This window comes from Phaethon aethereus (assembly GCF_964289735.1).
Source record: "Phaethon aethereus genome assembly, chromosome: 3".
NCBI classification, from domain to species: Eukaryota; Metazoa; Chordata; class Aves; order Phaethontiformes; family Phaethontidae; genus Phaethon; species Phaethon aethereus.
This window is the reverse complement of record NC_138576.1, coordinates 105,566,263-105,710,441: the sequence shown is the minus strand read 5'-3', so window position 1 is coordinate 105,710,441 and position 144,179 is coordinate 105,566,263. Positions and strand designations below refer to the sequence as shown.

General features: G+C 40.0%; 1 protein-coding gene across 1 annotated transcript; it reads right to left on the bottom strand.

Moving 5' to 3' along the window:
* Nucleotides 1-34,653: 34,653 nt before the first annotated feature.
* KCNK2 (potassium two pore domain channel subfamily K member 2) lies at nucleotides 34,654-134,590 on the bottom strand (the record flags this gene model as incomplete). Its single annotated transcript, XM_081998060.1, has 7 exons — nucleotides 34,654-36,162; nucleotides 49,946-50,085; nucleotides 58,499-58,685; nucleotides 62,001-62,161; nucleotides 92,795-92,912; nucleotides 106,310-106,620; nucleotides 134,557-134,590. 7 exons carry the CDS (start codon nucleotides 134,588-134,590, stop codon nucleotides 35,845-35,847), a joined length of 1,269 nt encoding a protein of 422 aa, XP_081854186.1. The 3' UTR covers nucleotides 34,654-35,844.
* Nucleotides 134,591-144,179: the final 9,589 nt, after the last annotated feature.

Sequence of the window (144,179 nt, the reverse complement as noted above, 5' to 3'; positions counted from 1 at the left end):
TTTATCACAGTTGTATTTGCTATTTCCTAACATGGTTAGACCCCAGTTTTCTTAGATGTTTTGAAAAGGTGTCCGCAATGTCATGACTATGAAGAACTAAGATTATATGAATATAAAAACACAACAATGCCAAAAAAAATACTCAGGGACTGGGTGGATTTTAACTCCAGCAAACTCTGAGTAAGTTCTCTCTCATAAGACTCACATGAGATTATTGAGTTGGAAGGAAAGCGATGAAAAAGCTTCTGAATTCATATGAACATACTTGCACTGCTCTTTTGTCTTATGCAGGTCTAATTCTGAACTGCAGATGTCCAATTATATTAATACTGGGAGTACTGCTTTCCCGGAAATGCAAAATTACTTGAACACCTATGAGTTTTTCTTACAGCTTTTTAAACAGAGTGGTGTGAGATATTAAAAAACACTGGACAGCTAAAAATAAGAAGACTGACTTGCCAAGAAGAAATGTTAAGAGTCCTGCTGTGTCCAAGTCCACTAACCTGGCACTTCTGTTGTTTCCATGCCAGGTGTTCAGGATGTCTAAGCTGGATTCATAAGGACTGCCAATTCCAAAATGGGAAAAAAACCCATCTGTTTATGAGCTCTCAAAGTCCAGGTGCAAGGCTCAAAATTAAAAACTCCCACATTGTTCTGCTTTATCACTGATGAGCTGGATAGTGGTCAACAAGTCCCTTCCTGTTTGGAAAATTTCTGATAAAACATTCATATCCTGGACCCATGAAGCTAAAGACCAGAGAGCTATGGATAAAATTTCCTCCCAGTGAAGCAAGCGTTGATAAAACACATTTTCCACTGCATTCTCTCACAAGCAGTTACAGCAGTTTTAGACCATGCAGGGTATTACGAGTCAAGCAGGCCATTCAATGATCGTGATGGGGTGCATTAAAAACATCTTCCTGGGATCCTCTTGGAGGTTTTCACATACAAGCATGGAAGACTTGAGTCCTAAGCGTTTTCACAGATTAGTAGCTGATACATCTACTTTGTAAACATGTAATATATTGTCATTATCCAACATACTTGAGGAAAATAGCTAATGAAATAGTTGTCCTGCCTTCTCAGCTAGGCAGTAGCTCTCCAGAAATCACGCATAGAGAACCTATTTCAAAGGAGCAGGATCCCCCAAGGACAGGCTATATCAGAAGACTCTGAAATCATTATTTCCTTATGCTCAAACTTAACAGAAAATTTTAGGCCCAAAACGACAAAAATATTTGAAAACAGCTAATTTTAAGCAAAGAAATAAACCTTAATTTACATTAAGTATTCAGCAAGTTATTAAATTTTTTGCTGAATCAGTATGTTTTGAGAAATCAATATATGAATGTTTTAGCTATTTCAGAATTTTGTCAGGATTAATATAGGACTAAATATCATGACTTTCACTACAGCAAAACTTTCTTCCTATTCATACATAGAAATACCTTTAAGTGCTGCTGTTAAAGCTTCAAAATGCTCAAGCTCTGGCAGTGAAGCATGCATCAATAATGCATCCCTACCTTATACCTCATTATAATTTCAGCCTGTTCAGATAAAGGATGGCAGTCTATTGTTAGCAATCCACTTTCCTTTTCCCTTTGATCTCAGAGAGCTGCTGGCAAGTTGGATTTTTTTTGATCATCGCCTAAAAGACAGAAAGGTTAAGAGTTGAATAAAAAGAATTGCTTCTCAGAAAAATTGTAGAGCTCTTCGCAATGCAGGGCTGCAGAACATGAGCTCATTTAGACTAAAAAGTAGTGCCATTTGTGAGAACTTCCACTCACCAGATCAGTCTCAATTGGGATATAGGAACCTCAAAAGGAAAAGGAGAAAGTCTGGAAGATGCTTTATTACAAGCAGTTTATTAACTTGCAGCATGTGAAGACCAGAACTAGCCTAATACTTCCAGAAAGCCAAAGCTTCAGAAACTAATTCCAATTTGAAGCAAGCCAGGCACCTTTTAAATGTGGATACAGTAATTTTTATAATTATTTTCAAATTTGAAATCACTGAAACTGCCGATCTAAAGATAACCTGTGAAAATCAGGTGTCAGGACTTCTCAGATCTGATCCTCTGTCTCTGAACGTCAGGGTTCAAACCCCTGGTGCCTAAAAGCCGTCTGTTCAGATTCCTTCCAGAGTCGATGGGGAGAGACTGCCAGGGGCAACGCATCCCACCCAACACCTCTCTGCCAACCGTAGCCCCAAGAACTTGGGCTCTTAAACTAGGCCCTCAGGTCAGTAGAATTAATTTTTGACTAAATACACAAGCCTGGACATGATTCTCAACTTCTGCAGCCTTCTAACTGGCAAATAATATTTTAATAAATTTTCATTATGATTTATTTAGCAAAATATTTTTAACAGACCTACCCGCTCTCTGTCTTGATTTCCACAACACTGAATGCTGCTATATGACAGAAACTTTATTCACGTAAGGAAACAACATTTTAAAATAAGCTAAAAAAAAAAAAAGACACCAAAACCTCCAATAAAAAACACCCCTTGAACTTAAATTCTTCACTCATTTAAGTAGCTCCTTATTGAGAAAAATCTCCCAATGAATGGACTTTCAATTCCGTTTTGAAAAATAATCAGAAAACTGAAAGCAAACAATAATCTTCCTATTGTCATAGAAATTGCTTACTTTAAAACTGCATTACTTTCTCCTGCTTCATTTTATAATTTTTTTCCTCCACTCTACACCAATGGAAAAAGATAAATTCTTCATCTTTGTAAAAGAATAGCAAATCATTTCCCTTTCTAGTTAGCATGTTCTATTTTCTTGTAAGATATTTTCCAAGCCTGTTCAAACCTGCCCAAGCATGTTTTGTAATGTATTTTCAAGCCTCAGCTATCACTATATATAAAAAAAACCTGAGAAGTTCCCACAATTAGTCCTGTCACATTAAAATTAATTAATTTTCTATAGCACAAGAGCCAACTGAAATATTCTAATAACGAACAAGAAAGCTTGAGTATCTCTTTCTTACAACAACAATTCACTGATTTAGGTGTCCTGTTTACGACAACAGGTTGAAGGCTGAGCTACTTCAAAGACATTCTCTGGGCATTTTTCTATTTTTATCCATAGCAAATGGTACGTCCATCGTAGTCCAACAAATTGTTTCCCCAAATGCTTACTTTTTGCTGTGAATAACCTCCCGACGTCATTGCTCCTTACAGCAAGGAGCAAGTATGGGATAATAGCCACACGTGTTATCTACTTTGGATTTGCATCCAAGAATCTGGTCTGTATGCAGTTATTTCTCGACCTCAGACTGACATGATGTCTTGTGGAAAGAGTGTTTAGGATCGAAACGCAGTGACTACATCCTACACCAATGGAAGCTGATAACGTGCAGGAAGGAGAAGACACCTTGAATTGTTCACGGGGAACTGCACATTTTCTGCTGAAGCGAAGGTCACGACAGCAACACATGAGCACAAGGGTCACTTAGAAAGTGGGGTTGATGCAGGCAGAGAGAGCACAGCAATTCGTTGCCTGGGTACCAGAGCCTGTGAAAGTCACAAATTGGGGTGGATTTGTGAGCTCCAGAAGGATCCGTAGCTGTTGTACGTTCTCAGAGTTCTTGAGTGCTGCTATGCATATGAAACGAAAGGGGATTCTTTTTTTTTTTTTTATTTAATTCTCTGAACTTGAAATAGGAGCCTCTGGACTCCACTGTAATACCTGTTACATACAAGATCTGGACCAATTTTTTTTCCATTGCTTTGCACTTTGATTTCTGTTTTAAAATGAACTTCATAGTTTATCAGTCTCATAGTTCAGATTACATATTCTTGGGTGCCGCAAGTGTCTCTCCCTGCGTTTACAAGATGGCCTTTCACAGCATGCTCCTGTGATTTCAGCCTGCTTCTTCAGAGCCAGCAATGCACGAGATGTTGCCAAGTGCTAGCATCATTTCAGTGTCATCCCTGTGATCTTTTGTACTTGCTATTTTGCAGAAATTTTGCAGGAGAATCTCCGTCCTCTCTCAAAGACTGTTCTAGTTCATTTTGCTACAGAGGAATAGTCAAAGGCTCAGAAGGCTAATAAAATGATTGAATTTTGAATTTTTTTTTTATTTAAGAATTTATAAGTCAACCCATAGGTGTTTAGCAGTTAGACATTACCGTAACCACCACCTTCACTTCTCTCCTTGACCACCATAGGCTGCTAGTGAACTAGCACATATACGGAGAGGCTCAGGACTATGATATGCACAACCAAGGTTGGCACCTTTCATGCCTTCCCTAGTAAGATGCAATAATGAGCAAATAGGATTGAGGATCTTCAAAGCTCCTCTAACCCTTTTCATGCATTGCCCCTGCAGCCTTAAGGTCACGCTGATCTGCTTATAAAACACCCATAATGGCCCTTAGGCAATTTGTTCTGCTGAAAATAATTGAGATAAGTATAACAGGAAATTGTTAGATATTGGCAATAAAGTAATTTATTGTAATTGATTGTATAGCATGCCTTATGGTATTATAAGGTTTAATAATCAGAAGCACATAACTAAGTCATCTCTAGCTGTGGAGAACCATGAACAAGATGCACCATAAAAACAGGAGCAGCTGTAGTCATTGATGTTCTCTGATCTTCTAAATGCACACTGGAAATTGTATTATCCAAGATAACAGAAAGGGAAATGTCTTTTTTCAGAAATAGTATATGTACATAATCAGATTTGTGAAACCAAATGATTTTAGTAATATGGGGCGCTGTGCACTGAGAGCAGAGAAATGGTTTTATGAATTGTAATTTACTACTCAGTAAACGGCAGAAAATAAACCACAGGGACTTCATCGTTCACTGTTAGCGTGATTGCCATTCTTGACAATTCTATATAAATTCAGACTTCTCAGGTGCCACACATAAGAAATATGAAATGGGAAGAATGCTTAACAGAGTAGCTTCAGAGTAGCCAGTTGCACTCTTAAATTTCATTGAAGGGAAGAACTACATGGAAATAAGTCAGTGAAAGTCTGCTCTAAGCATCATGCCTTCCTTAATCAAGTCATTGTGTTCCCACATTGTTCATATGCTATTCCTTTGTGTATTTTAACTGCTCTTTTCAGAATCCCGGTTTTGCCCCCCTACACACACCTTAAGGGTGAAAACAAGTTTGATATTTTTTACTACTTGGGGGAAAACAAAAAAAAAATTGCTACATGTTAAATTGAAAAGTTACTCCTTCAAGGCAAAATACACCCCTTACAGATATTGCTGGGCTGTGCTGAGTCATACTACTCACAACTGTTTGTCTATGTAGACCAGCTATATATTCATTCTAGAGGACCACAGTAAATATGTCCGAAGTTATGGCTTTAAGGCATATATAACATGTGTTTCATGGGCTGAGCTGCCCAAGTGGGACATTGATTTTGCCAAACCAGTGAGCTGCAAATTAGCTATCAGTTGGTGTGACAATGTACTCTGAGGTACAAAAGCAAACACAGAACCTAACTTCATTTTGCCAGCATAATTTCTGTTTGGAGCATTCGGCTCTGCATTTTTGCTTCTAACTATTATTAAACTGTAAGTGGAAATCATATTGAAGTGCCCCCTCTCTCCAAGCACCATTTAATGCTGTTCCTCATCACCAGTCCTCTCACATCATACTCTCTCACATTTTTTTCCCCATAATTTCCAGGCCATCAGGAGTTATCTCCCCTATTCCCTCCTCCTTTTTCTGTTGCAATATAGTTCTTTGCTTTCTCCCATGCTGCCCCTTGTGCTGGAAACGGATTCCTCATCAACACCCACAAGGTTACCTCAGTGATCTTCCTTCAGTTCACTTGCTGCTCCTTAAAACTCAAACTACAAACTGCAATACACTTGGTAGAGGTTAAGCCTCAGATATGTTGGTACGACACTTTACCATGCAAATAAAACCTGTCTCATCGCTGTCTCTATTCAGCAACCTTTATCTGTCAATCGGCATCTGCTGCCTTGAGACTTTTATATATATATTAAACTGGGGCACAGAAATATCTCTCTGTTTTATGTTTACAAAGCTCCTAACACAGTAAAGAGCTGGTCCATAACTCATGCTCATATATAATTCCAATGCTCATATATGGGCATTGTGGCAATTCAGATAATTAATAATAAAAAAATATTTACACAAATACTACATCTATAATTCAGTTGTAGTAGAAGGAATCGACTGTTTCTACCTAAAGTTATACCAGTCATAGCTACAAAAGCTTGGGACCCCAAGCCTTGTGATGACTACGGATTATAATGATTTTAAAGATCAGGGAAAAGACTCATAAAGAACGAAAAACTCTCCTATATTTGAACACTCTACTTTGAAGTAAGAACTGATGGCCCATCATAGAGGCAGGAAGCAGGACAAAAGAGATAATGAGTCTGTTCTCTATGTAATTACATATGTGCAAAAAAAAAAAAAGGCAACATGGACACTATTATAAGAGATGGTCAGGACATGCTCAACTATGTTAAAAATATATCACTTAATAGTACCAAGTTTTTTTTGTTTGTTTTTGTTTTTTTTTTTTCCAGGGAGGGGGTTGAGGTATTAGGTCTTTACATCAGTCTATTTTTGTCAAACCTAGCTCTGATTAATTCCGTTTCGTTTTTAATATACATTAACCTTAATAAAACAGCTAACATTCATGCCATTGAACACTATATTTTCCTTTCCCAAGGAAACTGTTAATTTATAAGCCATGGCTTGGATCTGTAGCTGCACTGAAGATTAACAAGAAAAAAGTAACAAAGCAACTACTGCCCTGTATATTATTTATAGATGTGTTAAAATAATTGCCATATTAGAAGATCTGAATTAATCTGGAAGCATATATAGCTATAGTTTTACACTGAGCTATTAAAAGATACTTTAAAAGACCTTTTAGATCTAAAGATGCTAAAATGATATTTGAAGATACTTTTGTGTCATTTAAAGATAGAGAGACAGTAAGTCTATCAATTATAACCTTGATATTATTCAATCAGACTCACTCCGAGTTAGATGAGGTGAGTAGAGATATAAAATCAGATTTTGGAATTTGAGCCAGGAATTGTAGCATATTATTCTTTACGCTCATGGAGCAGAAGCAAAAGAAAAAAAAAAATGCATTTCTGCTGTGGCTGACTGCTCCAGTCAAAATATTTACAAGGCTATTTAGCAGATAACTTCTTCACTAAGGTGAAATCTAATTTAGCATAGTTTACATTCCCCAATCACACTTCATAAAATTTTCTCAATTCAGTAAGACTTCCTACTGAAGGATTTAAGACAATTAATCCAGGGATTTGTACTTCTGTCTGGGCAGATATTTTTAGCTACTTCTTACAAAGTAACTCTTACTTTTGTATTTAAAACTTAACCCCTATGAAAAATGGTCTTTCAGAAGATTATCTACTGGTTGACAGACTCTTAATGCCCTCCATGTGCTGATGTTTCACTGGGCAAGCTTCCAAAACAGGTTTTAAATTACATATTCTTCAACAAGCTGATTTATATGAAGGAACAGCTGGTGAGTAAAAAAAGAGAAGAGGGAGTCTAACAGAAGCAGAAAAATCATCTAGCAAAAGCAGCACACAGTTTTCTGCTGAATTTGTCAAGCTAGCCCACACAGCTCAAGGGAAGGCTCAAGTCCACGTAAAAGCATCTGGATCTGTGTAAGGGGAGAAGAAGAGTTCTTAGGTCAGTTTGTGAAATCTCAGTCCAGTTCAAAGCCTGCTGAAGTCAACAGAAGTCTACTGATAACTTCATCCCAGTATTGTATCAAAGACTAGAGCATCATACTTGCAGTGCCTGCATCAACACGTAACTTAGACAAAGTGGCCACCATAATTTTCTCCAGGTGTGCATGACCAAAGTTCCCTCTGCACTCACAGAAAGCAGGTACAGTAAATAATGTGAATGGTTTTCTGCTCCCCTTCGTTAGTATTTTTAACCAAACACTTCTCACTGTTGTGTTACCAAATACATTCCAATATGCCATGAAAACATTGGCCAAAAGTGATCTTATGACTAATAAGAAAGCCAAGTATTAATGTAAGTGTGAACAGTAAAAATTTCTCTCTCATTTAAATGTAGTGCTATGGCCTTTGGAAGTACTTTTACTTATTACCATCGCAAGAATTACCCATAACACTGCTTAGTGTGCTAAGGGTGCAAGTACATGAAATAGCTGGTGCTAGAGGACCCAGTTTAAGTAGTTACTGCCTTAATTCTGCTATTGTAAGTGCACAGATGGAGCAGGCCTACCTCCACTTTCTCCTGCAGCTGTGAAGAAATCAGTTTCTAAAGGCTGAGAGAAGGGAGAAAACAATCCTAGTCCAAAAGGTTTTTGGACTCGGAGATTTTCTGTCACTAGACAAAATGACAGGACGGTGAAACCCAGTGGAGAAGAGTAGCTGTCCAACTGAACAGTTCATGTCACCACGTCCCGGTTACCTTGTGAGCAATCTGTCTTCTCCTGCCATGGGGTAACTGAGCGAGTCCCAACTCTAACATTTCAGGAACTGCAGGCATTTCTACAGACAGGACAAAACACACTTTACACATCCTTCCCCCAGAGCCAATTTGCTTCTCTGGTCACATGCAAGACTTTCGGCGCCAGAAGCCCCTTCCAGGGCAGATTGCACCATCCTCATGCAGATGGAAAGGTCCCATCTCCTCCTTTGCCCTGCCCTGGCACACCCACCGCACCATTTGGAGAGCGGGTCACCATTTAGGCAGGGAGATTAAAAGCTGATCAACGTTCCTGGCTCATTACTAACCTCATGGCAAGGGAAAAGGGTGGAGGTTGTCAACCTTAATTAATGCCTGTTTTAATAGCACTTTGCATTCCTTGCCTGACATGTGCTTCACAAAACCCAAGAGCTGTTGTTGTTATTAACAACTTGCAATATAAACACACTTGGCCTGATTTTTCCTCTTGCTCACAATAGGCTTCACGCTTGTTTAAGTCTCAGCTGGGATGGAATAAGCAGGCTTTCCACGGTCAGTGCAAGGGGAGGCTCCGCGAGGCGGTGTACAAGCACCTCCAGAAGAAAAGCCAGCAGGAATGGGGGGGGGGGGGGGGGAATCTTGGTTAAGTGCTCCATTCCTTGAAGGCTGAGCATGGAATCAAAACAACACCGATTGTATAAGCCTTTACCCTCTGCGCTTCTTAGTCACTTGAGTGAAAAATCATCTTGTTTGGAAATAATTTTTTTTCCCCACAAATGCTTTTTTCCTTTTTACTGTGTCAAACTGCTTATGATACAGCTAGAGAGACATCAAAGAGATTCTGCTGAGATGCTTTGATCATAAAAAAGCCAAAACTAAAAAAAAAAAGAAAAAGAATGGAGACATGGTTCATCAGCTTGGGTCCCGAAACACTTTTCCGTAAAGCATTAAGATATTTGGAGAGGAAAAAAACCCAACCAAACCCTATCAAGTTCTAAAATCAGTCCCAGAGGTTATGAGCTTTAATGTTCTGCAAGTCACAGGAGGCCCTTTTAGTTTGTCCTTGATCCTTTCAAGTAGCTGGAAATGAAAACATGGTGCAGAAGCTGCAGCTTCAATTAGACATAATACCAAAAAAAAAGGTTGATAGCTCTTCCTTGCTAATGAGGAAAAAAAAAACCCCCAAGTGCTCTGGAAGAATGCCATCATGCCCTGCCAGCTGACGTCAATAGAGCAATCGTGCACATCTAAATGTTCTAAAAGTCAAGGTAACTCACAAACATATTCTGCGCCTTTTTGTTCTGCTGACTGTCTCCTTCAGAGATGAAGCTAAACCTCTCCCTTTTCTTAGATAAAGAAGTTTTTGATGTTTTCCTCTCTTCTTTTTAGGACATCAGAAAAATCAGATTTCCACCCTCCACACCCCCCTTATTTACAAGTTACACCAAGGAACCAAACCAGGTGCTCCACTGTTATCCTGACTGGTGACACTGGTCTCATATCAGAGAAGAGGTCTCTAAGCTTACACTGGACAGATAATATTAATTTAGGAGAGGAGACACATGAGGGAGCTTAAATATCATCTTCAGTCCTCATTCTGCTTAACACGGCTTGTTAAGTGCGTGCAGACATCTAGGACTACATAAAGCACCTGTGCCTTTACTTTTATGCTTTTCCACTTACGTCCGTTAATTGTTTGAAAAATCCAAAGAGAGTTGGATTTAAAAAACAAAACAAAAACAAAACAAAAAAAACCCAAAACAAAACCAGAAAGGTCATAGAAATGGAAAGGAATATTACAGGATCCTTATTCAGTTAGACCAGATTTTGATACCACTGACAGCCTGCATGAATGTCATGAGGAACAGGCAGCCTTAATTCCTAAGTTAATACAATGAAAGACAATCATTCCAGCTTGGGTCTCTGGATAGTCAGGTATGGGGTGTAGATATATTTATATGACCAGAGTAACAGCAAAGTTGATGCAATGACTGCATACCGAGGCTCCATATGAAATATGTAAATGTTCTAGTCTACAGAAAATACCTTGCAAACATCCCTCCACTATAAAATGCGACTCAAAAAGGGCCACAAATGTGAAGATATGATTTTTTTTTTTGAATGATCATTACTGTAGCCCCAAGTAATCAAATCTGTTTCAGCTAAAAGATAGTACCTTTCCTACATTCAACCAGATGCAGTTATGTTTTCCTACTACATATGCAAAAAGAAGTATTCAGCAGGCATTAATAGCTGGGAAGAAATAGCATATTTGCTTGGAAGTAACTTTGCTTTAACTTGGAATTTAAATAATATATCAGTTACTATGATGTACTATTATTATTTTAAATATCATGCCAAATACACAGGATATGATGCTTTTGAGCGGTACCTCACAGCTCGTGTTTCACACCTCATTGAAGGGTAAAGTACAACCTGATACAAGGTGGGAAACCGAGCTCTGCTCTCGATCCGCACCCTGAGGTGCTGCTGAAAGACTCGATGTGCCCTGAATGAGCCAAGTCTCTTTTTTGAGAAGGCAATAGCTCCAGCACAGCTCGGCAGCAAGGCCTTGCCTGCCCCACCCAGCACCAGCCACTGCTGCTGTCCTCTCTGGTGAGCAGAGAACGGGGCGGGGGAGTGCAAAATGCTCCCCCTGAGGTCATCCAGTGACATCATATTGACTTGTCACCTCCTGCACCTAGGCGGACTGACCACTCACAAGTAATCCCACTCAACTTGGTTCTGTGCTCTTTTTTCTTTTTTTCTTTTTGTACTTTTTGTGGAATTCAGGACTGTGAGGTATTCATTTTGTGGCACATGTAGCAAAATATTCAGGATCCTTCCCAGCTTGCTATTTTAAAGGAGAATTTACCACCGAGGCAAAACACTGGCCATTTCCTCAAGTGAGGCTAAACTAAAATAAATAAACAAACAAAACACCCTTTCAGAGCATTATATGTTTCAACTTCTTCAACCAATTTGCTTTCAGAGTCTTTAGCACCGTACACACTTTTTACAAGACTCCTACCCCAGGTTGTTCATGGAATTGCGTAGCTCTAGCTGTTGTAAGGGAAGGTGTCAGGGAACTTTCCTACGACCTTACGTTTGATAAGTTATGACTTTGCAAAACCCTAATCGCTTTGCGGATTGTGTCAAGGATGCAGGCTCCCTAGGTCCTATTAAAAGGTACCTTCGAGAATCATTTGCTTGCAGGTAAATGAGCAGAGGCTTGCTGGACCTTGACAGCTACCATGTTTAAAAATCTTACCGAGTGCACCAGATCATGCGTAGTCCTTCCTGTTGAAGAGCTTGCACATGCATCAGGCTAAAACACGAAGCTAAGCATGCTTTAGCCCTTCACAGCCCTTTAATGTGCAATTTTTGTGAGATTTTTGTGCAGAGTGCAGAGTTCATAAATTAACTTTTACCATGCCTACATGACTTACTATGTAGACATGCAATGAAAAAGAAAGATAGGAAAACTGGTTCTGTGGAAAGCTCTACCTAGTTCATAGCTTTCCAGGAATACTGATTCATCTTCATAGCCTCCCCTGCTCCACCCCAGAAGGTAGTACGAGCATAGTGGTTCAGACTCAGAAATTTCACATTTTATAGCTAGAATGGCTGAAAACTCAGTCTTTTCAGTTGCTATGACTTTGAAGAGGTCTTTTGCTCACAAAATTCAGGCCCTTATTTTATATGACTTAAACCAATTAAAAAAGTTATTATTAGCATTTTCACCAACAAAGACATACCTGACATAACCACCATGGACTTCTAGCATTACAGATGTGTAGATCCTCTGAGTTTTTTGGCAATGAAGCTGCACAGAGAAAACTGGGGATACTTCCAAGCTATGGTTCTTACAGCCATTTATTTCAGGAATCATCACTTCAGAAGTGTTGCTTTTTTATTTTATTATTATTATTTTGAATTAAAATAGTATTCCCTAAATACATATCCCTTGTTTCTTATTCTTATGCCTCAAAACATTGAGTGTTTCAAATCAGGTTTGTTAAATTATATGGTCATCACCGCTCTGATTCTGGTCTTCAGGGTGGGCAGTAGCTACAGGGGTGTAGGGACTACTGACAGAGCTCTCTAGCTTATAAAAAGAAATGGAAACTGAATGGTAAAAAAAAATCTTCACTTATGGATAGCTGTTCTTTGAGGATGGAACATTTAATTTCAGATAGAATAACTGAAGCAGTTCTGCTACAGGGGACCTTCCTTTTCACCACTGCATATGGTATAAAAAAGGACAACAATTAGGGATTCTTTTCTAGGAAAAATGTTTAAGAGATTCACTTGAAATTGCACCTTAACTTTGTACCCCTAAGGATAATATCACCATCTGTAAAACCTCTTCAGATATGCAGGAGGAAAATTCTGTAAATAAGTATTATAAATAAATCAGCTTTCAGAAATAATTAACTCTCTGCCGTCATTCATTCTTTTCAGGGCTAGAAAAGTAATAAAATGTTATAGTTACCCTCAAGCAAAGGTGTGGGGTTATGCTGGTGGTATCCTCACATTTTGATCTTGACTGAATCTCAGCAAACCTAAAAAAAAAAAATTTAAAAAGGACTGCAAAATATGGAAGACAGCAATCCCATGAAACCCTGGAGAGTTGCACATTCACAGCTCATATGGTATGAGACAAGCTCAGAATGCCTTTGATTAAGTCTGTCCATTATTGAAGAATGACATAGTATAAATAAGGGGGAGGGATGATGTGCTCAGATCTGCAGCGTTATTTCGTATCACTGTATGTTTCGTTTTTCAGATCATGTTAATTATATAGAAGAAGTTCTGGCTGACTCTGCAAAAGGTTTACTAGCAAAAGAACTAGGCATACTAGTTTGCAAATGAGTTGTCAGCAACTAAGCTAGCAAATTGTTTGGGGGTTTTTTTTGGCAACTCCACAGGGGAAATAATTAACTTGATGAAATGGTCTTCACTGACGGATCTTAAGAAATACTACTTTAGCAAAAAACTATCAGCAACAACCCAGGCACCATCATAAAAAAATTAATTAGAAGCAGTCATATAGTTTTGAAAATGTTTCTGGGTTTCAAAGACAGCTCTAGAGCTAGAACTGAAACAAAATTTTGATATTTGTATACTTTTAAAGTTTGGGGGAATTCAAATTTGAAGCCAGACAGAGTCAGGCAGGCTACCTATTTGAATAAAGCATGACCTTTTTTCTTCCCACTTCTTATCATATGAAGGTAGAAGTTTTAACTGAGTGAAGGCGAAAGAGTTCTTCTCCTCTTAATTGAAGTAATTGTATTTTATTTATATGTACTTTACATTAGCATTTCATTCTATATTAGAATTATATAATGTATTACATGTTGTATATATTGCACCGTGAAAAAAAATCTATCATCACATAGAAGAGTTTAGCTAAAGCGTGCACCCAAGTCAAATGGATGGGTAATTCAAAATAAGCCTCTCCCCTACAGCAGATAAAAAGGAAACCTAAACAACTAACTTTTAGATGAGTGCAGCTAAGAGGTGAACTTTACCTGGTATAATAAATACAGGCCCAATAACCAACAGTGTCTTTCCAAGAACTTTTTCCCCCCACTTTCTTTCAGACTCTCTTCCCTCTAGGAAGAGGAGCACGAGCCTTATTTTTTTTATTCCTCACTCCAAAATACACAATAAAGCTTCAAAAACTTCACTTTTCGGTAGGACTTCCGTTTAAAATTATTATTGCAGCCTCATTTACTGTGAGATAAGCCTTGATCTAATCTTAGTAAATTGCTGAAAACCTGCTATCTCCAGACACACACCTGACAGGAAAGCCCCACGTCAGATCACAGAGCCTTAGATGAGGCCCACAGCACACAGATGGCCTTAGCCATCTTAACATCCAGGGCTTACCGCTACAAGAAACTTGTTCTTCATTTACAGCACAACCTGAAGAAGTCCTTGGGGAAACGCATGAAACGGCGGTTGGTCTGTGTGACTTCCCCCACACCATTACAGCATGCAACTGGTGAGCCCATCTGCAGAAACACAAGTCATGGCTTATGCTTTTGGAAATGTACACTGACTTTTAGGGCAGGATAAATGAAATATTGCAACTGTGAGAAAGATTTCTGAAGTCTAATTGTTACGCAGATGTCAAAAGGTCTCTAATTTCTAACGTAGTGGGACACGTAAATGTTGGGCCGTTCTTCATCTTCCTCTGAAATCTCACATGGGCAGATTGTTGAATTTATGTATATTTTCTAATTTTGTATTACAGACAGTGATCCAGAATACAATTTCCAAGATGTGCAGCTTTCACTAAGAAAAATTACATTTTCAGAAATAAGCAGCTAAAAGTATATGTGCTTAAATTGATTTCTAGCAACAACTAAATCCTCTATCTAGGCTCCATAGCATGATTTAGAAGGTTTTAATCATCTACCACTCTGAAAATGACTGCAATAATTTGATTTCATTGCAAGGTGACTAGAATGTTTTCTTACCTGGAGGAAAAAAAAAAAAAAAAGAAAGGATACCTGCTGTGGTTGAAATGTATCTCCAGGGCACACTGCTAGAACTCAAAATAGTTTTTTAACAAACAAATATAAATTATCCTACCGGCTACTTACGAAAGCAACAGAAAAAACAAGTCATTCTTATCAAATTGTTGATACCCACTCAAGAGTTATGTGCACAGTAATTAAATTTAAATTTAAAAGCTTGAGGAAAAACCCTGCATATACTTGGAGAGTCCAGCTCTTAAGGTTACAAACTATAAATATAAAAAGAGAAGTGAAATTTTACTGCTTGTCCCTGCAGCTAAATTAAAAGCAGAATCAGACACTGAATTACTAAATCCAATGACATCAATATAAAGTACCTAAGTTTAGTCAGAGATGATCATTAGGAAGGAGCAAATTTATCCCCATCTCAATAGAAACAGAAATACATTTTCCAAACTTCTTTTTTTTCTTTAATTCATCGGAAAAAAAAAAACCCAAACCAACAAAAATAAAAAAAGATGCAGGCATGAAAACTCTCTTAACCTTTCTAATGTATGTTCTGGGTTTTATCCTTGATTAAAACAGACATACCATACATGCTCCAGAGAAAAGTGCATAGACTCAGCTGAACTTCTAACTCATTGGTTCACAGGATAATAGCCTGACATTAATCACTGAAACATAAAAGCAAAAACAGTCAACAGCAAAAACCCATTGTCACCTTAGCACAATTTTCAGCTAAGACAAGTTTGGCTGGCTGAGACGAAACTACAAAAAGACACCTCTTTTTGCAACACAAGGTGGGTGTCGATGACAAATTCTTCACTACTACAGCAGTAAACTAAATCCTGCTACGAACGACTGGGACGCTGCCAGTTTGAAGGCAGGACTGTGAAAGCATCCTAAGGACTAGTGATCATTAAAACAGAAACAAAAATATTTCTAATTTTGTGTTGTTTGAAAACTGAATCTGTTTTCCATTATAAGATCTTTTATGTTGTTTCATACAAACTCAGTTTTTTCAAAGAGAGAGGGGACTTGAAGCCTACTCAGCCTGGCTACATTCAGAAGCACTGGAGCCACGATTCCACTACTACCAGACACTCAGGCTGCCCTCCAGATCAAACAGGTAGTTACACATTTACATTATCATCCCCTGGTAGAGTGAGTTGAAGATTCAAAAAACAAAAAGCAGGTTTGAACAACATCTGTAGTTTTGGTGCCCTGACAGTCGGAGAGATGAAAAGCCTTCTTTTATCCAGGGGGCAAGCACAGCACAGACAGCAGTTGCTGGAAGCTTTCCATGTTGTCCTACCCCTCAGAAAATACAGAAACAAACAATTTTTAATAAACCCACATTGCTTATTAATTGCAGTAGATTCCAACTCCATCTTCTCCCCTCATAGGTAGATCTTGAGCACCCAATATAGTATCCCTCATAATAATAATAATAATAATAATAATGATGATGATGATGTATCTTTAATTTCCAAAGCACCATTAGACAGTAGTAAATCATGGAATGGTACTGCTATTCCTGAACACCGATATCTTTGTCTTTTCTCTCTTGAGGACGTCCTCTTAGTTAAAAGTAAGAAACTGAGCAGCGTTTACTGTCCATCCCACCAGTAAGAGAAATTTTGATGACTGTTTCAGAGATATAAAACCTTTGCCTGAAATGTCTTGCATCTTCAAAACAGCTGTACTATGAGACTTTCCTTTTCCTGCACGACCCTTCATTTTTAACAAGAGGCGAGCAAGACTTTGATAAAAATAGTACAACGGTTAAATTTCTGTTGTAATCAGTGTGCTGTATTTCAGTATTCAGAAATATTTAATTAATTTTAGAAAACGAATCCAAGAAAACTAAGGAGCACAGTGAGGTTTGACTGGCCCTTTAGCCCCTTGATATGGATACCATGTGAACAGAGTTGTTGTCTTTTCTAGACCCGAAAGTTTCTAGCTCTGACTACGTAAAGCAGCTATAAATGAGATCTGGAGGCCAACCAAATTTAGTGGAGCCCAGATTTTGCCCCATAAAAAAAAAATGACCAGAGTATCTATATATTTTCACATCCTTCAGGAACAACAGAATCAAGATTAAGTGAAGAAGTGACCATTTTTAACCTTAATTTAGGCTTCATTTTATCTATAGTGGTAGGATGAAGTGATTAGATGCTACTGCAGTTCGCCTGCCATTCAAGTGTTCACGTGCCTCACGTTTCATTTTGAGGAAAGTGGGTGAATAAAGGTGACTCGCATACAAATGGACCGTGTCTTTTCAAGAGAGTCCGCTTCTGGTACTGGTTAACCTAAAGGTAGCTCCAAATGAAGGTATAGATTTCTCAAAGACATTACCAAAAGACTGATGTAAAGCTCACAGATGTGAAAGATGTCTGGCACCTACTGACGTTTGATCCACACAATGCATAATGGATTTTATCAGCACTTTTGAATACCCAGAAATGCAGTATGTAACTGATCTCACATTTAATTCCCACCAACTTGTCTGCCTAAGCTAATAAAAACAAAACTTGGAAACCAGACTCAGCATGCCAGGACAGCAGCAAGCTGGGTAGGTTTGCAGTTTTTATTTTTACTTTTAGTGCATTTAACAGGATAATTACTTCAGAGTTTAAGAGAGTCACTGAGGTTGGGATGAAATTTTGCCAAGGTTTAGGTTATACAAGTAAAGAATAATTTGGTTATAGTTTAGAAAGTGAACAGACCAAAAGGATGTTGTTTACTGGAAGATTCAATAATTTAATTCTTTAATACCCATTTTGCTATTGGTAGAAACAGAACTACATAAAGCCACATTTATGGAGACTGGCTGTTTGCTGAAAAGCTCATGGTTCCTTCAAATCCTGGCCTGTTATCATATTGTTGCATTTTTCATATTAAACTACAATTACCCTTTTTCAGGGATTCAGTTAAATTAATTTCTAGTTAACATTAGTGTTTGTCTACAGCAGATACACTTAAACCAGCTGTAGTTTCTTTTGGAGCTGTACTGTTATTGAGACCATATGGCCATTATGCTGGTGTTGCTTCCTCTTTTGTCCTCTTCTCTTGACAAAATAATTTATCTTTAATGTGCTAATACTCTTCAGAGCTGGCCTGAACACTGGTTTATTTTTATCCCTCAAGATGCTAACAACCTCACAAATAATCAAAAGTCAAGGGAAAAGAGCATGTGTGTTACCAAGGCAAAACCATAACAAAATTCTCCAGCCACCTCTCTTTTTCTTCATTAATATCAAGACTACAGCACAGTTTGAAAATAAACAGTGCAAGCATGTTATATGTCATCCATGTTTGTCTGCTGTTACACTTCCACTTTTTAGTGCTATAGTGATTCCAAGGAACAGGCAATACTAAGAAAGCCATTATCGGTCAGAGTCACCAATTCCCAAAATGCAGGTTTTGTTGTTTAACCTGACTCTGTTGAAGGATTTGCCAATAAGCGTATGCAAGTAATAGGCAAGGATTAAATCCACTGAACTAAACAACTAAGCTCTATATAACCACATTGTCTAAAAAATTTAACTATCTGGTATGGGGGCAGGGAGGGGAAAAGCAGCCTTGTGGATATCAGAGCACTGAAGGTGGGGGTTTCCTCAGGCCTTCACTGCAAAAGGACAGAATTAACATGCATTTTAATTTCTTTACAGAGCACAACTCTGCATCTCCTTTTCTAAACAATTTTAATTAAATTTTAAAGCCCTGTTTGCCAGTAGTTTGACTATATATTAAGGCTAATATACAATAAATATATATTATAGAAGAAATCTGTTGAAGGAGGATTATAAAACAAGACCATCTATCCAAAATCTACAATAGAAAAAAAAAAAAAAAACAACCCACTCAGATCTCCTAAAAGTAGCAGGAGAAGCGTACATACAACTGTTAGATTTCTGAATATTTTAAAAAGAGTTGTATAATGTTGACAAAAAAGTCTAGTTTAAGAAGCTTTTGATGACATGCAGAAGAGATTTGGCATGAGACAGCGGCTCAGGGGTGCACCCAAGGATCTTACATCTGTCCTGGAATGGTCCTCTCTGGAATGAGAGCACAGCACCATGCCACAAAAAACACAGCGAAAGCTGCTGTTCATTGGTTTTGCTGGTAAGAAGGGTGAGGAGAAGCTTGTTTTATTCTTGGACTAACATGATAAAGAATATCATATGCCTCCTGTTTTTAGAATGACTCCTTGGTGGAAGACCCTGCATCTGTGCTGTGGTCTTGCCAGTGTGGTCTTGATACAAAAAACACATTTCTCAGGTTTTACTTCTAGGAAGAGCAACCTGGCAGCAGCATCCTTCATTTTGAGCACAGACATTCTTTTAATCCTTGGTCTGATGCTTCTTCCAGCACTTTCATAGACACGTTTCAATTCGTATTTCATTCATGCCAAATTTAGCATTTCTTACAAATCTCTACAGCTGGAGACAAGAATGCAGTCAATCAAAGAGCGACCCCAGAAACATTTTGCACATTGACCTAAGTTTGAGATGAACCAGTTGATAGTCCACGCAAGCAATTCACAGTCTTTCCAAAGCGCAGTCCCACAACTCATGGCTACCTCAGCTCGTGCAGGGGATGAGGGTGGATAAGTTTAGTAACCCATGTGCCCAGGCAGACTACTTTGCACAGAGTAAAACTCTCATGCAGAGATCTGCCTTGGGCTAGAGAGGGGCAGCTCCCAAAGCAACAACAAACAAGTTGGTACAAAGAGAGCACTGGAGTGGAAGCAGGCTGAGGCAGGATAAAATAAAGGGAGGAAGGAGTGTCTATTCCTCTTGAATGCAAAAAGGAAGATATTATAATCAAGCACACAAGCGTCTGGCAGATGCGAACCAGAACCCAGCAGTGCTTGCTTTTTAATTCATTTCTCTGCAGGAAGAGTAAATAAAACATGTCCAACTATTTGCCCACAGTACCTCAGCTGACATCTCTGCGTGGCTATCCAAAAGCCCTCGATTCCAGACACTGTGGTCTCCTGCACATGGTTTTCTGTGGCCTATTACCATAGCTTGGTGCCATCGTGATTAGGCAGTTGGTCCCAAGCCAGGGTAGGAGCCCTGATGCAAACATCAACGGCAACAACCTAAATGCTCCAAGTGAGAAGAGGAGGAACAGCGTCTCCTGGAGGGATCCAAGACCAAACCAAGTGACTAAGTCAACACAGAAGAATAAAGCAATAAACAACAGTTGTTTGAGGGGAAATTTTAAACACTAATCCTACACATTTGTTAATTAGGACCAAAATGGCAGGCTTGCAGTTTTTTTTAAGAGGCATAGTCACAAAGTCACATGATTTTTTTGGTTGGTTGTGATGATCTTCCCCAGATTGTTTCTGGGGGACAGTATAATACAACAGTATTGTTGCTATATACCCAAACCTAGTGCCATTTTTTCAAAACCATATCTATCAATTCGCAATTAAACAAATTCACCTGACAGCCCTAAGCTTTGCTTTATTTAAAAAAAACAACCAAGCAACCACACACAAAAAAATCCGCCAAAACAAACCCCCAATAAACCACAAAAGCGGCAAACAAAAACATACAGGTAAGACAAGGAATAACGACGTGTTTTGAGGTATCATTCTTCATGCTTCATCAGTACAGATGAATTTCGATCAAAGACAAAAGAGAATAGAAAACTAAGGGACAAAAAGGGAACTTAAAGAAAAGCTAGCTTGCATGGAAGTTTCCTTCCTTCTGTACTAAAATGTGGGCTTGCTTGACTCCTCTTCTGAAAGCTAGTTACACACACTGGTAATTGCTTTGTCCCTTTAGTTATAGCTGGCAAAACCCCATAATCATTAAGCAACCTTCAGCAATAAATGCGACAGCATTATTTCGGTGAACTATCAACATAAAGAATGTGAAGCAGTGTGTGTGGGGTTGACCGTGACTGGATGCCTGGTGCCCACCAAAGCCGCTCTGTCACTCCCCTTCTCAGCTGGACAGGGGAGGCAAAGTAAAATGAAAGGCTCGTGGGTTGAGGTAACGGCAGGGAGGGATCACTCACCAGTTACCATCACGGGCAAAACAGACTCAACTTGGTGAAAAAGTTAATTTAATTTATTACAAATCAGATCAGAGTAGAGATAATGAGAAGTAAAGCCAAATCTTAAAACTTCTTCCCCCCGCCCCTCCCTTCTTCCCAGGCTCAGCTTCACTCCTGATTTTTCTACCTCCCCCCTCCAAGCAGCACAGGGGGACGGGGAACAGGCGTTGTGGTCAGTCCATCACACGCTGTCCCTGCTGCTCTTTCCTCCTCAGGGGGAGGCTCCTCACACTCTGCCCCTGCTCCAGCCTGGGGTCCCTCCCACAGGAGGCAGCCCTCCACAAACTTCTCCAACGTGAGTCCTTCCCACGGGCTGCAGTTCTTCACCAACTGCTCCAGCCTGGGTCCCCCCACGGGTGCTGTCCTTCAGGAACAGCCTGCGCCAGCCTGGGTCCCCTGTGGGGTCACAAGCCCTGCCAGCAAACCTGCTCCAACCTGGGCTCCTCTCCCCACGGGGCCACAGGCCCTGCCAGGAGCCTGCTCCAGCGTGGGCTGCCCACAGGGTCATGGCCTCCTTCGGGCATCCCCCTGCTCCGGCGTGGGGCCCTCCCCAGGTGCGGGTGGAGATCTGCTCCCCCATGGAGCTCCATGGCTGCAGGGCCACAGCCGGCCCCACCATGGGCTTCCCCAGAGGCTGCCGGGGAATCTCTGCTCCGGCACCTGGAGCCCCTCCTGCTCTGACCTGGGGGGCTGCAGGGCTGTTTCTCACATTCTCACTCGTCTCTCCGGCTGCAATTGCTGTTGCTGGTTTTTCCCCCGATTCTTAACTGTGTTATCCCAGCGGCACTGCCACTGTTGCCGATGGGCTCAGCCTTGGCCAGCGGCGGGTCCATCTTGTAGCCGGCTGGCACTGGCCCTGTCAGACACAGGGGAAGCTTCTGGCAGCTTCTGGCAGAAGCCACCCCTGCAGCCCCCCCACCACCAAAACCTTGCCACGCAAACCCAATACACAGTGAAACAGGCAACTCAGATGAGTTTGCACAGCACATTTTCTTTCCTCCTATGCATTTGATTAACATGCTGCTCCTGCTTGATTTCTCTCTCTGCAGCATGGTTGCTGCTGGATTCCTTACCATCCTGCCTACTTAACAACGTCGGGACATTTCCTACAGGTCTCCAGGAATTCCACAGCTGTAGGAAGACTTAACTTGCTGTCACCAGTCATAATATTCTCTACAGCAGGCATCACTATCTTGGCACAAGTACAAGACAGCCTCAGACCTAACAAAATTCTCACTCTAGGTTGAGAGAAAAGAAGCAGTGTGGTGTATTAGAAAATACTAGTTTCTTTAACTATGGCACAGTCTAATATACACACCCCCCCCTTTGATTCCTCACCGGGATTGAGTCCACTTCTGGACAGGCTCCTCTGCTTGGTAGCCACGTACATGGACCTACAATCCCTCCAGGCCCAGACAGTCTCGGTGGAAACCAAAACAGCAGCAAACCCTCACCCATCATTTTCAAAGAGATAAAAAAAATGTAAAAAAAAAAAAATCAAAGTAAAATACCAATAGTCAAGACAGCCCTTTAACCCCCTTCTCCAATGAGATCTGAACTCAATGCCTCCTCAAAGTGGGAACAAGTGACCACACTGCCCTCCTCCCTTATTCTAACCCACTCACCAGGCTTTGTCTGCATGCACCAGCCACAATCCAAGGGAATTTCAAATCCTCAGCCTCATACCATAGCTCACTATCCTATGCAAGCACAGGCTCTCCATGTAGCCCATTGACCCAAAAGATTTTACCACCACAGTCACCTCCACCACCTGACACCATCTGCACCACCACAGGTGCCAGGGGTGGAAGCTGATGAGACCTCAACCACACCTTGCTGCAGGGCACAAAACCACTGTTTTACCAGAAGACTTGGATCAACCCTTTTAGTCACAGAACTCTGGATTTTTGGAATTAGGTTATTTTTCAAAAGCAGCTTTACTCCTTAGGCTTGTACCCAGGGACCTCTCCCAGACTGGAGACTCACCAAGTTGGCTGCCAACCTCCGCTCCTAGAGCTGGTTACCTGTCCATCACCTTTCTTTACACAGGCAGTGGGTCAGCAATAGGGCTCAGCTGTGTAGGACTAACTAACTCACACCTGAACTGCACGGCTTTTGTCTCCTCACCTCTGTGATTTGCCACACACAACTTCAGTTTCAGGCAGGAGAAGTAAAAGTCCTACCTTGATAGCTTGACTTGTTGCTCCACGGTTCAGCTGCCCTTCGGGATGAACTCACCCTCTCCAGCTAGAGAATTTCAGTTTCCCAGAGAGCTGCTGGGTAAGAGCTATTGTGTAAAAAGGGGCAGTAAGAAAACCCACTTCAACCATCTCTGACTGCATATTAAAATGTCCTGCTAAGTGCTTTGGGAGCAAAAACCTCAGTAACACATTAGATCAAGGACTGGGAAGAAGCATATCTCAGCATCTTCAGATAAATCTTGAACATCACACATGCCTCTCTTTTCAGCATTTTCATTTTTTAAACTGGATCTAGACATGAAAATTCAATGGGGACCTGAAGAAAACTGCAACTTATGTGTGAGCAAAGCCTGGTTCTTTCTATCAGATGGCACAGAAGAGAGCCCCGTGGCTCCTCAGCCCCCCTGCCACATCCTCTGCATCGTTAGCGGAGTCACATCCGGCATAGCTAATTGGGGGCAGGCTGAGGACACTAACCTTAGCCCCCCTCCGATGATCGGAGGAATTTCCTTGGCTGCTTTGTTGCTCTAGGGCCTCAATAATATGCATAGGGTTCTGGGGACCAAATGCTGGAAAATTAGGTTCTGTACTGACTATTTTTAGGTACATAAATTCTTTATTGGACCTAAGTCTCAGAGCTAAACTGAATGAAGGCATCAATTATTAAGCATCACCTCAATAATTAGCCTTTCATGTTAGTTGAAAAGCTTAGCATTCCCTCATTTGATCAGAGGTTTCTGTCTCTTCTCATTTTCTGTCATTTCAGATATTTTAATGTCAAGCCTGATCTTTTAAACCTGAGGGCTTATGGATTAGAAGAAAAATGTTCTGTAATGTAACGAAAGTGAGGGCTAGAAGTTATTCTAATGCATGTTAATTAACTCTGTATTATATTCTGAAAAAAAATAAGAACAGCAGATGATAGGCACTTTTACACATAGTAAGAATTCAGCTATGCAGAAGTCACCCAAAAATGGGGCAAAACAAAATGGATCAATCCCACCACATGATATTCCAGCCTTATCTCTTGTGTTTATGTCATCTCCATGTGATTTGTAAAGCAACGTTTAGACATATGGTGGTCTTTCCTGTATGGAGCTTACATGCATAAAGATTGCCTTGGAAAGTGTTCTTTTGGTGGTTTGGGTTTGCTTTTTTTTTTCCTTTTAGACAAGCAATACCATGACCTTTTTTTCCTCTAGTGGCTTGAAGGCTGTGATAAGATCTTCAGACAACCTGAGTAGTAACATTGCAGAAGAATGAAGATGAAAGCTGAGTTCCTCCTCTTCATCTACTTCTTTTTCCTAGCTTGATTTATTTAAAAAAAAAAAAAAAATTTCAGTTGTAACCTCATCTGTCAGCCTATCTGTCCTCCTACATATGGAACAAACTGAGACTGACAAAGATAGGACAAGGCACTCTCTTGGGTGGAAAAAGCATCTTCAGAAGCTTTGGCTGCTCTGCGGAATGGGGAACATCAAAGGGACCATTGAGGTAGCTCTTCCCTCACCTCCCTGCGGATCTGCACACATGGTGTCAAGCACACATACTAGCCGTTGTCCAGAAAGCAAAATTGCTGAGCTGGCAAGTTACGAACACCAAGACAATCTCCCAAAAGCTTAGGTGACTTGAAGTGCCACAGTGATGTGACTATTCTGCTTCCAGCTTGAGTCAGTGTTTGTCGCTCCAATACATAAGACGTATCTTTCCAGTGGAAGGCCGGCAGAAGAGGTCCAAAAGGAGCACAGGTTGCACAGCTTAGGCCAGCCTGTGGTTCAGTGCACCCCATCACCCTAGGATCAGCTGTAAGATGCCAACAGCAGCTTTTTCCCCCTTCTGCCAGTCAGCTGCACTGACCCCAACAGACCTGCAAGTGACTTGATTTTGCAGTTTCAAGTGCTAAGATGAATGAACATTCAGGCATATTGGCAACATCATTACAGTTAATTACACTTGTATTAAGCTCCCACTCACTGCATAAATTGTGCTTTTGCAAATATTAAGATTTCTGGTTGATTTAAAGCAAACCCTTTCCTGCAATGCCGTTGCCCTCCCACTTTTTTCTGAAGGCAATGTTACTCTGTGCGTTATTGGAGCAGAAGCAGTTGTGATATTTGTATGTGAGATTCAACTGTACAAGTAAATCAGAAGAAACTACAAGAAAATACTTTTTTTTTTTTTTTGGCCACTCTTCAGAAACTAGACAAAAGCATAATTTTAAGAATAGGGTCAAAACAATAGTTAGAAAGGCACTTCAATAACACACTTTATCCAAACCTTCGAAACCTGGAGAGGCACACAGCACTGAAATTATCTCTGCAAACACTGTATTCCTATTTTCTTGCCTGATCCTTCAGTAGAAATTATCCTCTCCTACCCTGCTCCGGGAGGAGATTGAGGGGCAGAGTTAGTCAAAGAGATACAGAGATGAGACTATGGCCTGATATTCTGCCCAGATGGAAGGACATCCCTTTAATAGCCTTCTGTACAGGAAGCAGAGTTATTTACATTGCCTTTAGCGACAGTTTATTTAATATAAAAACCAGGACTCTGCCTCACGGACTTTTGATTCTTGGTTTCAGTACTCAAAAAAAAGCTTTCCTTTTATAATTTTTCTTGTATATTTTTTATTTCATGTACCAACTGCCACTGGACTCAGATTTTTCATTTCATGTACCTGCCACTGGACTCAGATTTTTCATGTGTGGCAGTCCAGCAATCTGGCTACCTCATTTATCAAAGCAGCTTCCCTTCTAGTGTTGTATTGTGATTTGGCAGCATAGCTTTCAGTAAATTAGTAATTGCTGTCACCCCCTATGAAAGGGAGTATGGAGGTAACCATTGTTACAGCTTGAAGTGTACATCCAAAGTCTATTCCCCTTTATACGCTTTCCAAAAGTCTGTACTCCAAAGGTTGCCTGTATTTTAGAAAAATTGTGACATTTAATGAGTACTGCTTTATAGCCTAAGACTATGAAGTTTCTGTTCTGGGGGGACGGCCAGACCGCAAGTGCTGGCTTTGATTTTATGTGCCTGTCATTATAGTGACTTGACAGACATTTAGAGTGCTCTCAAATAAACATGACAAGCAAAATTAACATATTATCTGTGGTTCTCATACTTTTCACTACAGTGACCCTGTTCATTTATTACGTAGCCATAAATCATTCCCAGTAAACTCCATCAGCTAAGAATTAAAGTATCATCCTAATTCCACGAACACACTGCGTTTTTTTAACATCACAGTTCAAAAAGATTTCTTCTGCGCACATTTTTTCCTTCCTTCAGAATCACGCTGCACTTCACTAGATATCTGAGGCAATAAACCAACTGCTGGTGGCCAAGATAACCAGGGAGTACAAGAAGTTCCTGGTAGCCTACCTGACCGGGGATTCAAGATGACTCATTTTCCTTGCCACAAGAAATAAATTAGGCATTTCGGTATCCAGCCCAGTGAAAACATGCAACTGTTTGATCACATCGTGAATCTGCATTACTATAATACCAACAGGGAACCCCATTGCACATGGCAGAGAGTACCGCAGACAGTAAAGAGATGGTCCTTGTCTCCAAAAGTTACAACCCCAGGACTACGGAAAGTACAGCGATACAGAAAGATGTGGAGTATTTCATCAAAATGGAAACGAAATGAGTGACCACAACAAATTTGCTCTGAGCATGACAGTAGCCGAACAGCACTCTCTCTTTTTATCACAGCAAAAGATAATTTCTTAGGGTGATTAAAGAAAAGGAGGTAAGATAGAATACTTGTAGAGACTTTCTCTCAAGCATAAAGGGAAGCATGTGCTGGCACTAACCTGCAGTAGTAAAATGAAAACAAAATGCAATTCCAGAATGCTTTCTATGTTAGCTGTTCAAAATTTTTGTTTTCCTTTTTACCGACACATCCTAACGCAATTATTACCTATACTAAAAAGACTCTTGTTGCTGCTCCCTGAATCAGCCACAAACTGGACTAGAGTACATACACCTAACTCTCAAACTCCTCTGTAACTGCTGTACAACACAAAAACTATAAAATAACATTTTTTAAAAGAGAAAAAAATGGCAGCATCATAGTAGTGGGATATTGCTGGAGAATACTGAGGAAAGAATGAATTCTGCCGAACTGTTGGACTGATTTTCTTTGTAATGATTTTTCAGGCTAATGATTTTTCGTTATGGCTTTTATCATTATCTGTAGGATGTCAGAGGAATACAAAGTCAAGTGTAAAGGACCTGATTTTGGGGTTCCATGATTTATACTGCTCTGGAGTTGCATTAAGGATCACTTGCTTCAGATATAGCTCAAGTACAGACTGACGATCAAAAGCTCCCGAGATAATTACTATCCCAAGAATTGCCATTGCTACTTTGAATTCATTTTTACTTTATTTATCTCAGATAGAATAAGATTTAGTGGAGGCTCTCAGGCAGTTTCAAACCCAAGCTATATAACTGCAGCGATGAGATCGCACTTCAGTTGTCAAGCTACTTCTCTCGCACAACTCCCAAATAGCACAGGTGGAGGAAAAAACCACTTGAGAACTTGATGTAATCACCACAGCTGCCCTCAGATCCTTTCAGGTCAGTATCCCCTGCCTTGCTGTTCTTCCAACTGGCTTCAGAGATCTTTTTGCTGCAAAATTACCAAACTGACAGGCAGACAAGCTGGAAGAAATAGGGAAACAGCTTTGTTTTGGTGTATGCAATTCCAACAGCTGTCTCAGGCACTGTTGGAAATGGCAACCCATGGAGGTCTGCATATCATCACGTTGTCCTTGTCATACATCATGTCATGCCACAATCTCCATAGCAACATATTGTTTTCAAAATTTCTGTCATATTAATTGGGAAAACAGTAATCAGAGGCTTAGCCCATCTTTACCATTTCTTATGTGTTTTTTCATAAATAACCATTTCCACCTGCATTGGAGATTGTTTTATTAGTTTCTAATACGACCAGAAATGTGAAAACCAGAAGCGTACAGCACAGAAATTTGCTTCAATGAGTTACATTCGTTATGCAAGATGCCACTAAAAAAAAACATTAAACTGTATGAAGTCATTTAACTATAGCCTACAGACATAAACAGAAATAAAATTTAAAAAAAGAATGAAAGGAAGATACCCTGACTTATCTTTGTAGATAGTTACGCATTTCTGCATTCTGGTTTTCTGTACAGAGTAACTGGCTTTGGATTTGTAATGAAAAGGATGAAGGGTTTATGGTATGCTCTGTAGTTAAGGGCTCTACATATTCTCCATTGTAATCCTTTACTCTTGGAGCAGTAGGCTCTGTTAAAGGACAGCAAGTATGGAACAACTTTATCGAGGTTAGCAGAGTTAAACTGATGTGCAAATGCAGCCCTTCTGTGCTGACAATAAAAATTAATTTCAGTTCTAAACCTGCTTTCCACGATCACCAACCAGCAGCAAGAATTTAGAGGAATTTTCTTTACCAGTTTTCAAGGAACTGTTGTCTTGTATTTTCAGTCCGCACAAGTAGAAACCACTTCTAGTGCTAATTTTGTACTAAAGTCTTGCTCATTAAAAGACGAGTCAACCTCAAAAGCAGCATGCAGCTGCAGTGATTAAAAAAAAAAACAAAACACCCTGCAACCTCTGCTCTGGTCTTGATAGAGCAAACAGGAATCGGTGTTTTTAAAAACCCTTTCTCTACGTAAAACAGTGTTTTAAGGGCTTCATATTGGAAAAAGGTGAATTTCACCTAGCGTTCAGCTGTCGAGTGCCTGTTCCCAAAGGCTGCTCCTGTCCTACAAAGGCCAGACCCATCTCTTCTTCCTCCACTTGTGCAGTGTGAGCAAGAAAAGAAGTTTCTTCCCTTCCAAGCTATCCCATCTTCATTAGTGAACTGGCACCCAGAAAGGTGTAATACCTTTACAGCGGGGTCACATGCAGAGCTTGCAAAAGCGTTGCAGAAGAGCAGGAGTACACTGCTATAATGCAGGCTATGCTGACTCTCTTCTGACAGTCTCTAAGGACACTGAGAAATGAAGAGGTCTTTGTGCCTGTACCACCTCCACTTTATAAAGCACACAATAGTACGTGACATGTTACTCCCACTTCCACTTGTCACAGTGGAGCCTAATTTTTTATCCTCCTTTTTGCTACAAACCACTAAGGTATTGTCTATTAAAAAAAGCATTCAGACGTTGTGACTTTTCACTCTGTAGTTCAGAAGGGCCTAGACTGCTAATCTTGGGCTATTATTCTGTCCAAATGTGCAATACAGGGCCTTTAAACCTGTAAAATTCCCTCTCTTCTGCTACAGGACAAGCAAAGGTGACAAATTAGTCTAAATGCTCTGTAAATTACAGAGAAGGGGATGCTAAGTGTGGCCGTGCTAGATCGTTTTTCACTTCAGATCTAGTGGACTTGGAATCGGGGGTCGTCTGCTGCAGTGACGCACTCTACTTTGCATGGGCACATCCCACATCTGCCCCTTTCAGACTCTTAACTTTAATACTCAGATAGTCCTGTTGGTTTTGGCACTCAACTGTCAGGAAGTTGGTAGAAAATATAAGGAAACTTTGGACAAAACCATGATCTTGGAAAAAAAAAAAACACTTTAGGAACAGCTTTCCGTCACTCTAGTTTGGTATGCTTGATTGTATGAATACTGAATACTATAATCGTTGGAGAAAATGCAAAATCCATACAAAACAGGAGCAGATTGTGACTGGTATAAAAATCAGAATCAACAGGATAGCAATGTATTCTCTCATGTTCCTATGAGAGAATTTTTAACAAATAGATTCAATATTTCTAGTCACCCACCAAAGTTAGTCTCTGTCTTCCCTGGGCCAAACAAGACTAAAAGACACTTACTGTGAAAGATGTATCTCTTCAGAAAAACTTCTCAGACCTCCCTGTTTAATTTGAAGGATCAAATTAATAGTGCAATTAAAAAAAAAAAAAAAGAGCTATCACTAAACTACTGTTTAAGAAGTCATTTCAGGCTGCTGTTCATTTTCTGGAGAAAATTGTTATTTATTACTAATGACAAATAGTACATTCCTACAAGGACCTCTATTATATGCCTTTCTCTGGAGGACAAAGATCTGACTGCGTATAACTTAAGAATTAGCTAGAATTAACAATTGAGTTAATAAAGTAAATACTTCTTAAGGAGTTTCTCACCGAGGACATTCACTTGCCAAAGTAATATTGAAGATGTCATATTAACACCTTTGTAACATTCCCAGAAAAAACAGTGCACCAAGAGCATTTAATGAATACTACTATTAATAACTATTAACAGTGGAGACAGAACACAACGTATTATCCCAGTTTGAGTCACAAAAAACTCCAATATCAAAGGCTGGTCATAGTGTATTAATTATAAACCAGAGAGAGGAGTTGCTTTCTCTATAATTATCTGTCTACAGCATCTAGACAAGAAAACCAGTGAAACATCCAGAAATAACTAAAACAAGCTATAAATATATTATTTACTATATCACCACTGTAGATTGACTGCTGTAATTCATAAAATGTTGTGAAGGCCATTGGTTTTCTAAGACACTGAATTTAAATAGAGCTATATTGTCAAATCACTAAATTAACATGAAACAATAGGCAATGTACCAAAGTGGGTTTTTCAGTATATTTGAGATTATACAACAATGCCAATATATATTGAAGGCACAAATGTATCTGGGTCCAGAACAAAAATCTGTATAATCTACCGTATCAGTTGTTATGTATAAAGGGTAAAATGATGTTGTTCTACAATAAGTAATGTACCTATTTATAGACTTATTCAACGTATTCCTCTGAAAGTTTGTGAAAGTATGATAAACAATGGCCTAAAATTGAAATGTTCAAGTTTTCTAAGTATGGTAATCCTATTACACAGGCTCTTTACAATTGTAACAATAATTTGGCAAAGCAGAGAATGTTCATTCAAATAAAAGAGCTAGCATTTTTAATATCTCTGTGTAGCTCAACAGTTTTTTGTTTCTAGTAATAGTAAATCAGCATCTTCTCTGTTTTTCTCAAGTGGAAGACTTTGTTTGCAGGAAGGTTATGGTGTTCATTTAAATCTGCAGGGCAACACAAACAAAAAAATCTTATTTATGTTTCTATGACAGAATAACTACTTTTACTCGGACAAATTCATGTAAAATATATTTTTTTCTGTATATATAAAATCCTTTCCTTTCAAACAGTATGCAAGGTAGGAAAGAAAAGGTAATTACCACATAATTGTATGACAGCAATTTATTAGAAATTTAACTGCTATATTTCGACACTATGTGTCAAAAGGGGTTTTTTGTCCAAATTTTGTCCAAAATTTCCTTCCCAGGAAATAAACTTATATACATATATAGACTGGTGATGAGCGTGTAGGGTTGACTAAGTAGAGCAGCCTTCCCTTTCTTCTTCCACGGGGCATGTTGCATTCCCATTTAAAGACCATTGGTGTAGAAATAATGCTGGAGGAGCAAGAACTCAAAACAAACATACAGACCAGATTTTCCCCTGTCTACCTGCTGTCCTGATCTTACAGGTTTGCTTAGTGACCTAAGGAAGGTCCATTCTAGTTCAAGGGTGGTCTCTTTAGAGGTTTAGTACTTCTGTGAGTTTCTATGTTACCCTCCAGCTTTCATCCTGTTGTATCAAAAAAAAAAAAAAAAAATTTCAGGAAGAGGTGAAGAGAGGAAGGCACGGTCAGGATGTTCATGAGATTCAGCGAGCTTCTGGGTTTGACCCTTCCAGGGTGTTCGCAGCTCAGATGGTAGCACCTCAAGGCTTAAATATTGGGAAAAGGAGGACAGGCAGCCTGGAGCTACAAAATGTGGAGGGGATGCCAAAGCAAGCTATTCCCCTGGTATTCAAGGATGAACGGGGCATGGAACAAATTCTCTGTGATTCAGAGTCTCCCTGCCACTCACACAGCGCTATCCAAAAATTGAACCTTTGACCAACATAGACACTTTGGACACTTTGCCAGATGTAGCATCCCAGAGAGTGCAAAGAAAAGGCAGGATTATCATAGGCAACAGCAAACTATACAGACTCTCTCTAGCTACTTCTCTAACAGATTTTGCGTCATTTTTATTAATGTAATGTTTCCTCTAGCACAAATACATTTTTTTTATTAGGAGACATATGTGCCTTTACAGGTTCTTATGTGCGAGAACTTGACTCTCATACAAACCATTTTGGCAATGCCTTTTTTTTTTTTTATGATATTTGTTTGGCAGTACAGGAGAAAACAACCCTCTACCAAACCAAAATGCCATTTTCGCAAACTTGCTTAAGCAGCAAGTATCCTAAGTCTGGAAACTTCTCCATGTGTGTGTGGGAGGAAGGAGGTTACAAACAGAATTCCATTAAGTCCTAACGCATGCTTTTGTAGCTCCGCATTTGGAAGGGAAAAGTGAGCTACACAAGATTTCCAGAGGCAAGAAAAACACAGGTTTTTAATACAAAAGTCTGCTCTTACAGGAATAAACAGAAAAACCTTTATAGAATTCATCAGGTTTTGTAAAATCAGTTAGTCATCCACAGCATTTGTGAACTATTATGTATGTGGAGAGGGAGAAAAAGATTTTCCAAGAACATTAATGGATGTACGCACATTTGGATCATGATAAATCTACCTAATTATACCATCTGGACTGTTGCATTTTTTCTTCTTCTTCAGTTATTAAACTTACAAATAAAGGATTTTATTTGTCAGTGCTTTGTTCCAAACAAGCAAATCTAGTCTAATTTATTTTGATCAGGTAGGGTAACTTAGATCTGTTATGAAAGTGAAAAAAGAAACAATATCATTTATATATAAACTAACTGGGATTCTTTTCCCAGAGATCATATACAAAAATCAAGATAAATAAATGCTGAATAGATTTAACAGATATCCATACTAATATCTCAAACATTGCCATACGATCCTGAAACAACATACTCTTTTCGGCAGATCCTGAGGTGACCAAACATTTATTTAAAATGAAAGAAACCACGTGGACACTCACTCCCGTAGGTTGGCGAATGGAAACAAACTGGTTAGAACGATCCAAGGGTTTAAACTCAGATACCACATCTCTGAGTGTCAAAAAAAAACCCCAAAAAACCTTTAAACATTACCAGTCCCTTTCTGAAAATCAGACCCAAAAGGCACCGAGACACATCCCACGCAAATCAGGCTGGAAAATTGGTAAGAGAGCAGTCCTCTTCACTTACCGCCACGCAGCTGCGGGCTATCGTTCCCTTGGCCAGACCTAATTAAAGAGGCCACTGCTAAGCAGTCACTGCAGAAATGACTGCTCTGGCACGAGGAGGCTCCTGCCCTTGTTGCTGCCCGTTCACACGCGTCTGCAGGAGATGGGAGAGCGTGGGAGAACGGGCAGGGCAGCGGGGCAGAGCTCCCCACACCTCCCGAAGGCTGAGCAATTACCACCAGCTCTATAGCCTGTGACAGAAGAAACTCCAGCCTGCCACGTTTTTGAAACAAAACAGCAAGAAACACAACGTAAGGTAAAGCAACCAAAGAGCGTTATATTTAATATCAAGGGGGAAAAAAAAAAAAAAAAAATCCGTGCTGGATGAGTCAAGCTTTTATTGCTAAATCAGTTTAAATTAAAGCAGGTGGCAAACTGCTTTGCTCCGTAGCCAAGGAAAGCACAAAAATCAGGTTCACAAATTATTTCTTAGCGTACCAGTTGTAGCAAGCAGGAGATTCAGAAAAGCTTATTTTAATTAAAAACTTTATTTTTCATTACAATTCACAGTTTATACATGGCAAGATGAACCCTTGCCATGTGGACATTCAGAACACTGTGCTGGGGAGACAAGGGTCTTTGTTATAAGAGCATTGCTCGGCGCTGTGTCATGGAACTTCCTTAGTTTTAAAAGCGTACTCTCTGTAAATGTTAATCGACTGGTATTTACACTGAATTGACTGAATTTACATATTAACTTATATTTATTAGAAAACAAGCTAAGCATCCAAAAAACATTAACATTCATATCTTGCATGTTATCTAATGGTCAGAGATGCTGTAAGATTTGCCACTTGAATCATGCCCAATCAGCAAAGTCCCGTTCTTTTTTTAATTTACACAGAGCCTAAATTATTCTTTAAGGCCTGTTCTATTAATTTTATGTACAGCCAGGTTACAATAGACTAACATAAGAAAAAAATGCAAAATTATCCATTCCATCCTGCATTTCTTCTGAATCTCATGTACACCTATAAGCAAAACAGAAGATACAAAATTAAAGTTAATGCGTTTTCTTAAAACCAATAAAGAAAACCCATAGTCCGGTTTAGATCTGCTTCTCGTCAGCCTATCCTGTCTGAACAATCATCGGTATTCAGATTGTGCTATTTATCACAGCTCTTCTTCATGCCTGCGCTTCTATTCGGAGCCATCTCCATTTGAGACGTAGAAAGTCACAGTGGTACCAGTTTCAGTCGCGTTCCCACGTCAGTCACAGCCCCGGCACGGGCAGCCCCTGCGCAGTGTGACTCTCAGGAGAGCACGCCAGCAGGATTCCCGGGTAAAACATCGTATGGCGCCTGCTGTGACTCGACTTAAAGAGGAAGTTAAGAATCCTTTTCATAGAGCAAATATCTGGCAGAAGGTTTATGCTTATTAAAAATGGCTGTATTTTTCTGCATTGTTTTCCGGATGTGGTTATTAGAATACAGCAATTAAAAGCCTCTCCTCAAAATAGTAATTTGTATTTGCTCCTGTCATCTACCAAATAATTTAGTTACAGGTAAGCTGCGGATTTTTTTTTTTTTTTGGTACATCTGATGCAGAGAAAAAAAAACAAACTGCGGAACACTGCTTGAAAAAATAAGACCCAAAGAGGGTCTGCAACTTCTACAAGTCAGTGTGAACAAGTATCAGCTGGTCCTGAGTAAAACAAAATGCTTCTGGGGGACATGTTTGCAACTTTTGAAACTGCAGTGCCTTTAAATTTAGAGCTAAGAACATCGTTTGGTGATTGTTGAGTTTTGGCATTCATTCATGCTGGTTGGTATCTTCACGACAGACACCTTTAAAACACCATCATTTCAAGAAGAATGAAAGCTCAAATGAAATACACTTCTCATGCAAAAAAAAAAAAAAAAAAAAAGAACCCCAAACAAATAAAAAACCATACAGGAACTGTAGAGGTTCTGGTTCTTCAAAAGATAAGGCACTGACAAAAATTTCTTAGGTAAAAGGCTGCATAAGAATTTCTCGCCATTTACAAATGTGTTGTAGTCCTGAAATAGTCCATTCCTAGGCTCAGTAAGGTAGACCCTGAAATTTTAAGGACTGATCCCTCAAAGCTACATTGTTACCGTAAAGAAGTGTGATTCATTCTTGAGGCCGTATGGCACGTTGGGAGGAGTGAAAAACAGTCTGGGCAGATAAAGGCAGAAGACGTTGCTTGTTCCAGCATCTTTCGACAACAGAAGTGCCATTCGTCTTTGTGTCTTTGAAGAGATGTGATGGTAACGCTGGGCTGTAGTTTCTGTGGAACTCATGCACACATATAAAATGCTATTAGCATTGATCATTGACGGGGCGGAGAAAAAAAACAAACAAAAAAAGGTGTATGGCTAGTCTAAGCCAAGAGCTTCTCAAGGACTCGGATCCAAAGCCACGGCTACTTAATGTTTTCAATAACAGCTATCTCTTCTGCTGCACAGTGCGGCGTCAAACCGTTCATGTAAATGCTGTCCGCCTTTGTTAGGGCTGGCAAGAGGTCCTTCTCACTGGTGAGGTGGTTGACTGACAGGGTTCTCTTGCAGGGAGTCAGGTCTTGACTGTGGTTGACGGCGAGTTCTGCGGAGAGCTTCCTTTTGATGGAGGTAGCCCGCTGGAACTTGTCGTAGATCTCCACGCTCAGGCGCCTTCGAGTTTCTTTGAACTCTGCGGTGACGTTGGCTGTCCACTCCGCAGCATGGGCTCTGAATTCTCCTACCTGTGGCAAAAATGAGGAAAAAAAAAAAAGGAAGCATTACGGGGCCAAGGGCTTTAGACACTCTCTAGGCGCAAGAGCCCAGCGAGAGAGCAGCGCGGTTTGGGGCTGGCAAAGAGCAGCTGCTGGCACAAGTTTCTCACGCTGCAGGCTCACTCTTTTATTGATAGTGACTAAACAAGAAGAAATGTTGCCCTGGGTAAGAGTTAACAATGATTCTGAAAACACAATAAAAATACTTTCTGCCAAATTTTCTTTAATGGTAGGCAGTCAACAACATGGGGAAGCCGCAGAGCCCTGACAGCTGCACAGCACCCGGCTGGTCAGGGGATGCCGAAATCCCAGCAATCCAGGCTGCATTGTGTATTGTTACTAGGGTGCAGGGTTATTTATGGGCACTTCTACTGCCTCTGGAAAGATCCCTGGGAGACTTGGCAAAGAATTTTCTAAATTTAGGCAGAAAAGCTTTTTTGAAGGAAAACGCCAGCTGCTTGTGTTCTCTCTTTTTCGCGCTTGCTCAAAGGCAGCACCGGTACAGCAGCGGTTTCGGTCACATCAGCAGCACGTCCGCTGGCCACCACCCTGCCAGTCGCCGCATGGTCGCCGTACGGTCGCCGCACGGTCGCCGTACGGCTGGAGCCGGGCACTTCCCCTGCTGAGCCCAGACCTCCGCTCCGGTGGGCCGCAAGGTGCAGGTTTGCGCCATCGCCACTGTGTCACGAACGTGCGCGTATCCCCGCTGCCTGCTCAGCTCCGCCGCTCTAACTCCATACGTCCTGGCACTGACAGCCATGGTAAAGGCTGATCCACTTTCACCGAGAACTACCCTAATTTTTACCCCTTAAGATTTCTTCCCACCTTTTCAGTGCTTCCGTACGAGGAAAGCTGGAGCATCCCATGAGCCCAGGCTCTGAGGGGAGGGCTGAGGAGCGGGAGGAAGGCAGCTGCTAGCACAGAATCCCAAATTACCCCTATTTTTCCTCAGATATGGCATGGGGGTGGACTGAGCAGCTCACCTCGATGATAGTCTGAGGTGAACTGTGGCCTTGCAATTTATATGTTGTTTATATTTTTGCTCTTGTATCTCAACCAAACCACCGTTACAATATTAAACAGGTTATATAGGTAATTAAAGAAGGGACCTTTTGAGAAGATTATCTCATTATAACTGCAAAGGAAATAGATTGTTTCTCTTTAAATCTCTGCTTTGTAGGCAGTTTAGTAGTTGGAAGGTATAGGACAGGGAAGATAGACTGCTGATAAATATAACTCCAAAGCAGTGCATTTCAGAAGAATTAACCCACATACATAAATTAGTTTAATTGGTACTGCTCAGTCCAGAATTTCAGTCGTTGGCAAGCAAGCTCAGACCTGGTGAGTGTAGAAATAAATTTTAAAAAAAATCGACGCAGAGAAATATGGGGGGTAAGCCATCAGCTAAAAGTGGCCACAGGCTTATTCATGCTTTGCAGCGCAGTGGAAAACAGGAATATAATGAAGGTAAAAAAAATAATCAGCTCACCCAGGAGTGACAGGGTTTCAGGAAAACTTTTCCCCTTCCAGAAAAAAAACAAAAAGACCTCTTTACCCAGGGGTCATTTTATTATATTTGTCTCCTCTTCAGTGAATTACACAGATGACTAATGTGGACCCATTATGTATATTTTCTAAAACAAGGATTATTATCTGTAATACACAGAGGACTCACCCAGCCGAATGATTATTAGTATTTAAATTGTGCAATTAGGATCAGACACACTGCGCTTCAGATCTGAAAATAACGAAATCTGCAATGCTGAAAAATTTCAGCTGCTACAGTATTTTTATTTGTAGTAAACAAGTAATAAAAACATGATAAGCAGTATCAGGGCACACCCTGGGGCAGCTTTGCCCTTCTCCAAAGCTTTACTAAAGGCAGGCTGCTCAGATCCTGGAGCATGCTTCTCTCCGGGGGAGCAGAGCCGGTAGCTGGGTTCCTATTTTACCCGGTGCATTCGCAGCCCCTCGCTAGCTGCGTGAGCATTTGCCCGAGCGGTTATTTTGCTCAGGCACGCACCTCTGGCATTCCATACGGTCACATTCAAGGGACGTTCTCAGACTGGTAGCTTTAAAATTGCGTCTTGGCGACCTACTGGAAGCTACAAGCATCCTGAACCATCTCCCCATGTGTTTTTTAACCTTCCTTTTACTAGTAGTTTCAGTTCCTACTTCTCTCGTGTTTTCCCAGCAAAGAAAAAACAGCTGGCCATGCTTCTGACCAAAGCACGTCTAGGTAACCCCCAGGACAGGCTCAGAATTCCCTCGCCAGCCCACCTCACCGCCTGCTGGTGATGGACCTGTCTTGCACAGAGCAAGCTGCCATATTTTAACTCTGGTGCATGTGAGTTATTCAGGAGAATTTGTAAATTATAGTTGTTAGGATATCTGATTACTAAATTCTAATTAGATTTCTTTTGGGAAGCGAGTTAATGCAGCCAGCTGAAGAGCATCATTAAATATGCCTTTGGAGATGGGCTCATGTTCCAATTAAGGTGATGTGGAACATGAACATGGTGGACTCAATCCTATCTTCCCATGGACCAGCGCTATGATGCTGCTTGGCACTATTTCAGCTTTATATTAAAATCATAGGAAAAAAAATGAAAAAATGCAGTGCTATCGCTAAGCAGAATTGAAATGCATTAGTAGTAAAACAGAGGTAATTGGCACAGCATGAGAAACTAGAAGTTCAGTGCTGCGTGAACTATGCGTGCCCCAAATCACTGCGTTCAGCCCCTAGCTTTTGTGTGAACTGAAATGCACTCAAAAATGTTATCACTTCAGAATAAAAAACTCCTAATTCCATAGCACTTATGGACTCAAGAACAAAAGGTTATAGGAAAAGAAATGTGCAGTTTTTAACTGTCAGTGTACATAAGCAACTTGCTCTTATAATTTGATCGCTCCTTCATCCATAGGGACATTTCTGTATATGTTCAGGATCTTTCTCTCCTTAGGGTATGACATTTTATCATACTGCATTACAGCTCCTCTTCATCTGGGGGCTGACGCCACAAAACGTCTTATGCAAAAGTGATTGAAATGCCAGTTGCCCATGCTGCTCCAAAACCCCTCCCGCCCCGATCTTCACATACCTGTCTGCTGTAACAACTGTTTACTTTTCTCCAATTCTCTTGTCTCGTCACAGTGCACTGCTCTGTAGACTCTGCAGCTGCCATAGTTGGGGGCAATGTGACACGAGGACAAAGCTTCTTAGTCACAGAAACCATTTACATAAAGCAGAATGACACAAAATATTTGAAAAGTAATAGGAAAAACATGTCACAGTGATGGCACCTGACGCAGCCATACAATAAGCAGCGCTTATCTAGTGATGCTGCTCACTCCTAACCTCCAGGGAATAGAGATGCCACCGGTAATGGGGACACAGTCCGTAGCCCAGCTCCAGGATTGACTTCCTCTACATCAAAATCCAAATTAGACTGCAAAGTGTTAGACGTATTTCGCAAGGAGTATCAACTCTAACCTATTAACACTGTACTTTGAACATCAACAGCTAGAAACATTATTAGGTATTTATGAAGCAATACCCTACTGCCTTATGAGTCCAGGGAAGATGGGTCTCTATGACAAATTCTCAAGAAATACGGCAACGGTAACACAACTAAATATTCCACACAGCACATTTCACCACGAAAAACTAGATACTTTTATATCGAATAAACAGCCAACTCCTTGACCAGCACAGGCTGCCTGGCCTCCATCTACCACTGCAGAGGGGCCTGGGTATCCCATACATTCTGCATCATATCTGACAGCCCCATGGGGATGTCTAAAATACCACAGATCATCTCTAGTAGCATCCCTAAATGTCTATGTTAAGGTGTCTCTGTCTACCTGTGGTGGAAATGTCACATTTACTCTATTGGGATATAATAAGGAAGAGCCTCTGAACAATTTTGAAGTGTATCTACTCATTCCTGTTAAAGTCACTTTTGATTTTGGGGGTTTTGTCTGTTTGTTTTTAATTATACATCAAAAAGTAGTGCATGAACTTCCTGAATGACCAAACAGTTCCCAAGCTGTGTACATACATTACCACCAACATCATTTAAAGACAGACGTACTGAATTTTAACAGAACTATGAAAAAACATGGACATTAAGCAACCATTCCTTCACCTATTCCTGACAAAGACCATCTAAATTAATAATGACCTAAAACGGGCTCTCGGCCAATATCACTGGTGAGACCAGAACACTCTATTCATTTTCATAGCCACCATGTTTTATTTTTCTCACTGTCTACCTGAGCTCCACTCTTGAATAGAGACCAACAGCATAACCCAGAATGTAAGTATGTCCAGGATGCTACTGTTAAAAGGAGAAAAAAAAAAAAAAAAACAACAAAACGTTTGAAGATACTGAAGCACCTGCTTCATTCTTCAGTACATCTGCTCTAATTCTCTATACTTGTCAGGAGCTTGGGGATTTTTCTGGACACTCTGCTGCCCACCATGCAGGAAGACCACTCATCCTTTTAAGCAGGGTCTGGACAGCACAAGCCATGTAGCCATAACCTTTACATGAGTAATCTTCGAATTAAGCCACATCGATGGTCTAACAGAAAAAAACACAAGCCTAATTAAGGATGTCCTTAAATAGACCAAAATGAATGCACACTTATCTAAGTCAACTTTGCCAACATGACATTATAACTAGTTAATCAACAACTTCTTACAGAGCGGGAAGAAAGATATCCTGCTTGGATGGAACTCAGATATATGAAATGAAATTTTTTATATGCCTGGGAGGAGCTAAACCACTAAGTACCAAATAAGAAAAAAATTAACATTATATATGCTATGCAAGAAAATGAAAATATATATTTCTAAATAATGTGTGTAGCATTTTCTTTCTTAGCTGCACTTTATGTTGTTTCCTTTGGCATACAGGTCTCATGCATTTTACAATGGCCTTGTTAGTACAAGTCAAAAAATTAATTAAAGAGCAAGTAGATGAGCTGGAGATAGCCATCCGACTGCATTTTAGGGGGAAAAAAAAGTGGCCTTCCTCACAGATACTCTTAACACTCTAGATGTTCCTCGGTATATAATTTCTAACATTTACCTCTAATGCATTCTCCAAAGTTTTGCAGCTTCAGTTTTCCTCTCTGCTGAACTTCTGTTACTTAAAAATAACACCTCCAATTAACCTCTCCATGATATGCTGCTCAGAGACAAAACTAGAAAGAGCACGTACATGTCACGTTATCCCGGCAGGAGAGTAGAGTACATAACATTTTGTCTTAGCTTTCAAGAAACTCATCCAGTGTTCGCTGAAATTGTTCTCAAAATTCCACTTAAAAATCAAAATTAAAAAAAAAAAAAGTAGGTATGGAGAGGGTGGATGGGTTGAACAATGCAGCTGCTGGGTGGGTCGATTCCCTGCACGGGTAGGAAGGTTTGTCTATCTGCCATGTCACCTTCCTGCAGTTTGGGGTGAACATATGCCACCTCTTCCCACCTGAGCTACCGCGGGCCACAAATTTATGTTCACTACGTCAGTTGTCTATAGACTAGAGAAGACGGGAGTGCAGAAGAGAGAAAGACAAGTGTCAGAGATATTTCTATTGAAGCCTGTGCATTTCCTGTACATTAAGGGAATCTAATTCACAGTCCCACTAAAACTCCCATCCCAATTACCTGGCTTTTAGTATTTCTGTAATTATAGCATTATTAGTGAGTATCCAAACACCATTGTGCTGTAATCTGTGGAGAGCTACTGAGAGAAGACTGTGCTCTACCTGTCTTTAAAGGTAAAGGAAAACAGTAACAAAATGCAACATAGGAACACCACAGGCACTAATGAGATACCTCTGCTGAGCTCCTCCAGATGTTTAACCACTATCTTCTATTCCTTCATTCTGTCAGGACCTCAGCTCTGTAGCAGAGAACTCCTCTACACCAGGTATGTAAGCTACCAGACTTTAATTTCAAAGTGAGTGGCACAAACGAAGCAGTAGGTGATCTCTTGTTTGCTTCCCCGGACTGGTATGCACGTTCCTTTGTTTTTCAGGCAAATACTAGAGGGGAAAAGATTCTATTTTGTGAAATTGCCATCTTCTGGAGTAACATTTAAATTACATAGACAGTTATATTTTTGTAGCCATGGTGGTCAGAAATGTTTTGGGAACGATGATCTCCCACTGGAAATTGGATTATTCAGTCCTGTAATAAGTAATGCTTGTGAGTTCATGCTGGTGAGCAATGATTGTTTGGTTTCACCCACATCATTTACATGAGCACATCTGATGCCTTGGATGAAATAAACCACATTCTCCAATGGCAATGCAGAGAGCCCATGAATTTGGATTATTTTTTTGTGGAGGAGCGTCTATGGTGGCAGCTGTGGGAATATGTTTTGTGGAGATGTGACAGATGGCAGGTGCAGAAATGGCCCTTTTGCTCCATCATCGTCTGATTCAATAAAATAAAAACAGGTAGCCTACAACATTTTTAAAAATCATGTCTACAAAAACAGAACCAGGTACACTAACAGTAGTCACATTTATTTTGTTTTACCTCTTTTTTCCCAGAAATATGAACACTCCTATATTGGGTACCTCCTCAGAACTATTATTGAATATTGCCCATTAGAAACCTCTTTGCATAGAGCTGCATGTGTGTGTCTCGATACTGCCCGTGTTATTGGCCTGATTATCTCACTCCCTAGTGTTCTGCTTATTAATAAACTTCCAAAGATAAAAAAAGATGCTAACATTTTCCTATCAAAATCAGCCGTTCTATTTAGTTGTTTCATCTACCTCAGAGAGCCATCCAACCCCTCTTTCAACCTGATGAGAGCGAATGACATCCACCTGTATTAGCCACAAGAAACTATTTAGGTTCACATAAAGCTCTACCAGCTGAGCCTAAGGTGATTCAGGAGAACGGCATGTATTCTGCCTGCACTATGCAGCCAATGACTTTGCTGCAGCCAGAAATAGCAAACGTTTTAAGAATTATACAGAAGCACGATGAAACCCAAGCCACGGGCAGTTGAAAGACTGTCTCAACTATCTCCCATAGGAAAGAGACAATGACTGTTTCAAACTCATCGGACTTTTTTAGCTTATAAAGGTATGCTAAAGAAAACATTAAAAAGGGATTTTTAATTTTCACTTGGTACTAAGTAATAGCTATTGTAGCTGCATGGTCAAGTCCCAGTAAAAACCGTTTATTTCTTAACTTTCTAATGTCAATACCTGAAGTGATATTTCTGTGAAATATTAAAGCTCCACTTTGGTTGTTCAAGACTAGTTTTACAACTGCACTCAGCCCTTGTGAAGGACAGCGTTCCATGGTTTCTTCAGTCCTTTTTATCCATGACCGCAAAGCGGTTTCCTCGCTGTCAATGCAACTGCTTGAAGATGTAAGGGTATTCTGCTGAACGGGCTTTGTCTGGCAGCTTGTCCATAAGACAGCTATCAAATGCTGTCAAATCACTATTACTAACATGTTTTGGCATCTTTTCCTAACACTATCCAAGCACTGAGATTAGCTTAAAAAAAGTAAAGTTTTCAGGAACGTTAATCATGAAGATGTGGGCTGAACAGATTCCAGATTAAATATCACTCTGTCAATAGAGTTAAATCAGATATATTTGTCACAGTAGCCTAAAGAATTGATTACATCTTGTCTCCAGAAATCGAGGTTTCCTAATATAAACTGTGGTAATGTACATTCAGGGAATCTTCATGGGTAATTAACCTCAAGAAATGCCACTGCTCTGAGCTCTCTTTAATCAATTCCTCTTATAGAAGTTGCTCGCTCCAGTTTTAGCTTTGCAAATTCAGGAGCTCTCGCCACCACTACCTGGTTGCGTGCAGCCGGCGCTGGAGGCATTTTGGTTCCCCCAAAACCGTCCGGTCGGCACGGCGAGGCCGGGGGAGCACCGTGGGAGAGCGGGGCCAGGCGCGGGAGCTGTGCCGTGCTGCTCCTGGAGGTGTTTTTAGGCAGCACGCCCCTCGCCACCGGCACCGCACCAGCATCGCTGCGGGACCTGGTACGTCATACACAATAACGAACCAGCAGTCTCTAACGGGCTTTTGTATGCCCAGCCGAGAGGCATAAATATAAACCACACCAAAATGATAACAGTGTAGATGTCACCTTTGTGTGTGGGTGTTGAATCTGGAGTGAAGCAGGCATCTCACGTCCGAAGTACACAAAGCTACGAGGAAAGACATCTCAAAGTGTCAAAAGCCATCAGCAGGTGATTTTTCCTGGGACTCTCAGAACAACGTGTTCTTTCATATTCACTGTTGCGCATAGTGCTACAGCGTACTCATAAAAGAGTGATCGATGCAGAAACTCAGTATTACGGACTGTCGCTAGGGCAGGACTGAGAACATAACCAGGATGACTTACACTCAATCTCTTGAGAAGGGAGGAGATCAAATTGCATTCAAAACTAGGTCAGCCATTTCTACCTTCTCCTTACACTCTTTATACATCTCAGACTCAGAGAAGTCCTCCTCCTTGGTCACACACCCTCCCTGAACAGCCTCTGAGACCCAACCGTTTGCCTGGTATGCCAATTCAACTCACTAAAGCCTTGCAAAACTGCCTCACTTGAGTCCACTCATTTTTTCATCTTTTCATGCATACAGCCTACGTTTAGGGTCCTTTCTTGGGGGATACGTGAGATGCGTTCAAGTTCTGTTAAGGCTGGGACCCATGGGTGAGCACCTTTAGCCTGAAGCTGGTAAAATGAAAAGACAATAATTATAGGGAGGGCAATAATCTCCATGACATCATGACAAGCCTAATTCTGTTTTGACAGACATGTGTGACAGTTCTGCCACTGGTGCCAAAAAAATTAAACTGAGTGATGATTCAGATTAGTCAAATTTGTTTAATTTGTTTATAAATATCAAAGATAACTATCGTCTCTTGAATTTCCACAAGAAGTGAATGTGCTATTTCTCATGAAATTTTAGGCTTGGTCTTTAAAGCTGGATCCATATCATCCACAGCATGAAAATCACTTGTCCAAAATGAGCCAATGTCTAGCATGAGTCAGCCACCTGGACTCTTGTGAAGAGAACAGGCTCTTCCAGGATGTAAGTCATCTCATATGGTAGGTGCCTTAAAAAAATTCAAATGGATCATGCTAGAAACACTCATTTCCTTCCACTGACTACAAAGGGAATATAGATGACTAGGTCAGATGTTGATATTTACGCTGGAGATGAATCTCATCTTCATTGACTTGAATGGAGTCTGGACAAGAGCTTAACAAAGAATATTGTGAGGCCAAGAGACATAAGCACTTAATTTTAAAAACAGGAATTCGAAACTTATAGCCCAAATTAAGATTCTTGGTTGGGCAGGCATTTTTGCTGGAAAGACTGAAGTTCAGAAGCTATTGCATACGGAGGTAAAAGAAAAATATGACAAGGAAAAAAATCCTGCTGAAATTTTACCTTTCAAAGACTAAAAATCAGGAGAGTTTAAAAGAGCTCTGAGTAATCAGAGCATGGAGAATAATGAAGAGGAGGGAGTTTAAGGCAAGCTAGTACAGCTGAAGCTGAACTTCAGAGACAGATCGCCTACTTAAGATTACAGCACACAGCATGTTCCAGTGACTTTCTGACACTTCATCTATCTTACTGTATGAACTGCTTCGAGCAGCAGATCTATCCTTCTAAAACTCCCACTTCTGTCTCAACTTGTCTTTCACTTCCCTCCTCGTTTGATGCATTCAAAACTTCCAAGAGTATTTCAGGAGACAAAAGCCACCTGAGCAACTGACAGACATTCTGGTTATCTGGATTTTAATATCAAAATACAGCATTATTGTGGATCAGTGCATATCTGATCAGGGGTTTTTTTGTCTCAGTTCCACTTGCATATGGCAAACTTCCCTGGTAGTATCCTGAAAAAAAAAAATAAATGTTTTATTTTGTTGAAACAGTGAAATGCATTATTGCCACAAAGTCTTATGTAAACTGCTTTTAAGAACAATGCACCTGCGTTAAGAAAAATGTGAACAGGACTATAGATATCAGGTGATATACGTTGTCAGCATGCCCACTTCCTGAACGTGGAGGTTTCCTTTCACAATATGCACCCTAAATGTGCTATGATAAATTTTTTTTTTTTACTTTAGCCTACATGAAAAGGCAAAAAGGAGATTATGATGGCTGCCTATCAAAAGAGATATCAAATACTGCCGCTGATACGTTTCCCCTCAACAACCAAAACTGTAAAGAGAGGGTTTTTTCCAACACTTGCAACCCCTCTGTCTTCATCCTGGACTCTGATACAATTCACTAGACTTGGCTGCTGTCAGCCCTCGGTCTCAGACCACTGAAACCAGTGCAACCAGTCACTATTGAACGATCTGCTCCCACCTGTATCTAAAAACATGGTAGGCTGCTACTATTTATTTTCGTGAAAGGTATGCTAGAAACCCTACACAAAGGCTTTTTCACTTGTAGGAGTTGATACCCATTGTGACTAAGTTTCGTGAAGGAAGATTTTCAGTGTCTTCTATTTCCTAGGAAATATATTAAACTGTTTCAGTTTTCAGGGTGCATTAATCATGGTCCTCTAGACTTTATCATAGCCTCTATCTCTCAGTAAATTTCAGTCTATAACCTTGTTTCTGATTTCAAAGGCTACCTTTAGGTATAATGAGCTATTTCCCCAAGGACTGACAGAACGTTTCCTTAAAAGACATGCTTAGAAGTAGGATTTTCCATTGCACTCATTTTTACTGTTTGAACTCCAGACAGATTCCTCCGCTATAAATCTGCATCCACAGAAGCTGGAACAGATCATCATAAATTTAGGTTTAACTGAAAAAACAGACAATACAAGAAATTCAGTCTCTTCTAGCTTCTGCTGGCATAGAGGAGACTGGATGACTACATTTCCACCGACCTCCCTCAGCTTCTTCACTCAAATTTTCCTAGGCAGATAGTAAGGATGAGCTAAGAGCAAGAGTTTTTATAATATAATGCTACCTGTGAAGTGAGTATTTGTACAACCCTTCTGTTCAAACACAGCCAATCTTGTAGCAAAATGAAATATATCTATATACATCTTTCTTCCTACAAAGTATCACTAGGATAGAACACAGAAATAATTTTTATTATTTTCTAACACACCACTTGTGCTACGCCATAATTCAGTTCTCAAACTCGTCTCCAGCATTTTTAAAACTGCAGCATTTTTAAAATGCTAAAACATTTTCTTTCTGTTATGAATTTTCTCAGACATGCCTAAGCAATGGGTTAAAAAGTGGGGGAAGATTTCTGAACATCAGGGATATGATTAATTGAACAAATGGTACCAATTATGTTATGTCTGTCTTTAATCTAACCTAACCCACATGAGACACTTGTGTACAGAAGAATCCCAAATACCTGCATCAGCCAAGAGAATTTGGATATATCTGAAGAATGAGGTTTTCCTTTCTGTAGACAAAATGAATACGCTTGTTTAGGCTACAAAGGTGAGAAAAAAATGGAAAGATGAAATAGGGCATAGATTCCTGCTGCCTGAGAAAAAGTTTGGCATAGTACTGTGCTGCATAACCTGGCAAATGGAGTTTTACTCGATAAAAATAGGAATTTATTTAATGCATTCAAGGAATACATGAGTTTGTTAGATTCACGTTCCTTTAAATCTTTTCCACAGTTAGTCTATATTGAGATAGTTTCAGTATAAAATAAAAGCAAGACATTATAAAATTCAAACATTCTTACTAATAATTCTTAATAATATGGGTAATGAGACACTACACAAGATTAAACCCTCGATGTGCTATGTACAATTATATAGTCAAGACAGCATTTTACCCCAAGATATTTCTGTCTGGGTAAGTGAGAAGAGCATGAGAAAAGTGAGACTGAGGACCGGATTACCTCTATAAAGTAGTGTGAAAACTAAACTGTGTCACCAGTGTCTGAAGAAATGCAGCAAAACCAAGCCTGAACAAGGTATTTTTGCACAATTCCGAAGCATAATACCACATGTCTTCAAGAATCCAGAAACAAGTAAAGCAGGGAAACCGAATGCAGTTCAGGAAGGGCCCGAAGTTGGGAACGGTTAGACCCAAGGAGGGTGTACAGGGCAAACACCGCATGTGCTTGCCCAGGTCTCAATTTTTCCCTAGTGCAGAGGGAACAACGGGCTACAGACAGACCCGATTCTGAAGTTCAAAGCAATAAAGAAAAACAATGCAGGTTAATGGCTTTTGAAGTGATCTGTTAGATTTCCTGCAGCCAGCATGAACCATGCAGGTTGGGTGTTAAAGATGTTCTCGGTGCTTTTCCAGGAAAAAAAAAAAGGTGATTCCACAAACTGTTGAACTTGCAAGTGGGAACACTTGTGTGATACCTGCTGCGCCGTACCTGTGAGGGACGCTAGTAAAGCTCGTTGTGTAAAGAAAGTTATACATATCCTTTCAAATTTGCGGCGCAGGGGCAGAACGTGATACTCCTTCAACGAAACGGGTCAAACATTGCCCTCTGCTTCAGAGCTAAGCGTGTGTGAAGTGCCCGGTAGAAGCGTGCTTAGAGCAGACCCGCCGCAATACCGTCTCCCACCACGAAGAGCTACGAGCCCAGCAAGGGCAAGGGAAAGGGGCTGCCCGCCCCACGCGCTTCACAAAGCGGGCTCCGTCCTGCCCAGGTGCCCGGCGCAGACCCTCCTGCCTGCCGCCACCATCGCTGCTGCCCCCCGCCCGGGGGGAGGCCGGGACCCCGCGGGTCCGCGACGAGGGAAGCCTGTAGCGGCGAGCTACCCTCCATCGCCAGGTCTCTGGGAACGCGCGGGTTGCGCCGAGGCACCGCAGCCGCGCCCCGCAGCTAGGAAGGCAATTTAAAACCATACAAGTTGTCGGCCACCCCACCGCACAGTAACCGACACCGTCATTCCATTTTAAAAAAAAATTAGGCTCTTTATATTTGAGTGACACAAATGAACTGAGGCGTGCAGAGGAACCGAAGTTAAATTAGAGGGAAATAATATGATGCTTCAAACAAAATTAATTCATTTCTCAAACTTCTCGTGAAACCTGAACCCTGCTAGCTGTAATCAAAGGAAATTTTATTTATCGTCTAGCATTTTCAAAACCAGGACATTTTCCTAAATGACAACATTTAAAATAAAATATTGTATCATCATTGGAATGATAAATATCCATTTATAAGTAGAAATATTTTTTAACTGAAAGCAATGCACCCGACTGTAAACAATTATGCAGGCCACTGAAGATGCTATGGTAAAATATACCCAGGCATATTTAAATAATACATACCAATACCGTGCATGATATGAAACATTTATTCTCTTACCACTATAAAATGATCAGAGGTATCTTGAATATAACTATTTAGTGATTTAGTATTTTTCTTTATATACTCATTCCATATAGAAAAAAATCAAAGCGGAATTAATTTTTCCTCAAAAATTAAGGACTTCATTGTACTGTCTAGAATCTCTCTTTTAGAGAATTTTTTCCTATAAGTAAAGTGCAATTGTGAGTACACAATTTAACAATACATTTCACCTAAATTCATATGCAGCCATGCGAAACTCGCTGTTTGACAAGACTACTGCAAAGTTTGCTGCAGTTTGAGCTGCAGCGTATACTTCATACATAAACAACTTTGACCCATGCCCTAAGAGCAAAAGCAGCTATAAGTTCACCTGACTTCTAATCAAAGTTTTTAAAAAGCAATATTTCTTCCCCCTTTAAAATGTTCTTACCTCTTCCTTTGTCTTTTTAGATATGACTCTTAGCCAGTCTCCAATCATGCTGAGTACAGCTGCAAAGTAAGCTAGCCCAACAAGGATCCAGAACCACACCACTGGCTTATAAAAATCTAGGTACTCAATATCTGATCCCCCTGAAAAACAATGAAGTTAAAAATAAAGCAGATGTAATAGTTGCAGGTGCAAAACTTTGTAAAATTAGTTCTTTTCCTAAAAAAAACCCAAAAAACACAAAACCACAAAACAAAAAAACCCAAACCAATAAGCCAAAACCCAGTTATATTTCTTACAACTTCTATTTTCTTACCTATGCAAAAATTCATAGTAAACCATTTTGCTGAATTTGAATAAACGATGATCTAAATTCATCCACTCTTGAAAACACAGTCTGGAATATGTAAATTTTAGAAAATGATTGCTAATCATTCAAAATAATGTAAAAAAAAAATCAACACAAGCTGATTCAACTTCTGCTATATCATTATTTCGGCTAGATGTCATCGAGGACAGCTTGAACGAAGGGACTTCCCACCAGCTCCAAGAAGCTATGCGGTACCAAATTTTAAGTATTGCTCTGGAAGGCGCAATGTATCCACATCCCGAGAAATCCGATTTTGCAAGGACCTGGAAACACATCTCAATACTTACGTGATCCTTTAGCCCTAGTAAAGAAGAAGAGCACCCGCGTTAGCAAATGTCCCCGTTGGGTAGGCAAACCTCAGCAGCTCCATTTTGCAGAGGAAGGAAGCAGGGTGTAGGGGCTGGAGCTGAAGCGGGCGTACTCGCAGGACGTGGATAAAATAGCCGGCAGCAAAAGGAAGGTTTTTTGAATCCCACTGCCATAAGCATCGGTCCCTTCCTTCCTTCCAGTGTTAAAGTAAAAAAGGCTCCATTTCAGACGTGTCTGTAACGGAGCTTCCAGGTGCAATACAGCTATAGAGAACTGATGCCTTATTTCCACACAGAAAAAAAGTAATGTTCATCCAGAGCTCTCAACACCGCAAGGTAACTCCTAATTCACATCCTGTGGTACAATAAAACGGAAGCCTTAAGCGTGCAGTTCGGCTGTGTTACAACAAGTAAAACCAGGCTCCTAGCTTGGGTTGCTGCACGTGGACGTTTGATGTGCTCTTACAGTTGAAAAGACTGCAGTAAAACCTTTTGGGGAACACTCAAGTAGTCTGTACAGGGACCTAATATGTCGCTTTATGGATCTGAATCCTGTACTGAAACAGCCGAAGGAAAATTGGCCACAAAATATAAAGTGCCTTGTTACAGCAACAAATTAACTCTGATGAAGACTACTGTTTTCCCCTAGCTGCTATTATCTAATCATCACACAGCTTACATGCAAATAACTAAGAGTTTTACTGACAATTATCTTTGTGTGGAAGCCCTCAGACAGAAATTTTGTTATTGTCGTGCCAATAAGCCTTGTCACCAATAAAAAGCATTGAGCGGTAGTGGTTTGCTCAACTATTCAAGAAATGAATCCGCATTAGAAAAACGGATACGCTTCAACACCTGCAGAGTCACAAGTAAGGTAGAAGACAGGGCCCTGCCTGGAGCAGAAGACGGCCAACCACCAAAGGGACGAGTGTGTCATAACCCAAGACAAAGCATCAGAAATTAAGCAATTTGTTAACATCATCCAGCTCGTGTCAATCCAGTACAACAAGATTTTAGGGATGATTTGCCCCAAATTTGTCATCAGTCAAAAAGTGGTCAGTTACCATCATACCTTAGCTCTCTCAGGAGCTAATAATGATGGTCCGCTTTCTTCTCCAGCTGTTCATACAATCCACAAGAAAGTATGATATAAAGTGTCCACTCGGCTGCTTTCTAGATTTTTGTGCGTAAAGTTTACGTACTGAAACTGGAACCTAACTCTGCCAGCCGGCAGGGAGCATTTCTTTCACGGTTTAAACCTTGCTGTAAAGAAGATCGGTAGGTTACTTGGGCAGGAGTTAGGACACGTTCCCACTCAATGAAGAGTTTTCTTTACTGTCTGGCCAGGAGATGGCTCCATCTAGCCATGCCCAAAGGAGTTCAGCTTTCCTAAAGTTGGAAGGGGGCAGTCGGCAAGCCTCCGGGGAAAGGCTTAACAGCTGAAGTCTTGATTAGCTGTTGAGTTTCTGAATTTCAGGGACTCCTTGGGTGAGATCTCGATGTAACGGAATTCCAGGGAGAGAGACACGTGCCTAAGCATCTTTGTCCCGAGATAACTACTGTCTTCCGTGATGCTTAAACATCACAGAGTGCTATAATGCAGTTACGTGGGAATGTCATGAAATAGGATTCCACTGGTAGAAAAATAGGATTAAAGTCAACTGTACTGAATTCATTAACTACTGATTTAAAATTCACTGAAATGGGTATGAATGTATTTGGGTATGAGTATGTATGGGTAAATGTATTTGTACTGAAGTATATGAGATAATTCATCTAATGATTTTACTGGTAACATTGTAAAAAACGTATCAACATGATGCATTTTCATGGATTCTTCATAGCATAATTTTTACTTAATAATGCTATCATCTTTCTTTGTAAAAGAAGATTATTTTATAGCCCCTAAAGGGCCTATAAAGCTGAAGCAAAAAAGCTAAGAAGCAAAAGCTGAATTTTGTTGTTTGGCAAAACCAATTTTGTGGGCCAAAGGACAAAACTTTTTCCAACTTTGTTTGACCTCTACCTGAAATAGGTTACAATCACAATGAAGAAGAAATATAACTCCCAGCCGAAGTGTGCTTACTCTAACTAGAAGTCTCACTGCCATAATCTTTTACCAAGAGGAGCCAGAGTTTATTGCAGAGACGTTTTGTAGTAAAGGTTTGATACAAAGTCCCTTGAAGTCTATGAGAAATCAAAGTTTTTCCATCTGTCTTCATCACAGGCTACTGTGTTGCTGCTGCCACCACTCATACATCTGCCAAACAACTTTTAAATTGTTTGGGATTTTCAACACTTTGGAATGCATACGTTGTTTTATGGCCCAAACACATATTCCTTACCAAGATGAAAATCTCTGTTTTAGTGAAGGATGACATTAGAGAAGATTTCAGGAGTGCATTAAAACATTCTATTTACCAAGTAAGGGATCAGGCTTTAAAAATATGTAAATAAACAAATTAAATATATATAAGTCAATTACTTTTTAAGTAGATAATTTTGTTTATTGTTGCCGCTCTTTTCCCAATTCTTTCTACAGCTGACTCAAAATAGAAACATTTCTGTAAAGTTGTCTTGTTATGTTTGCATTTTTGCTTCAAAAGTAGTAGAGAATAGAAAATGCTATTGGTGTGAGTATCTTAATTCTATACCAGCACAAACCTCGAGGTTATTCAAAAGTTGGCCCTTCAAGCCAGGAAGCGTCATTATTTATCAGCAGTACAAATTGTCCTGGATTTAATCACATTTCTATACCCAAACAGTTTTAACCGCAGAATAACAAGTAGCTGTCCATCATCCCTGTTGTCACAAACTTGCCAACAGGCTTAACCCAGAAGTGTCATTTACCCCACTCCAAAGAAATATGGAGGTTCAGCCCTGCAGCTTGACAGGAATTACCTCCGGGGACTGCGAAAAGGGACGGAGCAAGGCTAGCTTGTGCGGAGACGTGGAAAAGCGGCACGCTTGGGACAAGATAACATTGCAAGGGAGAATACACGTAGACACACAAGTTACTTGATGCCACTTGGTGGAAAGTGGAGAGCTACTTCAGAATACAAAGCGCAGCTATAAAACACTCCTTACACGCCGTGCTATACAACAACCGAGCGAGACACGGCACGCTGATTTAAGCTTCACACCCGACAGCCCCTGTTATGGATGTGAAGACCTGAGGTGGCAAAAAGCACTTCCAAATACCAAAAAAAAAGCCACAAAGCCTGCAGGAGAGCACACAGCTCTCTTACGGGACGCTCGACACGCGCCTCTTGCTCGGCTTGACGGCAATTTCTTTCTTTAGAGGTCTTTCTGCCGGGCGAGTAATATCACATAGCGAGAGATCGGCTGACTGCTATGACCACCAGGTGAAGCGTTCCAGTTCAGTGACATTAAATGAGACTGAAATATCTCAATACTCTACAAACTGGGTCTCAGGCCAAGCAATACATACAGACCCAGATATCTGTATTACAGTGGCAATACATCAAATTCAATTACAGACCAAAAGAGTAAAGAAGCAATAAGCTAAAAATCCCAGCTCAAACAAGAAACAAAAAACAGAAAACCACGCAAACAAAAAACCCCAACAAGAAAAACCCTTCGAATATGTTTTTAAAGTGGAGACTTGCAAAATTCTGTTGAATTGGACTGATTGAAGTGCAACCTTATATCATTATGTCCTGCTGTGAAATACACTACTGATGTGCTGTTTATATTTTTGACCTCCACTTAGTTCAGTCAAGTTTTGGACATCTAATCTAATTTAGATTTGAAGCCAGCTTTAGAAATACTTGACTATACCTTTTAATCTGCACTGTAGTTAAAGGATTTATCTGCACGTATGAACAATATATTGTCATGTTATACATTTATATATGTACCTCAGTGCTGACTTTAGTACCCAATAATATCTTTCATTATACTAAGAGATGACACATTTGACATGAAAAGATATCTCTTTTCTCTTTCACAGAATATTCGTAATATCGGCTGGATTTTCTTCTGTCATATGAAAGTCAGTAGCTTCTCTTGAAAACAAGAAAAGTGAACTTTGACTATGCCGTGATTTTCATAAGACAGTGCAGACTGTAGCACAGTTTCTTGCTTCCTTTTTTCTTGTGAAGAGCTACAACAATAAACTTTCTTCAAATGACAAAAAGTTACTTATTTCCCTACAAAAAGAAAAAATACACACACCCCCCCAAATTACAGAAATCAAATGGTTTCATACGACAGAGAAACATTAAGTTTGTTTTTTGGAATACTGTTCATATACTTTCTTGAATGTGCACAACAAGGGCTCTTCATCTTTTCCCTCCTTGCATGCACATGGAGGGATCGGTCTTTTATGTTTGCCTTAAGGCTTTTCTTGCCAGTGGATGCTGCAGCTGAAATTGCCACAGGCTCCAAATAGCAACCCAGATTCTAAGTACAAAAGGGGAAGTTTTGGCATTCTGGTTCCTGGGAACAGCATATTTGTTCTCCAGTACAAATAAGAAACTTGTAGAAAAATTTCTGGGGAACTCTACAAGAATTTCTAATATGGCAGCCTGCACTACAGCCTTTAACACCATTATGTTATGTAAGCCCACGTTCTTCTCTTGGCTCCCTCTTGGTACAGCTATTCAGAAACACTCTCTCTACTAAAACTTGTTCAGGGCTTCTTTTCATCTTTTAACTCCAGTGGTGCCAGAAAGCAGTGAGTTCCATGTCAATGAAAAATGACAGATATTGTAAGAAATATTTCTTTTAACCCAAATACATGTTATCACAACCATGATGTTTGTATGCAAGGCTTGCAAACCTGTTTTTTTTTCCTCTGGCATGACAGTTCCTAGAAAAAAAATACCAGAATACTTGTATTACTTGTATTAACACAATTGTATTTTTATTGCTAAAAAGAGTTGACTCCACTATAATTGCAAATTGGAGTACCACTGCCCACCACTCTGTTTTAGATTTGACTATAATTCTGAGTGGAAGGAGGTAATTTTCACTCTATTGTTTAAGAAACATGCCTTTCTGGGCAGGAAACATCAGAAAACGGAGTAAATTAATGCCAGTGTAAGGTTTTTTCCAAAGGCATTGCCATCTAGGCGCCAAGTGGACTGCGGCATCATTCTGCCTGCTGCATGCCTCATCGTGACAAACCAGAACCAAGAACACCATGGTCTAGGGATGCAATTTCAGATGCAATAACCATATTCTATCATGACAACCTCCCCTACAGCCTTCTAGAACATTACATGCCTTAAACCTGCATGCTTGCTTTGCCTCCATTTGTGGCACTCAGCTTTCCTAAGCTTTCAGTAGAGTGCTCTAGATGAAGCCTACCACAAAAATATCAATGGCCCTTAGTGTCTGCGTGGTAACTGTGACTTACCTAGAAGAAAAACAAACCAAAAGATCATAAAGATAACTTACTAATTTGTTAACATGCAAAAGATTCCACATACTTCCTCAAAATTAATAAGGAAGCCCAGCCCTTAAGACAAGTTTTATCAGCTCTATTGAGAACTTGCAATGTCAGTTTTCTTCAAATAGCTTAGTGATGCACACCGATGACTGTAAGCTTCCACGATGCAAAGCACAGTCAATGAATACCTTAAAAAAATCAAAAAAATAGGTAACTGAACAACTATGTACTGGGATGACAAGAAAACAAATGGACCTTTTTGAAAAAATCCTTCAAGTCATCTGCCATACTGAGTATGTTAGGCCACACAAAGACGGTAATATTGTCAACTTCAACTCTGACCAAATACAGTCCAGTGGCAATGTTAACCTCCCCGTTACAATGGAGATAGTCGTCTAACTCCGTTCTCTTAAGCATCATCTCTGCAAATACAAATCCAATTCCCACATCTGAAACTCTAAGTCAATAATGTATTACAGTACAAATACAGGTCTTGTGCGTGTTACGTGAAAAGAAAATAGAAAACATGCATGACATTTTGACATCACACATTTACAATGGAACTTTAAAATAAAAAAAAAAATATATTTATGAAGTGAACCATAAAAGGCCATAAGCTATAGAACAATGTAATTCAAGGACATTCTGTAGAAAGAGAGAGTGTTTCCTGTTAAATTTAAAAACCAGACATGATATAGGAACAAATTATGATATCAAGTGGTCTACAAATAGAAAAATCCACGGAAATTTATAATGAGAGTAATGATGAATGTACTCAGTGTTCCAGTTATAGCCAAATGGGCCATCTCACATGATGCCTTACAGTAAATATAACCAGGCCTTTACACACCATTATTTTTATTCCCTGACATACACGTACCCCTCAGGAATAAAATTTTAAAATACCCAGACTCTTGGCTTGGAAACAGCATAAATTTTTTATTTGGTGCTAGTTAAAAATCTGAACAGCATCACAAATCAGCGAGACACATTCAAAATAAACATGGAAGCATCACAAAAAACTACGTAAAAGTCCAAATGAACTTCATTTGCCATTTTACAGCCCAGTTCTATAATTTATAAGAATCTTTGGCAACTTCTTACATGGCCTTCGTTATCTTTGGCAACTTCTTACATGGCCTTTGTTTTTTAAATGGTCTGAATAACTTAATATTTTCAACATTAACTAAATTTCCCTCTATTTTACCCAGATCATTTATGAATATGCCAAACAGTTCAGACACTTCAGAGGTCTCTGTGGGACTTCTCCAACCCGAAAAACTTTTGCCAGTGACAATACCAGCCACATTCCTGCCATCAAAGCAAACTTCAGGCAGACCTACAAGTCACTAGGAGGAGCTCCTCAACCTAAGACCCTCACCTTAGTGCACTGAACTCGTGAAACAGCCATGGCTAGAGATGAGACACAGGAGGAGCCCACACCACATGGATATCTACTAGAAACTCTTCCCTCCCGCAGAATAGCTCACTGACAGCAGCCCAGCACTGCTGTCCTTCTCAGCTACTTCTGCCTTGCACAGGTTTCCGAGGTGGGAGAGAGGCATCTCATGAAAGAGGTGACGGTGCTGCATCAAGAGAAGCATGAGATCAGGCTGAAGAATACAAGTCTTGGACTCAGAGCACAAAGCTCTGAATTTCTAACCCTCACCTCACATCACTGACTTGGATCAACACACTTTCTCAACACAGGCAACATATATTTATTGTATTCTGAGAAGTGGTCTAACACCTCTAACACCTTTTCAAGAAAAAAGTTGACACAGAGAACCGGCCCAAGCTTTTTTTAGCTCAGTTTGTCAAAGTTCTTTGCAACCAATCCAATCTGGGTTAATAGATCCATAAAAGTTGGCTAAGTTATCTATGGGTTGTGCTAAACCTTCTCCTTACTTTACAAATACACATGGACAACTGCGTACATAACAAACAAAAGAAAGAAAGCACAGAAAGAGGATCCAACAGTAGAGACATCTCAATGGCAGAAACAGAGCTCTGGAATAACACTTGGAAAGTGAGAGATGCACGTAAGAGCCCTGTCATACAACTTCACAGGGTGAGACACTTTAAGCAGCTGCAGCTGAAAAAACCCCCATATTCAGCAGACTAAAATACTTTATTAATTCTTGCACTTCACACAATCTGTAAGAAGAAAAAAATCTACCTAAAAATTAAGTAAAGCATCTTTTAACAGTACAGGAGAAGAAAAAACAGAGTATGCGGAGACAGGCACCACGCATTTCACTGTCCCACCTTCTGTCTCTAGCCTGCCACATCAAAGACGAGGGCAAGCCCCCTCATGGGTACTGACACAAGAATGATGAAGGGTAAAATTGGGAGAGAGGCATCACAACAGACATGTGTCTGTCCCAAAATAATACCAAAATGCAGTACATATATCACTGTGCAAAATATTATAAGATAAGGAGTTATGAGAAAAATCTTACCTGCAACATAGTCACCAAATCCAATGGTAGTTAAAGTGATAACCACAAAATAAATTGCATCTAGTGTGCTCCAGCCTTCTATGTGCTTGAATATAACTGCAGGAAGAGCAACAAACAGCACGCAGCCAAATAGTATGAATATAATTGTTGAAATTATGCGAATCTTTGTCTGACTCACATTCCATTTCTGGAAAGGGAAAAGAGGAAACCCATCGTTAATAAAACTACGGTCCATAAGAACCTATCACCCACAGTTAATAAAACTATGGTCCATAAGAACCTATCACCCACAGTGAGCACCATATTGCTCAAGAGGACAGTGCATTATAATGCTCAATCAGGAAAATCAAAGCAGGGTTTTATTTTGAAAGGCTTTTCAAAGCAAACACGGCTGTCCTAGGAAATGTTTGCCAGCAGGAAATGGCAGAGCAGGGCTGGACTTTTCATTGTGGCCACATTTGTGATCTGGGTGAGTGTAGCATTCATTAATATTAACAGCTGATCATGCTAAAGTTTTGAGTGTGGGCTAAATATTTGAGTGAGCTTCAGGTAGTACTTGCACATGCTATGTCCCTACTTCTGCGCATCCACAGATAACTGAATAATAATGGTGAATTTTAACCATACAGTTCTCTCTAATCAAGTAACTGGCCAAAGAGAACCACAGAAGATAGAGCTGGAAGGGGCATGAAGAGACCACCTTTTCCAAACCTGCCCAAAGACAAAAAACACCCCACCTAAGCCACTGTAGACACATTACTGGACAGGGAACATGTGATCACACTTATCTGTTCTTGTCATCAGAGAGTTTTCCTAATGCTTAACATGCATCTCATCTCCTTCAGTTTAAGTCTACTATTTATGGTCTTATCCAAGGCAAATAAAGAAATTGCTACTTTGCTTTTTTCAGCAAACTTCAAGTGTTTTCTTTCAGTCACATGTTCTTTAGACCAAATAAATGCATTTCTTTCAGTCTTTCTTCACCTGTCTGTTCTTGTTGCTATCCCTTGGCTCCAGCAAACTAGTCCATGTTTCATTAAGTGTTGTACTCAAAACTAGATATAAAAAACCCCACAAAATAGAACGGAAGGATCCTTTCTTATGCTTTGCCTATTTATTTATTTACACTCCTATTTATACTTCAGACTATGATGTATGCTTTTTCACAGCAGTATGACATTAACCCATGTTAGCACATGAGCCCCTAGAGCTCTCAGAACATTTCTACAAAATTGCACCTAGACAGCCTGTTTCCTGACATGTGATTGCATATTTCCTTATTCCTTCATATAGTACTCTGAATTTGTCCTTCTTGAATTCAATCCTATATATTCAAACTACTTTGCAAAATTTGACATAATTTTGAATTCTAATTTTGTCCTCCCATTTTTAGTTCTCTCCCCAGCTTGAGATAATCAGTAGATTTAATGAACCAAGTTCTTTATCTGTTGTGTAATCTATTAACAATTTTTTTAAACTGCACCAAAGCTAGAAAAGAGCACTGCAAAGTCCCATTTGAAATGCTCTGTCAATCTGACATTTTTCCAAAGAGTTTTCCATCCATCCAACGCATGTTTGTTCAACTTCAAAGAGGCAAGGGAATGCACAAAACTGGAAACTTTCACAAAAGATGACCAAAAATGAAATTAGACGGCTCACGATACATGTTTTCATGTTTTTAAGTTTATTGCCAATGGAAACTGTGTTTTACAGTCAGCATGACCAAGGTCCAGCTTTTGTAACCCAAATCACAGTAGTAGTTTGGGTTATAGCAACATGAAATTCCCTGTTCTGACCCATCAGCATCTCCCAGTTCTTTTTAGAGAACTAGTAAACAGAACAAAGGAATGTTCCAGACTGCAACCAATAAATCAGTGTTTTCATTCAGATATTGCCAAAAGGGGGCAAGATGCTGCTTTTTTTATGTTGAGGCATTCTTGTTTTAGGGATACATCCATTACAAAAAAAGGAAGACCGTTATCCTCCTGAGCAACAGGCTGAGACACACAAATTGGTCTCAATACTTTTGTACTTTCAAGCAAAAAATAAAATTCAGTTCTAAAAAACCAGAAAGGATAAAAATAAAATGTTCTTATGGAATATTCTTACCTTTTTTAGACAAATCTCAATGGAAATGGATGTTATTCACCAGTACCTTGTCTGGACTTGAACTGGTGTTTCAAAGTCAGAAATACCTGCCTTTTCTTAAAAATCTTTCAAGCTTGCATTTTTTGTATTGCATAAGGCTACTCAGTACAGCCCCAGTTTGCTTTACTTCAAAAACAAAACCATGGCAGATCCTTTCTATATAGAAAAGGTGTCCTGCATGTGAGATTAGGGATTGTTGCAGAAAAACAGTCCTTCTGACACTTGCAGTGCTGATGCAAACAGCTACAAAGTCAGTTTGCTTCCTAAGTATTTGCTGGATATGACATGTTCTACATATCAAGAGACATAGTATTTCATAATACCATTTTTGAACTTTGGGTAATAGTTAAACCTGCATCATTTTATTAAAGGTTAGCAAAACACCTAAACTCTTTGCTTCTATGATTCTATGCTTCAAAAATCTCAGTAAATACCTTTTTTAATAACTCCATTAGTAAAATACAACCTTAATAATCTTTTCTGTGTGTGAAACAGAGACTAACTTCAATAAATTAAGTTCCTCTGCTAGAATTCAAGGCATTTGGTTGTCAAGGACTGGCTATGGCTGAACTTTACCAATATCTGCACAAGCTTCTAGCCTCTTCACAGGTCTCTTCCTCTACTGAAGCTGTGCCACTTTGCACGATTAAAGAAATAAGTAAAGAAAATGAAGGGCATGAACATCTAGGCTGTGCTAAGCAGTTTAGCAGAAGAGGCTGAAAATGCCTTAAACTGTAGAACATCTTACAGCCTACTGAGGAGACCACAAAGAGGAGTCCAATGTCAGGGACGCACCAGAGGCTCTGTACCATTTAGACTGTCCTGCTTCTGTGAATGCCCAAAGCTTTAGTCACCTACAGACACGTAAATCTCGAAATGTAGGTGTCTACAGGCTGTAAGCATTTCCTCGGGTATGATGGCATCTGAGTAGATTTTAAGAATTGTGATTTTTAGACTCGTACACCAAAAGTCTTCTGTGAATCAACTCAAAGCAGCAGCAATAATCTCCACAGCTGCGCCCTTCCATCCGAGTCACTGATTTCTTGTCACAATCTATATGAAAACCTTTGAAGGTAAGCATCACAGAAGACTTAGAAGTATTATACAGGTGAAACAAAAATAAAATATTTTTGATCTTGTTCCTCTTCCCAACTATAATTATCACATAAAATGTTGGGCTTCATCCAGTTCTCGTTCAATAACGTGTTCAGACTTTGCAAAGGTCTTCCTACCTTTTGCTATACATCTGGTTACAATGGCAAGCTATACACTGTTTTTCAGACTTTTCATTTCACTTCTTAACTTGAGAACAGCAAGCAGCATGAAAAACAAACGAGGCAGTCAGCATACTCACAACAAAGGTATCTTCTACTTTGGCAATTCCTTTTCCGAAGATCGTCCCTAGTTGGTCTCCAACACCAGCCAACAGAAAACCAAACAGAGGAATTCCCAGTAAGGCATAGATGATACAGAATATCTTTCCACCTTGTGTGCGTGGGGAGATGTTTCCAAAGCCTAAATTACAAACAACTTCAGATGTTTGAGAGGTTACACGTATTACATTACACATTTTAAAAGGACTGCAGGAACAGAACGGTTAAAACCAGGTGCTACGAGGTTAACCATACGACAGAGCAAACATTGTGAAAACTCAAATCTAACTGTAGGTCATACAGTCCTCTCTGAGCTAAAATTAAACTACTGCACAATTCACCAACTTATTTTATAATGTATGTGTACTGTGGAGAAGAAAAATTCTCTTAGAGAAATAATTTTTTTTCCAGTTACGGCTTTTCTTCTCTCCTAGCTATCGTTAATACCAATTGGTTAAGCTATGCCTTAGCCTCTGCTTCCTGGGAACGTCTATTGCTGGGCTTGTAATTGGCAGGCTGCAGTACTTGTAAACAAGATACAATTTTCCTTCAGATGTGCTGTGTTTCAAATTGAAGCAGCCTGGAAAAAAAAGAACAACCTGGATGAGAAAACCCGGGATTTCTAGCATAAATGGGACTGCTTAGAGTCCTCATTATTAAAGGCTTTGGTTCTTTCAGTGTTGAAAACAAAGCTTAGAGAAAGAGTTTACGGTTCACATCTCAGTCCGTTTGAAAGCGGAAATGATTTTGTCTTCAGCGGCTTGTGTAAAAGAGCACTTTGACATGCGTGTGATACCTCAGTTGCTGCTGGTCCACTTAGAACGCAGAAACTGAAATGCCAAGAGCACAGGCCCCGGCATCTGTGAAGTGCCCTCACCTCACCTCCCAGGATGGGTGGTTTAATGGTGTGGCCAAGGTCACACAGGCAGAACCCTACAGACAAGTTTCATGAGCGTCAGGCCTCAGTTTTAATTCAAATGTTTTTCTCCTCCGAAGGATCGCTCATTTTGGGGGAGCAGTAGCAGTAACACCCCAGCATTTTTGACATGGTCTCCTTTTTCAGCACAACGATGTGCACTTCAAAGGAGGCCAGAGAGAGAGCTTGTCAGAAAAAGGATTATTTTCCATGGAGAAATTAAACAAAAGACTTTTTTTTTAATTACCCTTGTGGTAGAAAAGCTTGTAAATCAAAAGCAAAATATTTTAGCAAGTAATTGAGAAATTTGTTTCTTAGTGTCTTAAATTTTGCATAAGAGATACCTTTCATATACACAAAAAACATTCAAGGAAAATCCAATTTTCCTGTGAAAAAGCTGATAGACAAGTTTTATCAGCTCTACTGAGAGCTTGCAGTGTAGTTTTCTTTTTAAAATAGCTTAATATTTTTGCACAATGTGACTGCCAGATTCTACAATCTAAAGCACATTTAACGAATATTTTAGCTATTAGCTATTTACTATTTTGAACACATTGGCTTAACATATAGATTTTCTTTATGAAAGTTATCTTCACTTTTGGTTCTGCTCTCACATAGGTAAGCTACACCAAAGCTCTGTTGTCAAAACTACTTTTCCCTTTCAGTACACAGAAGACAATGCTGCCCCTCACTCTAATTCATTAAAATAAAAAAAAACCCACATTGAGAATATACTTTATGCCTAGATATTTTGCCCTATTATCCGTTTCCAGATAGTAATTGTGTAAACAAGAAATGCAATGTTGATAGAGTTCAGTTAGATTAAAAAAAAGTTTAAAAGTTGATACTAAAATTTTCCCCAAATCATGACTAATAAACCCTGTCAAACTAAACAAAAAGGACAAAATTACAGGAAATACTATCAATTACAGGTTGTGGAGTCCTGCAACTTTGTAAATTTTCCCTGCAATAATATAACCAAAAAAAAAAGTCTGACTCAGGCAAGTGGAAAAAAAAAGTCCCAGCACCTTTAGACCAGCCTAGTATCCTTCTCTAACCCAGAGCCAGGGCTAAAATTACTCATTATTATAATTCAGGAAATTTCCATTCCATTGAGTTCACTCTGTCCCTTCATGCACCAAGCAGGAAAGACCCTTGAGTTTTAAAATAAAATTAGCTCATCGCCAACCAAAAAGGGACAAACAGATCCAAGCTACTCTGTTTTCATAAACATGCCTGTTTATGCATCAACAGGAGCTTGAACAGTTGCCAGGGTGCGACTCCTGAGGGGCCTTAATGCGATTGAGAATCAGGGGTCTGGATACACCACATTTGTAAAACTCGTACTAGGGGATTTGGAAATCGCTCTCCAGTTTTTGTTCTTTTTTGTTTGTTTGTTTGTTTGTTTAACTGTGTTCACGTGCCCTGTAGAAGTGGTGTCTCATAACGGTGACAAAGTACCAGCCCAGCGAAGCACATGCCAAGCGGGCAGTTTTGCTCGGTCAGCTCCATAAAGCAAACTGGCATTCTCTGTGCGTCCCACAGCTATTACAGAGGCAATTGCTGCTGCGGCGTACTTCTCATCTGCTGCTAATCAGCATGAGGACATGAAGTTCGTGTTCAGCTCTATGTATTCTCTTCCCGAAGTCAGAGTCGCGTCTTGCTCAAGAAAAGGATGGTACCTCATGGTACCTACTTGGCCTCAGGAGATTAGCGTTTAAATATATGCCTGCCCATCAGTGCCAAGGCAAAGACATGCACTTATTCACAGATAAATAAGATATCCCTTTTCGCATAATGGTCTGGACATAATCATTAAAGAAAAAGGCAGTGTATGTACTCATGCTGGCTATGCAGAAGTCTTTGCACATACTGCAGAAATACTAAAACTTGCACGTTTGTGTTCACTGTGTGGAAACATCTGCATTTTTACACTGATCCCTTTTTCTTTCCTCCTCTTAACTCTGTCCTACACTCCAAAGCTTGACATGTATGCCCGTGTCATATACATATATATTTACAAGTAAGTATTTCATGGGGTTTGATGGCTTTGGTTAGCAGTAGTGTAAGAGCATTTTCAGTCTTCCATGTGACTCCCCTCCCATCATTGTGAAGTAGCTAGAAAATTCCTATTCCCCTTTTTCCAAATAGGGAACTGAAGCACAGAGGGGAGGAAAGTCCAAAATTCTCTATGTCATTTAGGTCTAACTCACAACAAATCTGTAGCTGAGGACTGTGTAATCACATTACAACACATTACTAGTTACAAGTAACTAGTGATAGGACGAGAGGAAATGGCCTCAAGTTGCGCCAAGGGAGGGTTGGGTTGGGTTGGATATTAGGAAAAATTTCTTCACGGAGAGAGTGGTCAAGCATTGGAACAGGCTGCTCAGGGAGGTGGTGGAGTCACCATCTCTGGAAGTGTTCAAAAAACATGTGGACATGGCACTTCAGGACATGGTTTAGGGGGCATGGCAGCGTTGGGTTGATGGTTGGACTTGATGATATTAAAGGTCTTTTCCAACCTTACTGATTCTGTGATTCTGTGACCCTTAATTAGGGAAGATTTGCCATCTAAAGTCCTCAAAGAACCTCAATCAAGCTGGTTTGAGGCCACACAGAAATATGTTGTGAATACTTAAAAAATCTGTGGACTCCCTTTCTGTCAGGGCCAACACACATGCACATGTATTCCTGAACACAGTGCAAGAGAATTTGAAGGTTGAATAAGGACAAAGACTATTTGCAAATCTGAATACTTGGATGAATTGAATATGAATACCCTTGCAGTGAAAGCACAGTATTTCTGTGTTACAGAATACATGAATTACTTCACATATGCACATACTATGTCTTACAGCCATTGCTCCCGAGCTGTTGCCTGTGGATCCCGTTATGTGTATGCAGCTAATGCCCCTCCTCCAAGTTAATTCTCCAATTTAAAAGTTCAGTAGTTTTCTGTACATGCAATTGATGAAATTGCTGCATGAAGGAAGTGCCCTGTGCAATAACAGAGGTGAAGGTACCTCTGTTTTAAACTGCTGCCTGCTGTGAAACTGAAAATCTCTGCTTTACAGAAATTAGGCGTAATCTCTTCATCCCTCACAGTAGCTTCTGGAATCCAGTTCTCTTAATAGTTTTAGTGATTTGGGAACGACGTTTTCAAAGTACTGCTGTTTACTTAATATCATTGCTCAGCACAGCATTCCCTTTGGTATTACCTGTACTGGAAGCTACAAAATTCTGATTTTTAACACGAATCCATAATTCTGTGTCACAGACATGTCAATATATTATTTTGGAGATTATAATGTTCTGGCTTAAGTCTGAAAAAAGACATTTTACTAAGAAAAACTCTCAATTACCAATGCCTCTCTTTTTCAACTATGAATAATAGGAAAACCTAGACTGACATTAATAAAATGTGTAATATTCAAGAACTGACAAGACAGAGGCTGATCTCCTTTCAGTGGTTTCTTTTCATCTGTGTTCTGTGGGAGCAGTAATCAAATCAATAAAACTTCTTTTAAAAGAACAGGCTATAAATATTCATCAAAAATAAGTTTCCTTCAAGTCAAAGTGCTGTGCTGGAGAGGTGAAGGAGCATTGTAAGGAAAGTCTCTGTGTGGATACAGAAGCTGTTGCAGTATTCAATAACTTACATTCAGTTGCTAAGGCAATTTCTCAAGGAATTGGGTAATAATTGTTAAAAGGCTTTTAAAAGCTTAAACATCAGTTCAGATAACCCTGCCTCCCTGTACAGGTTCTTCATTTCTTTCAGCTGTCACTTTGCCCAGTGAATAGTATCTACTCATCAGTAGTAGGGCTTCTGTCCCTTTTTCAATTATTTCTTTTTTGTTGTTATTGCCTGCATTCATTTTACTTCTAACGCTTATTCTGGCAAAATTGAATCGGCTGCAAAACCCAAAAACTCCCACTTGCTTTTTTCCTTTCAGTGGGATTGCTCCATGGGAACAAGATGCCTGGCTAACACAGCTAGCAAAACCATAGCGCACTTCAAAGTTAATAGTTCACAATATCACAAAACTTTTACTACCCACATATTCTTATCAAGTGTAAACACGTAGCAAATGTGACAAAGTTACATTTGTTCCACACCGAAGTCATGAACAATATCAATGTGTAGATAAAATACATTGATACAAGTGGTTGTTTTTTGTCAGTACGTCTGAAATTCACAATTCTTGTTTTTCTGTCAATCTACGAACAATTTTTCTGACAATGACTTTCATGGAGATCTGAAATAATTTTTTCTAGAGTTTGAGGACTTTCTTTTAATACCTTTCATTTTTGTTCCCTACAAGTAATAGAAGAAACAGGTTTGGGTTTTGTTTACAAATAAAGCAATTCTTGGTGCTGGGTAAAGCGAGCTCTTGCTGGCCTCTCCATCCCAAGTACAAAGCAATGCGCAGGCTTTCCAGTGGAGTTAAACCATACTCTGCCTGTACATGTTTCTGTCTTCCCTACAACTATTAAAGTGTGGCCAAAGTGTAAATTAAGGATTTACAGCAACAAACGAGACGTGAACAGCTAAAACAAGCCAAGTCTCCAGCACTTGCCCTGTCTCTCTAGGAGCGCTGCTACTCCTAGAGGTGAGGACACCCAGTTTCTCTTGTGAAACATGTCCTGTGCCAGCACGGGGAGCCTGTAAATGCCTGTAAATGCACACTGGTTTCACTGATGTCACGGATTTAAAACAAGAACTAAAAATCCCATAATCTTACAGTCAGACTCAGACCTTGGATCCTTTTAAGCTAATACAGCTGGCCAAAGTGAATGCAGGTACCTTGACCTACCAGGTAAGCTACAATCTTCTTTGTGGCTCTAAACTTTTCTTCATGCACCCTGGTTCACCTTCAGAGACCTTTCACCAGGTCAGTGTTCAAAGATAGAAGTATTTTGCCTTATCGTTTTCTTCTGTGTCCTCTGTCTATTCTGGCTTGTAAGCTACACATACGCAACTCACGCACACAGATCATTCACCCCGAATCAGAGCTAAGCAGGGAAATCCTGGGGAAGAGAGAGTGGTCCAGGGGAAATGGCAGGCAAGGAGGTGGTCAGGAAACAGAACCCCCTTTGCACATATTTATCTGGCCACGTAATTGCTTAATCTTAGTAAGGCAGGTAGGAAGGAGGGCTCTTCAAGAGAATATACACATACACTAATTATTAATTATTTATTAATAATGAGTATTTTATTACTAAAAAATGCCTCCTGACACAGTTAGCCCTAACATATACCAGCATATTAAGAAACACAATTTCCTCAAAAGAGTTAACGTTAAAAAGAAAAAACGCTACCAATTTTCTAAAAGAAAAAGCTCTGAAGATTTTTACTCATACTATTATCTTCAAGAAAATGAGATAATTTTTTGCCAGTGAGGCTTACCATCAGGTATCTGAAAGTGTGTGGTCATTCTCCTATTTCTATTTTTTTTTTTTTCCTGGAGCAATCTTTACAATTAGGCCTAACACGGAAAATTAAAAACAGGAAAAAATGAACCACCATGCATAAATAACTTTACTGACTTCACATTTTGGCTTCTGGCTATTTATGTATAATATTCCTGATTCAGCAAAGGAAGTTACATGCTTAACATTAAAAATGTTTAAATTTATCCCTATTCAGGTAACATTTAAATACCTGAAAGCATACTCATTCTGTCAGCATATACACCTGCAAAGATGGGTAAACATATATACTTTGTCAAATTAAATTCTTAACAGATTTTTCAATTGATTTTCCACACTGTCATCATGTGGCAGAAATCAGTCCTGGAAATGATGCTGTCACCACCTCTTTAATTTCCCAGAATTTCCACACTAAAGCTCAAAAATCTTTTGCTATAATGTCATTATCCAAGCAATTGAAGAAAGTGCAATTACAAGACTGCAAAAATGTTTAAAATCCTTCAAAGGAGCAAGAATTAATTTCTGCTTCCACAGTTTTCAATTTTTAGTGACTTAGAACTATGCAGGTGTGGGGGTTTTTCCTTTACAGTGAGGGTGCTTCAGTAGAAGGCAGTGGAAGACGAGCACTCTGTGGCTCACCAGTGTCCTACCCACCCTCAGCACAACTCCATGTCTTCACCCAAGCCACTTGGTGAGCTGCCACACTGGAGATTCTCACTTGATTCTTTCACAAAGAGAGCAGTCTAAAGATGGGAATCTATACAAAAGGATAAAGATGGGTTTCTCATAAGAGTTTTTGTTTCTAACCAGAAGTTCCTAACAGAGTAGTAACTGAATATAAAATTGTCTCTGGGCAGGCTGTAAAGCCGTTAAAGAGATTATTGTCAAGCAGTGCAAAATAAATTCCAAAGTTTGTACTGTAAGTACACTGAAATGTTTTGGGTTTACATGCCCAGCTTGCTTTTGAAAGAAGCCAATGGGATTCGCAGTGGACAGGAATTTCAGCAAGTAGCAAAATCATGAGCTATCATTTCCATCACACCTTACTTTTAAATACATAAGCTATGATTTTTCTTTTACAAAGCAGAAGGAATCTTTCAGAAATCTCTAACTTCCTCACCCGCACATAGTAAAACAATTCAAAATGGGACAGAATACTTCATGAGACAGATAATAAGACTTTCAGCTAAAGGTCTTAAACTTATAAAAACTTGCATTTCATTTCACAGGGGGAAAAAAACCCACTAAAATACGTACATATAAAAATTAACCATGTGTAAAGATACTTCTCAAACAGTATTTTACTTCTTCCCCTACCCTCCAAAGCCCTGAGGTGGAATATGAATAGCTAAATAAGCGTAGACTAAAGCCATATGACTCTACACAGTTCTGAGTCTGTCTCGAACGATGGGATATGTATAGTCTCCTGAAATCAGGTGTGAAATACAGTCAGTTAGACCAAGAGCACCAAATAAGAGTAGAAAAATTGTTTATTAAGCAAAGGGAAAAGTCAAAAGGAAAATAACTTGAGAATTTACCATCTAAAAGCTCAGATCATCAACTCAAACATTTAGTGCTCCTCCCTCTCCTTCATGGCTGCGAGGCAGAAGGCATGACCTGGCTCTTCGCTGGCCTTCCCAAAAGGCCTCTAGGTATTCCCAACCTCGGATCCTTGCGGAGACTATCAGCCTGCTGTCCTGTTTAAATCTACTAAACTGCTTGAGGGCATTTCACACTCCACGAGGTCAAGCGCTTCGGTTGCTCCATCCTATGGTGTCTGACAGCCCACATGAAAGCAAACGATGACCCCAGAAAGATACCAGAAGCAAACCAAGTCCTGGGCTGCATTACCACTGCCAAACAGTAAAACAGACTCGGAAAAGGAAAGAGCATCGCCTTTGGGAAGTCCATATTGGTGTCTTTCAATATAAATACAAATTTTAGGTTTAATGGATGCAGGTTTGATCTCGTTCTTACTTTGACCAAACATCTTCACCTGTATACCAGTTTGAAAACACCGAAAGCATCGATATGCTTTTTTCTCTGTCTCTCCTTAAGTGTGAGTACGTCTTGCAAAAGCTACAGCTCCCTTTTCATCAAAAGCACAATATCGCTTTGAACTGAAAGACAAGGAAAACCGTTTCCTCGATAAAATATTGTTTCTCTTCCCATAATACATGAAAGCCTATAGAGATATGGACAGCACAGCAGTTATAGAAGCTAAGGACAATAAATCTTGATGACTTAAATAGGACTATTCCTGGTATGATAAGAGGACAGTTACATTAAAGTATACCCATGCCCTTACTCAGCCTTAAAAACTAGAAGAGTAAGACTGAGGTAAGAAGAGTAATATTCTTAATAGTGTTTTAGCAGGTAGCAGGTATTGATATTAATTTTTCTATTGTTACTATAACATTCTGAAATGCATTGCAGAAGAGAACACGTGTTAATTAGCCTCACCAAAGGTCACTACTACTCCATTACTACCAGAAATAAGCAAATAGTAGCTCAGACTCATCCTTAATTATAGGGAATTTTGCATCAGTGTTTTAGCTGCTGTGAATTCCATACTAGTCACTCAAGTTTGACATAGCAAATATGCATGGAATTTAAAATTCCCTAGGCTACATTTCAGGAAAAAGTCCTGTCTAGAGAAATAAATCTGCACTCATTTTCTGAAAATGCATTTTGCCCTTTCACACAGAAAATAATATTTGCCAGAAAATATTTAGAAGTTTTTTTTACAAATATTCTGCATCAGTGTTCATAACTGGCGTTAAGTTTAAACATGTTTCTATCCCTTTGGGCTTTAAAGACGCTTATTTACATATATAGCTTTTGTTCACACAAATGTTTACTAAATTGTTCTTTGTAAGCATTTCCATCCTGAACAGGTATTTGTACTTATTTCACATGGCATACTGATGGCACAATGTGAAAACCCAGACATTAAGAGTCTAGGTTAGTGCCAGAGTATTACTCATCATACTTTTGTCTATCCCCCGCAAAGGTTTTATTTTTGTTTAGGAATATATGATCCTGAAAAATCACGTAAACATAACCAAGACTGTCTATGTTGAAGGGTTTGTAAGCAGACAAATGCTGCAAATTAGTTTCTTCAAATTTTGTGGCAAATACTAACAGATAATTTTGCAGAAACCTGCATAACTATCACAGAGAAAAAAAAATAAAGTGTATACTTTCCCCAATCTATATTACTTTCTTTACATTCAGCTTGTCAAGGAAATTGGAGTAGCTAGTTTGTATCCAAATGTATAAACAAAATACATTGTCTCCTATGTAATCTATATGGAATTATCACAGAAAGATTACTACTCAAAACATTTTGTAACTCCAGCTGCTTTTCCTTAGAGGATCTCATTTTCCTTGAGCAACCAGAATAACTGGGATAACAGTGAATGTTTTAAAAAAAATCCCACTCAAAGCCTAAATTAATTTGTTTACACTACAGTTGTCTGATTCTACTGGACACTATTCATTCAAGAGAACACCATAATCCTCCAATTATAACAATTAATTTTGCAGCAAGTAATTAAGCTATCAAACTGAAGCCTAATGATTTTCATCTTGCTTTAAATCAGGACTTCTTTTCCACAACCAGAAATATTTAAGAGCAATCTGTGTCAGTTTGGTATCTCACAGCTTCATCTGTCGACACAAAAATGGGAAACAAATTGTTTGTTGCCATTTTGTTTTTTCAGCATAGCTCTGACTCTTGGTAGAAAGAGAACCATCTAATGAATTCTTTATGTTTACACACAAACAGGCCACAAATAGAAGAAAGCTAAGTTGTCATGTGTCTATTCATATGCCCAAAGGCTCAGTGGGAGTTTTTACTTCATTACTGTAAGACTTTTGGTTCCCTTCGTTAAGTGATCATGTACAAATGTTGCGATATTTATCAGCCGGCATTTTAAATTTTTGCACACCAAAAAATATCTTTAGGCTCTCAGCTGGCAACTAAGACACTACTGAAATCCTTACTGAATCCCAGGTGTTACAGTTGAAGTCAAAAGAACTTATGCACCACATTTTTCTTCCCCAAAATAAGGCCACAAATTTAACTGCATGTGTTTCTGTGGTTCAACATACATTAGCTCCGATCAAAATGGTGAAAGTGTGGAACCTAATGCTTTTCCACACTATAGTTCCTGAAATCAATCTAAACTAGTAATTTAGTGTTCAGAGCATAACAAAATTGTATTTCCCCCACCCAAAAAAGGGGAGCATCCCATACAGCAAGAGTTATAAGTGAATGAATAGCAATAACAGTTCTTCCACATGGGACTGTTGGCGATCTAGGTTACTCGGTAGCTAAGTACTACAGCACTACATACATTAAAAGACATTAAAATTACAAATAATCAGGCTAGAAATATATTTTCTAAACAATTCTATGCAAATTTAATTTAGACTTAGTCCTACAGTTCAGAAGGGTCAAAATAGATACAAAGTTTTGAACAGAAATAAATGCTTAATGAAATGCCTACAGATGAAACTTATTCTCAAAAGAAATACTGTTCCCAAATGCATTTTCCTACTAGAATAAAATGGTTATATATGCCTTCTGGAGGAAACCACAGAAGTAGAGCTGTCTACAATTGGAGTAGCCACTACGGAAAAAAAGTAGACATAGGACTCACATGCAGCCACACTCAGGAAATGCAGGGAATGTACAGAGATTCTACATAATATTATCCTATTCCTTCCGTGTCTTCAATTATATTCATGTAGCATGCACACACAAAAAATTAGTTAGATGCAACAGGTGTGCCTTTCCTTCTTGTTCCGCACTTCAAGAAAATTGCTCCAGACATTAGCTCATAATAAATCAAAGCACTCCAGAAACATAGTAACAGTTATTTTTATGAATGCATATCAGTGTATTTAAGTAAAGAAATGCCTTTCCAAAAAGATATTAAGACTAAGTTTTGAACACTTCTGCCTTCAGGACCCACAAGTACAAGTTAGAAATACATGCATACAATAATGAAAATAGACCAAATCATGAGTTTGCATGCAAAAAGCCAGTCTCTTATCTCTTGAGGTGAAAAAGAGGAATAATTTTTAAAATTAATCCTCAACATAGGTGTGTAACTACCCTCAAACAAGCATGTACCAGGCAAAGTTTTGGAAGTGGAACTTCAGGTTATCTGTTCTGATGAGATGCTTAAGTCCTTGAACATCATAAGGTGTCGATCATAAAACACATGAAGCACCCTACCTTGAGAAGATTTTTGCCAACTAAAAATGCAAATGAACTACAAGAATAGCATAACAATTTTTCACAGATATTTCTAGAAAAATAATCTACCTTTGAGATTATGTATGTTTTCACATGTATATTGACAAAAAAAAGAAAGTTAAAGTCGTTTTAACTACACATTTAACCATCTCAGAACAGGTAATGCCCTTCCCAATCCTTCTCCAGGCAAAGAACATACTGTGAACTGGAAATAAGTGTATTCAATATTACAGAGAGAGCAACCGGCTCTATATGCCACAATTCTTTCCCCGCACTTCTTAAAAAAAACCTACTGCATATGACTAAACCACTTGATGCTATCTCTTCTATCCTGAACAATAGCCTCCAGATGCTCATTTTCATATATCAGTAGAACTGAAAAAAAGAAATTATAACTCTGATGTCTGCAGTGGAGAAATACAATTTGCGTTTAACAGAAGCTGGCGTAGAGCTTTTCAGTGCAGCCCTCTTCAGCTGAAAACTCCATTGTGTGCCTCGGCTGTGTCACACAACCCTATACTCAAACTCTGGGTAAACACTATGGGGTCCTAATAAGCATCTAGTGCACAACCAGTCTTTCCTACAGCACTGCTATCATCACTTTCATGAACTGAGAATCTGGGAACTACCACACATACTGAACACTCAATTGAATAATTTAGGCGGGGAAATACAGGATTCCACATAAAAATATCCTCAAAACCAGACATTTTCTCCAGTCAGTGTATCATCTTTGCACATGGTAGCATTTAGGCAACAAAAAAATTAATTTATTTTCTTATTTACATCAGTATTTTAGGAGTATTTTATGTGTTACAGGCCTGCCTGTAACAATGTTGGAAGACTAGGAGAAACTGGGCAAGTGATACAAGAGTGAAGGAAGTTCAAATCAGATTTTTAGGATTAAACAAAGAAGTTGCTCATTTCTCAAAGTGGCTAACATTTCCTTTTTACTATCTCACTCATTTTAACCCCTACTATTCTCAAGCTTATTTGTGAACAAAGATCTCCTTGCACAATCGGCATACATATAACAAATTCAGAGTTCAAAACTGGATATATACCCCGGCCTTTGGGCAGTCAGTCATGCAATGAAATTAAAAATATAAATTATAATGTAACTTCTTCCTGTAAGAGCTCCCTGATGAACAAAATCGGCTATTTAAAATTCCTCCATATTATTCATATACAAAAAGAAAACCAAGCACACTGCTAAATCTATTCCTTCTCTTCAGGGATGCCACATGTGTCCTTTCCCCCCCCCGCTGTATTTCTAAGCGGGCACAAAGGACAGGCCTGGTCACTCGCAGTGCCCTGATTTTACTATCCACATAATTGTTTCTGGCTTCAGCTACCACTACCCTGTGTTCCTTGTTATCTCCTAACACGAAGGAGGAAACTGCATCTTGTAGCCAAGTGACATGAGATGTCCTGGCTGAGGAGGCTCGAAACAAGGGAGAACAGCAGAAAATAAAAAAGGCAGAAGTCTTTGGGGTTTTGGGGAGGGGTTTTTTGTTTTTTGGTTTTTTTTCACCCGCGGTTACTGGGTTAGCTTTCCTTTTATTTGCTCCCATACTCCTTTCACAACATCCCCTTCAGGGAAGGTTGACAAACTCTTGAGCCCCTCAGAATTTAGCTTCATTAAAACCTCGCTGACCAGAAATGAGACCAGGGTCCAGAGCTCAGCTGGAGGCTCTGACCACAGTACAAATCCTCTGCAGAGTTCCTAAGCCAGTATCTTATAAAAGCTGGATACATTTACTTTTTCCACCAGACATTAGACCTGCATAAGCTAGAACCCTGCTCAGAGCTCCAAAAATTCCTGAGAAATCCCTTAGAGATGTTACATAAAACTGCACTGTTCTCAACGGGACTGATAATATGCATCCAAGATCACTCCTGTTATCGCTCAAACCAAAAGTCTCCCCAGGCAGTCAAGCTTACCTGACAGTCAAGAGCTTCACAAGAACAAAACTGCAGAGCACAAAGTGCCGCAGACCCCCTCCCACCAGCCAGGGAAGTATCAGGGCAAAAAGGAGAGAACCAAAGGCATCACCACATCAACACCGCAAGCTACTTGGTCACACGGCCTTGGTGCAGCCATTTGGCTGAGAAACCATCTGTTACCCCAGTTCAGACCGGAACTGCAGACACCAGAGGTTTTAAAACACACAGTTTCTGTGAAAAGTAGAATTCTGATATGTATATGAAAGGAAAAGTAATGGCAGAGAAGATTTTAGCAGTATCAAAATAAACTCAGCAGAACCTAATGTGTAGAAGAGAAATCTAGAATGGCACTGATCTGAAGAAATATTAAAGAATGTATAACCAAGTAACCTAGAAGGTAGTTTCAATAAAACTAACTTTACACTGGACCCTGCTGGTATTCCCCAGACTGAAGGAAATTTTTTTTAATACTATCTTTTCTCGCATATTTAAACTAATCTGTATTAATATTACCAAAGAATGCCTCACAGAAAGCACAAAATGTCATGACGACAGAAAGCACAAAATGTCATGACGACAGAAAACACAAAATGTCATGACGACAGAAAGCACAAAATGTCATGACGACAGAAAGACTTCAGAAGCGTATGCCTCTACCACAGATCAAAAACAGAAGAGGGGAAAATTCTGGGGTTAGACATCACTGAACTGGTAAATACTGAATCCAGGTGTTACACCAGGCACGTCTTGTCTTCTCCTGGCCTCCAAATCACCCCTTTTCCCCAAGCCTTCTCCAAGGTCCTGACCCACAGAGAACCTCCTCATGCTCCTCAAGTCCTGCATATGCACAAGTGTTTGTAGGCTCAGGACCCAGCACCTTCACTACAATCACGTCACACATGCATTATTTTTAAATTTTCATGGTTGGCTATGATTCCATCTGACTCGTGTACAGATTTACCAGCTGTATGTATCAATAGTGTCAAATGCTGTGAAATCTGCTTTTCTCTCTGGAATCTTCAGATTTTAATTTTCCTAGAAATGTCTTTGTGGTTTAGTATTTAGCTATACTGTTAATCATAGTGCCATATACATTATATTATGTGACAGATTTATTACTAGGGGCTCACAACTGGACTAGCCCAAAAACTAAGGTTTTAAAAATGTTTATTGGCTTTCAATGGCAAGGTTTGTTAGTGGGGGGCTGAAAGGGTTGCTTCTGTGAGAAGTAGCTAGAAGTTTCTCCTTTGTCCAGTAGAGTCAATGCCAGCCAGCTCCAAGACAGACCTACCAGTGGCCAAGGGTGAGCCATGATAGCACCACAGTGGTAGCACCTCTGGGATAACAAAGTTAAGAAGGGGAAAAAACCCAGCACGCAACATTTGAGGCAGGAGGAGTGAGAATACGTGAAACAGCTCTGCAGACACCAACTGTCAGTGAAGGAGGGGCAGGAGGTGCCCCAGGCACCAGAGCAGAGATTCCCCTGCAGCCTGTGGTGAAGAGCAAGGTGAGGCCAGCTGTCCCCCTGCAGCCCATGGAGCTCCACAGTGGAGCTGATATCCACCTGCAGCCCATGGAGGACCCCACGCCAGAGCATGCAGGTGCCTGAAGGAGGCTGTGACCCTATGGCAGGCCCATGCTGGAGCAAGCTCCTGGCAGGACCTGTGGACCCATGGAGAGAGAGGAGCCCACACTGGGGCAGGCTTGCTGGCAGGACTTTTAGAGACCCATACTGGAGCAGCCTGTTCCTGAAGGATGGAACCCCATGGAAGGGACCCAGACTGGAGCAGTTCATGAAGAACTGCAGCCCGTGGGAAGGACTCGCATTGGAGAAGTTCATGGAGGACTGTCTTCCATGGGAGGTACCCCATACTAGAGCAGGGGAAGAGTGTGAGGAGTCCTCCGCATGAGGAGGAGGAGGAAGGACAGGCAGAAACATGTGATGAATTGAACACAACTCCCATTCCCTGTCCCCCTGTGCTACTCAGGGAGAGGAGCTAGGAAACCAGGAAAGAAGATGAGCCCATGAAGGAGGGTGCGGTTGGGGTAAGGTGTTTTAAGATTTGGTGTTAGTTCTCCTTATCCTACTCTGATTTTGACTGGCAATAAATTAAATTAATTTCTCAAATAGTCGGTTTTGCCCATGATGGTAACTGGTGAATGATTTCTCCCTGTCCTTATCTCGACCCACAAGCTTCTTGTTATATTTTCTCCCCCACTCTGTCCAGTTGAGAAGGGGAGTTGATAGAGTGGCTTTGGTGGGCACCTGGCATGCAGCCAGGGTCAGGCCACCACAAAATGCTTTGTGATAAAAAGAAGCAGCTCCAAATGGTACTGCTTGCTGTCCCAGAGCCCCTTTCCTCATTCAGATGCAGACTGCAGCCTTCCCTGGTGAGGTGTTCTGTTAGTTCTGTGGTTATTTTTCCAGGTGAGTTCAGAGGGAGGACAGATGGAAAAGGAGACAAGAGGGGTGTGTGTAGGTGAACCTGAGATGAAAAGGATGTTAGAAAAAGATGGGGAGAGAAGGAGAGGGTGCTAGGGAAAGCAGACAGCACAGGATGAAGAACGCCCACCTGAGCTTCCAGACAACCCAGAGGAACATCCCAGCTTTGATGCTTATGGTAGGTGCCTCCTCTTTACAATTTCTCCAAAGGCCATATACCAGGGATAGGCATAACTTCCACAGAGCCAGAACACACTTTGTACTATTTTGTGTCCAATGGCTCCTCATCAATAAAGCATTCACCATCCCAGCTGCTTTTTCAGCTTCTCCTGCTATGAATTTTTGGTGTTCGTTAACAAGCAGATCTCTGTGGGAGCATTTTCACAGAGGACCGCAGTTGAAGTTTCTGTCCTCTCTCTCCATGACTACTTAGCAACATGCTGTTCTAACAAGCATCTGGTAACCTTTCACGTCTTCCAACAGCTTTCAAGACTTCGTTCCTCTATCCCATCATAAGAGATAGGTGTTTTAAGTAGAACACAAAAATTTAACTTTTGAAAAAATCCTGACCTTTCTGGATGAGAATGAAGTAGTTCTATCTTCACATCCAGCACATGAACTATTTTACAATCACAGGAGTGCTTGGCCAGCCAGTGACAAGATGCCATGACATATTCAATGCCCTTCTGCAACGCATCACAGCATGTATCCTCAGCAAAGGCATACTGCTCACTGTTGCATGCACCTTGGCTGGCAGGGAACTCACACACGCCCAAGACCGGCAGGCTACCTCCATGTTGGATAACATTATATATTCATATATATGCACATGCATTCACATATCTGTCAAACAGGTTCAAATATGTGCCATACTACATTATCATGTAGGTTCATCAAGCTCACCACCACTGGGGGCAATTGCCAGGGCTGGCTACTTCAAAGGATGGCAGAACATGACATAACGTAACACATTTCTCCTATAGTTCCTTCAAGCACAATTATTCTGCCTTCTCTATGCATCATTGTTTCAATGAAACAAAAAACCCTGAACTTATGACATCAAACGATCATTTCTGTTATAAGCTTTAACACATCAAGCTCCAAGACTAGGTACCTGCCACCTGCAGTTCCTGCAACTCCATCCTTTAAAATGGAACATGATCCTTGGTCTTTGCAACACACTCACATTCCTTCATACAAAAAAAATGTACTGCACAAAGTCCCAAATTAGTACTGTACACTTGGGCATGCAATTCAGGTTTCTCGCCTCACCAGTGAAGCATTCCATGCAAACATTTGTCTCTTCTGCAAATAGGACAATGAAAATAAAAAGAAAGAAAAGGTTGGTATCTTATCCTGTACACTAACCCAGAGTCAACGGCTTTAGTAGAAGGATACCTTTTTTTTTTTTTTTATGCCAGACCTAGCAAAACCACTCTATTGGTAACACCGCAGCTTCGGAGGCACCCATGAATCCATATATTTAACAAGACATCTAGCAATGAAATCTTTAATTCTTGCATTTCAGTAACTTCACTCTTCTCTAACACTACTTTGAGATTAATATTCTACTAGTAGCAATTGCGTAGCTATAACACATGTGCATTTCTGATGGCACTGGCTCATTTCTTCTCTAATTACTGCTGTAGAACCACACTGGTTACCACGCCTTTTACCCAATCATAAGAAAAGCATAACTTGAAGATTGCAAGAAAAAACACAGAGCAAAGAGTACAGAAAAATTACTTCTACAAGTCCTCACTGACCTATAGGGGACAAAAGGGACTATCAGTTTAGTTGAATAATCAAATCAATATTTCATATTTGTCTGTAGACATGAAAATTTAGAACAATTTAGCAGCAAGGACTAATTAGCAGTCAGAGGTTCAGACAAGAGCATGCGATGCTTACAAGTACAGATTTAAAAGATATTTACTAGGATGAAAAAATATATTAATAATAATCTTTCATAAGTCATTACAAATTTGTAGATGTCTCTTCACATGACAACCTACAAACCGTCTCACAACAAAATAGGGCATTTCAGGCACATGCTAACCTAAATTACATTTTTACGTAGTCTAAGAAAATACCACTGTAGGGCTCAGCTGAAGCTCAATAAATCCCACAATGAGACACAAAAATTAAAAATTTCTCAGTATTGATGATCTGTAATGGAACAGTGAATCAGATAATGGATTCTTGTTCTGGTAAGCACATTTTTCTCTGGCCACTTCTTAACCAGACAGTAGACAGATGTATGGTCAGAGAAGTTCTCGTTCTCCTTTCTCAGGCTGTTGAATTACACTTTCCAGATACACTGTCCAAAATGTGGAGCAAGTTTTACAGCCCCTAATACATCTCCTTTCACATCCACCATCCTTTCTTATATCAGAAAAAAAATAGAGCAAGCCAGAGAGCAAAAGTTTCTTTCCCTTTCCCAGGAGCACTGCCATAGCTGTTGGTGCCCTAACACTTCCCAGATTCTAGCACATGTATTTTCCTGCACCCGTTCTCGGAACATCAGTCATGGTTGTTTATCAAAAGCCCACATGCTGGCTTTGTTTCAAGTAATCTGTGCTTTTCTGATCAGAGTGAAGTTTATCAATCTGTGGTGCAATAAAAGCATGAATTGGTATCTCCAGGACAGTTTGAAGGGGAGAGAAGGTTTAACCCAGCAACGATGCTGGCAGATTTCTAAATGCATTTGGTGACATCAAATGTGTTTCATCATATTTGTGTCCAAATCTAAGACTACATTCAGGCTGCCAACATGACTTTAGAGTGAGTGCCAACAATATAAAATCAAAGACCTTTTTAAGCCATTAAAATTACTGGTTATTTCCTATAGAGAATGTTACTTACTTAAAAGTCAGAGTCAGAGGTTCTAATAGCCTCTGACATTATTTTATTTATCTAAAAGATTATGGAGTAAGATTAAAACATCTACCACTACTTTGAAAAAAGTTTCAGTCTGATGTGGTGTTGTTTTTTTTTAACTAGTATTCAAGTATCACATAAAATTACATTATGTAAATTAGAAGTAGTACAGATCCTTAACCTGAGAGAACTTTGATGCAGGAATCTCTTGATTGCAGAGCTGAGAAATAAAAATTAGCAATTTTAATTGTATATTGTAAGATATCTCCCTAATATGTCATCAGTTAAACTGGGCAATATAGACACTTGGGATACTTGATCATATTATCATTATGATCCAAAATACTTGCTTCAAAGGGTTTATGATCTAAAGAAACAAGACAGACAAAACAACACAACAGCAAAGATCAGAACAGTGGATGGCAAGCACCATGCTGGTTCCACAGTCATTTGTTTGCTGTGATGTATCACACTGCAAAAAGCCTCAAAGACCTGTGAACCAAGGTCATCCATCCATCCGTGTTCTCCCTGACAACTGTTTTGTTCCACGCTGCGCAAAGAATACGGGGAAACTGAGCAAGTCATTACTAATATATGATCCAATGATATAATTTCAGAATGAAAGTCTTGAAAAATTACAGGTGAACAAGTGACCCTCACCATGGGTAATCCTGAAGAGGAAAAAAGACCACTAAAACATTTGTAATTTGGGCAAGAAGAAACAGCAACTGTAGACGAGAGGATGGAATCCCTTCCTATGCAGTCTCCTCAAATGGTGAAAGTTCTCACAGGTTAACAAAATGCTAACATGCAATAAAAATTATCTGGTCCTTCAGGTATTCAACTTTACCACAAAGAAAACTTTCCTGAACTAAAATAAGTTGTACAACTAACCCCAGTGACAGAAAAGTGTTTGCTAGCCCCACAAATATCGAGCATCATCAGTTAATTCTTGGGTAGTATTTAGTTCATATTATGTGCCTGGAGAAAGGAAGTGAGATGAAAAATACGTACAGCAAAAGGTGATGACAGCAAGGAAGCAATTATTCAGAAGTTACAGTTGGAGCCTGGCTACCCAAAACAAGAGAGGACCCAAGAGCAATGTACCCAATTCTTCCATTTGGTTACAATTTCAGACATACTCATGGCATTCTGGCAGATAAGAAACACCAATGTTTTCAGATAACATCATCCTTAACGATATATAGTCTTAACACTGGATACCAGAACTTAAACATACATTTTATAAAAAAGAATAACAAGTTCTGTGGAATGAAAAAAATGCAGTTATATTCAAAGCATTAAAAACCAACACTTTGCCTTGATGGATTTTGTGAAGTACTTGAATTCTCAAGATTGGAATTCTTTTTCCTATTCAGACTGCTTGATACTTTCCACCTATTCATCTAAATATTAAATTAATACTTCCATAGCCACAGTATCTGAGTATACTGAATTACTGATTTCAGACGGATAAGTGGTTTTGAGTAAGGATCCCTGCAGGTAAGGGAGACTAACTGGGACCATGATTACCATCAAATTCCCGTCCAACAAGTGAGGCTTAAATTTATAGTTTACATCGTTGCTATGAAACATCCACAGTAAAGATGTCCAAATGAAGTCATGCTTTTTTCTTTAATTATAGTTGGCTTTCTCTAGGCTCTGGTTACTGGTCCAGCAAAACACATCAGAATCCCACACAAGTGCAGAAAAGGGAGAAAAGCACATCTCTAGTGAAGCCATAACAGTAAAACTATCTGCAGATTTGTCCCCACAGGATTAAAAAGCCAAAAACTTAGATACTAATCTCTTATTAACATCAAAGATTATTTCTAACCACTTCTCTTACAAAAACAAACAAAAAATCAATCCCAGACTGCCTTAACTGGACTAGGATGACTTTCAGAAAGTAAATTAACTAGAAGGAAAAAGGTGTTATTCTTCCTGATCCTGCTGCACAAACCCAGACTAAAATTTTAACCATTAGTACTCAACATAAGAACACCTTGAGAAAGAGAGCACTCATCATATGCTTTACAGACTAATAGCTGTACTACCACATGTATTTATTTGCTTTTAGCTAGTATGTAGCAGACAGTTGTCCTTACTTTATCTTACATGCCTTTTTTTTCCCCACACCTGGAAAAGCATCTAACCATTCATTGGTGAAACTCAGCACGACCAAGAAAGGGTAGAAAATACGTATATGGGGCTTTCCTGCACTGTCACCTAAAATTTTCATCCCGTGAGTCCTTTTTACCACCTATCTTACTATTAACTTGCAAGTAACATGTGTCTTTTGTAAATGTCTACTCCTTCCAAATGAAAAACTGAAGCCATCGGAATATAACTTTTGTACTCAACGATTACACTTGCATTAGCAGTTCAAATTGGCTTTTATCACTTTTTATCCTATTTATCTTAACCACTGCATACACAGATTATATGCATGTTGCTGTAGAAAAAACTTGTACTCCTGAAAAATACAAATTTCTAACCCACACTGAGATGTGAGCTAGAACTTTGCTTGCAGTCATACCGACTGATGCAGATCTTGCGAAAAGGATGACACCAGAGGGTGAGATTTTTCCAAAGCACCAGAGGATTCAATACAGCAAAAGACTAGCTGAAAAAAGTTAATGGATTTTGTTAATTTCCCCTTTGCCTGTATTTCCACCCAGATTCCTTTTTGGTTTCTCAGTTTTTTTAATGGAACCAAGCTGCTGGCAATAATGAGACATCTATAAAATACAGAGAGCCCTCAGTGTATAAAAAAAACACTTTCATAAAATGCTAATGGATATTCTCATGTGCTGTAGTGATACTTTAATGTTATTTTACTCCATAACATTGGTGGCACAACACATCAGATTTTATACTACTGGCAGTTCACTTTTTCAAGAAAACTTTAAGCCCTTCTAGGCTATCAGTATAGCTCCTGTTTCATATTCTTTGGGAAAAAAAAAAGTAGCTAACTTTGAAATATCATTGAAATATAAACCACCAGTTTTTTAATTCCAGCTGTCAGGGATGGTACAGCCCAATTTACATGCAAACATTTGAGTGAATAGGAGGCTAAGAGTCTATTCTGGCCAACTGAGCCTTTTCTTCAGCAGATCCTAGATCTCCAATTTTGTACACCACTGGATTATCCAGTCCAGCTATTTCCCCACGAGCACTAGCCCCTGCCCGGCTCCAACCAGCCAGAGTGCTAAGGCGCATTCATGGGACTTGTGAGCAGATGTACGGTTGATGCGTACATTGAGCAAAGCATCAATACAACACAAGCAATCTTCTTCAGATCTTAGTTTCCAGGAAGAAAAACCACCTCATCCTACATTCAGGTCAATGTGATAGGCAAACAGAGTGGGACTTATATTAGGTAGGTTCTCACCTGATATAAAGCAATACGCTATTTGGCCAGATTTGTCAAACTGCTCAACAAGAGATCTTCAGAACCTGTTCTAAAGGCACCTAAAAAGTGCCTTACTTTCTAAAGTGATCAGTAGGCAGGAACTCCAGCTGAGATAGTCAGCTTCACCTTCAAAGGAGGCTACAGCCCAACAAGCTACTTTTATACTGTTAGTCTCAAAAAAAAAAAAAAAAATCTGGCATTGATTATGGCTGCCATTCCTTTTTTAAAATCTGCTCCCATTTAACAACTCAACTGAACAGTAAATGCAAACAGCTGTGAATAAAGCAGCACATAATGGTAAACAGCTTAACATGGTCAAAGGGGAACTTACAACAGATCATCCTGATGAGATATGCACACTACAGACAGGTGCTTTTATTTTGACCTCTAAACCCTACACACTTAGTGACTCCAATTTTGTTACTTCTCGTTTAGCGGAAACAAAAGACAAAACATTCACTTTTTTTTGTATTTTCCAAAATCCTGTGCCTCTGTTTGCTTATAGGGTTTGAGCTTCTCATGGTTGGTTGCACAGCTCCTGATGCAATTACAAAAATAAACAAAAAGGGAAGCAGGAAATAATTTCTTTCATCCTAGCATTCTGCAAGCAGTGTAACCATGTTCAGGAGTTCTTCCTGGCAGCCTTCCCTTTATTGATAACAACAAGCTTTCGTAACCTGGAATTAAAATGGATGTGATCAGGAGGCTCAGAAACCCTATACTGATCAGCCGATGAGGAGAAATCTAAATAAAGAGAACAAAATCCAGTTCCATTAGCACTCCAGCATTAACAGAGTAAGCTGTGAAAATTTCAGTGCTCATTTGCAGTGTAAATTGGGGACTGTGTCACAACTGACAAATTGACATTTTCTCTCCACAGCAAGACCTCAGCAGAACCGCATTAAGTGTAATCTGTTGTTTAGGAAATTACAGAAGGTACAAAAGAGTGATGGAAAGCTGCATACCTGCCAATTTGTTTTACTACAGCATTTTACTGGTTTTGAGGAAAAGGAAGATTAAAAGGTCAGAATGTACAAGCACATCAAACTGCAAAAATGGTACGTCTTCCTCCTTGCTTTGCAAGAACAATAAATAGACATCACACCGTCATTGATGCTTAGCAGGAAGCTTATCAATGAAATTAAAAAGGCTTTTTTGACAAAACCAATTTCTAATGAAATCGCATCAATGTTGAAAAACATTCCAGGTGGTCAGAAAAATATTCCAGGATATAAACATAGTGGGAAATTCAGTGTTACAAAAAAAAGTAAGTAGTCGGCAGTGCTCTGAATCAGGATTAAAAGACCAAACATGTACAAAAAAAGATCAGTGCAAAAAAGATAGGAAAAGTGATATGAAATATCACTAATGCCACCACCTTCCCTAAAGAGATAGCATCCCTTTATACTACCCATTGCTGAGTTTCTTGTCCAGGATTCAGAAATTAGCAGGTCAACAAAAACTCCCATGTACGTTCACACTACTGAGAGGCTACATCTCCCTAGGTTTTTCCAATATACCTAATAATTTAAAGTAACAATATTACCAGAAATATCAGATCCTTTCTGTTATGACTATGGTCCACAAAACATGCAAGTGCTTGCAATTTACTATATACCTTCACGTCACATGCCCGTGTATCAAAACGGGGCTGATTGATAGAAAAAATAGCATTTCTCTGAGTAATTAAAGCTGCGTATCAGCCCATACACTGGCACTTCTTCAATTTCAGAGCTACCTTTAAGTTGTTAAATATTCTAGCATGTGCAGGAAAAAAAGTGGTCCTCTCCTTCTCTTAGCCTTAGTCATTTGGATCAGTGAGGCTCAATTCCTTTTCTCTGATTTGCTCGTTCAATTTAATCCAATTTTTCTGATATTCAAGCCCTCGATGTCTCTAACTGAGCTCTTCACCTAACATCATTTCCTTGCAGCTCTTCACCAGGGTCCTTCCCCCACCACTGTTCCAGGTTCTCTAGCTCCCAACAGTCTTGTCCCAATTATTACTTCTGAACCTTGTACAGTCCAAGTGTTATTTCCTCAGCATTCGGGTCAGAGGAGCCCTCTTTCTCGCTGCCTGAACCAATGCAGGAGAAAATTGAGGGCATAGTGCTAATACACTCTCTACTCACTGTTCCTGGGAGAAATAATTACAGAGGGTATCTCGTTTAGTCGCTACTGTCCTGGGAGAGAGTGTGCTCAGTTCAGATGAAATATTTGGAGAATTTCATTGCCAAATCCTAACAGGTCTCCCCAGAGCAGGAGTGAGCCACTATTTGTCAACAGCCAATAACTGGGTCAGATTCAGATGCTTTTTCACAGGAGCAGCAAAAGAAGCAAAGGAGAAAAACTAGAATGGAACAAATAGAGTCTAAAAAGCTATTTTAGCTCTAATATCTTCTATTAAGAACAGCAGCACGGGGATGGGAAGGTAAGCACAACGTTAACCTAGACGAGGGATTGAATTCTGAAAAGATCTGAGGGGGATTTTTTTTTTTTTTAAATAGTTCTTTCTGTTGACATTTTATCAGATGAGATATACTTATTTAACACACTTTGAGAGTCGATGTGAAATCACGGTAAGGCAGCAGGAGTGTTCAGTGTCCTCTACAGAGTAAGAGATGGAAGGAGCATTTCTACCTCACGCCCCAGCGACCTCTTTAGCGTGTCTCTCACTACCACATCTTCACAGACCATAAATCTTAACCACCTTTTTTCTGCATTGCTCTGCAGCTGGTTATACTCAGCTTTGCCACACGCATACGCCTGCCAGAAGCTATATGAAATCTGGACACATGCATCCAGGTTACTAGTGGAGGATAAAGTCCGTGGCCCTGCCTTAATGAAACTTTACCTGTTGCTTTGGAAGGGGAACCAGAGAAGATTATTTTGACTTGAGGAGCCTTGAAAGAAGCAGGTCCTCTGAAGCTATATACTGCAATGCCCACCACGTAGTCAAGTTCATTTAAGTCACAGACCCAAATGCACATTTGAATACTGATGTGATGGAGAAAGTCACATATTGGAACATTTTTCAGTCAAATTTATTTTACTTTTTTTACTTTTAGGAGTTTTTCACCAACCCTCTCCTCAATCACCTCAGGATCTGCACTTCACTCTCTTTTGCTTGCTTCTTCTATCTTCCCTTTCAAATACAAAACCAGAAATCCCAGCACTTGTATTCTGATAAGAAAATTGGAGTAATCTTTTCAAATGAAATTTTTATGCTCGTCCTTGATAGCTCTGTTTCTTCTTTGGTGGCACCAAAAAAAAAAAAAAAAAGAAAAAAAAGTTCTAAAAGAAGTATGTGATACTTCTTAGTTTTCAGAACTAGGGGAACAAATTTTTCAACGTCATTTGCAATTTTTTATCTTTATGATTATCTGCCATGACAGGTAACACATATAATATCAACAATATTTGCCTTTTTATAACATCAAACATATTTTGTATATTTTAGTTATCAACACGTTTTTCTGTTACTTTGTATTTCAAAATTGCAGTGAAATGGTGCCAGAAGGGACAGATTTAGCAGCAGGATTTTATTATTGTTTCAAGTCAATAAGCAATGTAATAAGACTTTTTAAAATACCCTGCCTTCACAACAAAAGCTCGTGTCCAAGCAGTGGGAAAATGGCGGAAAGACGTATTCTTTACAAGGAAGAAATTTTTGACAATGAGGGTGGTGAAACCCTGGTTCAGGATGCCCAGAGAGGTGGGAGATGCCCCATCCTTGGGAACATTCCAGGTCAGGCTGGACCGGGCTCTGAGCAACCTGATCCAGTTGAAGATGTCCCTGCTCACTGCAGGGGGGTTGGACTAGGTGCCCTTGAAAGGTCCCTTCCAACCCAAACTATTCTATCATTCTTTGATGCTAAGCTACATAACTAATTGCAAATCTAAAAGTGAAAAATCAAGTTCAGATTTCTAATCAAAAATATTAATCTTTTTCCAGAATCTTAGCTGTTTGCTATTCACAACTCTTCCCTAAAACATAAATTTTCAATTTGTTTCTTTTTGTTTTTTAAAAAAAGATTCATATTCCCTCGCACTCTTTAATAATGGTTGCTAGGCTTTTGGACACAAAACCATAACCGTATTACCATAGCTAGCTACAAGAAGCTAAGACTTTAGTCATGAACTTCTCAAGAGGTTCAGTTTCCACTGCATACGAGACGTCTGGGTTCAAAAATCATGGGCTGGTGAAAGTGGGCAAGGACAAAAAGATCTAAAAAATTCCTTTTTAGATTTGTAGGCACAGTTATTAGCAACTATTGGATTTGGGCATCAATATGGCTGTAGAGTATCCTCAAGTGCTAAGGTATTAATGGAGCTCGGTGAGCTCACCCCCACGTAGACATGGCTCTGTTTGAAAGGATGCGCCCTGGCAAACTACAGCTACCAGCCAGCTTGCTGGCACTCCTGACACGCTCACAACAGATATTCAAGATACTCCATCTTCCAGGAGTCTGAGTTAAGTATACGTCTACTTGTAGCGCTTGAAAAAGTCATTACAGACTGGCTGGAATAACAGCAGAAATAATACAGCTATTTTAGATGAAGATCCATAGGAGTCTAGCAGAGTTTTTCATGATACAGTTTCTGATATTACGGTTGACACTGCATTTTTTCCGTGCTAAGACAGCAGTCATTTGGGAAAACAACTAAGCTCAAGGCCTTGGCATGTCTACTTTGTTTTTTCATTTTTCTAGATACAGGTCTCAAGCTTGCAGTAAGAGAGGTCTCCTTTCCGACCCCACTGCCAACATAAAACTTTCTCAGGCCCTAAAATATAAGTTGTTTGGGGGGGAAGCAGAGCGTGCACAGGTTGTGTCTGTATGCCCATTTCTGAATTAAGCTACCTATTGAAGGAAATTATCTAGAGGATAAAAAAACAGGTGCTGCACTAACAATGAGCTCTCAGAATAAAAAGAGGTGACGTAAAGATTGTTTTCCCTTCTTCCCCTCTTCAGAACTATGTCCAGCTTTATGATTGAGTTACCATTTTTTCTTTCTTTTCTTCTCAACTCTGTTTTTCCTTTTCTTTGGGTATGTGGTCTTAGAAGAAGACTGATGGGTTAATAACATTTTCAGGTAGAAAAATAGAGTATCTTTTGTGCTTTGCAGCATGCACAGTATCCCAGGGAACAATACAACAATATTTTTCATAGGCAATTTTTGCATTCCCATTTCCCCCGTTACCTTGTTCTCTCTTAGGGACTGTCTGAAACCGCTCCATACACACAGAGTAATCACGTAGTTTCACGTTTCTTTGTTGAGAAGAGCTGTATTTGTTCTAGAAACATACCCACAAGCGACAAAGCCTAACTAAGCAAGCCAAACCTACAACCAGTGAGGTCCTTTCCCACAAGTTTTATGCTGTTGCACAGTAGTAAATGCAAAGCCAAAACCAACCCACTCAGACATGGAAAAAAAAGCTACAAAGGATCTCTTCTAAATAAAGTCTTGTGAAACTGTTTGACCCTGACCTCTCAACTAAATCCACTTCTTAGGAAAGATCTAGTAGCAGTATGGAAGATTGTGTTCTATTAAAACGGAGTTTATTAATTTTATAATATGAACTGTAACATTCATTGGTTAACATGAAGGATTATAAGAGAATAAAAAAACCTGTTGAATAAACATCAAGCCATGCTTTCTCTAGTGTTACCTCTGCTTTTGTTAGCTGGCTTTGAAGCTCGATGGATTTGCATATCCCCATCAGAGAGCCTTCCAGCAGCCTACAGGAGACCCAGAAAAGTAAGAAACTACAGATGGTTCTGGGCTGCTGCCAGAGCCACCAAAATACACGGTCAACGTTTCTCACTTAAATGTTCATCACTACTATGATATAACAGTAACTGTAACACAATAACTTACTGCTTAGGGAAATGCTAAAGGCTTTATTTATTATCCCCTCTTCCCAGGAACCAAATACTTGTGGGATGCAAGTGCTACTGTCATTAAAGAAAGTTTTGGGAAACACTATCCATAAATAAACTCTTGGTTCCATTTGAATTTCTTGGATTCTGACATATCACCAGGAGGAGTGTGGGCTAAATATTAAGGTAAAATTATAGTAATAAAAGGTTTGAATGCTAGAGAATCAGCTGCAACACTGGAAAGCTATCATTTTCTCTAAACAGTAGTAATCCTTTCTTCTTCTATTCAAGTACTTCTTAAGGCATACAGTCTAAAGGACATAATATTTATAAATTTTATTCATATTTATAAAATCCCTTTTACAAACTATTTCTGTAAAGTCATTTTATGAATTTATATGGTCCTGTCTTGGTCCATAGACAATATCTGTAGTCTTTGGCTGAAACCTATGACAATTCTCTGGAGTTGCTCATAAACCACATTTTCAGTCTCCTGAGAAATTAAAATATCAAGTTGCATGATAACCATATGCCCTCAAATTGGAAGGAATGCCTTCATTGCAAAAGGTTACTCGGATATGAAAAGATACTGCTCTGACCACAAAATCACTCGGTGGTACGTATTAATATAAAGCATAAGGGAAAGCACACCCAACTGTTACGCTCGTCACCATTTTCCCAGGAAAGTCACAATTCCAAGGGCTTTTCATGACAGCTCCACCTGCTGTCACTCTGCGAGCCCTGTGAACCATCGGGAAGATGGTTCACAGCAGTAAGACAAAGCCAACCACACTACAGCTTTCATGGAAGCGTGCTGTCCTCCGGTCCTAAGAAACAAAGCTCACAACCGTAACTGACTGGGATCTTCCCACCAGAAAGGGTCTCTGATGAAAAACACAGTTATTCCAAAACTAAAATATTTTACAGAAGATTTTTTTTCCTAGATTTTTTCAGGTTTCTATCACAAAACCTGAAATAAATATTTACAGTTGCCTAGTCTGACCTGATTCCGACTACTCTGGTTTGCAGAAATGACCTGAAATATTAATTTTCAAATGTATTTCCAGTCGGGTTATCTTGCCTCTTAGGGACAGCAGAGCTGAGGCCCGGATGCCTTTGCAGATCCCCCTCTCTCCTCTAAGCAGGACTCATGAGTGTTTTGGTAGAATCGGGTCAATACGTTAAACCAGGAAGAAAAGCCTTAGTTTCCCTTGGAAATAAAACGGTGAAACAAAATGTTAATGTTCTACTGCTTTAAAATAATTTTGAAATCCTTTAATTCCTTGAAAACTTTTCATATGCTAACTTCTATCCTTATTAGGAACTGAAAGAAATATTAAGCACTTTCTACAGGACTGTGGATACTTCTTATGACACAGAGCTTTGTGCTGTCAGAAGAGAGTAACATAAGACTAATTGTAAAGCTATTCTTTCAAGGTTCTTGCTTTTCCTGGTTATAGTCTGTTAAAATTACATTTTTCAAAGCTTTGGGTTTTATTACCTTGTGGACATACTACTCTTAAATCAGTGAGCTTGTTAGTATCCTCAGGGAGGTAAGAGTTTCAGTCTGTTTTCACTAAACCTGTGTTTCAGTTACTCTAGATGTGGAAAAATATTACACGTAGGCACAATATCTATACATATATATAGACAGGTATATACTCAAACACACAGAAAACATAGTAATCATGCACTTCTACACAAAGAAAGAACAAAGGTACACACATCACTTGAAAAGAACAATCCCTCACAATATGCATATAAATATTTCGTAGAGGTAGTTGTTGTAACGATGTTCCAATTCCTCACACATTACTGTCATAATTAAATTTTTCTCGTTTGATTTCTTCTCCAAATTTCCAGCCACTTTTGTGGATGCCCCTTCTGCGATCCGTGAGCTACACTACATCTTTGAACTGTATGCCGCGCGCACGACGTCGTAGCGCAAGGGAAGGAACGGAAGGACCAAACGCTGCTCCCGCTCGCACCCGCCCGGGGGGACAGTGGCTCTCAGCTGCAGAGAGGGTCCAGAAAGCCCCTGGGCTTGTGGGCACGGATGAATCACCCTGCAGCTTTGGACTTCTCTGAATGCAACGGAAGCCTCAGAGTAAGCCTTTGAATGTAATTCTGCCTAGCGGTACAACACTCACAGCTGATTAAATTAAGCCGAACTGGATCTTCGCCATGTTCTCATCTTTTTCAGAATTTAGAGGAAACAACAATATCGAATGGGGTTATACAGACTTGAAATTCCGTACACCTCAGTCGAGGTTTAATGCGCATGTGCTTTAAATCATGCCCTATTTAATATGTGATTACACAGTTGACCAAATTCCCCCCAGAAAATGTTTCCGCAACCTCTTCTAGTCACCTCACAGAAACATACAGCAACATTCTTCTTCTATAGAGGAATCACTTTCTCAGCTAGGGCTCCTTACAGACAGCTACCATTCCTGCCCCTACAGCTAAAAAGTAACTCTCCACTTTCAATCAGAAGATTTGGAAGATTTACCATTAACAAATAAATGCACACACTGGAAATCAAAAGAGTTTCAGCTCATTTACTGTAAAAAGATAATAAGCTGTGTCCTACCTATGGTGGTAATAACAGTGCCAGCAAAGAAGAAGGAACTTCCCAAGTCCCAGTGACTGATCTGAGTAGATGTGTTTCCTAAAGGTATGATTCCTGCATTTATTGCTGCCACTACTTGCTGCAAGTTTAAAAAGATTTTTGTCAATATTCATGAAACAATTATATTAATATACATTACACAGTAAATTGATTAAATCACTTATTTAAGCCAAGCAATAAACCAGAAAAGGATCAGTGTTGCCCTGCTCCAGTTTTATCCTCCAGTCAGGCAACAATTTAATCTTCAGCAGACACCCTGAACACTTCAGCATGCAGCAGAGCTGTAAACTCCAGACCATTAAGGAGAATGCAAAATGCACAGTATCATTAACAACATCACCTTAGCTAGATGGCAAACGCAATTATTTTTACTGTTGCTACTATTTGGTGAAGAAAAATATGCATTAGACAAAGATGTACAATGAAATTTTCCCAAAATATTCCTCTATCGAGTTAGGCAAGCAAAGGTACTTCTTAAAACACAGTCATTTTAAAACTCCAAGGCAAAATGCCCACGCATTTTTTTGGACCAAATGAACTCCATTTAATTAAAACACTTTTGTAGAACAGATAATTCAATAATTAACAATTACACTTCTGGTTATAAAACTTTCACTATATTAATAAAAAAATCAGAGTCAAATATCAAACGTGTATCTCTAGGTTTATACAGCTATATGCTTCATAAATGTTGTTCTTGAAAAATTCAGTTCTAGCAGCCAAAATGAACAAGCTTGCCACTGGTGATATTTTCATAGTCTTGAGAAACGTGAAACATTTCCTATTTCAGCAGTGTCACCTACTCTAAATTCTTGTCACAAAAAGTATTCTTGTTTAGTTATGTCTCTATTGCAGATATATACCTGTATTTGAGTTAAACAGTACACACCAAGAAAAAGTATTTTTAAGCTTGCAGTAAATGTTTTAAGGAACGTAAGTTATCATTTCATTCTGAAACTTAAACCAGGATTTATTTCCTAATCCTGATCCTTATATTAATAATTGGTGTTTAACAAAAGGAGAACAGAGGAAGCAATACTGCAAAGCTAAAATGAACATTTTAACTAACCAATAGTTTCTGCTTGGCGAGTTGTCCAGCAGTGATTATGCACATAGAGATTTTCAGCAATAGGGCAGACCAGAAACGTTTCCGTGTGGGCAGCCTGTTGCAGAGGAATTATTGTGCCGTAGCAATAATTTTTTCATTCCCAAAATACATTGATAATTTGCAAATTAAAACTTCTTTATTTCTAAATAGAGCCCATGGAAATCAGTTGATCCGGACAGAAATTACAAAATACCAATGCTGGATTAAGCAGGCCATCGATTTTTCATGATGGGATCTCAACTTAAATCCACCGCTTCCAGTTTGCCATTTTCAAAGCTCAGATGCACAAAGTAGCCATTTTTAAAGTCCACAGCTGCCTCTCCGCAGCCACGGGGATCTGGCTGTCACACCTAAGCCGTTTTCAACACCCGGGGCTGTCACCAGAAAGCCAGCTGGGGTATCTTTACATAGACTTTACACTCTTTATCTTCTACACCTTTTTTAACTTTTTTTAAAAATACCGGAAAGGCAGACACGCATCAGGGATGTGGGATTTTCAGTCCTACTGAGGAAGGAGAAAGGATGGGGAAAGGGAAGGGGAAGAGAGTTTCATTCTCCTTTGAGTTGGAAGAATAAAGCCTCTTCTACATTTGTACACCATGTACAAGTTGGCAGCAGTAAATACAGCAGCACTGATACTGGCAGCTCTTTACATTAGTGTAGGAAGGGACGCATCAGCTAAGCAGCATGTGAAAACCATCCCTTGTATTGATTTTATAACTTACACAATACAGATATTCCTTATAAAATCCCATGCGCTGCATTACAGAGCCTACTGAATACATTTTGAGTGCTGTTTCATTTCAGTGGACTAAGAACTTTCATTACAAGTCCTTGCACCCGCAAATAGGAACGTGCTCTCCAGTGAGGACATCATATGGTAAAAGCACTGGATCAATATAATTTTACGGCACCATTCACGTTTTATTATGGTTTATTGTACTGGATGAATGGACTACCCAGAGCAATGCACCTGTTAAGGCAGTCTAGCAAGACCAAGTTTTGTACCGATCCAGGTGTAAAATGTTTTCAGAGCTTTATATCATCACTACACGTTTTTGAAGCCATACTACCTCAACATCTTTTATATGAAAGGCGTGCTAATCTCAACTGCCCAGAGGTCCATTATAGCTACGCATTTGCTAACTGCTGTATACGGTACCTACAGACTTCCAGGAAAAAGGTACAACTTAACCCAAAACTGCTCTGTTGGGTCCGACCAAGGAAAACGCAACAGATGGCTACAAAAGACAATTAGCTGCTATTATCATGTCTTTGATTTTAGCCAATTGCTAATTAGGAAAAGAATCAGGGCAAGTAGGCAAGTGATGCTTCTCTTCATACCTCCTCCTGACTCCTGGCTAAGCACAGTTTTGGGGACTTTCTGATGCGTCTGCATCATGGTGTTCAGGTTAGTTTGGGTGGATGATTTTACTGTGAATTTGTCTAACTGCTTTTGGAGCTCACTTGTATTTTGGGAGCCAAGTCATTCTGTGGCAGTAAGTTCTGCGATTTACTTGTGGATCATTTTAAAAGCATTTCCCTTTTGAGGTTTTTATGTGCTTCAAAGTAATTTTATGAGATCTTAGGTTATGAGAAACTCTTAAATAGTAATTTCCTATTTGTCTCCTTCAAGAAATTAACGATCTTATAGACCCATCAGCTGCCTCTTTGTTGTGAATTAAATACTCTTTCTTAATAAATGATATATTTACCTATTTAAACAAATCCATTGAATATTGTATATAAGTAATTTTTTGTTGCCAATATTTGTCATTGACTTTCTTTGTACCTTTACTGATTTACCTTATCAATTGTTTCAAACATAGTTTTTAGTCATAAAGGGTCAGACAACGTCTTCTTCATCACTGGGTTATTAAGTTTCCAAGCACACATTATTATGCTTTCTCCTGTGCCGTTCCCATGTTTGGGAGATATTAACAAAGCTGCTGCATTATACTCCTTCGGAGCGTTCTGTAAGAGTCTTCCTTACAAACAAGGATGACACTTAGGTAAAGCTGCTGGTTTACTGAGATCAATACTACTATCTCATAAAGTCTTTGAAAGTTGCCTGCAGATTTTTCGGGAGGGGTAACTGCATTTTCAGTTCCTTGGATCAGCGGACATCTTTTCTTCTTAGTTTGGTCAGTGCCTGTGAGCAGATCCTCATCTAAGACTATTCCCAAGCATAATTTTAAAACAATTTCAAATAATACGTAACATAACCCCTAAAATATGTATATTTCAGGGCACTAATTCAGGGTAGCATCTTCTTTCTGACTACGTCCCCTGCACAAACTTACCTGGAATGTTGGATATTAACATTTCCTTAGCACGGAATATAAACCCAGGCTCATGCAGCTTGTTTCCACCAACTTCACTAAGGGCCAGGATCTCGCCCGCAGCGTTCAAATAACATGCTATTCATTCTCGGTGCTGTTAGATGCAATTTTCTCTGCCACTTTATTCTTGGTCGTCTTTTTTCTTGACTGGTGCCTTGCTACTAGAGCAAACACAACCACTTCATTTGTTACAAGTTTGGCATGTCATTCTTTCCTTCCTTCATAGATTCTTTCTGTCACCTGAGCCCTTTGGTTAATCTTAACTTGTACAGCAGGGATAGTAACTCTATGCGTTTTGAATCTCGAAACAATCAGAATCATGAAAACTCTATATAATAGTCTGTACATTTATCGTGTTGCAGCCTGTAAACTCTTTATGTGTTCTTAATATGGAATTCTTTTAAAACTACTTTACAGTATTAAAGTTAACTGACCACCTCAGTGGCAATTTTCCTAGTTTTTCTTATTTTTATTCCGTATACAAACTAAATTCTGACTTAAAAATGTTTCACTTCAGCACTACAGAACCAGTCAGCATTAGAATAGGGATGTGGATAGTTTCAATTCTTGAACTGTGTAGATTATTTCACTTGCCTTACTTTCTCTCAGAGCCTTTGTCTACTAGTTGTTTCACATGAGACGACCGAGGACTGAGCAGTGGAGGGGTTACCCAGCACATGGCAACCAAAGAAGGACTCCAAGTGCAATGAGTTTAAGAATAATATTAGATGGATACAGTAAAAGTAATAGGTTTTTCTTCTTTAATTGTCTTTATAGCGGTGGAAAATAGGGCGCTTTTTTTCGATAGTGAAAAGAACTGAGATAAAATTTTCAAATATTTAAACATTTTAGGAACTTAATTCCCATTTTTAAAGTTATGTGGATTCTTAGGCTAGCTCTCTACTGCATCTTGGATAGGCATGAGCTGTGTCTGAGTACAAAGTCCTAGCTTGTACTACATCCAGACTACCTGGCTTTACACGCGTATTTGGGAATAAGCTTTAGTAGAACATCAGAGAAAAGAGGCAGAGACGCTTGAGCCCGGAGTGGACAGGCCAGGCGTGACCTGCCCTACTTCCAAAAACAGGACCTGAGCTCCAAAAACACGTAAGCATTGTGTTCACACGGTACTTCTTTGCTTGAAATCAGAACACTGGGAAAAGGAGAGTGACAATATAAAATCTCATTTCAATTGAATGTCAACTTTCCACTTCCTATATAATTTAGAAACACTTTCTGGTAAATGCACTGCACAGTTTTATGTTATCACATCCTTGTGTTCACACACGTATCTGTCCGTAGAGGCCACTCTGAGCTACCCTTGCAGACTAAGACACAGAAATTTGTGACTTTTTTCTGTCAAACCAAGAGATAAAACAGCCTTTCAAACAGCACGGTCACTTTGTGAAAACAGAAGACAGTTCTCCTAGGTCAGGGATTTCAACCTCTGGTCCTCTGACCCCGCAAGGAGTCAAGCGAGATGACTGACAAGAGCCAGCCTGTTGACCACAGAGCTACATCTGCTAAGCAGGGGTCTGCAGAGCCCCAGGAGGAATACAGAGAGGTTATAAGGTGAGAAGGCCAGCCTCTGGTAGTCAGCCGCTGTCTCATACAGGGATCAGGCAGAAATAAGTATGTGTCAAACCAGTCACCCTAATGCTCATCTCCTTGTGCCGCACCAGGCTCTGAATACATGCTTTTGTACCATCTTCCAGTCGCTTCACTTTTATGAAATGATGTAACACAACACTTCATTACTCTCAGCTTTTCTATCCAAAGATTAAAATAGAAGCACTTTAAATTATGCTTCTGATAATATACAGAGCGTGCAGTCTTTTGTTACCCAACTCGTCAGGAGTTAGCTTGTGCTTCCTGGCAATCATTTAACAAGCAATCTCAAAAAGTCAGATATGCCTCAGAGTTTCTGGAAACTCGTTTTTCAGCCTGGATTTCTTCCTTTGCTGTCCTGCTGACATTTGACAAGAATGCTCTCCCACTTTCCAGTATAATGATACATCTTATATGGCCCAGCTACTGCACGAATCCTGCGTTTTTATTTCAGCTTTGATTTACAAAGAATGGAAATCCTAGTTCTTTGTTCAGAGGCACACTAGGGATGCTTCTAACACCTAGCAAACAAATCTCCAGCTTCCAGAAGCACATGCTTTTCAGCCTTGCTGTTGAAAGAGATTGCAATGATGTTTGTATTATGATTCTGTGACTCCGTGTTTTTCTTCTTAGTTTGTACGACGTGTGACTGTAATCTGCACTGGACACCAGTACCCAACATGTTGAAGAATTGAAGAACTCTTTTCACTCTATGTTCACAATCTACTTGAGCTAAAAACATGTCGAAACATATTGAAACTCATTTCTATTTCTAAATACACATTACAAACAGACTATGTATATAAATGTTGCATGTGTGCATACATATTTATATCTGTATGTACACATACACGTTCAGGGAAGAGGGCTTTTCTTTGCTTCTTGAGATTAAAGACTGGAAGAATTATGCAGACAGCTGCTCAGCAAAACTGACTTACTAATGAGTCATACCTGCTACGCTTTCTAAGACAAAAGCTGTCACTCGGATGCATTCAAGCTAGCTAGGTTCTAGGTCCTATAAAAGTGTTCATCCGAAGTAAATGTAGCCTTTAAGAGCCCCAACAACAGAAGCAGCAAAAAAAGTTAGAAACCAACCTGCTCGAACAAAGAAGTAACGAGGTCAGTTAGAATTTATTTATTAGTCTCCCAAAAAAACCTGTATTGCTCTTACGCCCATGAAGGATAAAAACTGGGCTTAAAAAAATTCCTTTTGGTTTATCAGCCGTGTGGAAAGTAACTACAGAAAAGGGAGTCGTCCTGTCGCTGGAGGGAAGGCACCCAGGCAACAGCGGGTTTGGCAGAACATCGCCCCGCTCCAGAGGCTCAGTGCGAAGCCAGGAGAGGGGATCTGGCTGCAGGAGCGCGGCAGGAGCCGGAGCAGCCCCCGGCGGGGAGCGCTCACAACCCCGGGGCTTCTGCAGCCCACCCGGGCGCTGCCTCGGCAGGTGGGCATCTGTGTGCAGAACGGGTCTGGGTAAGGTTATGATCAAAGGTCTTTCACAGAGGTCTTTTCTATAATAAACATTCCTCTGATCTGGGGATACAGGTAGAATTTGGGGGGCTTTACTGTGGAAGGAGACGATAGCATCCGAACATTTATTTCTGCCAAGAGTGAAGCAGAAAGGAAACGCTGGGATGAAGACGAGACTTACAGGCTCAGCGAGAGGGAAAGAGAAACAGGATCTTACTGTACCGTTAGGACTACCTGTATACTTAAAGTTAAGGATAGGTAAGCTGGAGTGCTTTGGCGGGCAGACACCCTACTAAGGACAGACGTACGCGCAGGATAACAACACAAGCTACAGTTCCTGCGCTTCATGTTTTAACTACTTTAAAAGTCACTCATTTCATGTTGCTTTGAAAACACCGTCAAAGGGCAGCTCTGCTGCTGGCATTTGCAATTTGTCGTAAGCTTCATGTCTGAAATGCAGACAGTACATTAGAAAACTGATGCAGTGGTATTTTGGATCCCCAGATAAATAAAATATGCTGCAGCATCCATTTCTTTTATGCCGGCCTATCAATTTTTTCAAGGTCTTAAGGTTTACAGAGCATAAACACCTGCTGCTGCCAGGTTAGGATACAGACATGGGATGGTTCCTGCTTCCTTTTGGAGAGGCTGGAAGGAATTGCAAAAGGGAGAGACTAGGAATATTTAGGATTTAAACTGGTACATTCAGGCTCCCTCAAAAAGTTCCGGCTTAGAGGACCCGTAAGCTACAGCTCACAGGACTGAGAACGTCTATAAATGTTGTGATCCGAAGAATGAATGAAATTTCATTCAAGCTTAATAGGCTTAGCTAATAAATTTTAAATTTGTCTAAATAAATTTCAGATTTGTCTGAAGACAAGATCTTTGCATCTCTGTGATTTATTGTGTCCCCAAATGATACAGCAAGTTCAAATACCTTCTAATCTCTGGGAGAGAAAGAAGGATTTACACTTATTTATTTTAACAGTTTTCTACATAATCAGAGAGGTTGCAGCTCAAGGAGCTTGTCCAGCTGAAATAAAACAACATATTCATGAGGATGCAGAAGAATTAGTTTCTTGGGGCTTCAATGCAGGCTGTAAAAAACACGCTATGAAAAAGACACAAAATCAGCTACTGGTGGAGGTGCAACTTAATGTAGCTAGCTACCTTGAACTATAAAAATGAAGCCATGGAAAACACAGATTTTAAAGTAAAATATTTTTAGAAGAATTTGATCACATAGGAAGCCGTGATGACATTCCGGTGATGCCCAGATGATGAAACAAACACTGCCCCCATGTCATTCATAACTGTGTCAGGCTTTCCTCAAGAGAGATAAAGAAAAAACCACAGTTTTCCTCAAGGGATATAAAAAGAAAAGGAAGAATGTAGCTGATGCAAAAGTAAGATGAAAAGAGGCATGGGACATGACTGTGGACCCCAGCACGGAGTGCTGTTCTCCTCACGTTAACCACAAGCCCAGGCAGAACACAAGGAGATCAACTTGTGGGATCAAGGTCAATTCAGCTAATCCTGGTGGTTCATTAATTCTTTTTTTTTTTGTTTTAAATGTAAGCACATTTTTGTGGGCATTCAGTTTTCAGAAGAAGCCACATAGCCTGAAAGGGGCTGGACTTAAACCTCTTGTAGAGTCCTTTATTGCTGAGACAGCTTGGTGCAGCACCCTGAAAACTTGTTCAGATTTCGAAATGAATGCTTTATAAGACAAAAATTACCACAAACAGCACTTGGAACGCATTAAAAGATTGTGCTGTTTAGTGTGATATTATTTTTTCCACTTGTTAGGGTTTTCAGGATAAATATATTTGAAGGATGTTTCTGCTAAAGGAACCAGAAATGAGGTATGTTATTAACTTAAGCTTCAGTGTACCTTTACTTGAAAACTCTTTTTTAAGCTTCAGAATTGACTCACTAAGATAACTAAAATGACTCACACCAGCTTGCTGGGACACTCTAGATATTTAAAATAATATAACTGAAATTTGTCTTATTTCCAATTTTTGTATGCCAAAATTATAAATTTTTGTATGCAAAAATAATACATGAAACAACTTGATGCTTGGGGATTAAAAGGAATTTTTTTTCCATTTTGGTTTATAAAGGTCAACACATAACTGCTGAGCAACATATAATTAGGTGATATTTACATAAAAAGCTCTTTTTTTTAATCAGCTTTCTCTTTGGCAGGGGGACAAGTATTTGTCTCTCATTGCTAAGACATCCCACAACGCGCAATACTGGTGAAATCGTTACCTCCTAGGAACAACACGAGTTCTGGGCAGGGGGAAAGCAAATTCATTGTTATTTCATATACCTCATTCCCTCTGTAGAACGCCCTATAGAGGGAATGAGGCGTAGGAGACAACAATAATGACAACTTTGCAAAGTTGCTGGATATCATATTCAGTCAGGCTCACCCATCCCCAGAGACAAACTCTTAACCCCAGGAGATGTCTTGAAGGTATATACACATATTTCATGGCTGCACAGCACTGCAGGAAGACATCGGCAATGCAATCTAAGGTCTCTTTATATTTGCTCCTATGCACAGGTGCGTAAATACAGCGGGAGATTTTTCTAGGTACTTGGCAATACACTTTGTGCATCTGAGTTTGGAAACAGTCTCCAACATTTTCAAGTGTTTAGTGGCAAGCTTGCTATAGGGAATAGTCAACACAGTAAAAGAGAACTAGAATTAGATTAAAATACCAAGATACAAGTTCTCTAATTAGAGAATTTTTTAATTTTTTAATGCTTATTGTTATTTGTGTGCATATAGCTGGATTACTCCCGGGTTTCTACCAGCTTCTGCCAACAAAGACCTCAGTGGTGGGGAAAAACCTGTTACATGTAAGATGTAAAAAATCCCTAGTGTAAATGAAGATCAAGTTTATATATTTTGTCACATATACCTAAAATCCACACAGGCTGAACTGCATTTACTCTTTTATTCTGGCAACTGGCAGTTACTTTGCATTGCATGGCAGGGACAAGTTGAGAGCAGGCATGGACAGAGAGACAAAAACACCGTCCATGATGAATTTGCAAGAGTTCTTTCTCTTGCTAAAGAAGGAATAGTAGTGAAGTGTCTGGCCACATCCCTTTCTACAGCTTCATAATGTATTAGACATTATATATAAGATTCACCAAACCAATGCTTTCTCATCTGTTAATAACTGATACCCTTTCAAGACCTTCCAACTGAAACTTTAAAAAAACAAGTTTAACATCAGACCATGCACATCTTGCTGGTCTGTTGTATCCTCATTAGACTCACCGAGGTAGTGTTTGTACGTTCACCAGCTCCCCTCCTGGGATATTTCTCTAGCTGTAGATTTAGATATACCACCACTGGCTGCTGGGCACTGCCCACCTCAGCACTGTTGTGTACAGCATGCAGTGATCCACTTCATATTGTTGGTGATACCGGCTTCAGGCTACAGTAAAAGGAGTTGAAATTGTCTGGGAAAAATGGCCTCTTGGGTGTACAGATATGCTCTGCGTGACTTTTTGCACATTTTAAGTACGGTACTAAATAGAAGTGTTCATAAAGTATCCAAAAATATGATGTATCTGGAAGTATCATGATGTACATGATCTGATGTATCATACATTGCTGTTGTTCATTGCAGGTATATTTTATTACAGGGAAGCAACAAGTAACTGAAGTGGTTTAGACTGAAAGAGATTTGCAGCACTGGACCATGGAAGTCAGAGATGGAGAAGGTCGTGAAGACCACCTCTTTGTCAACCCAGGAACAATGTCGCTGGACTGGGCTGAAAAGTTATGGAAAACCCAGGTCATTTTTTTGAGACAGCTGAGGCTACTTGGCTGTCATCATCAGGGCACTCCATTTAATTAACTTTGCACATTTTCGATGCTGCATAGCAGCTCTCCATTGCCCCGTGTTTCACGTGTATATAAAATACATAAAGTCTATAAAAGTATAATTCTCACTGAGTACACCTAGAGGAGCCACACAATCAATGTGAAAATAGATAGTTTCAGGACTTTGAAACCCAGGGAATAAAGCTGTGTGCGCTGAGAAGTCGGCAACAGTATATACTGTTATGCCAGGAAGGTTTTTGGTGATTGGTGAGATAAAATAAGGATGGAGAGGACGGGAAGGGAAAATTCCCTCTCCTGTGTGCATTTACAGAAGCACACCACTCCGTGTTGTAATCAGCTCTGTGGCAAAGGGAAGATTTTAGCAAAGGTGATGGAAAATAGATGGCCCCTGGGTGCTAGCCAACTGGCCTTTCATTCCACTTGTGCAAGTTTTTTAGCTGAATTTGTGCTCTCAAACCAGTCTCCCTAATTTGTTCACCTGAATAAGGTGCTGCACATTGTAGTGGCGGTTAGCGGGCTTGGAATAGTCAAGCCTGCTTCAGAGTAAGGGTTAAATGGCAGCTCAGAAGTTGTGGAGACTGAAGAAGCCTAGCATGATAAGCACCTTGAGCAATGCCTAGCACGAACCAGAGCCAAACCAGTTTCTGGAATGCCAGAGCACTAAGTTCAAAAGGAAAAGTTTATAATGAATTTCATCACAGTTTGACTCAAGGTAAATACTTGATTAAAGAAGACATTACAGTCTGTAAGCTCTGTAATTTTCTTCACACACACTAATCATTCCAGCTTCCTACCACACTAGTACATATTAATTTTCAGTTTTATAGCTTTCAGTGAATTCTTAAATATCATTTACTTTTTCCTCACATGCACTATTTATTTTTATTCATACAGACACACAACAAAAACTGAAGAAACACTGTATTATAGACATAAACCCAGAGAGACAAAATGTATCCCAGTAATTTAGCTTCTGTGACAAAGCGGTAAGTAGGGAAGAAATAGGACCCCACGGTTAGGGTAGCAGCCTAGACTTGGAAAAATGGATTTGAGACTCCGCTTTACTACTGATTTCCTATTTTACTTTGGGCAAGGCACTTAATTCCTGACCCTTAAGCAACGTGTTGTAATTTGTTATCACTTATTCTGCGTAAAGAAAGGCACCCACAGGCACTTGTAGGACCAGGCTCCCTATGCCTCAGCTCTCCTCCTATACAAGGAGCACGTTCCTACCTCCACGTCGTGGTGGTCTTCTTCGCAGAGAAGCAGAAGGGAACAAGGAGAAATTAAGTTTTCCATTTACCCCAACAACAAGCAGAGCAAACTCTTCCCACAACCATCTCTCATCCACGTGCTGTGGGAGGCTGTGTCACCCACGCTTCACAAGCCTGTGTCTTTTGGTCATGCCAAGATCACCAGCGAAGGTGGGAGCTAATGCTGATACGGGTATCTGTGCTCTGGTAATTGTACTGAAACTGTCCTTTATTTTATACAGAACATCAAATGGGCGCTGAATGCTGATGAAGTGTTTTTTTATTACCAATCTGTGCTTCTGGGTAGTGAATCATAAATGCTAAAGTATCTAAGTACTCCAGAGCAAATTTCAACAGTTTTTGCCTTAAGGACCATCTCATACATGATGTAAGGTAATATTGCTGAAAAAATTTCTATTTTTATCTCCACAAGTACAGGATCTGACCTAAAAATCTCATATGGGGATATTTATACTACCTGCAAGAGAATGTTTTAATCAAAATGTGCGTGTATATTTCTCTGAAAGATTCTCTCACATTCTGCTGGTAAAACCACTGAAACACAGTTATTACACAGCATCAAAATTCACATTGAGAACACCTCCTCGGGCATGCCGAGTCAGGACACATGGAGGTAGGAGCTGCCTGGCAGTCCTTGAAAGGGTGGCAGCTTTGGAATATATTTCAAGCAACAAGGCAGAGGAGAAATCACAAAATACAAGACATTTTCACAGCTTGCCTTTAAAATTCAGAAGTAGTGTGCCATAAAAATAACTCGATTCATCAGAGCTCTGAATTTAAAACTGCAAAAAAAAAAACAGGTGTCCACGCTGATGCTCAAGGCAGATTGGTCTCTAGAGAGGCAAAATCAACTTCTGAACTCCCAGCCAGACCTGCTGTCAAAAACCACCTCCAGAAGCTTTGCTGCCCACGCGACTGGCATGCTCCTGCTCTCCAGTGTCCCACCTCTGCAGACCCAGACAGGCCCATGGCTACTGTTAATGAAGGGGTCAATCCTTGCCAGCTCTTGGCTGTTCACTCCAGCCTCCCGTTTCATGGTCTCATCCCCAGAATTGACATTACTTGGCAGCCCCTTGCTGTTCCCTGCAGTGCCACTGGCTATTCGTAAGAACATGGGAACATGGGATTTAAGTTGGAGAGGGCCTCGTAAGGCTCTGGATCTAGTTCTGTGCTAGGGCAAATAAATATTTCCCGTGCTTCTGAGGCAGGTGACCTGCAAGGGTAAAGTCATGTTAGTAGGAACACACCAATGTACATCAGTTGTGGACGCGCCTTTAAAAGCGGAGAAAATTGAGATTTAAGATCAAAATAGCAAGTCTGTGGTACTTTCCTCTGCTTAAAACAGAATCAATGAAAAGAAACATACAGCTGGAAGGAAAGCTAGCTTGATACAATCACAGTAAATTAGAAGTCCCTTAAGGCAATGGACGGTGTATTTTCTTCCTCAGAATTAGGCATCTCAAATATTGACAGACCTGGTAAGGCACAATCAATATATCAATTCCTTTGTGAACTATTAATTGTATATATTGCTGACGAATAATCATTTCATTAGCATAACGGCAGGTTTCAGTGAAAAGGCTGTGTACCAAGGGTACTGGACCTAAAAATAGCAATAGCTTTTCAACCGTGAGGCTTTGCACAAAAATGCGGTTGCTCAACTTTTGGTCTTAACACTTGTTACATGGCTCAGCCAATACAGAGCCTTGCTAATGAAGTTTTTCCCTTTTATCACAGCAGTGCTACCATATGTAATTTGTTCCTCTAAGGCATGGTGGCAAGGGTTTGGTATGGATTACCTGAATCAGTTCATCAAGCTCTGTTGCATTCACACAGGAATGCTGAGATACAAACGTCTGCTTCTGAATCACAATGGTGGTTTTCTGGGAGGTCTCATGAGGCTGCTCCAGGGCTTTAAATACTGTTGCTCCAATTATTAAGTACACGACTACCACCAGAAAAATTGTTGAGACTGTCTTCCATTTCATAACATTAATAGCTGAATCACTTTCCTCCCGTGAAGAGAGCACAGTAGGCTTGGTGGAAAATGATAATCTCGGTTTGGAGTTCTGAGTGGCCGATTTGGGATCCAGCAAGTCAGGTGCCGCCACTGGCAAAACAGAAAAAGAAAGTTAATTTTTACAGTGCCGCTCCGATTTCATTAACTGAACTTCTTGCCAAGAGATTACAGAAATTCTGCTGCTTCCAACTGGAATTCTTAAACTGTTGAATCTTTCACATAAACCCTATGCCACGTTGCAACAAAGCAGCTGCTCTTGAGTAGTATTCTCCACTTTACACACATTTGCAACATTTTCTATATGCATGTCCCCTTCTCTTATTCAATCATTTCATAAACACAGATTTCCCCTACGCTCTTGCATTTAAATTAGCATAAAGTGGTATTTTGCTGCAGAGATTCTTTACATCTGCTGCTCTCCCAAGCACTGCTAAGCAGCTTTCCAGCTGTGTTTTACCTCAGCATTACAGAGGTAGCAGAAAAATACAAACCCTTCCTTCTCTCACCTACTTTGTCCTGCGCTCCGACAAACGCTCGCTAAGAACAGTTGCACGATCACTTCCAAACTCCCCAGACACAACCATAAAAACAATACATTGCTCATCATACCGGCCTTAAAGCGTTAATTGCGTATCGATTACACCTTTCAGAAAATACCAGTAAACCATATGTGTACTTACTGGAAAAGTCACCCATTTGTTAAGGCGTGTATTTTTATTTACAGCTACAGAAACCCACCGGGTTAGGAAAAGAGCAGCTGAGTGTGTTATCAACTATCTGGATAACTCACGTGACTACCAGCAACTACACGGGCACTAAAAAAAAAAACCCGCCACATCAAGCGCAGGTAAAGGTCTCCTGTGGGAAGATGGCCACAGCAGTTGACCGCACAAGCTATATTTAAGTTGTTTTGAGTTACAAGTACATTTTGTACGGCCACAACACGGCTTCCAGCTGCCGGTGAGAAAAGCCCAGATCCAAATACAGAGGGAAGTCACCCTCCGGCCGGCGGAGGTGGGGCACGTCCCCATCACGGGTGGCGGTGGCACTTGGGTCACCTCCTGGGCACCCACCAGGCTCAGGCACCCACCTCGGCGCCGGGAGAAGGGGCCAGGAGGGAGCGAGGCAGCCCCCAGCCCGGGCCGAGCGGGGACCCGGGGCACCCCGCGCACCCCACGCGCACGCCGCTGTCACGCCTTCCACTCCCTCTCCCGCAGCCCCGGCCCCGCGGCCCCACGCCCGCCGGCACCCCGGGGACGGCCGCGCTCCCCGCCCCGCGCCCCACACCTTGGCGGGGGGAGCCCCCGCCCCGTCGCCTGCCCCTCTCCCGTCGCAGCCTCCGCGACCCTCCGCGCCCCCAAGGACGGTGCCGGGGGCCGCTCCGATCCCAGCCGGCCCCGCCGAGCTCGGTGCCCGCGCCGCCCGGGGCAGCGCCGAACCGCCGCGGCCGCCGGCGGCGAACAAAGGAGCGGGCACCGGGCACCGCCGCTCCGCCGCCGGCCCCGCCGGCCCCTCCCCGCGGCCGGTGCAATGCGCCGGGGGATGCCGGCCGCCCCCCGAGGGGCTCAGCCCTGGTGCGGCGGGGCAGCGACGAGGGAGCCCCGCGCCACCGCCGGCGGGGATGCTCCGCGTCGGGGAGGGGTGCGGGGGCGAGGCGGCCGGCGGCGGGGCTGGGGCGCGGCGCGGAGCGGGGCCGGGAAGGCAGGCAAGGCAGGGGAGAAGGGAAGGCAGGGGAGAAGGGAAGGCAGGCAAGGTACAAAGGGGGCCCGGACCGCCAATACGCGGGGAGCATCCCGGGGCGCGGGGGAAGCAGGGGCGCATGCAGCAGCATCCGCAAGGCTGGGAGCGGGGAGGCACGCCATTGTGCTCGTACTCACTTCTTATTTACCGACCCGGTGCCCTCTCCTCGCTCCACGGGCAGGCATTTTTTCAGGGCTTGGGTAGATACAGTTAGAGCAAATTAAAAAATAAAGGAATTTAAAAAAAAAAAGAAGAAGAAGAAAAAGAAAAGAAAGGAAGGAGCAGACCGAGAGGAAGAGGCTGATGGATGGGTCTGGAGGAGAGGGAGCGGCAGGGGCGGGCGGGCTGGCAGCGCGGAACCCGCCGGCTCCCCCCGGCCCCGGGGCGTGCGAGGTGCCTCACGTCGCGCATCGCGCATCGCACATCGCGGCGTATGTGTGTGTGTGTGTGTGTGTGTGTGTGAGAGTGTCCTTGCGTGTGTCCGTGTGCGCGGGGCGTGCGGAGCAGCCCGAACCCGGCGTTGCCTTTTTGTGGGGCGGCGGGCACCCGCGCCGTGGATTCCCCCCCTCCTCCGCGCCCCCTTCCGCACCCCCCGCCGGCGGGGGGGGCAGCGCCACGCCGCTCCCCGCCGCTCCCGGCCCGCCGGGGGGTGCGCGCCCCTTCCGCGCCCCTCCGCGCAGGCAGCCCTGCAGGGCGGCAGGCAGATGCTGCAGGGGCGCAGGGAAAAAATGGAGGGGAGAGGCGGGGGGGAGGCAGAGCGGTACCTGCGGAGACCCAGGTCTCTCGCCTTGGAAACGGGCGCGGAGAGGGGCGGGAGGGAGAAGGCACCGGCCACCCCCGCTGGCGAGGCAGGACCTGCCGGCGGTCCCCGCTCCAGCCCCAAACGCGACCCTTCTCGCCAGAGCCTCCCTCTGAACTTTGGAGCAAGACGAAATGTCACCGCGGCAGGAGCGGTGGGACAAGCGGGGAGACCCCGGCCCTCACCGGGGAGCGGCGGGGCGCTGAGGGGCAAGGCGGCTCCCTCCTCCCCGGCCGGGCCTGATTTTTAACCCGTGTGCTTTGCAGCCCGGTGTTCTGCTGCAAGGAGTTAACGAGGTGGGATCTAGGAGTCAGGGATGGTAGCTGCTCTCCTATCGCAGGCACCGCCAGCGTACGGCCTCCTTCCATTTTAGTCTGACAGATACATCAGAAACGCTGCTTCAAACTGTGATTTCTGCCACTAAAAAACCTGAAATTATTCTTGTTATCTTTGTCCCCTATTTCCCAGTCATCTGTCACCTGTGACATTATCCCTGGGTCAGTTGTTCACACTGAGGTGATGAACATCTACACTCGCCTAAAAGACAGAAGGGGATTTACCATGTCTACAGTTGCCTAAAAGACAAGAGGATTTACCACAAGTATCCAAAAACTGCTCCCGCAACCGCTCTCTAAAAAGTCTCTGCAAACACGTTAAAAAATTACTCACCGTAACAAATGGGTATAGGTCACAAGCATTTAAAGACAGAGGCTGTATCTGTAAAATGGCCAAAGTCAGTCGTACATCGGGTGTTTAATGGGCTATAATCCTGCTCAAATCAGCAGTACCATCAGCAAACACTTTAGAAGTCACTTATTTTAACGCTTCTCTGTATCAATATGACATAATACAAATGAGTGTAATATTAAGTTCCTCAGGACTCCAATTTCAGCAACATCAATCACGCCAATCTTCCCTAGTGTGTTCACACGTCTCCAGGAGATGTGGCACAGGGCACGAAGCTGCGTCTGCTATTTCGGTCTGAGCTGTAGCTCATCGCTCCCCATCGCTGTGAACCAGCAAAGCAGTTGTCAAGTAACAAGAGCCGTTGGGCCCAATCCAACAAGCCCTTTTGGAAGTAGACCTTCAGTCATATGGTCGACTTCATTGACGTACTCCCAATCCTCCAACATGAGAAAAGTGAAATGCCTGCTCCTATCTGCTGATACTCCTTTGCTCAAGGGATTCATGAAGATGAAAGATTTTCACGCTTGGATCTTTTTTATACCAAAAAACCCATCATCTTTCCCCCTTTCTCACAAAAAGGTTTCTTAACCATCAGCCTGTGTGAGCACTGTCTGTTCCTATCTCATGGAAAAAAACAGTTTCACAGGATTTCTTCCACCATCCTATGGGAAAACAGGCATGAAAATTTTTCTCCATGCTGACCTGTAAAATATTGTGGAAAATAGTACTACGTGCCTTTCTTTAGCAATCTAAATATTTGGAATAAGACTTTGTTTTTCCTTGAGTGGAGGAATTATTATTAAAAGCTGAAAAAGGGTCAGACTTATTGCTTACAATTTGAAATCAGTGGGAAGCCTCCCAATAGCTTCAGGAGGGTTTGGATCAGGCCTTAAATTCAGGCATTCCACCCAACGGGCAGTAAACATTTTGAGATCCACTCCAGGAATGACTGCCTTGGTGCCTTAACTTTAATAGCTTGAAAAGCTGTCTCCGTGAAAGTAATTATTTCCATTAATTACCTAGTAAATATCTCCAATACCTACTTTCAGTTGGCTGATATTTTCCACCTATTGTCATCCCAGATGTAATCCTCAGCTGGGGCGTACCGCTTACTTAAAGTGGACTTGAGCTATGCTCTCTCACTTCTACTACAGATATAGACACTCCACATACGGTAGGTACCTTTAATGACAGGCATCTTCAAATCCAGCAAGAAACCCAGTAATTTTTATTGTGGTGTACAACAAAAAACATTGTGTATAGCAACTCCTATTTTCTGGAGACCTTTTATAGCACCAGCATTTGTTCTGTGGAGTCATGCCCTCCAATATTTTTATTGTAATGTACACCACACATTGTTTGAATATGGTGTGTGACCATTTTGCCCTCAAATTTGGAACTGACATTTGACCAGTTTGAATCATCAGGCCTGAGCTTTACTAAACAAACACACTCAAATGCAGCATATCACTGACAAAATATACCACCGACCAACACAGACGAGATTAACTAGTAAAAGGGGCTACAACACGGAGCTCCAACCTTGCAAGTAAATGGGTTTGCTACTGAGCCAGAGATTTATCTGAACAAACTAAAAAAAAAAAAATAAACTTCTATGATTAAGTGTATGCAGGTTTGTGTATTTCATGCTAACATGAGAAAGACTCACAAAGTACAGGACTGTTAAATGCTGTCTAAAAATGTATTGGCACGAGTTTGGGATGGCCTCATTACTCTCAGACGGTGGCTGCTGGAAGCTGCTCAACTCTATGAAATGTTAAAAGTAGGCTCAGCCGAAAGAGACAGGCATGCAGCATGCAGAGGAAGTCAAAGTTGCATGATAAACATAGCAATCACATATTCGTACAAATAACAGCTGTAGAAGATCTAAACATAGCTTTGGTTGGACAGGAGCACATTTGTAAGGAAATAGTTATTCCAGAAAAATATCACCCTAGAAAGACCAATTTAAAAAGCGTACAGAAAAAGTACCGTTATCCGTCGCTAACACTTTCTTTTCCTCTTTCTGGTAGCGGGAGCCATCCCCTCCCTGGAAGGCCATGGAGAGCACTTGCTTTGTGCCCGGAGCAAGGGGCTCCTGCCAAGCCCCCACCTCTGGGTGCAGTAAATGCTCTTCTCCTTTAACCGGCTGCCTAATACGAGTTGCCAGAGGTTCCAGCCTTCTTCACTCCTATTTAGTTGCCGAGGATTTCTATGTTCCCCAGGGACTGTTAGGGCAAGGCTTCCAGCGAGGGCATTTCCCTCAATGACTTCAACAGACCCTTCATATGGGCACCTGTTGAATTCGCCGCAGGGGACCCACGCCTTCGATCAGACAAGGTATTGCTGCAGGCTTCAGGCCTTGCTTGCGGACACAGCGTCTTCCTCTCAAAAGGACACGGTACTTTCTTGTGACACGAGAGCAGGAAACCTCTGCTTCTCTTCGGAATGGGCCAAACCACACACCCCGTTAAAGGCTTTGCTACGGCAAGTTTTGTTATGACAGAGCTCAGCAGAAATACTGCTGGACTTCCGTAGCAAGGTAATCGTAAGGCTCATTTCACTTATTCAGCGGGACTTACAAATGACTTGTCTCTTGACTTCTTTGGAAACATTGAAAGATCTCTGTCAGTTCGTTATGGATAATTACGACATTAAGGCCATGCCATGCTACTGTATTCTGCCATTAAACCATTAGTCATATCCTGCGACGGGAATTTACACTAAACGAGAAACTAATAGCGTACAAGCTGCTTCTCCTTTGAGCAAATGAGAAGACAGACCGTGTGCTTCGCAGGCGGTAGGGACGAGGCTGCTCCCAGCGACCGTGCTGAGACCGCACACTCCCAGCCCACCGCCAGCGTCAGGAGGCCAAAGAGAAGGCAGTAGGCAGGAGACACTTGAGCTAAGTGATACCCAGCCCTCATCTGCCTCTGAAAATGGTAAAGCCTTAAAGCAGTCCCACTTAAAAATATGTGATCACCTTTAATTCACATTTTTAAATGAGTTAAGCATGTGTGGTGCAACTAGAATATGTATTAATGAGTCCTACCTCACTAGCGAGCTATTACACCTACCCTGAGTGTCTGTCTTACAGTGTGAGGAATTGTTTGTTCAGCAGAAAAGCCATTGTTTCTCACCTCATCAATTACTAGAAAAAATGTTTACATGTGCCCATCTATTTTCATACAGCTCAGTTGTCAGTTTTAATTAGGTTCTAATTCTTTCCATCACTAGTAATTCTTATCTATTTATCCATGTGCAGCAAGTGGGAAGTTGTTTTAGAACCCATAAAGCATTCGCTGTTGTAATTAATATTGTGAATGTGTATTTTTCTTTACTGGCTTGCAAATCTCCCAGTGGGTTTCCTCCCTGCCCGTGTCGTGTTACCAGACCTAATGGGATTTATTTGTCACATGTTCTGCCACTGTTTTTTCATATTTGCTTTCACAAATCTGTTATGCTTGGACAGCTTCAGAAGCAATAATTATAACTAACTTTTCAATGCCATTCTCATCAATGATAAATGTGAATTGCCACATGTCACCTTTATTATGGATTATTTATGCACAGGAAAATCTTACTACTACTTTGAATTACTGATCTCCTTGAGGGAAAGCCAGTGGTGCTTTGGGGTGATTACAAAATGTTTTTCTGTAATCATCAAAATGTTCTACAAAACTGCTGGTTTGTAATTTGTTTTTCTTTTTTGCTAGTTGTGGTCTCTTCAAAATAGGAGACTGACAATGGGAATATCTAGATTTTATGTCTGGCTGTCCACACCCATTAGAACCAATCATGCAACTGTCCTCGTAGATTTTCATGGCACTACTGGATGACTTATGAGATGGAAACCTAATCTCTGTATTGTCCTTGCAGACCAGAAAAAACATGGAGTATTTTGAAAGAAAAAGAATGTACATACAAGACTGCACACATCAGGCCTGACAAGAGAATGGCCAAAGTTCCTGCTGTCTCTAAAGTTAGTTTTCCTCGAGTAAGTAAGCAGGTGCTTACTTTTAAACTGTGTCTTGAGGAGCTGAGGATTTGATTTTTATATTTGTAAAGTGCTACATCGATATTTTAGGGAACTCTGGAAATAGTGACACAGACCTATGGCACAACAATCTGTAAATAAAATAAAATATAGACAGAGGACACTGGAAATCACCTAAAATAGCATTAGTGCTTCTCTTACAGAGTAATCCCCAAATAAAATTTGTAAGAAACAAAACAAACCAGACAAAGACAAGAGAAGAGAAAATAGCCCAGGCAATACCAAGTAAGTATCATGCAGGGATAATGAAAGAACTTGCTAGCAGAAATAAAGAATACAAATGAGGAGATGAAAAAAGGAGAACATTAAATATCATCTATGTTTTAAAACCAGCAGACTCAAGTCTACATGGCAGTAGTCGTAAGAGAAAGTGCAATGAAACCTATGAATTATTTTCAAATGCACACAAGAGACCCCGTTTTCTGGCAGCCTCTGCGCGTTCAAGCTACATGGAGATACATCTGGAAAAGATGCTACAGATTTTTTGTAAAAGACAGCATTTGGTAGGGTTTTTTTTTTTTTAATTTGATAGCTTGTTCTAAGGATAGACCTCTTAGTTTATCTGTTCTCAAGCATTTTGTCATTTTCTCCTTCCCCCACACCAGGCACAGAGCTCACAAATCACGCTGTGAAACTCAGCTGTGCACTAATGCTAATGTCAAAATAGGACAGTTGTAAGTAAAGGTTAGTTAATTTAAAGAGGCATAAAATTTCAGCTTTTAAAACTCTGAGCAAAAAAATTATCTCCCAGATCCACACTTAAGCACCTAAACAGAGGTGGAGAGGTAATTTCATATCACATTAGAAGTCTGACTTTGAAAATCAGGGCATTACAACTTCATAGCTTTATCTGCAAAGGATTGCCTGCCCTTTCCAGCGACCAAACCTTCCCACCGTGCTCACGATGCCACTAGCACCGTGCAGGCAGAAAGCTGGGTGAGCAGAGCCCAGTTTTCGTAAGGTGCTTGGACAGCAAGAAGTAGTCTTTAAAGTATAGACCTTGAAATCCTGGGCTTGGCGGTTTAATCTTGGACTGGCAGCCATGGGCTGCGTTGGCAGGACAAGCTAAAGGTTCATAGTCATCATTTCAGCTTTAACGATAGATTCTGCAAATCTGTCTTTATGTTTTTGCTAGAAATAAGGTCTTTCAGTTGTGTAGTGCTACTGACGTTAGGCACGCAAAGAAGTGGATCCACTGCTTTGTACAGCTTCCTCTTTTATTTTCAGTTGTTAGAGGGAACATTAAAAGCTGGTCTCCAGCTGGAAGTGAAATGTAGGTAAAAAATATCGGGGAAGATTGGCCCACATTTTCCTCTTTGCATAGCAAATATAAGTATACCCTAGATGTAAATGCCCCAGGCACCAAATAGAACCAGATGCAGTTAGAACTGTGGCTGGCGAGAAAGATGCTTTTTATGACCCCTTCACATAAAGCAGCTAAAATTAATATTACAAAATTTCCAAGACATTTTAGCAGCCTGGACGTGAAGGTTGTTCTATTTCTAAAATCCTCAACATCTTAACATTTTTATAATCACTTGCCTAAAAAGTTCGCTTGCCCTATCGCATGTATGGGCAAAGTAAGATTGTAAAAAATTTGTTATCCTAGTGTAAAAAGGTATTCTTCAAGAAAAAAAAATCTAGATTATTTATATTGGCAACAGAGCATACATGACCCCCTGTAACAATTTATGTAAACTTTCTGTGATTTTTTTTTTTAATGGAATTATACCAATTTAAGAAGCATGATTGCCAAGAAAAGCTAATAGGAAAGCCATAAATAAACCAGTTCCTGAAATTATTGCTTTCCTAGCTTTTCATGTTCTCTCTCAGAACACCTTCAGGTGTTAAGGGGATTACTACTTGAAAAATTTACTTAAGGTGTTATCCAGTAAGAATATCTCAATGGAAGAAACACAACAAAAGCAGTGAGTAAGGAAGCCTCAGGCTGAACATTTGTACCAGATTCTTGGGGACTCATTGGCAAATTCTTTCTTTATTTTAGAGGGAAGATCTGATGATTTTTCTTACTCATAAAAACTGCCTAGAATATTTTGGAAAGGCAGCTGTGATCACAATATTGTAACTAGTAAGGTAGACTTGTGGGAAAAAGATCCCTTATGCCTAACTTACAGGGTCGTAGGGAGCGGGTCCTGCATCCTGCTAGCAAATCTACAGAAACAGGTGTGATCCAGATGTGAAGGATTTTGGATATACTCGTACATCACAGCCGGACCCCGCACAAGGAGCCCCGTGGGAATTCGGAGCAAGCCGCTGCGTGCGTAAGATTGTGGGGCGCGAGACAAAAACATTGCCAGCTCCTGAAGGCAGGGCAGGTGTGGTCTTCACGGCAGCACAGGCAAACTAGTAACTCCGACCTCTCAGCGTGGCAAACCGGCTCAAAGCCAGTTCTGGAGTTCCCTCTATGTCAGCTACTTTGGGTTTTTCTGTATCATTGTGCAGGGGACAGACACGGCACCCGATGTGGGCAAGGCGCCTATACGCAAAGTTGTGATCCTGAAAAAACTATTTCTTTTCATTTCCGTGTGGCTCGGTTTTCACCACTGGTGTTCTTTAGCGAGCTTTCTGCTTCTGGACGCAAATACACTTCCCACCATGCTGCTCAACACTAATGGCATTCTTATGCCCAATTGATCCAGAAAATAAACCTTCCTTACTTATCTCCTCAGGGGAGTTTATTTAGTAGGCTTTTCTGGAAGGCTAGCAGAACAAACTTTATGTAAAATGTAGGGATGGTCACCAATTTCTTTTAAAACACAGATAAAAGAAATGTCAATGTACAATGATCAGAAGACTCTCTCAGGATATGGGGAAAAAATGACTGCAATTATTTCTTCTCCACAAAAGAATTTAAATCCACATCTTTCACTTTCCTGGAGGCACCCTGTCACTGGGACTCCCCCGGTTCCAGGAAGCCACACCTAGAGATCACCAACCCTAATACATTACTGGACTCAAGTGTGCTGTCCTGTGATTGTGTCTGGTCTCTAGGAAATATTACTGAGCTGTATTTGTTGTGCTCACTTACATCTTTGTGCAAAATAAGGTTTACACCTGAGTGTTATAAATAGTAGTGCACTTACATGGGTGCTTAGAAAGTTTATCCTCCCTTGCCATCAGCAGAAAGAATTTTACTGAAAACAGGTAAATGACCTGTTTACCCCCAGAGCAAGTACTGAGCTTGTCATTATGCTTTGCTTTCCTATTGCATAAAAGGCTTCTTCAGAGTCAGTTAGCTGCCGACTTCCAGCTGAGCCTACACTCTCACAGAGCAGCACTCCAAAGGCATTTTTGTAGAGCAAAGACTAACTCGTGGCAGGCAACATGCAAGAGAACTGGATCCCAGCACCAGAGGGCTGTGACAACTCTTTTGGAAATTATTTTGGCTTAAGTGCCTACTGGCTACATGGGAAAGACAAATCACCTTGAAGCCTAACTAAAATGAGACATAGCTACAACATGTGCTATTGTTTCATTTTTCATACCTCTCTCCAGAAATAGTCACTGATTTTTGGTTTCTTTTTAATCTTAACATTTTAGTATAATAAATTAATTTTATTTTTGACTGAAAGCTATTTAGAGGAAAAATGGATGTCAGGATGGCTAACAAACATTAAGCAGCCATCTCCTCAGTATGTGGCAAATCCTTTAGTGTATTTCAGCCTATTCTTGCAGTCCCAAGCACCCCAAGTGTCTCCTCTAGCTTGTAAGATTCAGTCTGCTTACTGGAAAAAACAGACTCCAGGTAGGACATTAGTCACCCACTATCAATGTTAATCAGAACCTACCCAACAGGCATCAGGGTAATAAGGAGATGGCATGAGATTCAAGGGACAATCCCATAATCCAGCAGGCATTAAAGAAGTCTAGTGTAATCCCAGTTCTTCCTGTAGAACTCAGGATTCATGAGATGGCAAAAGGACAGAGGGAGAAAGAGAGAAAACACTCCCAGCTTAGTGATTATGTATTCACTTGGCAGGGGAAGACATGGGTTCCTGCTCCAAGGACTGTTTACGCATTTTAACCAATGACAGTTTCAATGAAAAATCCAAGTACAGAAACAAATTACATCTGATCACTTCTACAGATATTTATCACTGATAGTCATCGTCAATCTTAGTCAGCAAACACTACACTGACACCACCTCCCTCCAAATTCTTTACCAAGTTTACTTGTTTGGCATGCGAGAAGACAAACCATCAAGGATGCTGCAAGACGCAGAAAATAACTGCTAACTCAGTTCAAACAGAGTAATTAACAGAATTAATCAATTTCAACTGAATGAGATCAAAGAAATCTCCCATCAGTTGACTGTTTAGAATAACTCAAGGAAGATTAATTTCTATCCCAGTGTTCTCTTGATCCCGATAGGTTGTTGATGACAGAAGAGTAGAAAGAAAGCTTTTTATCATCAATCACTTTCATTATTACTTGAATACCTGCTGTGTACAAGGATCCACACACTCATCTGTTTTTAGACAAGAAAGCAACCTGTCAATAACTGCTGAATTACTAGCCATTCAAAATGACTACTCAGGGAAGAACATACGCACAATGGCTGCTGTGTTGAATATTTAGCAGAAAGTTTTATATGGAAAAAGACAACTAATACTTAAAGTGTTACACCTAGCCATGTTTCTCTTAAAGTAAGTAACATTAAAGCCATATATAACAATTACTGAAGAGCTAACAGCAACACAACCTTCAGTAGGCCACTTGCACATTTAAGATAGATAGGTATACCTCTGTGTTATCTATGCATCTTGAATTGATACACTAGCTATGAGCTCTAATTATTACTATAACATTAAAAAAATATTAATATATTGCAAGCAGTTTATAATAATGAAACAAATACCAGTAGCTTAATGAACTTGTTTATACAGTCCTATAATGCAACAAAGATAGAGCTATCACTTAGCTGAACAGACTACTAGCATTCGAATGTGTGAATTTCTGACCTGCAGCATGGGGTTCCCCTATCCTGCCATAAATATTCCTAAGGCCCCTTACTACAAACATACTGACATACAAGATGCTGCAGTAGCAAAGTCTGTACCTTTACGTTCCTTAGATTCATATTTGTTCAATGCTACAGAATATATAATGTCAAGCTGGAGGCTGGAGGTTCGCCAGTTTGTGAAAGGAATTACATGGTCTATCTGCGTGCAATAACATAACCGAGGGCAAGGGTAGGTGACCCAGTCTTTCTTCCAGTCCAGATTCACGTCTCCTCAGTTACTGCATATTGGAGCAACCCCACTGACTTAGATTGCATCGCTGTAAATAAAAGTCAGACAAGCCTTGGTCATTATCTCTTGTGATTTCACCTCGGCTCTTACTGGCTTTGGGCTTAGTCAACACAGTGATTTAAAAGTCACCACACTTTGCGCTGATGCATCTAACTTTAGTCACCTTTCAAACACAGCTGATGCAGACCGAAGTTAGAACCTGAGTTCCCTATATAACATATGGGGAAAGCCAGTCACCCGTGAGAGGAACTCATAACAGTCTTCCAGGAACTGCTATCAACTAGCCACTGGGCAACGCTAGAGAAGAAGAAGTGTGCTAAACCCTGTCGAGCTCTGGGGTTGAAATCACTCACGGGAGAATCTGTCCACAGTTCAGATTCCAGATGTTGCTTTGGTGGGCTTTGTAAAGTACTTGAGTACTTTAGGACAGAGTAAAAAGTGGGAAGGGAGGAAGGAAAGGGAGAGAACAAAAAGCTAAAAGGCACCGCTGAGTGCAGCCCAGTAGCTCAAGCATCCATCCAAAAGACAGAATAAGAAATCTGGGCTCACACCTTCTACCTCCCTGTAAATGTTTTAACCAGCAAGCCATTGGGTGGAGTATTCTTAATCCCCAAATATTTAGCTGCTTACGATTTCGGCAATAAAGCATTTACTATTGGCACCCTTGTCCTAACAGGCTAAAACCGAACAGTTTTATTCCATTTTTACGCATACCTTATTCAGGGAAATTCCCATCGACTTCAAAGGGAGCCTAAAAACTTACAGGCATTCAGTTCTCATATTATCTATGGCTGTGCCTATATTTACGTTCCCATGCATGCCTTGGCACGCCCCAGGGTCCTGCTCCGCAGAGCGTTCAGACCAACGCCCGGCTGCAACATGCCATGGCTCATGCTCAGGCTCTGGGCTTGAGCTTTCCTTGGCACGGGAGCTGGGGCTGAGAGGTGTGGGGACAAGGGAATGCCCGGTGCAGACCTGGGTATCGCCCCAGTACAGCAGTGGCGTCCAGCCTGCATCTGCTTCTGAGCCCAGGGAAATGGGAAGGACTCCCACACACCGTGACGCAGAAGTAGCCAACCTGCTCAAGAAGTTTCTGTGGGCGCTCAGCAGAGCAACACCAGCTGCGGGAAGGCAGAAAGGGCAAACACTAACAAAAGCCTACCGGAAAAAAAAAGTGTGCCGAGCTTGGTTTTGGATAAAGTGATACGAAACCCACTTACCCATCATATTCAAAATCAGCATACGAACCAAGCCAAAGCACAGTCACAGCTTAATTTAGAACGGAGGGCATGCCAGTTGTTGAAAGTGGCTTATTCATTTAGTCCTTACCATAAATTTTCTCCCTAGTACAGGCTGCTCAGTCTAGCTAGGTAAGATGTGTGTATCGGACTCATGACGATAGCATATATATGTTAAACATTGTGAAGTGTTCTTTATTACATAAATACTTGGAGGTGGAAAAGTGCTGTTTTGTCCATCTTTATCAAAGGGAACTAGAAAACAGTGACTTGACCACATTACACAGGGAGTTACCTGTGGACAAGAAATTTTTAACAGGTTGCAGTTTAACTTTTTGTGTACTCAGCTGTAAATGTGCACTGAGAGAACTGGGCCATTTTTCTCCTTTGTAATGAACACTTGTTTCTAAAATCACCAAAATATATAATGGATATCATGATCGTGGATAGAAATGTTTCTTTAATCATGCATGTATATTTAGCAACTTCTGAACTTTTTTCTACATTTTCCTCAGTGTTCTCTTACAACTGTAATGACTATTTTAATTTTCTTTTTTTCTTTGTGACATTTGCCTTATAATTTTTTCTTTGCTGTCTGTATCTTAATTGAGTTTGGTTTTTTTTTTAATCTGTTTTTCTTTCTGCCTCCAAGTGTTTCTGGCCTTCTAGCTTATACATTCTCCCTGTGAGATGAAGTACCACACGCATTTCCAGCTTCTGTCTCCCTCAATAACAAGTAAAATTCTATGTTTTCAAGGGACTGCTTTACAATTACATTTAGTTTGTATACAGCCATTATGGAACTGCACAACCTGGGCTTTTTCGTTTTTATTCCAATTGACTTAAGATTTCATATTGACCTGGGTATCAATATCCAATTTACAAGCAACAACAATTCCATTCATGTTCAAGGAGGCATTTCAGTCATCTGAAATAGCTCTCTATCTGAGCAATTTCCACAGAGCAATCTTCTTCACTGTGCAGAATACTTACACTTAATTTCCTTTTAGGTACAGCTTCCCACAGATAGTTTTGTTTCTTGCCAAAATAGTAGCTCTATCGAAGGCCAGACATTGTTTAGTTCCCCAGTTTTTCCTTCAAGTGTAAATTTCCACGTACTTGCAAATTCACTCCACATGAGAATTGAACTGTTGAAGGGTTTTTTTTTTTTACTTTGTCAATCCTTTTTTTTTAAGACGACTTGTTTGTCAGCCCAATCTACTGTGCCATCACCTCTTTTCTTTGTAAAACTTGAATTCTCACCCAAGAGTGTCCTGCAGCCTGCTAAACTAACGCAGCTGCTTCTAAAGGTAAGTCAGAATCTCATAGGTTTCTCTCTCAGTCTTGGACTCTCTACTGCAATCAGATCTCAAAATTAGGATCCCGTAAACAGGGGAAAAAGCATGGGGTTTTTTACAAATATTAAATAAATTTCTCTTTGGGGTATTTCACATGCAATTAATCCTCTCAGAATTTCTTTCTTTCAAAGAGTGTGATTCGACTGTTTTTTTAGTGCAAACTGATAATTAGACTGCTCTTCTTTAATTGTAGGTTATTAAATAATATCCACTGCCTCTGGCCTGAGGTTACTGGGAAAGAGAGTAGCTAGCTTTTGCCAACCTTTCTCATTAGAAACTTTTCTTTTTGAAGAGACAAAATTCTCCTTTAATCCCTCTGCCTGATGCATTTCTTGAGAGCCCCAGACGCAATAGCTGTAGTCCTTAGCTGCTATTCCAGGTCCTTCATCCCTCACATTTTCTTCTACTTTTCTGACACTGAATGCATGTTTCTTTTTCTGTCTCTTCTTCAGATACCATAGAGTGCTCTTGGTGATATTCAACGCAAGTGCCCGGGTTGGATCTTGTAACTGTGATGAATCTTTCTAATTGTAACAGGTAAACTGGTAGATGTATATCAGGTATATGTAACACTGGAGCTTGTGAGGGAGGGAAGCTGATGCTTCTCTTCTTCTTCCCCTTGTTTTTGATCTCTTCTGGTTCAAAGCAAAATATTGCACAGGGAATGTTACACTTCTGCCTAAGACTGTTCAGGGTCCAATTCTCCTTAAACCTTTGCTTCAACCTGAGTCTGAGCTTTGTGGCTGTAGGAAGGAGATTCTTATGAGCAGTAGGTCACCTCTAAGTGAATGGGGAGAGTTACCACTTTCTGAAAGCAATGTAAAGTGGCCAGCCCCAGAGCAGAAAGCCACCAAACATCACACATTTGGGGTACTGATTCTTTCAGACCCACCTACAAACAGCACTACCCATGCGGGCTGGTGCATTCTGGTTCCTGATCCCGGTGTTATCACTCTATTAATACAAAGTGCCACATAATAAGCTGGGCTATTCTAGTCTGTTTTAACCAAATTTATTAGAAGTCCTGTTAAAGCCACCATCTGGTTTATACCGATTATTTTTGCTAGTATCAACGATACATAGGAGGTGGGGTTTGGCCAGCAAGTGCTATCAGAGTGCTGCCTGCCAACCCACGGGCCCTAGTGAAACATCAGTGAGAAAAGTGCACTTAGTTCTAGTATCCGTGCTCCACAAAAATTAACCCAAAGAGTAGCAGAAAAGACTTCTAGATGGATTGTGTCAGAGGAAACTTGAAGAGCTCGGCTGACATATTCTGGCAAAATGAAGGCAGAGAAGACATCTGATTGCTGTGTGTAGATCAATCAAAAAGACTTTTTTGAGCTAATGGACCATGTTGGCACAAACCCAAAACCATTCTGTGAATAAATTTTGGCTGGAAATCACAAAAAGCATGAGAAAAGCCAGCTTCTGGAACAAACTCTCAATAGGGAGGATGAGAACAAAAACCTAACGTTGTAAAATAGAGGCTGGTCAATTTATAAAAAAGATTTATCTGACATGCTGCCTGCAAAAACAGTACCTCGGTCTCAGAGGCACAGCAGAGAGATGGTCAATCTTCCTGACCCCATAAGCCACATTCTCCAGCCTGCCCAGAGCCACACAGACTTCAGAGAGCTGTGGGGAGAGTGGGTAGCTCAGCAAGTCCCACATCTTTTACCGGTCCCTTGTGGATTTGGGCTGGATGGCCTCTGCATCCCAGATGAAGTCCTACCCATTGGCTCAGGTCCACCCCCACAATGCAGCCCACTGCCACATGAGTGCTGGAACCCCAACATGAGAGTCCATTTGGCGTGCAGCTCAAAAAACCCAAGACCTTCATCCCAAACCCTTTCAGTCACACACACTGAGATGTAACATTCTCCAAACCACAACTCTCAGGTACCAGGCTGTGCCTTCTACAGACTAAGGAGAAGAAAAATCGTCTGGAATAATCTCTTTTAGAGTAAGATTTTTTTTTTAAAGAACTTGTTCTCTGATCTTCTGTATTTTTAGCAACAGCAGCACTAAGAACCAGAGTGAAAATCGAACATTTTTATGCTAAGTTATCATCATCAGGGAGAAACACTGTGCTGATAACTTGAGAAGATCTGAGATTTAAAAGGCTACAATGATGTCCTGGACTGCATGTTCTACCAAAGCAAAACACTCGCAGAAAGTAAGTGTCAAAGCTAAGGATATGTGTCGCTTATTAATAGAAGATGAAGCTATTGCTGAGCTAAGAAGTAGCCTCAAGTTACTAATATAATTAAAAATTGTGATTAAATATTAAGACGAAAGAAAAAAAATAAATTGTGAGTTGTCAAAGTGCCAAATAAATAATTTAAAGGCAGATTTAAAAAGCAGTTGGAACACCCTTTTTCTGCTTTTTCTACTTCTTCATATTACTAACCCTTTTCTACCCTTTCTAATATAATCCTCACACTTTTCTGTGTTATTTTCATAGGTTAGCAAGGTTACTTTCCCCTACAATATACTTCTGTTTATAATACATTCAGAAATTGCAGTAAAGGCTGTGCTTGTTCTCATGTGAAATAGAAAAAATGTCATAGTGAATAGGAGGACAACCCTTTCTGGGCAACTCACAGGGAACAAAATATGTGTTTGTGGATAGAGCTAGGAAAATGAATCAGAAGAGTGGACATGGGCTGACTGTGGGTTGTTTGGTTATCTAAATGTTTTCTTTTCAGGATTTTTCCATCCCCATTTTCTCTGCGGTTAAGAGTTATTCTTCTTAGTTTAGGTAAATAAAACCCTTTCCTTGTTTCATCTAAAGGGCGTCAGAGGCTGATATGACTTCTTAGCTGCTGAGGAGGATCTAAGAAGCCAGACAATTGCTGAAGCTAAACTAAGAAGGCAACATGTGCTCTGGCTGCACAGGTAGTCAGAAGCTGACTCTTCCCATGCATGTGAATGCCCTCTTCCACATACTGTGAGAATGAAAACTTTTTAAAACAATTTCTTTTGTTTGTTTGTTTGTTAGGAGCTAAGTAAAAGGCCCTCACACATCCTGCAAAAGCAACTAGACTGTAGGTCAGGTCCCTCACCTGGAATATGGAAGAGTCAAGAGACAGTATTAATCTACTTGATCCACCACCTTAACTAGCCTGGCAGTTGCACTGTTGTGTCCATGGTGGAGCTGAAATGCAGGTTCCCATGGGAAGTTTCAGTTAAACCAGTGCTTTCCTGTGAGCAAAGTTTTTTTTCTTGAAAAACTGGCTTCTGTCATCAAAGACATTTTATTACACCTCAGAAAATATTCTCACCATCTCCAATTCATCGTAGCAAAGAATAGCAACAGAGCCTTGTCCCCACTGTGCCACATGTGCATTCCTGCTGTCTAGTTCTGTCTGCCACCAATCTGGATGAAGGCTTTGAGGAGTGTCGTACATCCCTATTACTATATGCTAACTCTGCAGTGATGCAAATAGACACCCATAGCTAGAGTACAGGGTATAATTACATCCATGCACAAAAGCCGTGCAAGGCTAAGACACTATGCAGTGTTGAATAAACACAGTAAATGCAAAGTTCCCACCCCATAATTTTTCCCGTAGATTATGGGAAACAGAGCTCTAATGCACGCTTTAATGTTAGTTTAAAATGAAAAGTGCACAGTGCCCAATGGATCAATGAATACATTTTGGAGCAGCCAACACAGAGGTTCCCAGACAAATGCCTGCCTAGTTGGAGAATTTCAAAAAGACAGTCGGGAGTTCAGTAGGGAAGTCAGTAGACTTCCCCCTGTTCTTAACTCTGAGGACTGACAACTTGTGCCGGGAACGACCCAAGAGCTGATGATTTTCTGTCTCGAGATCTGTCATACCGGCTGCCTTACAGCACACTCTCAAGTCATACAGTTGAAGGCATTCACAGTTCTGACATTACTGTCCTGTTACAGTCCTGTCTCCCCATAGCTTTAAAAAATAATTGAGTTTTCATGAAGAAGTTGTTCTGCACCCACAGCTAAAAACAGAATTTATGCAGTGTTTGTTATGGTTTACTAGAAATCCCAAATACTTTTATACCCTGTTGATAAATGTGTTTCCTGGATATAGCTGCATTTTTCTTTCCTGTCATTACATATCTGTTGAGAGACATGTTATATCCACCAGTTTTCAATTTGATCTTTTAAGCCACCCTACTCCATAGCTTTGCACTTGTGTTAAGCATGTTTGCATTGTGAAAACGTTGTTCTCTTTCTTGTACAAGTGCTCGGTTCTCTATGGAAGCAATATCATCTGTAACTTACAGAAAACTTCTGTGCAGAATTGCATTCCTCATCTGTGTGCCTTCTTTTTACTACACAATAGCAGTCTGGGTGAGCTCTTCATGGTGGTGGCCCCTTCTGCTGGATACATACCTCAGTTGAATAGAAACCCGAAGTAGATTCTTGAATACAAGTATCCCAGCCTCCTTACAGTCTGTATGAAGACAGCATTAATGGAATAAAGGATATAAACGACCAAAAATCTGTATTTTGCAAGGTCAGTAACATATGGTTTCTTCTGTCTGAGGCTTTTACTTATGTTAAAACAGTTTTTTCTCCTTATATTCATAAAGGATAGCCTTGTCAGATGCAATTTATATGTGTACTGTATGGTGGTTAAGAATACTAGAAGTATACCTTTGCTACCAATTCCTTGTTCATTAAATTAATCTTTTCTTACCCTTGGTAAAAAGGCACAGGTTATATATCAGCTTCTTTGGGATTTTTCAATATCAGGTTGCATTATGTAGCAAGAGAACCAAGACTCTTGCAGCAACTCTAAGTAGCTAAAGAAAAGATTCCCAGAACACTTGCCCGTAGGGCAAGTGGCAACACAGTTCACATGCAGCAGCTCAGTGAAGCTTTGGTTTCACTGAGTTTTGTTATTGATTTCGATGGAGCTTGACACTTAATTTTACTTTTGTATCATACACTTTGGTAAAGGCAAGGATTCCGTCCCACCTTGAAGAGGACAAGTACTGTTACTTTGGTTCACAGGCTGAGCGCTGGACATTTCTCAGTAAGTCGCAGAACCACCATGAAGCCATTGCTGTCACATTAGGTGGTAATTGCCACAGTCCCAAAAAGGACCCAACTCCAAGCAGCACGTACAAAGAACAAGGAAAGATGTAGTGTGCAGCATCTCCTGAGTCTCTTGCCTCTCTGTGTTTGCTAATGAAGGAAGATCATTGTGGCCCAGAAGACAGATGGTGAAGTATAGCTCACATTCCGAAATACTGACTACAGCAGGGCAAAGCTACGTCAGCAGAGCTCTTCAGTGAGGTCCTTCTCTGCCATTTTCTTGCAACTGTTCTGTTCATAGGAAATTGCATTCCAGAGGTCATCAAAACCAAGCAGCAGTGACTCATATGTTAATGGGATTTTACTTTCAGACTCCTACAGTTTATTCTTTACATGGGTTTTCCAAATTGAAGCAAAAGTATGATGATGTCTTATCACTTTTCATCATGTTATTTCTGCATAGACATCAGCAACAGGGGCTATACAGCCTTCCATTTCAGTCCCAGACCGGATTATTTCTGCAACTGTGTTTTTTATACTCTTCTCAACCAACAGTTTTCAAAATTCCTTAAAATAATTACAATAACATTTGAAAGTAGTTGATGTCCCATCTGAAGAACCACAACATTCTAAAAAAAGCCTCAGGAAAACTTTAGAAACCTTTTCCTACATGAATTGGTAGTGGATATTGTTTCAGTATTTGATTTGGTTCTTTGCAATAGCCAATGTTATACTGGAGGTAACACACTTTTAAACATATATAAGTTCATTGTGATTTCCAAAACGTTGCACTCAGCTCAATGTTTGATTTCTGCCTGTCTGGACTTCTTTGGAAGCAAATGCGTATTTGTTTGAGAGATCAGACTATGTACACCAGGCTTAGCCAGCAACACGTGCACATTACAGATGGACCCTGCTGATCTGCTTCCCTTTCCACAGGAGAGTTGGACAGAAGCAGTTTGGGCAGCACTGGTACTGTAATAGTCAAATACAGTCTCTTATTTGAACGTGTAAGCAGGTGCTCAAGGCTCTGCTTTCTCCATGTGAGAGGAGCAATGGGGCTGAAAGCAGATCTCTTCTGGTATATATGTGGGATAGCATGTATGGCCTCATTGACTTACATGATGAGAGTACTCCAAAAAGGGGGTGAAGATTCAACTCTCAGAGATATTGAGGCTGCACAACCTCAAGCCATGTGTTTATAGGTGGGGATATGATCTGAGCTCCTGTCTTCCATGTGATGAAGATCACCTGCACCACTTCTGGTACGGCCTCTGCATCCCTCCCGCCACTTCTGGTATGGTGGTAACATCTCTGCACCTATCCTCATCAGCCAAGGAATGGGGGCAGAATGAGACTTTGAAGGGATCCTGCAGCAACCTCTTAAGAGTCCTTTGGAGGTAAAGTTACAAGTCTGAGAAAACAGAGCATGATGTCAGCACTTTCTTTAACATTCTGCTAACTTTCTTGTGTGTACATAAGTGCACACAATACGCTAAGTTGATTTGTGAGCAAATACAAAGCAAATGGTAGGTGGGAAAATGGAAGGATCTATTTGGGGGAATAATGGCGATATTAGCAAGATAAAATCAGTATGTGGGCGTGCCTCCAACTGAGGAATTTTTGTTCTGTACACCTATTTTTGTGAAGAGTGGGAAAAAATAAGAGGTATTAGATGCAGTAGAAAAAATCCAAACAAATGCCCTTACCTCAACCAGACAAGAACGCAGAACATATCTAAAGGCAAGTCAATGGGAGTTTTGGCTTACTCATCAGCGCTACAGTCCCAGGTGCCCTTAATGATAATGTTCTTTATTTTATAAATTATACTACAACCCATAAGTTATTTATCTCTGGACATATAATGTGGTTTCTATTTAAATTTAAGTTATGTGGTTTTACCAGTTTGCAAGAGATTTGACCTTTCACTTGCCTTTCTCTATTACCTACCAACACATTTTTAGACAGTGATACATTTCGGGTTCGGAACATGATGACAATGAAAACAGAACAACAAAACAGCAGGCATTTCTCAGTGGCATAAAGGATAATAAACTGGAGATTCTGTTATTACTATGCAGCATGATGAGTTCTCAAATGAACTGTTCAGCAACCATCATTCATGTGACTGTTAAGAAAGATTTTTTTTCTGGTATTAACAGACAGTTTACACTATGATACGGCATATATTACTCCAAATCTTTGAGGGAGAGAACAAGTCAAAATAATTTTTCTCCTAAATAATCTACACATAACATTTTTAGTACAAACATGTGAAATGAAAATAATTTTTTTCAGCTTTGATACAAGGTTTGGCCCATGCAAAGTTATCTGCTACAAAAGGACTACCCATCCAGGAAAGAATGAAGCTCCGCAGTTTTAGCTTCAATTTAAAAAAAAAAAAGAGGCACTCCATCTAACTCAATATTTACTATACACCCTAGACAGGGGAGAAAATACCTTCCTTTTAATTTAGGCATTAATTAAAGCATTTTAGATATTCGTAGAATCATAGAATAGTTTGGTTTGGAAGGGACCTTTAAAGATCACCTAGTCCAACCCCCCTGCAATGAGCAGGGACATCTTCAACTACATCAGGTTGCTCAGAGCCCGGTCCAACCTGACCTTGGTATTATGGAGAAAAGAAACAATGTTCTTTTTAAAAGCATCCTGATTCTCTTCCTACTTTTTTTAACTAGATCTTTGCAAAATTTGATGCTTCGAGCTCACTAGCTGGCAATTTAATGTTTTCGCTATTTCATGTAGGTTCATGCATCCCAAGTTTTGTTTTCAGTTTCATATTTTTCTGAAATAAATGTAGCAGTTAGTTAAAATGTATTTGTGTTTAAAATATTATAAACTGGTGAAGGAATTTCACTTTTATGCTTGAGAACAGCATGTCTTTATAGATCTGAGAGTGCAGATTCTTGCAGAATGTGTGTAAAGCATATATTAGAGAGCAATTTTTTAAATCTTTCTCAGTGTTTCATAACATAGAATACATGAGTTTTTTTTAAAAAAAAAAGTATCAAATACTTAGTTAAGTGTCCCTGCAATGCAATGGATTTATTGCAAGAATTAAAAGACATAGTCTTCCTTGTGGAGGGTGGATTTTACTAAGTTTAAGAAAGAAAAAAAACTTACTGCTAATGCTGCCTTGTAAATTATTGGCATTTCAGCAAAAGAATTAAAGTTACAACCCAGAACTCAATCTCTCAAAATTGTCCGTTTTTTGCTGGAGTTTCTTCAGTCTAAGCACAGAAAGGACTTTAATTTTTTGAAGCATACAGGGATGGAAAGCTGCGGAGCTGTACTGAGGTCAGTTTGATCTAGGTAGAGGTGAGAGTTAAAAAGCTCTCTGCAGAAAGCTCTATCACCAGGCACCCTCTTTCTGACGGCAGGGTCTCTCTTGCCTGGGTTAGCTCTTGGTTCTTTTCTCTTCTTCCCCAATCCGCACAGGCTGAGCACTAAATGTCACAGCCTCGTCGCTAATGGCTCTCAGCCACGCACCTCCCTTGGTCCCACCACCAGAACCCCTTGCTTTGGCACTCTACCCTTGCACAGCTGCAGAGCAGCATTTCGCCTGTGGCAGTTACAGTAATTTACAGAGAACATAGCACCTACTTGATCCACTAAGTACTAGTCATGCTACTTCAAAGAATAAACAGGGACCAGAGAAAGCTGATCTCCAACTCCTTCTGAAACGTGAGGAACAGAAGGTGAACACTGAAGATAGGCTGATGTTCTGGCACTCTTGTCACTGACACTGATTTAGGAGAGTGCTATTGCCACAATGCTTCAGGAGGCCAAAACTCAAAGTCATGGCTGTATTTGCTCAATGCTTATTCAGAAGACTCTTTTGTTTGTATCAACAGGAACCATAACCTGCCCAAACTTTATGGGTTCAATGAGTCAAAGTGTGCAGACAGAACAGTAATGAAAGGAATTTTTAGATCCTGTACTAAAGTCCTGGGGATGTGAAAGAGGAGGTAGAAAAAAACCCAGCAAACTTGTGCTAGACCGCTGTGGAATCCCAGACTACAGTATATTACATTTCACTCTCAGCTTGCATTTTATCTTTACAGGAAACAATACATGAATAAAATCATCCCTCCCCAGCCTATTCTGACCTCTCTTTAGAAAGATGTGCTCTCTTTGAGTAACTCAAAAATCATGCATGGACAACTCTATGCATTTACTGTAATGTTTCATGTAGTAAGTATTGTCTCAAAACACAAAATTGCTAAAAAGTGGTCATGACTACTTTAAATCATGCATTTTTTTCCTCTCCACCAGTCAAAAATGAAGAAGGATGTAATAAATAAAACAGTGGAAGGAGGCCAAAAAGATATTTGTCTTGATGTTATTTTGTGGTTTACCGCATCATACTGAAGATCTCAGCATTATACTGTGTTGAATGTTATACAAATTTGCCTGCCAGCATAGTGCAGTTTCTTTCTCTTCCAGAAGTGGATGTAGGAAGGAAATCCTCTCTTTTAATTACAGATTAATTAAGATGGGAAGTGGTTATACATATGAGAAAATTAAACTACCATCTATTTTATCTATATCAATCAATCATATTAAAATAAAAGTATGAAAAATCTACTTAGTCTCAACATGATGCCTCTCAACTTCTCAAATGTGCTTTGCCACTACTGCTTATCTTTTTTACTTCACACTTTAAAGGTGTTAGGAATTAATTTCCATCTATTTTTTTGCTCTTTTTCAAACCCTGTCTCATTACCTTCTCCCAGACAATTTTCAGCTTTCCCCTGTTCCTGCACTTGGCATACTTCCAAATTTAAAATCTTGACCACAGTAGAATTCTCACCAAGGGCCAGGAGAAACACAGAGCATACATACTAAGCAAACATAAATTTGAATAATCTCTGCAAATTAAGTCAGCTGTAGTGGGCTGGGAAATGCCTGGCTATATTTACTGATGCAGCTCTTTAACTAATCTAGAAAACTAGAAAGTTTGCAGACCAATGGAATAATAGAACATAGGCTACAGGAATAAAACATCATCCATTTGGCTGGAGCATGATCTAGTATGCACCAAAAATACCTGCAAGGCGAACAGTTAGTCAAACAATGAGTGCCAGTTCTGAGACAACCTTCTACCTTTTCTCCTCCTCTTTCAAACATAATACCTATTTCTAAGGAATTTAGAAATACTAGAAATATTTTCTCTTTCCCAGTCTCTTAACAGACTTTTATCCAGCTTCTCCAGCACCCTCAGAGAAAGAAGTTGAGGTGCTGTTTGTGGTATTAGGCTGTTCGTGACTTTTCTTTATTTCTGTTCTTAGTTCACCTTTCTCATTTTACATTATGGCTTTTCTGGCAACAACTGTCTTGCAAATACTGAAAAAGCATCAATAACCCTGAAGACGTACAGATTAAATATCTGTTGGACACAACCTTCGAAGCAAATCATGCCTGGTCTTGTTGGCTTGTTTGCACTATATTTGGTTTTTCATGTGAAAAGGGTTTTGTGCTACAGCCCATGACTAATATTTACCTCCACCTTCCTCTCATGTGTGGTGCACCAGCTCTCTTTTGAGATGTATTCTAATGTACGCTCAGATTTAATGCCATAGATAGATAACAGAAGAGGGTTGTGTCCTAGTAATCCAAACCCCTATATGAAACTTCCATTTCAGAGAGGACAGAGTTGCTGCTTCCTTCCCTTTTCTTTTGAAAAGTACTTTTTGGTTTTTTATTATTAAGTTGGTGTAATTTCACCCACTTTCACCCAATTTCACCAAGACAGCAAGTAACTGAGGTTATATTCATACATTCTATAAAATACAGATTGCATAATATAGTATGATGGCTCTGTTCCCTTATGCTTCATTACTAGGTTGAAAATTACTGACACTGTACATTTTTCTCTTTAGTATTCTATCATTTTAAATTATGACTGCACTGTAGGCTACTTTCTGTAGTAAATAATCTAAAAACCTTTCCTGCCTGGCACCCTACTAACAGCGAGCAACACCTTCCTTCCCAGGTGGTCCTGTGGCCTTACTTAAATTCTAGTTAGGTAATTACATTCTGCCTGCCTGAGGTCTCCTTTAGACTTTGTTTTAATACGTTTTTTCAATGTATTCTTCATTTGTCATGAGTTTGTAGTGGTGCTGCAGGCTATGGAACAGCTCTACTTGGGTGCTACAGCAGTCTTGGTACCTCCATATAACTTACCTCAGCAGTTTTCCATACTCTTTAGAATCATGGGATGAAAAATGATAGAAAATAACTTGATGTTGATGTTTGTTTTCAGTATTTAAAAATACATGCTCGAGTTCATCAGCTTCCTAAAGATTCTTAAGTAGTCTTCCTAACTTGCTCATTTTTCAGCTGTAATGCCAATGGTTGACAGGTTATCATCTAAAGCTTCTGACACTGCTTCAAAAAGCAATGTTAAACTAATTCTAGAAAAAAATTATGTAATCACTGACATGCTGAGAGAGCAGAGAAGAAAAGAAAGTAAAACAAGGAGAAATCACCATAGGCTGGGCTTTTTAATCAGGAGTTGAGACTGAACATTCACATCCATGGTACACACCTTAAAGCAGTAAAAGGAGTATAAGATAAAGGATTCAATTAATTCTAGGCAAAGTGGTCCTTCAATAAAAAGCATTTTTTGGAAGGTATCATTTCAGCGTAATTAAGCATTCAAAAGAAAGATAAATTCTAGTTCACTTTCAGAAATGTTGAACAGTAGACAATGATCTAAAGGAGACACATAACTCTGCAAACAACAGAACTGCATCAAAGAATAAAGTTCCATTACATGGCACTAAAAGTTCCATTATGAAGGTGATACGGTTTTTATCCCCAATCCAACACAATTACTCAAGATTTTGTTTACTCTTATGCTCAGTGAGGGCTACAGACAACCAAGCAGAAGGAGAAAATTCCTGCTCACAAACAAAAGAACACTCATACATCACATTGGAAGGAAACAAACATTTTCTAAATTTTGGGGGGGGAAAAAAAGGGGGAAAAAAACCCCAACAGAACAAAAAATGCACAAAAGCAAATATTGTAAACCCAGAACACCTCCTTTTGTGGTAGCTCAAAAAACTTGTCTCTAATTCAGAAACCTTCAGTGCAAGTCCCTAGTCTGGTAGAGATCTGTGAACAGATTTTCCTCTTTCATGCGGCCTAAGTATTATATCATTAATTTTTTCTTTCTCGGATTTTGGCTAGGATTTTCCTCAGGACCTGAGAAAACTTTCCAGTCCAAACATACATATCTGCTGACAATTCCCAGATAAAAACACAAGGATCTCCAATATCTGGTTATGGTAGAGATTATTCACACTAATATGTTTAAGAGAAAGCATGTTTTAAGTGCTTGGGTTTTTTTAATAAAGATCCGTCTATTCAACAGTGTCTTAATCCCCAAGCTCCAAAGTAATCATCACGTCATTATATATAAATAAATATGTATTTAAGTGATATATGTGATCAGATCAAAGTTAAGGATATCTCCGGGTTCCCAAATAAGCATTCTCAGTAATAGCACACTGGATAACTGATGCAATTTGCCTAAATTTTGTCATTCAAATATAGCAAATCTTCAGTATATACACAAGTGTTGCATCTAAACAGACCTTACTACAAAATCAACATTTCAAAAGAAAGGCCATTAACTAAAATAAGACACCTTTATTTAGAATGATTATGTATGTCATTGACACATTTTCTCTGATTTAATTACTAATCAATTAATCTAATTCTACATTCTAGTCCCCCATCTCAAGTTATGGAAACTGATTAAAAACTGTAAAGTTTAACCAAATCAAGTATTTGTCTGTAGTCGTGGTACTTACAGTAAAAATTATGTCTTGCTTGTGGGTTCCTCATTTGGTGATGTGATATTCAGAAGTCACCATCCTTTTGTTCTAAGATAAAGCATTTCCTATATCGCTGTCTTTAAGGAGTCTTCCGAACAAGTCATTTCATCATAACATATTCTCTTCTGAAGTACACGTATGTTCTCTCTCTCTGTATTTCCTGTCCAAAATACTCAATGTACACATAAAAGTAAACTAGTGAGTTACTAATTATGACACATGGCATTTATATCACGTTTTACATTTTCATAGTACTTTACAAAGGGCAGCTGATTGAACAGCTTAGGAAGCACTTAGAAACCTGAACCAAAATTACCCAGAGTCCCTTTTAAGGGAATAATTGGGATTGGAATTGGGAATAAGGGATTGAATAATTGTATCTCAAATGTTCCAGAAGGTTTTAAAAGACCACAGCTTTTTTACTATAAATGAATACATGAAAATCAGCGTTCCCATTAATTCTTCATTTCTTAAGCATCATTCACATGAAACATGCATATGCAGCATGCGGTCTAATTGCCACCAAAAGATCCCCAGTATGTTTTAGAGAGTCAGGTGTGCCTCGATATACAATTTGCTCCGTTGTTTGAAGAAGACTTACATTGATACAATTTCTTTTTTGATTTATGAGTTTTCTAGGCAGCAGTCACAAAACAGGCTTTTAAGCATCTTTTCTCAACTGTGTTGATAGTTATGGATGAGGACAAGGGAGAAGGGAATAACATAATCTTTACAGGATTTGATTTTGTTTTTGATAACTTTTTTTAGAAATTTAATTCTTCATGTCTCCTCCATCCACTCTTCCTCCCCATGGGCTGCAGTATTATGATTACCCAATCATAAATTTTGAAAAAGGACCCTGACTTATTTAGTTCCCTACCTTCAGTTGCACACAGATTTGCCAAATTTAGATCTCAATAACTTGAAGCATACTGTTTATATTTTTATTGAATTGCTTAAAAAAATAATATGGCATAGAAAACCATATCACATAGGACTCTTACACAGAAAAACTGGTCTGTTAGTCATAATATTTGTGAAAATGTAATTGTCACAACAGTCACCTAAGAAAGTACACAAAGAATACTATTTTAAATAATGTGGTAATATGGCAGTCATATAACCTTATTCTTAAATTTCTGATACACCATTTTAAATATTTGAAGATATGGGGAGGGGTTAAGAGAATGAATGTACCCACTATCTCTCTCTCTGGATTACACCTCTGTGATCTCTGGATTACATTCTGTAATCCACTTGTAAATATATCTATCCACAAAGGAATATTATCGTCAGTAAAAGAAAGTCAGGCTTGACCCTTGGGACTTTAACTTATAGCCACACAGTTGTGCACGCTTGATTTCCAATCCGCTACTTATAATCCCAATTCTTTCATGGCCAATAGATGAACTCCTCTAGACAAAAAGAAAATGATCTGAAAAAACTCTTTCTGAAGGCAGTGTTACAGAGAACTCATTCCCACGCTTATTTAATTAAAAAGGAACTTTTTCTTGCGAATGTCACAGGTTGGTAATCTGAGCCCAGATTCTCAAAACAGACCCATATGTGACAGCATTAAAGCAAGTGTAGTGCTTGTGGCCAGTAACATGATGTAATTTCTTAAGATTTTCATAGAACCTCTTAATAGGGAGATATGCCATATACGATTCCCTGTGATAGATACTTCAATAGTTTCACATACCTAACTTTCACAACTTTCCACCAGGAGCTCTAAAAGAGCTCCACAATATTTTGTTTAAAGCCCTGAAGTCAGGAAAATATTTTGGAACACCACATTTTTTTTCTTTGATTTCTTGGTCTTTTGTTTGCAGTGCAGAGCTGGAAATATGAGTTGTAGTTGACAAAAACCAAATAAAATAAGATCATAGCTGTATTTTATATTAACCTTAAAACTTTATACTTACCAAGAGCCTGACAGCTATGATGAAGATGTAGATGCAAATTAAAGATGCAAAATCTGCCTTGCAGCAAGACTTAGCGATGTGTTGCTTGTTAATAAGTCATTAGTGCAAGGAATTCTTTAAATTAGAGAATGTTTTTTATTTTTGTGCATTTTAAGTACATGATCCCAGCTACAGATCCCAACTGCTTACAGTAACAGTTCTGATAGACAAGGGTACTCCCATTTAATTTGAAGTGATACAGATATTTTGACCCAGCTTTCTGTCTCTCTCTGAAAACAAAGATGTAAATGCTGCCACCTAAGAACAAAAAGCAGTCCCACAGAAAACCAAGGCCCAGGAATTTTAGGTCAAAAATAATTGAGAAGTTCTTAGAACTATAAGAAGCATCAAAGATGGTCAAACCAAGCCTGACACCGTCAGCTGAAAGCATAAATTATCAAGAAATATTTTCCACATAGCATGCGTTTCTGCTCTAATTCTAGTTTGATTGCTTGGCTTTTTTCTACAGGCAAAAACATTTTCCTGGTATGCATGTCTACAAAAACGCTTTCAGATGATCAATTCTCTTTATTTAGGCCATTTTTGATCATTTGATTGTTACACAAGCTCACAAATTGCCTGTTCTCGTTTCACATTTCTGTAAGTTGTGTAATTTGTTTCTGTGAGCAATTGTCACAACTCTGTAAATTTAGTGCGCCTGCACTTGGGTACTGACAATCATTAGGAATGTATGAAACGAATTCACTTAATATGAGTCAGCTAATGAAGATCTTCGAGTGCAAATCCAGAGTGGGGGAAGAGTCAGACTTTATAAATCAGAGACTAATTAATAGATTTTCTTGGAATTCCTAGAGGAATGGGAACTCTGCTGGGTTCTCCCCTGAGAATTTGGGCAGATCAAATTATCTTTTCTTTGATAAAATAATGCAAGTCTCATTTGTAGTCCAAGATTATGCTGCCATAACTCTGATATCATGTCTCTCACAATCTTTAACCTGTAGTCATGTGAATTTTCTAGAAACTGAAAAATATGTTACAGCTAGTAGATTTTGCATTAATTTCCATTTTGCCCTCACTGTTTATTTCCTTCCTTTCTTTTCCTTACCCTCTTCTCTTCAACCCTGTCACCAAAAATATTTTTACAGGACCTCTTTAGTCTCTGCTGTAGAATACACTTATATCAGATGACCCAGAAGATCTTTGTGTCAAATAGGACAATTTTGGATTAAAAAAATAGTAATAATTAGTTCTATAAGGTTATCTGTTTTATAAAATGGTTTGGGCATTTTTTTTGCTTAATTCCATACTTTACTTTGACCATTTATTTGTAGTTTTTTTCCTGTGTTGATTGCAATGTGCAGTTGTGAATATATTCCCAAAAAACCCAAATAATTCATTTCAGCAAAGTTCAAGAATACTCTTAAAGTCTCAGAATAGCTTTCCTTTTTTCTCCTTTTCCATCAAAAACTCCATTAATCAATTTCAGGTTTCTTTTTTCGATTGAATTTTAGAATGTGAAGATACAGCCAATTTTGAACGGTGTACCAAACCCACAACGTCTCGCTCACATGCAATACATGTGCACAGTAACCTATGCTTTCGAGCATAGTAGCAATATATGCCTAACCTTGGAATAGACTCCAGAAGCCTTTTCCCTAATGTATCACTGAAAGTTTTCCTGTGCTATACTAGCTGATAGAAGACAACACAAGAAAATATTCAGAGTTTCAAATGCCTTTTTGGTCTTCTACCATCAGACGTAAACCTGTTGACACTCTGTAACACATAAACTACTCAAATTGCCCTTGTCTGAAGAAGGTCATAAAAGACTTTCCTGTTTACAAAGTTCATACGCTTGTCTCACACCTAAGACATGGAAAGCTACCAAAAAAGCCGAGCAGGAAACACTTGCTTGTCCCTTTTCACATCACAAGACAATTAACAACAGCCTGTTACTATAAATGCCAGGCTAAAGACATCCATTTACTTCCTCTTCTGGAGTAATTGGCCTCAATTCCCAGTATCTCAGAAAATGGGCCCGCTCCAAACACGGCCCGGGTTCAAAGCCAGTGCACAAGGACAAAGGTGCCCCAAGGGCAGGGGCCGTTGCCCTTGCAGGCTTCGAGCTCACCACCCGCCAGCACAAGGTGAAGTTGCTCGCTCCGGCTTTCAGCCCGTGAGAACTCTTCATCCATTTCGGAGAGAAAAAAACAATAATCAGTCCTCAAACAACTTCCTAAAGCCTCTCTCACTTGCATCCGAAGGTATGTCCTTTTCCTGCTTTGACACAAAGTCAAGCAGAGGAGTTTCAGGCGTTGCTGGAGTTGACCTTAACTAAACTGTGTCCTGAAACAGAGTGAGGAGTGCCCACGCGTTGCATACACTGAACCAGCTTTTGGTAAGCTGTTGTTTGCTACCTCTTATCTTCTAGCTATGCATTCTCACATCAAACACAGTTCTGGAAAATAGTCCTATAGGTAAGCTGTAAACCTGCTAATCCATGAAACGTAGAGGCAAATTTAGCATTTCAGCACGCAAGCCCTAATCGAACTTGGGTAAATAAACCAGTAGTGCACTCTCTGAATCTGTGGCTGTCTCTATTTAAACACCGAATGTTTTCCTTATTTAGATAAAGACATCAACTCCCTTGCCCTGGGAAGCTGTAACTTTCCTAAAAGTGTAATGTTTTGTATATTCGTGCCAGATATGCCATTTATAGGGATAAAGACACAACTGAAAGAGTGACATCATTATGTCATTAGCAAAATATTCAAAGTAAGCATTTTTCTTATAAAATCTTATCAGATTAATTCCTTTCCTTTTGAAATCAATGGCAAAACAGCACTTTGGAAAATTCCTACATACAACTCGTAAGAGTTAGAAATATAAAGTATTTGTCTAAATAAAAATTCATCTCCTTTCAAAGGCATATGAATCCTATGTAACCAGTCCTCTGTATTCTTTACAGGTTCTATAATGCCTCTCTATTCAATCTCATATATTTTACTGAGGTAGTATTGACTCTATTCTATTCTACAGATACAAATACTTGGGCAAAATAAGGTACCTTAACTGTGCCAGGACTGGAAGAATTAGGGATAAAACTGCTCCTGCTCTATACTTCAGTCCCTGAATTACACATCAATTACAGAAAAGTCATACAATGCCTACAAAATGCTGATCTACTGATACTGTTGGAAGGTAAAAGTTTGAGTATGTGTATCTTCAATGGCATCACAGGCATAGCCACACTAGTGGCACCATTGATTTCAGGTATAATTAAACTATTTGAGCTGATGACTTTGTTTTCATCTACAAAGCGGGGAAAAAAACCAGATCCACAGGAATTGAGTTGTGGATTTTAGATGCAAAATTCTATTTTTAAAGGCATAGACAACTATGTATACATGTTGGCATGAAAATATTGTTACATAATAGGAACATCATACTACACTGACACATAACCACAGCTGCAGTGAAAGTAAAAGGTGATGAACTCAAAACTGAAGAGAAAATCCTTTTCACTCAGTGTGACAAGAATTTACAAGATTAAAATTAATTTGGGGATTTATTCTATTTTTAATGTAAAAGAATATCCAGAATAATGTACTTGTTATAGAAGTTACAAAAGAAATTAAATAATTTGTAGCATTTCTTAATAAAATTTCTCTTTGCTAATATTTAAGATGAGGACCTATATAAAAAGTGTGAAAAAGCCACAGGACTAAGGATGAATATGAAGAAATAACACAAGAATGCAATAACAGAGTCAGAAAAGCTAAGCAGCAAAATAAGTTTTAAAAGCAATGATTGTAAAAAAAAAAAAAAAAGGTTCTATTAATACTTCAAAATTAAGTGAAAAACCAAGGAAAGTACAGGTGTATTACTTCACAAGGGAAAAAGCAAACAACAGATGACTCGGAGAAGGTTGAAGCCTAAGGTAATAAGGTGGACTATGTAATTAGCATAGTTTCAGTCTTACCTCGCTAAACTGGAGTTCCCCCCAAGAATAAGATGCCCCATGTCTCCATGGAAAATCTACATAACTTGGAGGTAACTATATTGACAGCCACAAAGCTGGTGTTAAAATAACCGTAATGCTATCGCCATAAAAAGGTCTGGGAAGGAAAAATGAACCCTTACAGCCATTTTACAGGGAACAGCGTGGCATACAGATGTATTTGGGTTTTAAGGGAAAGGAGTATGACAACAACTTGTGTATCTAAGGAAAGCACCCTCATCTTGAATGATATTGCATCAGTCAGAAATGGCCTCTTAGCCAACAGCTAGGGGAAGGAATGAGTGTTCATGAAAACAGCTGCCAATTTGGAGGAGAGAATGGAGCATGAAAAGGGAGAAATCTGGGACACCAACAATCCCATTCCATCCTGTTGCAGTCTGGTGCTGCAGCTTTCAGCTATTTACTGCATTAATTTTTTCTTACAAGATCACCCTCCTCCAAAGAACACAGAAACAGCCTTTCCTCAAGCAGCTGATCTCTTCGTACATGCTTGCAAACTGCCAACTTCAGCCCAGCCACGGACGGATTTTAAGAGCTGGGTTCTGTTCCTCCTGGATGAAGGGAATCAGATGGGTGCTGTCTGCAGCTAGATCTGCAGTAGCGCGCGGTGCCCAACAGGTCTGTAGAGGGAGGATTAATTTGAAGACTGTGAGGCTGCATCACTGGAAAGATAACAGCATAACTCAATAACCCTGGCATGAAAATGGAGTTATTTACTGTCACTTTTCAGAAAATGACTAGAACTTCTTTCAATTATGCAAGAGCACACTTGAGTTTTAGAAAATATGGGTGGTTTTGTATACTTGAGGCAGATGGATAGCTGCTGTGTCTTAGAAAAACACAGGGCTGCATGTTAGAAAAACAATATCCCATAAGTTAATATTTAAATATTTATATATCAAATAGGTGACACCAGACACTAAAACATCTTGCACATTTTGTTCACATTAGATTAAGCTGTTTTGCCTGATGATGGGAATATGACATTAGGAAATGATAATGAGCCTTTTTGATGAGTCTGACTGCCATCCGGGTAGCATCTCTGGAGCAAGACTGGCTTCAAAAGTTGCTCGCATCCCTGCCACCCACTCAGCATTTCTGCCATAAGGCTCAAATCTACATTGGCATCACAGAGAGGTGAAAAATCTTACCCAAGAAACACCAACATACAAACACGTTGAACCAAGAGCTAGTCTAATAGTTACATTTCACTTTCAGCGCTGCTGGGCAGTGCGTTCCAGATGGTGTGGGTGCTGTGAACATCTCCGGCTGCCTTTGTCTGAAGGAAGGCAAAAGCTCCGTAGTCCTTTGGAAAGACCAAGACTAGTGGCTCTCTCAGCAACAGCATTTAGAAATCCAAGCCTGCAAGTTACTTATTAAATATAATGATAATATTGATGGACAGCCATTACAGATGTACCTCAGCCTTTCTAATGATTTCATAACCACGAGGAACAAAATTATTTCTATTTATTTCCCATGGAGTACATATGTCAGATTTAATGGTCTGAAAGATAAATAAGAACTGAGCTGCTAAATCCATACTAGCATTTGGTATCCATGAAAACCAAAATGTTCTCCATTGCACTTAAACAGAGGGCATTAGATATTTTCAGGTCATAATCTGAAATGTTATATAATCTTTGCCCAGAAGGAAAAAGGAGTAAACAGAAATATTTCCAGTCGTTTCTGTACAAAGTGTAGAGAATCACTGCTAAAAGGTGAATCTGCTCAAATCTGTACCCAAACTACTCAAAAGGACAAGGTACTTCAAAGTTGCTGTGAACTGTATTGTTCTTCCATGGACTCATAGACAACTGGGCTCTTGCGGATATTTGGTTTCTATAAAGAAATTGTTGAATGCATAGATTTCTTTCTACAATGAGACAGGGAGATGCTGCTGACTGATATGCTTGAGGAAGAAGAGAATTTTTTCTTCTCCAATTCACCAGGTGAGGGAAGAGTCGTACCAAAAATAGATCCTGTTCTTGCTTCCTCCTGTCATGTTAGTTCCACAGTCAAGAAATGGTCTTATAAGGGTACAGAGGTATCCACATAAAGATACGTGTCAAGGCCAGCAACAATCAAACTGGATGGGAAGGAAGAAATACAGGCAAGGATGAATACAAGAGAGGACTCTACCTCTACTATGTGGACTGCAGCAACTTGGAAAAGCAAGCTGGAGGCAGGGCAGAAAAACGGCAGAAGCTTTCTTGCCTTTTGTCTAACCCAGAATCTTTATAAGCTAAGGTGATTGCTTTTATCCCAAGGAGGGTTGGGTAATTATGTTGAGAAGGCAATGTAAGTAGCCAAACTCAACTCAGATTTTCTTACCACCACCTATTATCAGGATAGGAGCAGTTAAACCAATTCCAGCCTTAGCCTCAACCACTAACTTTTGCAATAGAAATAATTATTATTTCCCACGTTGATGGAAAGTTTTATGGCAGTTCTGTCACAACACAAGTAGCAAGAAAAAAACCATCTCCAACTTCTTTTAGCCTACACCTTCCCTCTGATGTGGAAATTACATCTATCTGACCTTCCTTCTCACCAGCCTGTCATTTTACATGTTGTTTCTGCATTTCATCCAAATGTTGCCAGATTACCAAAAAAAAAAAACCAAAAACCAAATCATCACACATATTCCAAAATCCAATTGAAGTCACTAAATATAACAATGTGATAAAATGGTACCTATTACATTACATTAAAAATCCAAGCACCTAAAAGCATGAAAATGAATAATTAAGAACATCAATCTGCTGCCCACAATACAGCCACATTATGCCTATTTCACCATAACACCATTTACTGTCACACTTTGATTGTTTTTAAAATGTATAATTTTGTTTTCTTGATGTCAGTAGCTAAATGTGCTCACTGAAAAGAATGGGATCCGGATGGAAGGTACATAGAAACAGGAAAAAAAAAAAAAAAAAAAAGAAAAGAAAAAAAAAGAAGCATTACTCAGCTTTTAGAAATAGGTTGTATTGAATATTGATCCTTGGCTTTTATTGATGTCTAATGGGGAATGACAGACATGAGGCACATTAATTTGAACCCATAATGCAATGGAGGTCTAACAGAATCAGAAAAAGAAAGTCCAAAATACAAAGACCATCAAATGCAGGATGGTCGTTTAGTCCAGAGATAGGACTGCTATAGAACAGCTGCTCCAGCAAAGACGTTCTAAACTTGCAAACAAATGACCATCCCCACGACTAAATCACAGCATTTTCCACCAAGCTTCTATTGCATCGAAGCAGTCAAGTCATGTTTTTAGGAAGGGGGAATGAATCACCTGTTATTATTTTACTCCAGGTCATCCAAATAGAAAACTTACCCTGATCTCTTTAATGAAAGGAAGTTATCTTTTGACTAGACCAACCTGAAGGTTTTGCAAAAAAACGGTATGAAAGAGTTTGACTAAGCATTCATATAAATATTTGCAATGCAACAACATCAGTCACCCTTGCATTCTCTTTTGCTAAACTGTCAAGAGACATTTCATAGAGCTGAACATGGAAAACACATCTTAAAACTGCCTTTGCAAGACTGAATTTTACATTCTCACATGCAAGAATTGGGCCCTAATCTGAAACCACATTCTTTTCCAAGTCCGTGGGAACTGTGCCATTCACTTCACCCTT